Raw genomic sequence first — 136,973 nt, 5'->3', positions numbered from 1 at the left:
CTGTTGACTGAAGTATAAATAATGCAGACGAGCTCGGTGATTTTCGCCAACAGAACACACAGGTGAAACTAGCATTTGGATCAAGAAATACAAAATGACTCATAACTCCTTTTCCTGTCTTTTTCCAGCCACTAACTTAGAAAGAGTAATCACAGATTAGTTTTCACTGTTTCTGTGCTTTGTGTAAGTGGAATCAAATAGTATGTACTCTTTGGTATCTGGTTTTTAAGTCTTTTTATTATGGTAAAATATACATAAAAGTTACTACTTTAACCATTTTAAGTGGCTAATTCAGTGGCATGAACTACACTCACAATGTTGTATACCCATCACCACTGTGCCCATTCCTCCTCCCACCTCTATTCTATGTCTATGAATTTGCCTATTCTAGGTATCTCATGTAAGTAGAATAATACATTTGTCTTTTAGTGTCTGGTTTCTTTCTTTTTCTTTTTCTTTTTCTTTTCTTTTTTTTTTTTTTTTGAGAGAGAAACATCAACCTGACGGGATCTGTGTTCTGACTGTGTATCAAACCGGCAACCTGGCCCTACCCGGTTTGGCTTAGTGGTTAGAGTGTTGGCCCACAGACCGAAGGGTCTGGGGTTCAGTTCTGGCCAAGGGCACATACCAGTTGCAGGCTCCATCCCCAGCCCCCAGTTGGGGCTCTTGTAGGAGGCAATCAATCAATGTTTGTCTTACATAGATCTCTCTCTCTCTTTCTCTCTCTCCTTTCCACTCTTTCTGAAAAGCAATGGAAAAATATCCTTGGGTGAGGAGTAAAAAAAAACCCACAAAAAAACCCCGGCAACCTTGGCATATCGGAACAATGTTCTAACCAACTGAGCTGCCGGGCCAGGACTGGCTTATTTCATTTAGCATGTTTTCAAGGGTCATTCATGTTGTAGACCATATCAAAATATCATTCCTTTTTAAGGTTAATATTCCATTATTTGTATATACCACGTTTTCTTTATCCATTCATCTGTTAATGGACATCTGTGTTCTTTTAACCTTTGGGCTATGGGAATAATGTTGCTATGAACATTGACGTACAAGTATCTGTTTGAGTCACTACTTTCACTTCTTTTGTCTGGCTTCTTTTAATAGTTTGTTTTTTGAGATGAAAGGTACAGTTTTAATTTCTGCATATATGTACTTTTTTGGGTTTAAAGCTTAGTGCTTTTATTTTGAAGGACACAGGATGGGGCATGACATCATAGAACAGCTGAACAGAATTTTGAAGAATGAGTAGAGACTTACCAAGCAAAGTTCCAGACAGACAATAGCAGGTTCAAGGGCTCTCAAATATTTCAGGGAATGAATAAACTAATGAGTTGAACCACTGTTAATGCTTTTGAGAGTTTATTATGTGCTAGGTGTTGTGCTATATATATTTATATGATCTTATTGTCAATATTTGGTCCCTTGCCCAACTGGTGTGGCTCAGTGGTTGAGCGTTGGCCCATGAACCAGGATATCATGGTTCCACTCCCGGTGAGGGTACACGCCCGGGTGAGGGCTCGATCCCCAGGAGGGGGCCTGCAGGAGGCACTCTGTGTTCCCCAAGCTGCATGAACTGACTTCTGCCATAACATTTATCACACTACATTGTCATTTGCCATTTTTCTGTCTTACCAAACTCCTTGAAGACAGGAACTGGGTTTTTTCTTTTATTATTCCAGTATCCCCCAAGTGTATCCCAGTGCCTGCATGTATCAGGTACTTGATAAAGATTTATTAAATGAATTACGGATGGATTCAGAGAAGTTAGGGGGAAGAGATGGGGAATTTGAGAGAATTCTTTCATCTACCAACCAGAGGAGAAGTCTAAAGAGTGAAGAAAATGGATGGAAGAAGGAAAGATTGGCTAGGGATGAGATAGACCTAGAATGCTCAGTGGCTGGGATGATGGGTTGGAAAAAGTGGAGGTTGAGTCTGTCAAGAGATGCATTTTGTGAGTGTATACAGCAAAGTACAAGATGCAGTTAAGGGTGTTTTGAAAGTGGTGCTTTCAGGGTTGGTTTTTTTTTTCCTGGAGAGGAAAAGCGAGGAAAGAAAGAATTCTGCGGTTGGGACTATATTACCGCACAAAACTGGTTTCTTTTAAATATAATAATTATTCTTATAATTAACAGAGTATTTTAATGGATCTTAACTCCATTGGACATTTTTCATAATGTAGTTTATGTAAATGATGTTTATTTTTCTTAAACTACTGAACTTAGGTGTTTTTATTCCTTTATGTTTAATAAGATGGCTATAGAATGGTGAATCTATTTGTAAATCTTGGGATGCTGCCTTAACTAAATATGTTTATAGTAAATCTGTTTTACTGTAAATATGCAGTTGAGCATCAACCTAGGATCTAGGAGATCACAGTTCGATTCCTGGTCAGGGCGTACTGGAGGCAGCTGATCAATGACTCTCATCATTGATGTTTCTCTCTCTCCTCCCTTCGTCTCTCTGAAATCAATAAAGATATATATATATATTTTAAAAGTGCTTAGGGGGATAAGATTGGTGGTGCTTAAGGGTACAAACTTGTAATGAGTAGTAAATAACCCACTCTAATGCACAGCATGATGAATATAGTCTATAATGCTGCACTATAATGATGTAATATGATAAATATTCCTTCAGTGGCAATCATATTATAAGTGCATCGAAGTAATACTGCACATTTTTGTTTTGTTTTGTTTCTTAATCCTCACCAGAGGCTATTTTTCCATTGTTTTTCAGAGAGAGTGGAAGGGAAGGAGGGAGGGAGGGAAGGAGGGGGGGGAGAGAGAGAGAGAGAGGGAGGGAGGCAGAGAGAAACATTGATGTGAGAGAGACACATCGACTGGTTACCTCCTGCACTTGCCCTAACGGGAGCGGGAAGTGAACCCACAACCCAGGTACGTTCCCTTGACTGGAAACCGAACCTGAGACCCTTCAGTGCTTGGGCCAGAGCTCTAACCACTGAGCAACACCAGCCAGGGCAACACTGCACATCTTAAATTTACAAATTGCAACGTCACATTTACCAAATAAAAAAATTTGTTTTCAAATTAAAATTTTTTTAAAGACATGCAAAAAGTGCTCCTTTCCTAACCACTAGCTGTGATTTGTTTCATGTTTGCCAAGCTGATGGGCAAAGGACGTCTGTCCCTTTCCCCCGCACTCATTGGATTACTTGTGAGTTTGCACGTTTTTCATATTTCATCCACTAGGTTTGCAAATGAACTCTTTGGACCTTTTGCCTTTTCTTCCCTATTTTTTTTTTAACTTCACAAGAACCCATGGGTACCCCTTTGTAAAAAATTCAAATACAGATCATTAAAAGCCCTACCGGCACAGTCCCTCTGTCTCCCCAAGGAAAATTCTTGGTGTGTGCCTGCCTGCCCTTTTTCTGTTCCTCTACAGTCCTGGGGCTAGGTTTTTTTGCTGTACATATTGTATTCCACGCTGTCTTGAAACTTTTCCCAAGGCAATATGTGTGCTGTTCACTTGGAATCCCTCCCCAGTTCTTCCTGCCGCGGGCCGGGTACTACCCTCGGTCGGGGCTGAGCTGTATCCAGAGCATGGGCCAGCGGCCGCCTCCCGCCTGCCGGGCTGTCGCGGTCAGCGCCGGGGTGAGTGGTCCCGGGTGCGCCAGCCTGTTGTGTAACTGTGGAGCAGTGCTTATGGGTACTGTTAATTGCCCACCAAACAGGCAATTTCCTTTCCCACCAATAGGATGTGAAAGAACTTATTTCTCCATATCTTCATAGGCTCTGCATACTACCCATCTTTAAAATTTCCCCCAATCTAGTGGAATATCATATTGCTGTTTCAATTTGCACTTTCCTGACTGCTGGTGATGCCGAGAATCATTCATTTACTTGACAGATATATGAGTGTCCACTTTCTGCTAAGCACTGTAGCGGCACCAAGTCAACAATGGTAATAAAACAGATGTTATTCTTCCCCTCACAGATCAAGGGAATAAAATCTTTTAGCTGCATTTCCAGTATTTTGTCTTTTACTTGTATTTATGATTTGGTGTTTCCATAAAACTTTTTCTGTATCCAGATCTATTAATCTTTTCTCCTACCCACAAATAATATACATAATCACATGTATCTTTTTTCTTTACACAGCTATCTTATTGTAGCTGTAAATATAACAGAGAAAGCTGAGCTCAGTGGGGTCAGCCTGCTGTAAGAAGATGGACAGCTCAGCATCCTCCACTGAAAACAAGGCTCCCAGCTTGGACCCAGGACTAGAGAGGATTTCACTCTCTTCTCTAGGGCCTTTTGCTCTGCGAAATTGAAGTGAAAATGTCCAGAAAGAATAGGTTGCTGCTCTGCATAATGAGGTAAAAGCCTGTCTTTGTGTTGGTCACAGGGCATCTCAGGTACAACTCCACAGAGGAGGGGAGGCTGGGCAGCAGCTGCAGGCCAACCCCAGGACTTCTGACTTGTCTTTACCGCATGACTCCAAATGGTGATGGCACTGGGGATCCCAGGATCCCGCGGCAAAAGGACAGGGAACCCCTCCTTGGCTCCCTCCCACGGTGGGTACCACAGGCTCAGGGACTGGGATGGGGCCTTGTGTTGTTCTTATACCCTTTTTCTATCACAAGAATAACAGTTGCTCAGTGCAGAAAATTCGAGAACCGCAGAAGACAACAAAGCAGAGGAAATAAACACACAGAGAGAGGTAGTTCAGCCACATTTCAACCTGACAATATTCACACATTGCTCCTGTGCACAAATCATTTATTTGCGTTCGTAAAAACTAGCTTGGCTCGAAAAGCTTCCTCTTAAAGATGAATAGTGGTACATTTGACTCTGGAACCAGAGGAGGAAGTGAGAGAGAGAGGGGACAGCTGGTGGCTGGTCCTCTTGTCACAGACCCTCAGAGTCATGAGTGTAGTGACCACTGTTTAAGACACTATGCATCACTGGGGTGGGGGTGGGGGCACAAAACAACCATAAATGTCATGCATTTACTCCTCCCTCAACAACCATTTACAGAAATGCTTCTTCAGGGAATATCTTGCCGGTCTCAGCCTAACTGATGCAGACACAGGCTCTTAAATAGGTGTGACACCAAGGAAGGCTACCTGCCAGGTTGATCAAATAGTGCTACTGGGCTATCTTAAGGATAATATCAGCTTCAATCAGGGGAAGAAAAAAATGTGGGGAGGGTATACCAAGGGGGGGGGAACACCTGGAAACAAAGGCTTTCAAGAGCATGGGTTTCAAAACCAGTCAGTGAGGTCCTCCCTTCAAATGACAGTGACAGGTTAGGCAGAGGCAGTATAGCTACAGGCAGGGTCTGTCATTCTTTAGGAAGTCGACTGTTCATATATGTTGGGTGGCAGAAGATGGGGGCATGCAACAAGGATTCCCACCTCCTGGCTTGGGCCTGGGTGGATGGATGGGCCATCACCCACTTAGGCAAAGGGGAGGAAGTTGGTGAAGGTTGAGCCTACAGACCTTCCCATCCGAGAGAGGAGCTGAAGCTCAGGTCAGGTTGGAGGTCAGCAGTTGGCTCAAGAAGCCAGTGGAGGGATGAGCTTGCCCGGGAGGGTATGCGGAGTGTAGACAGAGGCCCAGGGACTGGTCCTCTGGGGATGGGGGGGGTAAGACGGATGGAGAAAGCAGGACAAGCTGCGGGAACAGCCTGGCATGGTGTTCACTGGATGCGTCCCTCCACACGCAGCAGCAGGTAGTCCCTGAGGAGCTGGGGCAGTGGGAGGCGGGCGGCGGCCTGTCGGCAGCGGTTACCCAGCTGAGCGCGCACAGCCAGCCGGGCCAGGTGCTGCAGCCGCCTCGGCTGGTTCACCATGGCCCGGGCCGAGCTGTAGAAGGCTTCATGCTCCTAGGCCAGGAGTGGAACAGGGTCAGATGGCCCAATACCCTTGACTCTGCCTTTCCAACTGGGGGCCACCTAGTGGCAGGACCCTAGGATTTTGCAATGTAAAATTTGGTACATCCTGAAGGGCTCAGATTCAGAGCCAGAGAGGCCCTGCAGGGGTCATGGGAGCTGGAACCACACTGCAGAGCCCTGTCTCAGCGATGTCTGCACCCACCCCCACTCCAAAGATGCTGGCACAGTGCCCACTGAATCAGAGATGCCTAATAAATGTCTGTGTAGATGCAGGTGAGAGGCTGGAGAGGTGTATAGAATTAGAAGTTGTTCTGAGGGAACCTAGGACTCAGCTTCACTCTGCTGGTCCTCCAGCCTGGGCCTCCTGGGCCTCCCTCTAGGAAGCCCATTCTGGAGCGACAGGTCTAGGGCCCAACCTTCCTCTCCATCTCCCCCAGAGTCCAGGATGGATCTGTAATCCCATACCTGCCACAGCTCTGGGATTACTGCCTCCACCCAGGTATCACAGGATGGGACACAAGGGTAGGCATTAAGCAGGACTTCCAGGGCCCGAGGGAGGTTGGCACAGTGTTTCAGCATCTAGGAATCAAAAGAGGGTCTCAGGGCACCATGCCTCTCCCAACCAGGGGCAGATCCAAGTCCAGAGAGGAAGGTCTGAGTCTCTCCTCATACTTTTCCATGCTCAGTTTACCCCACCTTCAAGGGTACTCCACAACCTCCTGGCCCCAGCTAGTTTCCTTGGGACTTCTTACCTCTTTTCTCCCTTGGATACCTTCCCCCATAGCCCTCACTGAGTCTTTCCAAGATGGGGACAGACCGCCTGCCACAGAGGGTTGGTTCTCAGTCTCTTGGCCCCCTCTCTTCCCCTGCACTGGTGCAATTCCAGAGGCACACTCCCCCCACTCAACTGGACCCTCCTTTCACAGGCTCTCCCTACGCACCTCAGGGTGCACTGGCTGGGCCCCATAGTCCAGCAGCGCTGCGAAGAGGACCTCCGGCTCCCAGTTGGGGGTGTCCTGGACAGCCTGCAGCACGCAGTCCATGGGTGTGTCGCCCGCTGCGTTGGAGACTCCAGCACAGGCCCCGTGACGCAGCAGCAGCTCAGCCAGGGCCTCGCAGCCATTGGCACAGGCGTTGTGCAGTGGCGTGTGGCGCTTGCGTCCGGCTGCCCGGGCATCAGCCCCAGCTTCCAGGAGCTGGCGCACCACAGTCTGGTGCTTCCAGCTGCTGCCCGGGCCCTCGGCCCCCGCACAAGCAGCATTTAGGGCTGTCTCACCTTGGCTGGTGCGCAGGCCCACGTTGGCTCCATGCCGCAAGTAGAGAGCCACATGCTCCTCCAGGCCACGTGCAGCTACCACGTGCAAAGGTGTCACCTCGCTGTCCCTCGCAGCTACGTTCACGGTAGCTCCCGCCTCTAGCAGCAGCTTGGCACACCTGGGGGAAAGGCACAAGGTGCTAAGGCAAATCCTGATGGACCAAGGCCTGGCCTAGGAACCCCTCAGCCTGCTATCATCCTTTACCCCCCTTCTTCCCACCCCCTGCACCTGAAGGTCAGCCTGGTATCCACCATCGGACTCACAGAAGACCCTTGACAGACAGAAGAGCTGGAGGGCCCATGGAAGTCACCAGAAGCACCTTCAGTTTTCATGTGACAAAAAATTAGCCGAGAAAGGTCACCGTGCAGCCAAGGACACACAGCAAGTTAGTGGCTATAGCGGAACTAGAACTCATTGCCTCAGACAGTCCCTCCCAAGTCTAGCCTGACTCCCCAATCCTCCTGGGACCCCAAAGCCTGGTTCTGAATCATTTGTGAGTAGATAGCGCACACACACAAAATTGAAAACCCACTACTGTGTACACTATGAAATATAGAAAACTAATGCGTGTGAGTCAAAAAGAAAAAGTAGAAGTCCTGATATTTTCTTCCTGCCTCCAAACTTGAAGACCACCCTTCCAGACCAGCCACACCCACTCCAACAAAAGAAGGCACTTGGGGACCCACCTACTCCACTTTCCTCTAAAGAAAACAAACAAAACCAGACAACAAAAACCAGATTTTAGGAAGCACACACTTTTCACAGTCTTCTAGTTCCTGGAAAAATTACAGGCCAGAACACTGTAGAGGCAAATATTCATTGTTAACCACCACGGGGTAAAAGAAATACACAACAAACTACATTAATGATGAAACTAAACTAACAGTAATTTAGAATGGCAGCCACTGGAACTCAGGAGCAGATCCATCGACCCCAACGAAACCCTGATGACCAAGTGTCCTTCCCCTAAATGGCCAGATTTCAGCTCTCCTTCAGTGTGCATGTCCAGTAGGCACTGTGCTCAATGGCCAAGACTTGACTAGCAGCCAGTCATTCATAACTACTGAATTTATTTCCTTGGTAAATTCTAATCATGGGCTAATCTTTGTTTCCAAATACTAAATTTAAATAACACTGAAAAGCTCACTCAGTAGGATTTCAGCAAGTGGAACTATTCTCACTTCACTTAAAAGGATAAAAGTCTGCTGGAAAGTGTACCACATGTCCATAAGAATTCAAGAAAGGGCTGGAAAATTTGGATCACTCTGGGCCCATCATTGATCTAGATCTAAGCAGGGGAGGGGTTCCCAGCATGTGTGCTATGGAGTGTCTCCAGGGAGCCCTTTACTCCTTACCAGGCCAGCCTTTCTGTGGACCTGATTTGTAAAAGTGCAAATACCACCATGTAGGGGGTCCAAGAAACTGTTGATCTTAAAATAGTGGGAGGAGGACGACGTGTGTGGGGCCTCATACTAAGGCTGGGAAACACCAGGCTAGATCTTCACGCCTATCTCAAAACAGCTAGGAATTTGGCTGCGGTGGGTTCACAGGGAGTAAGATACTGTAGTTGGAACAGGGTTGTCTCAAAAAGCAACAGGGCTTTTGCCTTCTGGGCTTAGCTGATGTGATCTTAGACAACTCACTAAACATTTTTGAGTTCAGTTTCCTCAGTGAGACCTGTCTCCCAGGTTGTTGTGAGGACATGAGTATATGAAGTACTTACCCCTTCTCCAGGCTGTGTGAGACACACACACACACACACACACACACACACACACACACACACAGACACACACACACACACACACACACAGACACACACACAGACACACACACACAGACACACACACACACACACACACACACACACACACACACACACACACACTCCCCAAACCACCTCAAATGCTGGGCACCTACTGCAAGGACTCAGGGGCTGTGCAGAGGTGCAAGGGGGTTGTGCCTTCCTCAGACAACACATTGACCTTGGCACCGAAGGTCAGCAGCAGCCGCACACAGTCAGTCTGGGCCTGGGCACATGCCTCATGCAAGGCAGCCCTGCCCCCAACCCGGGCGTTCAGCTCAGCTCCCTGCCGGATGAGGTGGCGGGCGCAGTCGGTATAGCCTCGGCCTGCAGCGATAGTGAGGGGCACCGTCTGCTTGGTCTTGGGGGTCAGTACCCAGAACCCTGTGGAGAGCAGACAGTGTTTTGGTGGGGGGCGGGGGGTGGTGAACAGCCGATGCTGGCTCTCCTTCTATACCTCCGGTTGAGCACAAACTCTGGGCCAGGCCCTACCTGTGCGGAGGGGTTCACTCAAGCCCCGATTTGGGAGTGTAAGTGAGAACAGCCTTTTAGAACAGTATGTCAATCTGTAACAAAATATAGTATGTGTGTCACAGAAAAAAAAAAATTAATTGCTGTTTAAAACTTAAGGGCAACTAAGGAGGGTGAATCCTGTTAAGGAAACCTCTGGGTCTTTGAGCTGCTGATGGAGATCTTGCCTCTTTTGGTTCACGTGGGGCTCTGGTGTTATGAACAGGAGGTCCTGGAGTTGAGTTTGGAAGTGGCCAATGAGCAGAGCTGAAGGAACCATGAGTCTGGAGTTCTAGGACTCTCCTGGGGTGGGGAGAGTGGGGGTAGAAGCAAGGGGGGAGAGGAGAGGAGGAGAATGAGAAGTGGGGGTGGGGAAAGGAAGAGTGGGGAAGAGTTTGATCATGGGATCAGTGTTGGATCCAAATTGTAGAAATAGTCAAGGACTTGTTTAAAGGACATAGATGCCTAATATCCAACTCTAAGTTGTTTGCATTATGGTGAAGTAAGTCCTAGGTTTCCTAAATCTTGGGTAAGGTATGTTTTATTTATTATGAGAATTGAAATAAGACCAAGTGCCATTTGAGGGATGATGGAGTTGATGCAGCCAAACACTGAGCCAAACCGGCTAGGGCTATCTTTCTTTTTTCAAATTGATTTGAGAGAGAGAAAGAGAGGGAGAGGGAGATAGAGAAAAACATCAACTTATTGTCCCACTTATTTATGCATTAATTGGTTGCTTTTTGTATGTGCCTTGACTAGGATCAAACCTGCAATCTTGGCATATGGGGAAGACACTTTAACCAACTGAGCTACCCTGCCAGAGCGGAGGCAATATTTTGTTGATTGAACAGGGAAATCTCAACTGAGGTATCTGGTTTACATGGACAAACCCTCTGGTCAGAATAGATTCTAAAGAAAGCAGCTGGCAAGTTCACAAAGATGTTCATCATATTGCTATTTAAAATAGTCTTTAAAAAAGGAGTCCAATCTATTTAGGGGCTAGTTATATAAATCATGGCATTTCCATATAGTAGAATTTATGCCCTTATATAAAATATTATGTTGACTGCCCAGCCAGGCGTGGCTCAGCTGATAAGCATTGACCTAGGATTCAGGAGATTGCAGTTTGATTCCCGGTCAGGGCACATGCCCAGGTTGCGGGCTCGATCCCCAGTCGGGGGCGTGCAGGAGGCAGCTGATGAATGACGATTTTCTCATCATTGATGTTTCTATCTCTCTCCCTCTCCCTTCCTCTCTCTGAAATCAATAAAGATATATTAAATATATATATATATTATGTTGACTTATGGTTATTGACTTATGGTTACATGAAAAAATTAGGTTATAAAATAGCCTATAGATTATAATTTCATTCTGTGGAAGAAAATATTCATGTGTGGATATATATTCATAGAAAAAATTGCATTAGAATACAATTGTGTTCCTCTGTAATCAATATGTTAATATAACTTTAATTCTGATAAAACATACAAACCACTTACCATGCCTCATCTCTGTTTAGGAAGGAGCTAGAATGGGCAGTGGGAAGGGAGACTGTAGTTTGTGGTCTAGACAGGGAGGGGATGGGGCTGAGATACTCCGCCTTTCCCACCCCCGCCTCTTCCCTCTTCCTCCCCTTCTGCCCACACCTGCTGCTCCCTACCCTGTTCAGGCGACCAGGCCAGCTGGTTGCTCACAGTCTCCACAATCGTGTTGGCGGCGTCTTCATCTTGGAACAGGGCTTGGACCTGTTGCAGGTTGCCGGAGAACAGGGCATTGTGGACTGCTGGGTCTCGGCAGGAGCGGCGAGGCCTAGTGAGCCGGGCCCGGGAGCTCGGGGGGCACCTCTGGCTCCGGCACAGCTGTGCTGCTGCCCTGCGCCGGTCCTCCCACTCCAGCCACTCTCGCTGCAGGCGGAGAGAGCGCAGTGCGGAGGAGGTAAAGGGGAAGGTCTCTTCTGCCATGGGAAGGGGCCCAGGGGTCTGTCTGGTCAGTGGCAGCTGGGCAGAGCCCGGTGACTACCACCCTTGTTCTGAGGAGCCACCCTGCCCCCTCACCCGTGACCTAGAGAGAGCAGCAGCTGAGACTATAAATAGGCCCTTCACTCTCTGGTAAACACGGGTTGCCCAGAGTCCTGATCCTCCTGCAGAGAAGGTGTTGGGCCAACCCCTCAGCCACCCAAGGGTAGGGCCAGCCCTGTTCCCTGCTGATACCCTCTAATTGGGCAGCAGGTCCTTGCACCCCAGGGTCCACATACTCCCACTTCTCAGGAGTGAGCACCTTGGGTTGGAAAAGTCTGAGTTGAGTGAAACAGTCTATCAGGGAGATGGACAGGGCAGGGGGAAGAGCCAGAGTCCCCCAGCCTCTCTGCTATTGGCTGGAGGGCAGACCCCAGCCCTGGAAGTAAGGGAAGGAAGACATTGTTCCAACAGCTCTTCCCAGCATCTGAAATAATAGCAATAGCTCTGTACATGCATGCACAGGGCTTTACAATATTTAAATTGTAAATATCACTTTTATATCCATCTTTACTTGGTGACCATACTTCCTGGCTCACCTAGGTAAACAGTAAACTTGGTTTTGACAATAAAGTGTATAATCAGGTTAATTATTACACTTTCACACCTCTGAGGTGGGTGGTCTTATCGATGAGGAACTAAGCTTAACAAGGTAAAACTACTTGCTCAAGGTCAAGGTTACAGCTTGTGAGGGGTGGAGCCAGGAGTAGGACCCCAGCTGTCCTGACTCCATGGATGGTGCACTTTGGCTCCAGCTGCTGTGGCCACATGAGGGCGAAGACAGTTGTGAGCCTCCCCTGCCCTCCAAGCAGGACAACATGGTCTCTAGAAACTACCTTCAGTCAGTTCCCCCACCCCATCCCAGCGCCTAAAAGGGCTCACATGCCTGCCTGAGGGCCAAGGGCTTGACCTTTGCAACTCTGGGGACTCCCGACGGAGTCCTTTAAGCCAGGAACCTGTTCACTCTCAGGAGTAAGCAGCTCTGCTTCCAGGAGCCTCTAGGGGGAGGAATGAGGCTGTGAAATAACATTAGCTGGTGTGGCTGCCGAGCCAGGCAAGAGGAAGCGGGAGGGATGCCAGCCCCTGCCTCAGATCTCCTAACCCGGAGCTCCCTCGGTGTGCAGGCAGGTTGGCCGGGCCCCATCCAGCCTTGGCTGCAGTGCCTGGTCTGTCTCCCTTGGCACTGTGGGCTCCTCCTGGCTCCTCTGCCCCTGCACTTCCTCCCCTCCCTGGTTCTACAGCAGCCCTTGCTGTTATCTGACTTATTTCCCTCCCTGATCCCCTCACACAAAAAGTTCCAGTTCCCATTCTCACATTTTCAGTCACCATCTCAATGTCTTTGTTGTTGTTAATCCTCACCTGAGGATTTTGGTTTTCCATTGCTTTTTCAGAGAGGGGAGGGGAGGGAGGGAGGGAGGAAGAGGGGGAGAGAGAGAAGCATCAATGTGAGAGACACATTGACATTGCCTCCCACAAGTGCCCCAAGCCGGGGGCGGGGAGCAAACGCACAACCCAGGTGCGTGTCCTTGACCTGGAATCAAACCTGTGACCCTTCAGTGTGTGGGCCAGCACTCTGACCACTGAGCACACTGGCCAGGGTGACTATCTCAATGTCTTTAACCTGAACCAGCCCACCCTCCTACCTGTTCCTTCCTCAGGCCACAACCCCTCTGCTTCACTGCCTAAATGGAACAATCTAACTAAAATGGTTAATTCCTAGCCTGAAAACTTCTGCTGACTTCTGAGACCTTCCCTCTCCAACTAAACCCCAGTTCCTTGGTCTGGCCTCACGTCATATAGCATTCTCATTGTGGCTCCTCACCCTTCCCTGCCATTCCCTCTGCTTGGCATTCCCTTCTGACTCATTCCTTAAAAGTCCACCTCAAAGGTCGCCTGCTCTGGGAGATGTCCCTGCAACAGCCCCAGGTCCCCCACTCTTCTGGTTCCAGCCACTCCCAATCCATGCACTTTGCAAAGTACACATCCCAGTGCACTGTAGACGATGTCTGCAGTGCTGGGTGTGGGCTCCAGAGGAGGCTCCGAATTTATTCAGTTAAGGTTTCTGGTCCCAGCAGGGCCTGGCACACAATAGGTCTTGATGTGGTGTTTAGGGGCACTTGGCACATCGCAGGCTGGACTCTTATGTGTAGTGCATTGACTGAGGGCCCTGTTCTCTGCCAGAGCAAGCACTCATCTGCCTGCCCAAGTGGGTGGCAGCAGCCTGGGCTGTTTCCGGCACTGCCTTTACCCTGCTGTTCACCCACTCTGGCCCCAGCTTCTTGGTAGTATTCCAGGGTGGGGGATCCCAAAGCAGCAATGAGATCATGCACAGTGAGGGCTTGGCGATCCTCAGAGAAAGGCGCCTCTATAAATGCAGCAGTGATTAACCCTGTTGGAACACATTCAGTGTTTTAATTGCCCCGCCAACGGCCTGGGCTGAGCACCCACAGCTGGGTTCCCAGGGTTGGGAGTTGGCAAGGCCAGGTGGGGCCAAAAGGGGCCAAGATGGGGTGGGCGTCCCCTCCCTCCTGAGGCACACAATAGTCATAGCGTGTGGGGCCCATGACTGTGCTGACCACCCGAGCCTCTCTGTAACCTTCTTGTCACACAGGCCTGAAGGTGCTCTGATATAGCTCAGTCCCCAGAGAGACCATGTGTTCTGTCTCCTGTCCTCAGCCTTAACTTCCCGAAGGCAGAAAAACTGTCCTTAGTGTTAACTTCCCAAGACCTTTACTTCAACCCACACATGAGGCCACAGAAAGCCCAGTTCTACTGGCAGGAGCAGTGCTAGATGATTGGATTCCCAGCCTGCCTTCTTGGAGCTTGGAACCTGTGGGGCGATGAAGCACACCTTGAGAAACCAGGACATCAGTGAGGACTGTGTGCTGTAGAGACCAGAGCTCAAGGGGGATGAATGGGGAAGGGCACTGCAAGCCAGGGGCACGGGGTGGTTTAGGTACAGGAAGACAACGTGGCCCAGAGCTAAGCTACAACGGCAGAGTTGGGGAGTTAGCAGTGGGTAGAAGAGAAAGAAGTGCAGATAGGAAGACCAAACGGGAGTGCGAAGGGGCAAGGGTGCTGGTAAATTAGCCCTTTCTTGCCCCTGGGCTTAGAACAAAAGCCTTCTAGGATGGGGCCCCACAGCAACCAGCAGCTAGCTGAGCATGGAGTTCTTAAAGCACTTGTTCACTTCAGCCTTGAGACTGGGATCCATGGGATCAGCCTCTCTTTGGGAAAAGGGAGATTAACACCTTCCCCTAGAACAGCACCAAGCCCATGAGAGGTCCCGACTCACAGCTGCTTAGTGAAGACAGGCAGAGCAGGGGAGGCTGGTGGTCAAACTGGGGTCCTTAACCCACACTCTCTCATCCATGAGTTGAGAGGATCTTTCTTCCTTCCCTTCATTCCAGAAAAGGAAAACAAAGTTGCCAACTTGGTACTATTAGACCTTTTATACCCCACCCATGCCCCTGTGCAACTCTGGTCTAAAATAGTATAGAGAAGCTACAGTAACCAAGAGTTGCTTGGCAACAAAATAAATACAGTAGTATTAGATTATAACCCAAAGCACAGAATAAATACCCATGAGTCCATACTAATATAAATGAATAAAAATGGAAGGAGAATAGGCCAATCTCCCATGCAGAATTCCAAATACTCTATGTGAATGCTCTTCCCTTAAGGAGGTAGAGTATAACTCCTCATGCCTTATGTGTGGATCGCACACAATGACTTCCTTCCAAAGAGGTAAGTACGGAAAGGGAGACGAAGGGTAACTTTATGGTGGGCAGATCCTACCTCAGCCGGGTGATCAAGGCCAAACATCAACCCTTGACATGATGTGATGAGAACAGCACCTTACCTCTGTGGTCTTCCTCCAAAAACATATAACCCCAGCCTAATCATGAAAAAAACATCAGGCAGATCCCAGGAGAGGGGCACCCTATAACATGCCTGAGCTGCGGTCCTCAAAGCTGTCAAGGCCATAAAACAAGGAAGGTCTGAGAAACAGCCACAGCCAAGAAGAGCCTAAAGAGACATGATGACTACATGTAATGTGGGACCTGGAACAGAGACAGGACATCAGCAAACTGAGGAAATCGGAATACCGTATGGAGTTCAGTTAACAATAATATATCAGTACTGATTCTTTGTGGCAAAGCTACCACACAAATGTAAGATGGTAACAGGGGAAACTGGGTGTGGGGTATTATGGGAACTCCCTGTAATATCTTTGCAATAATTCTATAAATCTAAAACTATCTAAAAGAAAATGTTTGTAAAAAAAAAAAAAGAGAAAATGAGTAGCTTGGCTCTGCCTGGTCAAAGCACCACTGGCAGGGTGAACAGGACAAGGAGCGGTGAGGATGGCAAGGAGAGGGAGGCAGGGGAAGCAGGCAGCTGCTTTATTTCTGAACAGGATACCATAGCCACAGCCCTGCCCCCGCACCTGTGAACCTTGGACACAGGTAAACTGGGCAGCTACAGGCCTCAAGAGACAAAGCAGAGGGAAGTCTGAGTGTGTTCCTTTCCTGTGCACAGGGACAGACTGGCACTGCTGTGGTGTGGCTCCTCTCAGCTCCTCAAGGATTAAGGATTAAAGGGACCAGGTCCAAAGTCCTCTAAAGTCAAGATGAGGTGGGACAGCGACACACCTTCCCTGCTGGCAGGAGAACAACGATGCGCTCCAGGGCTTGGAGGACAGCAGGGCAGGAGAGCCAGTCTTGGGCCAAGTTCTGGTACACCAAAGAAGACACAAAGTGACGACAGTGCAGGTTCCAAGGGACGAGGGAGTTCTCAGGGAAAGTGTCCAGGGTGGGAGCAACCACAGAAGTCCCAAGCTTTGTCTATTCTCCAATCATGCTGGTCTTCCTCCCCTTTGGGCATGATCAGACACAACCAGAGCCTTGCCTGGGTGCTCAGAGGCCGCCTGCTCATGGTGGGTACCCTGCCTTGGGGCAGTCCCAACTGCTGGTCCCACAGAAGAAGTCCTCAGGGAGCTCACTCAGGAGTCCATCCAGGTCATCTGCAGGGGGGATGGAGAGGATGGGCAGACTGAGTGACAACATTAGGGCTCCATGTGACTCCAGTCCAAGGTTCCTGCCCTTTAGGAGGGCCTTGACCTGGCAGCACAGTTAGGAGGTGGCTCTCCCTGGGCAGTGATGTCTGGGCCAATAGGCCTGACCTCCTTTTCCCTCTGTTCCCCACATACCCATACAAGACAAGAGGCAAGGGACCATTCTGCCAAGAAAGATACTCCCTTTGAGCCTCACTGGTTCCTCTCTTTCTTTCTTTCTTTTTTAATTTTTAAATTTATTGATTTTAGAGAAACATTGATTTGTTCCACTTATTTACGCATTCATTGTTTGCTTCTTGTATATGCTCTGACCAGAGATGGAACCCACAACCTTGGTATATTGGGATGATACTCTAACCAACTGAGCTACCCAGCTAGGGCCGGTTCCTCTTTCCACTCAGAGGCACAATGCCTGAGCAGGAAGGCTTCAGAGGTCACCTGATGCAACCCTCTCATTGGACAGAGGGAGAAACAAGGCTGGGGAAAGCCATTAGATGCATTCAGAATCACAGAGACAATCTGGCTTCTCTTCTGAAGAGTGGGAGACAACATCATCCCCTCCCCCAAAGTGCCTCTGTGGGCATAGGGAATAAAAGTAACTGTTCCTGACTAGTCCTCAGGTGGGGTGCTTATGTCTGAGAATCTGGAAACTGAGCTGACCTCAGTAATCCCTGTTGCTCCTCTTACTGTTAACAATAGCAGCTAACATTTACTAAGTGCTTGCTCTGTGCCAGGCACAGGGCCACATGTGTTACACTCATCACTTTGTTTACGTCTCACAGTAACCCTTCATAGGGCATCTTGTGGTAGTTCCTGCTATAATCCTTTACCTGAAAGAACAGGGTTTAAAGAGGTCCAACCGCTTGCTCAGGGTGAGCATAATTAGGCTCCATCTGATGCCACAGCCACAGCTTACAACAGAAAATTCCTGCTTAATGGATGGGATCAGGCAGCCGTAGAGTAAGTCAGACTGGAAACTACACCCGCAGAGCCTAGCTCTCAGTCTGGCACAAAGCCCATGATAAACATTGCTGCTAGAAGGATAGAGGTCAGTTTGAGGCACTCAAAATTTAACTAAGGTGACTGGTGCTATTCCCAGAGAAGTAGGACTGGGATGTGATTATAACAGAAAAAGTTGCCCCTCACTAGCTACATTATGACTATTTGAAGAAACACTATATTAAATAAAAGGAACTGGGAATCAGAGTAAAAATTAGTATTTGTGTGCTGGCCGGTTTGACTCAGTGGTTAGAGCATCAGCCTGGTGAATGAAGGGTCCTGGATTCAATTCCAGCCAAGGGCACATACCTCGGTTGCAGGCTCGATCCCCAAACCTGGTAGGGGTGCATGTGGGAGGCAACCAATCAATGTGTGTCTCTCACATCAACGTTTCTCTCTCTTTCTCTCTCCCACTCTGAAAAGCAATGGAAAAAATATCCTTGGATAAGGATTTAAAAAAAAAAAATTAGTATTTGTGTCTCCGAGCCTGTCCAGCTGCCTGCTTGGCAGGTCTGCCCTTACAGTGGAGATGTGATACCAGCCGCAATATTCTACAGGCAACTCTCTTCACTCTCATCCATGACCAGCAGCAACCTTCCGATGATGGTTTGGCTTGTCATGAAGCTTACTTACAAGGAGAGAGTGCAAGTTTCCAGAGAAGAGTCCAGCATAAGCGATACTTTTTCATAAGATATAAATAAATAGGCTTTGTGGTTTTTCCATTGGTTTACTGTGAATTTGGTTAATGTGGAGATATCTACCCATAATCCCATGAATTTTGGGGCCAGACAGGGTTGAATTTATGGAATCAAAAAGCTAAGAACCAGAACTGAACTGTCACCCAGGCTGACTTCACCTGGGTGATGCTGCCTCCTGAGGAACAAGCTTGTCTTCCCCTAAAACATCTGTGTTCGGACTTCTCAGATCTGTATCCTGGTCCACCCTAACCACATGGATGTTTGACTCCTCGGCATTGCCTGGAGAGCTTCTAAGCTTAGTTAGGATAGGGAAACCTGCCTCTGTGGCTGGCCATCAGACCACAGGAGACTCAAGGGGTGGCACAATGATGGTGTCAGTCCACCTCCTCCTTGTGGCTAACAGCACATGGCCTGGAAATGGGGGAGACTAATGTATCACACTCTATTTGCTTTATGTGGCCCCCATCACACTGTTAATTAGTTTGTGGCCTGTAGGTTTGCCAGAGAAGGCACTACATCTGATTTCTGTAAGATTCCGTAAGATCCAAAGATTCATGGAAGAAATAAGATGCAGCCAGAAGTATTTGGCTGAGCAAGTCAAGAGGAAATAGAAGGAGAACTTCTTTTGCTCCTCAGTGGGCTGATTGCCTTACCTGCTTCTGGGAGTTCTTCTTCCAGGGATGCCCCTGCCTCTGGGTTCCGTGCTGTTCTGAGGTCTTTTTTGGGCTTTGCAGTCTCATGCTGGAGGCTGCCATGGAAGCTACCTGGATCCTGAGGACAAAGGACCTGGTTACCAATGCCTGTGCCTTGAAGTCCCTCTGGACAGTACTATCGCCACCCAAACAACCTCAAAGGAACAGGTAAGGGCTCAGGAAAAACAGGGGCCAGTCATCCAGGCCCATGCTGCAGGGAGGGAGCTGAAACACCAGACAACCAAAAAAGCAGATAATTAAAAACACAAAACAGAAACAAAAACCTTTCTGGCTCATTTTCTTTCCTAATTCTATTTTTATCTGATGTTTTAGGGAATCTATATAACTGGAGCAGAAAGTAAAAGAGTCACTCAGAAATATGTTGAGGAGTCAGCCTGGGATTAGGAATTAGCTGTTAACAATCCCCAAACTACATAATATATGGACAGATCATTAAAATTAGTAACTAAACCATTAACCATGGTTAGCTCTGGGGAATGGGAATGGAGACATTAAGTTTCATGTTTTGCTTTATTGTGTACCATTTCAATTTTTTTCAATGAGTATGGATGACTTGAAACTTAAAAAGAAAAATAAAGATGATTTGTTTGAAGTGAGGTGATTTTGAGAGAATGTGGTAAGTTAAGTAGAAAGATGAGGGAAATGGAAGTAGCAAGTTAGAGCTAAAGGTGTAACTTGACTAGAAGTCATCGATTCTAACCCAATAGTTTTATAGATGAAGCAACAGCAGGGGAGGGGACAGGACTTGCCAAGGCCACATTACAAAATACTAGCAGAGCGGGGACATGACCAAGGTCTCCTGACCCCCAGGCCAGGCCATGACACAAACCCAGGATCCCAGGAAGGGTGGGGTTGGCCACAGAGGAGATATTGTGTGCCAAGTCAAGGCCAGGCTCTGCGCTCTCACTCTGGATGGAGCTGCCTGGAAGGCCAGTCTCCCTCAGTTCCCAAAATGGGTGTCCCCACCTGAGCTCTGTGTGCATATCCCCTCACCCAGCAGAGGAAAGATGCAGAGCAAGTGCTGGCTCACCTGACAGGTCATTTGTAGCTCACTGTTCTCTACACTGCCACCTGTAGATCTGACCCTCAGTCATTTACTGAGCCCCCCCCCCCCAGTGGACCCTCACTTGGTTAGTTTGCAAGTGACTCCTATCCTCGCCAATGTTTAAGTCTGCCATTAGACTCTCAGGATCACCAAGAAGCCAGCTGTTCCTCTAGATCCTGTTACTGTGCCATCTGGCAGGCAGCTGGACCAGGGACAGGAAGAGATGGCCCTGTCCCCAAAGGCATCTCTTCAGCTCAGGGTGGAGTTGGGGAAGAAATCAGAAACCCCAGGCAAAAAGTGGCTCTAACAGTCGCCATCCCATCCCACTCTTACCTCGAGGAAAGGCTGAGATGGTTTGAGGAAGTTCCCATCCCCAGAATCTGGGCTGTAAATATGGACTAGGTTGTTGGGCGTCACATTGAGGTAGTGGTTTCGGAGTGAAGGAGAAAACACTCCAATCTGGAGTCAAGGAAGAGGAAGGTCAGTGCCCTGATGAAGCACTAGGTGCTGCAGATGGCCACCTGGTCCCTCCCTGTTTCTCCCTTGGTGGCCTCTGCACCAGGGTCACAAATTGCTCCTGCCCCAGCCCTAGTGTCATCGTAGAACCACTAACCACACCCTCCTCCCCGCACAGCACAAACCCCCATCCCATCAGCCCCCAAAGAATGGGGTCAGGCCTTTACTCAGCTCCAGTAAGCCAAGGTCCAGCAGTAGCCCAGGGAATCCTTGCCTGGGTACTGGGAGGGAAGAGAGCCACACACACAGCCTGGAGGCCTCCTCCAGGGCAGGAAAGGTAGAGAGCAGCTCCCCATACCTGCTTTAGCAGCAGCACTGAGCCAGGCTTCAGCTCATTCTGGCGTGTCTCAAGCAGCAGCCTATGCACCGTGCCCTGCATCTCTCCTGCAAGTATCACACGGACCATCAGTCTCAGGGTCAAGGGCAGCACAGAGACTGGTTTGGGCCCTGGCTGGGAAGTGGACTGCTCACTATTTCAATGTTCCCCACTACAAATGGAGAGGGTGACTCTTCCTCACCTCCTGACCTCAACAAAGGCCACTCATCAGACACTCCCAGGACCTAACTCCTCACCTGTGGGGTCCTTGAAAACCACACTGGCGTCCATTGCGCTCCGAGTCAGGGACTTGATCATCACTGCCATGTTGGGGACCTTGTTCCTGGGAAGCTGCTTCAGGGCTGCCTGATTGCAAGGAGAGGCATTTGCTGAGCCGGCCATGTCCCAGCTATAAGATTCCCAAGTGTGCGAGGGCAAACTGGGGAGGTTTGGGGGGTGCAGAATACAGGTGTGGTGATGATCTTCCTTTGTGAAGGGCAAAGAGGCAGTTTAAAGGGCTTATTTCATCTCTCTCTGGCAGACCTTCATTTTTCTCCCCCTGCCTCCTTTTTTTTGTGTCTATGTATTTATATAGAGCTCTATCATGGCAGGCCATGGGCAAGGATCTGTTAGCACATATACTAACATGTATCTGCACATGACCCCTGAAGAACTCTAAGGGTAGTAGTGTGCTTACGCCACCCCATCCAGGGCCTGGCTATGCAGAGACATGCCCATAATACACTCTCTTCTTCTGCCTGTGCCCAATACTGTGGCTGGTAGTGGAAAGGTAGGTGAGTGAAAGATACAACCAAAGGGGCTTCATGCTGCAATTCAGAAAAAGGCCTGGGGTAAGAGGGAGCAAACAGAGCGCCTTTTCCAAGGTGGAGTAGGGCAGAAGGTTGGTGAAAGGACAAAAATGGTCTTCCTTTCGGGTCTCAGCCCCAGGACCCTTACCTTCCGCAGCACCATGACAATACTGCAGGTACAGAGGAAGCAGGTGGGGTCTTTCTCATCCAGGCCCAGGGCAGATTTCATGGTTAGCCAGGGCCCTCGCCCAAAATCCTCCTCCACCGATGTCTGGGAACTAGGAACAACCTGGCACCAGAGAGCAGAGGGAAGCCTGCATGAATGGGTCCATCTTGCTACAGACCTCAACTGCGACGGGATGGAGGGGTGGAAGAGAAAGGGCGAGTTCCCTGTAGATGGTGGCCAAGTGTCTTCTTTCATTTATCCCCAAGGTCAGAAAATGGTATGTGAAATCTTGTTGCATATCACATATCACTTAGCAGCAATAGCAAAGGTGCTCTTTATTTTGTTTTATTTTGTCAGGTCCTGACTTCAATTACATTGAAGGAAAAGGCTATCCATGCTTCTCTTGTATTAGGCTTGAAAAGTCTCGGTGCTAGGGAGCCCCCACATACACTTATAGGATTGCAGAGTGCCTTAGCGATTTTGAAACCAGTCATATTTTATTTGGGATGTGTCTGTATTTAACTATTAACCTTCTTATACCAAAAAGTGCTTTGATTCATATGAGTATTTACTGCTTTAGATCTGAAGTGGACGGGTGGATCTGCAGAACTGCAGCAAAGAGAAAAATGACTATAGGGAATTAGGAGCAGAAGTCGGTCTGAGGGCAGAGCAGGTCAACCAGAAAGCCAGGGAGGAGGGAGGCTGAGTCTTACCCAACGAAAGAGAACCCACTGGAGGAAAGATAAAGGCAGGCCCTTCTCAGCTTAATTCTCAGAAACCTTCCTGGTTGGCGTGGCTTAGCGGTTGAGCATCGACCTATGATACAGGAGATGGCAGTTCGATTCCCGGTCAGGGCACATGCCGGGGTTGCAAGCTTGATTCCCAGTGGGGGACAGCAGGAGGCAACCGATCAATGACGACTCTCTCATCACTGATGTTTATCTCTCTCTTTCTCTCTCTCCCTCTCCCTTCCTCTCTCTGAAATCAATAAAGACATTTTTTTTTTAAAAAAAAAGAAATATATTAAGATGATGATTAAAAAAACAACAACCTGAGAAGTGTTCCTGAAATACAATTTCCTAATACTTATTATATGGTTCTCCCAAGAAAAGGTGGAGTTAGCTGGGCCTTTCTTTCGTAGATGGGAAAGAAGGCTGGCTCATGGCATCAGGATAGGCTTCACTTTATGCCAGTAAAATTGCCCCCCCCAAACAGCCTTTCTCAAATGTCCTTTGGTGTGCAGCCCCTGGGAACAACCCTAGCAGCATCACCTCTGATTCTCATCTCCTGAAACATGCAGGGATGTCCCTCATTCTCTTTTTTAAAATGTCTATTGATTTCAGAGAGAGAAAGGGAGAGGGGGAGAGAGATAGAAACATCAATGATGAGAGAGTCATTGATCAGCTGCCTCCTGCACACCCCCCACTGGGAATCGAGCCCACAACCAGGGCATGTGCCCTGACTGGGAATCGAACTGCAATCTCCTAGATCATAGGTCGATGCTCAACCTGAGCTATGCCAGCCGGGCTGTCCCTCACTCTTAAATGATGCCCAGGAAGTTAACACTTGGACAAAATTAGTTACCTCTGTTCGGAATTTAGCCAGAGCACCATGAGTTGGAGTCTGGGGCGCAGAAACCATGATCTCCTCCAGATTTTTCCCACCGTGCTACAAGAAGAGAGAAGGAGAAGGCGAGAGCAAGATCAGCAGCTGTTATTTACAAGTGCAGCTTCTTGTCTGGGTTACATAATGAGTTCAGGAAACTATCAGGGACAATTAACACATATAACATCTCTCCTAACAAAGTCTCCAGAGCCTCATCGGCAGCTCAAAAAAAGACGCTTTGGGGATAGTTTTGGGAATGTGAGGAAACTGGAGCTGGCCCAGGAGCAAAATCCAGGGTTTCCTGAAGGGGGCAATGACCTGAATAGAGAGGCCTGATATGCAAAGGGACAGCTTTCCCCAAGTTCCTTCTCAGGGACCTAACCCTCCCCTGCAGAGATCCAGCCCAGGAGGAATGTAGATGGCCTCCTTGGGTGTCTCTTAAAGTGCTAGGGCAGAGCAACTAATGGGTAGAAACTGTTTCAAACACCAGACCAGATCCTCAGAGTCCAACGATCTAGACTCTGATTCAAGACCAGTTTGATGGATCCTGCACCCCCCTCCCACAGCTGAAATCCAAACTCTGGGCACAGCGCCGGCTTCCCCATGTGGATCCCATACACCAGTCACAATAAACTGTTCCATGGCTCTCCAGGAGCATCCTGCTCTTATGCCTCTGTACCTTTGCACATGCTCTCCTGTCTTCCCACCAAAATGTCCTCCAGAGCCCAGCCTTCCAACGCACACACCTGTTAGCCTCCTACTTGTCCATCCAAAGCCCACTCAGCAAGCCCAAGGGACCCAGTGTCTCTCAACACCCAGGGAATGACCTCTACTCACTCCGTGCATTTTATGTATAACTGCTTGTTCACATCTGCTTCAACCCCTGGAAGAAGCTCCTTAGGACAGGAATTGTTTCTATTTTAATCTGTATTCTCAGTTCCAAGCAAATTGCCCAATTTTGCAATTCCTGCCTCAGTGCTAGCAAACAGTAGGTGCTCAACAAACGTATGAAAATTGTGAAGTTCTCAGAGACTTAAGCACCCCACCCCTCTCATGTGTGGTTTTTCAAGCATTCAATTCTTCCTTCCAATGTCTTTTGATTCTACCACAGATTTAAGGCATTACCCCTCTGCACTTCCTTCCTTCCTTCACCTTCCCCCCCCAGGAGTGAAGATAATCTGGGACTGGACAGTGCTGGAACTCTGTTTCTTTCCTTTGCCCTGCCCTCCCCAACATCCTGGATGTTTTTGGCTTCTGCCACAGATGCTGTCACTCACTTGGTGAGGTAAGATTCCTGCTGGGCCAGGGAAGCGGCGTGTTTTGGTCCGGGTGGTGGTGCGGATGGGCTGCTGGGGTGTCCGGTTGGCAGCAGTAACCAGCTGTACCAGGTGGTTGGTGACTACAGGTGTCTGCAGAGCTGCTTGAGAAACCAGGGAGGAATGGGGACCCTTGGGGGTGCTGATAGGAGACTCGACAGAAGACAGTGGAACTCGGGGTTGTAAGGGCTTCTGAGGGAAAAATCCAGAGACAGTCCTTGAGAGAGTAGAACAGCTTGAGTTGGAAGTTCGTGGAAAATTAGATTTGCTACTTAAGTGGAGATTTGGAGATTGGAATGACTGACTGGGGACACAATTTTGAGGGCTGCTCTGAACAAGCCTCCCAGTAGCTTGGAGAGGCTGGGGTCCTCGAAGTAGGGAATCTTTGGGACAGACTTCCCAGTGGGTTTGCTGAGCAGCAACTGTTGAGGCAGTTGGGGTACGCAGGTTACCCACAGCACCAGTTCTCAAGTAAGGCTGTGGAGTCCTACAGTGGACAACAGGATCTGGAGGCTGACCCTGGGCTGACGTGATACCAGTCATATGGGTGGCAGGCGTGGGGCCCTTTTGGCAAGATCTGCTCAGATCAGCTACCCGAGCCTTTTTAGCTAATACTGAGTCTTCCTGATGCCAGGTGGGCAGGATTCCTGTTGCCTCACTGTTAACTCCAAGTTCCAGCTCCATGCCAGGCCCTTCCAGTTCCATGCTTGCCAGGACCTTATCAAATTCATCTTGTTCAGGTCCCTCAAAGCCACCAGTCACCTGCTGTTTGCTCTCAAAGGTAAGCAGGGAGTGGGAGGCTGAGGACTGCGGTCTTGCTGGCTCTTTGAGCACTTCTGTCAGTGTCACTCTTCTCTGATTGCCAGTCCAGTTGCTGGAAGTGGAGACAGTCATTAGGGGAGCGGTTCCTGTGGAAGGTGGACCCCTCACAGCCCTGAGCATGCTGGAGGTAGGAAGACGGAGTCCCAGGGTCGGTAGATCCAAAGCCTCTGAAGAAGCAGTGGGGCATAATGGCAGCTGCCCAGAAGACTGTGCCTGCGCAGTCTCCTGTGGCCTGGAAGAGACAGGTCTGAGGCACCCAGTATTCACAGGTCCTGAGCCAGCAAACTGGTTCTCTGCATCCTCCACAGCAGACAAGAAATCCTATAAAGCAGAGGCAGTGGGAAATCAAGAAACACTCTGCTTTTACTGTTTCAGGCATGGTGTATTTATATGTGCAGAAACACACAAGCAAGAAACCAAAGTATGAAAGGCAATGGGGGAGTCTCTCACCAACTTTGATCTTGTCTGTGAGCCCACCACCAGGCTTCTACCAGAAACATTCAGAGGCTGTCTTCAGGTAGCTTCTCTCTCTTTTTTAAAAAATATTTTATTTATTGATTTCAGAGAGAGGAAGGGAGAGGGAAAGAGAAACATCAATGATGAGTCATTGATTGGCTGCCTCCTGCGTGGCTCCTACTGGGGATTGAGCCTGCAACCCAGGCATGTGTCCTGACCAGGAATCAAACCGTCACCTCCTGGATCCTAGGTCAACGCTCAACCACTGAGCCACACTGGCTGGGCTCTCTCTCTCTCCCTCTCTCTCTTTATTCAAGCTTGAGTGGGGGTTGGGAGGTGGGGGTGTGGGCGGTGGTGGCAGTTAGGGTAGCAATAGAAGCAAATATACTAGGGCACCAAGGAGTCAAACAAATCACCCAAGGTCACAAGGAGACTAGCTTTCTGGTGTCCAGCCTGTGAAAGAGGGATTTGTCCAGCTGGTCATGCTGCTTGTCCTTACTCTCAACACACACACACACACACACACACACACACACACTCTCTCTCTCTCTCTCTCTCTCTCTCTCTCTCTCTCTCTCTCTCTCTCTCTCTCTTCAGTAAGCCAGAGAGGCCTAATAGGCAGAAGTTAAATATAGCTTTTCAGGCAAGTTAAATTAAGTATGGATTCCAGAAGCAAGGTGAGATTGACACCTTCAAGAGCAACAGACCTGTTCCGAGGGTGTTTTTGAGTCAGAACTGCTGATTTAACTGACAGGAAGGTCCCCACCACGCCTGACTCCCTGCTGCCACACTGGATTGTCTGGGCTAGAGAAAGGTTTTTTCCTGCTTTGTGTATTATCAGCAGAGTAGCATACCCCAGCACAACTGCCTTAGGATTTAGCAATAATAATAATAATAGCAGAATTACTGTAGCAGCAAAATCTGATGATGCTGGGGGTTGATGGATCCCTTTTCTCAGGAAGAGCTCACTTTCAGACACGATGTCATCTGCCTTAGGAAGGGGGAAAGGGACTGGTCATGGAACAGAAACTTGAGCTGCAGAGTTCTTCACTCTTAATTTCATTACCAGCCTAGCAGTCCTACCAACCCCCGGTGAGACCCAAGAGGGTCACTTTAACAGTCACTTTTTCAGTCTGTAATCACACATCTCCAAAGCTAAAAGACAAAGACAAGGACACATCTTCGTCACAAAGCTGGCAGTTTTGAATTATTTGTAAAAATAACAGACAAGTCCCCAAGTAATAACAAAAATATCTAACATTTGAAACCTCACTGGGTGCCAGGTACCATGTAAACATTTTACCAGAATTTTCTCAATGAATTCTCACATTAGCCCTAAGAATAGGTACTGTTATTATCCCTGTTTTTTGGATGCAAAAAGTAAGACTTAGAGAGGTTAAGTAACTTCACAGAACCAGAACTAGAACCTATATATGCCCTTGTCACTATGTCTTAGGGCCTGAATGGACTGATTTTTAAGAGGTCTGATAAAGACTGTTTTCCCCTTCAAACCTCATGTTTCAAAAGCCTCTGAGAAAACAGAGTGTGGTGTTGGGGCTGCCAGACGGGTCGCTGATGCAGCATTCCCATCATACTCAGCACAAATTAGACAGCTGGACAAATTCTAAATGTTATTTTTAAAGCAAAGCGCTGGAAAACAAAAAGTAGGTTTGAATGGCTTGTCATTGATAAAACTAAGTAATTTGATTCTATAAATGTAGTTTAGTAATTCCCATGTATGTTAGAAGTGAGTCAGGTGCCAAGGCCTTACCCTGGCTGTTGGTGCTTTATTCTTCCGAGGTTAATTTACCTTTTTGGGCTTTACTCACTTAAATCCTACTTCTTTGTGAAAAGGATTTGAAGTCACAATTCTGGGCCTCCCAAATGAAACTATATCCTTTGGATCTGAGCAGGAAGAGAGTTACGGAGATCACTAGTTCAGTAGTCCCTGGCTACACCCAGAGGTAAGAAATACCCCTGCCTGGGTCCACCCCAGAAAATTCTGATTTAACTGGTGCGTGTCAGAGCCTCAATAGGGGTGATTCATGTGCCAGTTTCATATCTGAGGAGAGAGAAGGAAAGAGCATTTGAGGCAGAACACCTCCCATGTTGCAGAAGAGAAAAATGGAAGGCCAGAGAATGAAGTAATTTGCTCTGGCTCACATAACCAGTTGGTGACCCCAGGCCTCCTGCCGTTCAATAGCTGTGCTGTCTCTGGCTGTCCATAAACTTTCTTCCCACCTCAAGTATGTCATCAAGAAGGTGAACCAACCTCAGTTGGTTGGAGTGCCATCCCATGCACCGGAAGGTTACAGGTTCAGTTTCCAGTCAGGGCACATGCCTAGGCTGCAGGTTCGAACTCCAGTTGATCCCCAGTTGGGGCACAAGTGTGGGAGGCAACTGATGGGTGTTTTTCTCTCTCTCCCCCTCCCTTACTCTTTCTCTAAAATCAATAGAAAAGCATGTCCTCGGGTGAAGATTAAAAAAGAAAAGAAAAAAAGGTGAATCAAATCATCCACAGACACAGCTTCCAGACAAGCACCCTTATAATTTAAAGGTATGACAATCAGGGAGCTTGTCTATCTTTTTATTTATTTCTAAGACAGTTAAATAAGTTGTTTACATTTCTCATCATTCCTCAGCCTCTCACAGACCAAAAACAACGTACATATCAAATAAAAGGAGACGGGGGCAGATTGCTTCAAAATGTTCCGGGCCTGGGTGTTTACATCTTAAGACCTCCTCTGTTCACCAACACTTCCTTACCTCGTCTTCAAACTCCTCTTCTACAGCAAATAGCTTCTGCAAACTGCATGCCTGAAAGGAAAACAAAGCAATTGAGGTTGGAGGAGAAATACCATTTGCAAGTACATTCTGTCCTCACTCTGCTTTTTCCCACTTCTAACAAGACCATCAGGTGTACTGTTTTTGGTTTGTTTTGCTAGTGTTGGGGGAGGAATAAGGGATGAGAAGAGATGGGATTGACTTAGGACTTAGATTGTTTTTTTTATTTTTATTTTTTATTTTTTTTTAAGGACTTAGATGATTTTAAACCCTTTCTCCACAAAACAATCCACTAAGGTCCATCGGCATTAATCTTGGAAGAGGAAGAGACAAAGGAAAGGCTGCCAAAGGAAGCATGGGTCATTCTTTAGACTCAGCACTGCGCACATGGGCATGAGAATTTTGCAACATCCCAAAGGTCTGGCCTAAGTAACCTTTGTCAAACATAAGACACGACCGTAAATCCAAGCACGCCTAGCACAGTGGCCTTGTTTCTGAAAGCCAAGCCAGTGGTTTCCTTCAATCTAATCCTATGCCCAAAGGCTAGGGTCCCAGGAAGGTGGGACGCCCCAGGTCCACAGCTGCTTCTTTCTAGGCAGTAGGGCCGCAGTGGCCAGCTCTAAGATGTGTGTCCAACTCAGAGCCAAGGGCTGTGCCTAACCCCGGATGCTCGAGCAGCAAGAGCTCCAGTTAGGGAGACCTACCCCCAAGTGTCCAAGGATAGGGTGGGCGGTTGGGGGGAGAGGGTCGGGCTCAGGAGGCGTGACGTTTGAGCGCACCGGGAAGATGAACAGGAGTTCGCCGAGAAGAGATGAAGACCACAGGAGGGAAACAGGCCCAGAGGGAGGGGGTGGGGAGAGCCTTTCCAGGGTCTCCGGGCGCGTCCATGCCAAGCCCTGACTCGAGCCCAGGTTTCCCGACCTCATCTAATTCTCACCCAAACCCTAAACCGGCCCTGCAGCTCGCCTGGGTGAAGGGCTGAAACCCGGAAGGCCGTTCCCGGGCCCGGGACCCACAGGCCCGGCGGCCCCAGGCACGGTATTACCATGGCGACGGCGGGTGAGCTTCCGCCAAGCGTTAGCGGGGTCGACCCCAACTCAAGTGGTCGCCGGGGCCTGGGACTCGGCCCGCGGCGGGAGGGTCGGAGTCCGGGTGACGGTATCTCTGGGGCGAGGTGGGAGAGGTCCCTGCGACCCGGGCGGATACCAAGACAGGGTCGACAGGAAGGCGACTGCCGGAGCCCTAGGCCGCTTTCGAAGCCGCCGCCACTCCAGCGTCTCCGCCCTCTTAAAGGGGCGGGCCTATTTTATCCCGCCGACACAGAAGCCCTTTATCCGCCAGTCTTCCGCCCCGGCCTTAAAGGGAAACGCATGGGCTCTCGGTCGCCCTCCAGCGGCTGCTCGGGACGGGTCGGCTGGTTCAATACGCGTTCTGGTGAGAGCAAGGTTGGCAATTTGGGCCCATTATGCCCAATCCTGCCCAACCTCCTCTCTTGTGTTAAGTACACGAGGGAGTGGGTACTTGATCATGACTCTCATTCACACCAGAATCCACCCCATTGGTTTGTCTGTCTGTTCATCTTTCCATCCATCCATCAATCTTTGCAACACATTTATTTAGTAAAGATGTTCTCGGTCTGGCTCTTTTCATCCTTCATGTTTCAGCTGAGATCTCAGATCTCCCTTGTCATCTATTCTCTTGTGTAGCATCACTCCCCCATCACTATTTCCTTCTCAGCACTTTTCATAATTTATAATTATCATGGTTTACATCTTTATTGTGTGTTTTTCTCACTTGAATATGAGCTCCCTGAAGGCAGGGACCTTTGTCTGGCTTGTTCAAGTTCGTATCCCCAGCACTTAGCACAATGCACAATAGAGTTATTGAATGACACAGTGGCTACTATGTATTGGGCACCATGCTTGACCCTGGGGATAGAGAAATGAATGACTGCTTGTGCCCTCAAGTTCACAAACAAGTCAGGGAGACACAGATCAAAAGATAGAGTCCAGGAGATTTGTACAGAGAGATGGGCAAGGGCCTAGTGAGCTGGGAAGTCCAGCTTTTGTCACTAAAACCTACTGTGGTTAATGTCCCTCAGTCCAACATCAGTTTCTCTTCTTGCTTATCACTACGGGACTAGTCAAAATGACAGCTAGGGCTGCATACCTTTGAGGACTCAAAAGGCAAGAGGAAGGTTGCTGACTCTAGTTCTTAGCCACATGACCTGAGCCAGCCCTGAATCTTCCCTAGGGTGGTCTGGCCTGGCCTCACCTCTGACAGCCTATGGTTTCCATCATAGCGTCATGTGGACCAGTTTTCATGTCAAATGTCAGAATGGAGGCCAGAATGGCAATGGGAAAGGGAAAGTGGACTCATAACTTTCATCTAAGTTAGCAATCCCCTCAAGGCCTCTGTACTTCTGAACTGGGGGACAAAAATCCCAACCCTCCCATTTACAGCTCTCCTCTCCTTATAGGAATTCCAAATACAACTCATCCTGCACCACTGTGGATAATCGTGGAGACCCAGTTATAGGGCTCCTTCTGGATCTGACCTCTGTCAGCTCAGCTTGACAGGAGATCACAGAACCCAAAAGGCCAAGAGGAATAATGATTAACTCCTATCCACACTGTACTCTGCAGCTTCTGATTTTAACCAATAGCTCATTTTGTGATCACAAAAATCCTATAAAGAGTGAGGGACATGTATTATTTTACATGAATTAATGCACTGAAATGGCAACTCCATGGAACATTGGCAGTGGCTCAACAATGTGGGTTCCTTTCTCCCCTACTGGAGTTTGCAAACATGTGTGAGATTTGTTATGGGAACTACATGCCTTGAGTGTGCATCTATTTCAGCATATTTGCAAATGCATTTTGCCCTAATTTGTATTTTTATCATATGTACAGTTGTATGCAAATCAGTGTGCTGATGGATGTCTTTATGTGTTTCTATTGACATTCACCTTGGTATGGAAAGTGGCATACACTGGCATAGTTATACCCACACTGAGTCTTGAGTGGTTGTGTTGGTGGGTGGGTGTTGCATGTTGAGTATGTGTGTGGAATGAAATTGTGTTATGTGCAGCATATGAGGGTGGGGGTCTGAGTGTATGCAGGTGGGGAGGGGCTGGTCTGTTTGTGTGGCTTTATGTATGTGAAGGCTGTGTAGACCAGAGCAGTCAGATAGAACTTTCTGTGTCTATGGAGATATTTCTATCTGCACTGTCCAATACAGCAGCCACTAGCCACGTGTGGCTATTTAGCACTGGAAATGTGGCTAGTTAGAGCAACTGAAGAGCGAAGTTTTAACTGTATTTGATTTTAATTAATTTGAATGGTAAACTATAGAAAGAAACTTCAAACTTGTTCTCCACAGACCAGTGATATGCAGCCCCCTCCCTCTTAACAGGGAGACCCGTCTAAAGTGTACTGATCCCAGCGGATAAACGAACCCCCTGGAGCGCCCCCCGCTCCCCGCCCTCGGCGCGTGTGCGTGTGGGTGTGGGTGTGCGTGTGTGTGCATGTGTGTGCGCGCGCGCGCTCGCAAAAGATGTACAGAGGGGGCCATCCGCCTCCCTGCTTCCCAAGTCCCCAGGCAAGCAGTGAATCAGCCTGACAATGGGGTGAGTCATTCATGAACTGCTCTGGCGACCCAGCAGGCGGGAAGCAAGCGTCAGTGAGCCGCTCAGCCCCCCCCCCCCCAGTGGAATCGCTCAACCCCACGCACTGCAGATGTTGAAGAAACTGATGCGGGTGAATCAAGGCACCAAAGCTCATCTCCTCAGCCCCTCCCTCTGCTTTGCAATCCATTCATCCCCCAGCCCCTTTCTCCCCTGGGGTGGCATGTGAGTCATCTCAAGATCTGCACCCCCCCAATTCAACCCCCAGGGCCCTAAACATCCCTGAGTTGGTCTTCCTCCAAAGCTGGGGGTTGGGGGCAGGGAGGCTGAACTGCCTTTGGAAGCCAGGCTGACCCACTCAGGGCTGTAGGGTGGGCTGGGGGGGCTCAGGGCTGGCTGCTGCTGGCTGGATCTCCTGAGCTGGCATCCAGCTTAGGTGGAGTATCCAGACAAACATGGGGGCAGCAGGGACAGAGTTGCTGAAGCTGCTGCCTGGAGCACCTATGGCTGGTGCTGAGCAGGGGATTTGGAGGGGGCAACTTTCCAGGGAAGTCCCACACAGTGTCTCCCCAGTACCTCACGATCTTCAGTCTGGTAGCTTCTCTCCTCTGCACTCCTTCACTTGTTCCCTGCAACCTGTATCCCACTACTACCCATCCATCAGCCTTCTTCTCTGGGACTGAACCTTACCTGAGGATTCTGACTTGGACAATTGGGTCCCATGGTGATGTCCTTTACTGGGTAAGAAAATATTACCACCAGCCTTGGCTAGGTAGCTCAGTTGGTTAGAGCATCATCTGGATACACCAAGGTTTCAGGTTCTATCCCTGTCAGGGCACATACAAGAATCAACCAAGGAATCCATAAATGAATGAAACAACAAATTGATGTTTCTCACTCTAAAATCAGTGAAAATAGCCCTGGTCAGTGTGGCTCAGTTGATTGGGTGTCATCCCATGCACCAAAAGTTTGCCAGTTTGATTCCGGTCAAGGCACAACCCTCCAATCACAGAGGGACACTGAGGCTCAGAGAAGGCAAAATATTTGCCTGAGCTTCTATAGGCTGAGCTGACCTGTGTCTCCCAGGCTCCCTCCTTCCCCACTGTTCCACCCTGCTTCTTGGGACTCTGTTGTTTCCACAGGATCATGAGCTCCCAGAGCACAGGCACATTTGCACCTTTTGTCCCCTCCCTGACATGCATGTCCTGCTCAGAGAAGAAACTCTGGAGGAACCTGCAGACATGTGGAATGTGACTGGCCATAGTTGTCCTTGCACTGTTGTGTTCATGTGGCCTTGACTCCTCAGCAGGCAGTCAGGATCCCCGTACAGTCCAGGAAATCCTGGGCCTCAGCTCCAGGTCCCAGCGAGGAGGCAGGGCAGAGAAAAGATTTCCTTTTCAGTCATCCCCCTGGACCTCCTGCTCTTCTTGCTGCTAGAGGGGTAAGAAGGTCCAGGTGGGCCACTCCATGTACTTGAGGGGAGTTGGGCACGAAGCCTTGGCCTAGGGTCCTACCTCTGTCCCAGGCCTTCTGGTGACCAGCTGTCCTTTAGCAGGTAGCTGTGATTGCTGTGAGAGGCTCTTGGTTGATGTGGGCCTATAGACCAGGGAACTGGCAGCTTCTCTCTCTTTCTCTGTGTGTGTGTAATTATTTATATATACATATATATGTGTATGTATATATAGTCTTTCTCTTTTTTTAGGCACCATGAAAAATGGTGGTAGCTGCACTCAGAATAGTCTTCATTCACAGCTTGTTCTGGGATCCATGTTGCAGGTTTTCCCCAGGCTTGGCCATTGCTGAGTGTAGAGACCGTGGCCTGCTCCCAATCCCTGAAGCAGGAAGGCAGGAGCTAGGAGACCTGGGAAGGGACAGAAGATGTCAAGGGCCAGGTAAGTCTCTCAAGTGAAGAATGACTGAGGCCCTCGTCTCCAGTCAGGCCGTCCTTTTTTGTTTTTTGTTATTGTTTTTTGTTTGTGTGTTTTTTGAGCTACAACTCTAGAACTGTTAGCTATCAGAGCTAGAAAAATCCTCAGAAGTCATCCACCCAATCATACCATTTTACATCTGAGGAAAATGAAGTCCAGAGGGGTGGAGGCTTGCCTAGGAACCTGTTACTCTTCCCCCAAACATAATCAGTCAAGCGTGACTGCGCTGGATGCTGGCCTGGAACCAGTTTCCTTCTGTCCTAAGCCCAGAAGAGAAGGGAGAAGGAAGGAAGGGGGGAGAGGGAGGGCAGGAGGAACAGTTTTGCCATTCCTCCTTTTCAGTTTCACCTGTGAAACCATCCAGAACTGTCTCCAGCTGGAAAGAAGGAAATCCAGTCCAATCCTGTCATGCTACAGATAAAGAAACAAAAAGCCCAGAGAGAGGAAGGGACTTGTGCAGAGTCACACAGGGAGACCTGGACCAAACTCAGGCATCCTGAATTATACTCTGCGTAACTCAGTCCTCAAAGACATCCCTTTGTTTTGGGCCTTGGGCACATGAACTGCTTTCCCTGAAATAAATTCTCTTCTGGCTCCTGAGCATATTGTAAAAGCCTAAGGGCAGGACTGGGTCTTAAAGCATCCTGGAGGAATGAAGGTCCAGCTTAAACTTTGAAGCCTAATACTATGCTGGATGTGATCATGTCTGCCATCACACCTATATGGGAATTCACAAGAGTCAGAACTGAAAGGGACTTCAGAGAATAGGAGTTGGAGTCCTGTTTCCCAGATAAGGACACCAAGGTCCAAAGGGGAAATGACTCATCTAACAACACACTGACGGAGCTGATCCTAGGGCCCAGGTTTTTTCACCTCCTGTCCTGTTTTCTTATTTATTTATTTACTTACTTACTTACTTACTCACTTATTTGCAGTCCCTACAGTACTTAGCATTGTGCTGGCCTCATAACTTTTCTATTTTTTTGTAGTAATACTAATGACCATTTATTGCTATGCCTGCACAGGTGCACAAACTGATGCACCTGAGATAATGTAATTTAACAAAAGCACACAGATAAGAAGTGGCACAATCAGGCTCCCACTTACAATACTGTGCTTTACCCACACTAAAAAAGACCCAAAACCCAGATGTCCCCCCACTCAAGCTCCACAATCTCCACCACCCACCAACCCTGCACCTGAGCCAATGTAGATGTCAGACACTTCCAGACCCAGACCCCTGACCTGTCCTCAGAGATCGGAGATCGTGGATATGTCCTCAACAGTGGTGTCCTTAGTGTGGAGCCACAGCCCCCCTCTGGCTCCATAACTTTTCAAAATGTTCAATAAATTCTTGCTGAATGGCATAGGAACAAGGTGCCTTATGTACAAGTTCCCCTTGGTAAATGTAAAAGCTTTAAAGAATACATCTTTCCTTTCATAGATATCTAGAGAATGCTTATTGCTTGAGTTTATCAGCTCAGTTCTTCCTTGTTCTGTATTATTTTCTGCCTGAGGCTGTATTTAGGCAGAATTGAACTGTTTCCACCCCAGGCACTCTTTGGAAGCCAGCAGGGCCACTTCAGTGTTGTCCCACCAGAGACCAGAAATGTGGGCTAGACCACTCTGGCAAGAGCATCTGGAATCCTGCCCATGGATCTGAAGATTTCCACCCCAGGAGAAATTCTGGGTGAGAGTTTGAAGGTGAGGGAGGACACACTGGAACTGGGTACCTTGTCTGTTCCCCAAGCAATGCTAACTTTAGAGGGCATAGACCCTGGGTGAGTGAGAGGAGGTGTGGAAGAGATAGGTGTTAGCTGTTACTACAGCAATGTCCACCAACCAGGGATGAATATTGCTCTCCCTCCTGCTCCAGGTAGTGACCAGGACTCTTCTCATGATTCTAGGCAAGAGTAGCAACTCCCAGAGTCCCTAACAGTGTTGTTCAACACTCCTCATCCGCGCCCCCTCGGCCCTGATACCTCCTTCTAAAAATCCAAGAGTGCTGCCAACCTGCCAGGTTAAATGCCTGACTCTCTTCCAAGATTGATTTTTTTCTACCAAGAAGCCAAATTCACCATTGGGTCCCAGGGCCAGAAGTTCTACATTGGGACACTGAGGAAGGGGTTAACAAGACAGCCCCATGACACCTGTTTCCATGGTGAATGGTTCTAGCAAGGGCCTACCCTAAGGACTCATAACAAAAGATGTTTTGTTCTCTATGAGGAACTCTAAGTTCCTTAAAGACAGATTCATTTCTATATTCCCAGCACCTACTACAGGTACTCAAGAAAGATGTAGAATGAATGCGGAATTATTTAACCCACACTTAATTGAGAAGGGGAAATCTTAAAGCTACTCAGGGTCCTGTATAGTGAATTCTATTAACTTCTAGGACATTTGACCACTGAGGACCAAGGTGATAATCTCAGGGAACTCCAGAGAAGGGGGCTAGACTGTTGGGCTTAGGAGCCCAGCTGCCCCATGCCCTGTTTCTTGTGCTTGGGGGACAGACAGAGAGACCTGGGTTTGAATCCCTGTTCTCCTTGCATGAACTCAGTGACTTTGGGCAAGTAACTTAGTTCATTCATCTATGGAATCAGAAGTGCCTAGCAGAGGTGTTCCATGAGACAGTCATTGACATATGTCATACCAGATGGGGAGATTTTTTCCTCATGTTCTGAAATCTCAAGAGAAGAAATTCCATCTTCAGTGTCCCCTAGTCTTTACTGAGTACCTGCTATGTGCGAGTGATGTGCTAGATGCTGGAAAGGCAACAAGAAATATGATTTTATCTCTTTCCTCAAGTGGTTCACACTCTGCTTGGGGAGGCAAAACATAAGCACTGAGAAAGCAAGCTCCCAACCCAACCCAACTACCAACAAGAGACAACACAGGTTGTATAAAAGTAACAGCAAATGGGTGGGACCATCATTACAGGACAGAGTCAGGACCCCTATCTTGGAGTGACGTGGGATAATTTTGTGACGGCAGGCTTTCTGCTCAGAGTCCATTGTCCAGTCAAAAAATGCTCACCTTGGCTTAATCTTTTAACACTCATTCATTTAACTTAATAAATGTTCATTAAATCTTTTTTTGTTCCAGGAACTGTGCTGGGTGGAAATGTGTGGTTTCTGCACTCAAGGAGCTTACAGAGATGGACACTGAACCAATTACACCATAAAGAGATGTATATTTACAAATCGTTATCAGAATCAATAAAAGTATATATAAAGTAAGCTCTGAAGGTGGTTTCAGAGCTTTGAACAAACTCCTCAGGTAATTTTTAAGAACCCTAAAGTTTCAAAACCACTTTTCTGGGTCAGATACGGATTTCAGTGAGAAAATCGGGAAGATTTTAAACCCTCCTGTAACTAGATTTGTGTTCTAAAAAAGGTCACTCTTGTTTTGGGAGGCTAGGATGGATGCAGGGAGTGGACTAGTTGCAGAGGCAGATATGGTATCTCAGGTGAGGGGTGATTTGGCTTAGTACAAGGGATGGGGCTATAGATGTGTCTGGGGCTGGAGAGGGAACTCATGAGATACTCTGTAGAAAGAACCTTTATCATTTATTCCAGAAATATTTATGTATGTCAATTACTTTTTTGTATGTCTGATTAGTAATACATGATAGCTGCAAAACTTCAGGCATCCAGGAAAAGATAAAGAAGAAAACAAAGGTAAATATTTTGATAATTATTCTTCTGGCTTTTTTCTATACATACATACTCAGACATATGGATCTAGTTTGTTGTTGTTTACAATAATGGAGCAATTCTGTAGTACTTGTTTGATTCCTGATTTTCAAGAAAACAATGTAGCATAAGCATCTTTTCAGGTCAATATAGACTTACATCATTTAAAGTCTCTGACTGGCATTCTGCTGAGTAAATGTGCCCTAGTTTATTTGCCAATCCCCTACTGATGGATATTTAGGTTGTTTCCAACTTTTCACATCATTATAAATAATCTCTTTCCTTCCATACTCATTTTTGAACACATAAATGTTTATTTCCTTAGAATAAATTGTGTTAGTGGAATTACTGGGTTATTGACAAACTGTCTAGGTTTAACCACACATACTCGTGTGGCGTCCTAAGGGCATTTGTAAGCGAGGATGGCACCCAAGTCGGGGCCAGAAGTCTTCCTTTTGAAGGCCTTGAACTGTTACAACCATACCCTGGCTTTTTCCAATCTTTTCTTTCCCTGGCACAGATGTAGTGTGTGCGGTCCGAGCTCGAGACCTGTCCCAACCACCCACCCCCAGCCTGGCATCTTGGCTGCGGCCTCCGTAGCCCTCCCAGCCCCTCGGAATCCGTCCCCCAGTTCCCCTCCCCCACCGCGGTAGGGCGTGTTAGGAAGAAGCTTAGGCCGGCGGGGATTGCACCATCCACGGTTTGAAAAGGAAGTCGAGGAAGCGCGGGGAGGAAAGTCAGGCGTCCCGGAGGCTGAGCGCCAGCAGCCAGACCCGGCCGCCCGCAGCGCTCCGTCCAGCATTACCCGCTGGCTTCGGATCCCTCGCCTTCCGTCCCCTTCCCAGCCCAGCTCTTTGCTGGGTACCAGCCCTTTAAGAAGCTGTCCCAGTGGCCCTGCTGGCCCCGCCCGGCAGGGAGGGCCTAGAGGGAGGGGAGGGGTTGGTGGTAGATGGAGGGGGGGGGGGCGGTCGAGTCTATTTTTAGCTTCGGGTCGGGTCACGTGACGGGAGTGACGTCTCCGAATGTTGTTGTTGGTGGCGGCGGCGAGCGCAGCCGGAGGAGCCGCCGCAAAGATGGAGGAGCCGTCGGGGAGGCGCTGCCTCTGCTGCCGCCGCCGCTGCTGCCGCCGCCGCCCGCGAAGCCGGAGCTCGAGCCACAGGGGGTGAGCGCACCGCACCACCCCACATCCCACCTCCCTTGGGCCCCCGAGACCCGCGGCGGCGCACCCCCCTCCTGCTGTCGCTGTCCGAGGGCGCCCCGCTCGCGCGCCGCGCTTCGCGCCTCCCTTCGCGCCTCCCTTCCTTCTTCCCGGCTCCCGGTGCCGGCCGGCGCCCCTTGGGAGCGCCGCCAGCTTGGGAGCCGGGCCTCGGGGATTACTGCGCGCGCCCCTCCCCGCCTCTCCCGTGCAGGGGCGCTTTCCTGCAGGTAAGGGAGGGGCCCGTCTTCCCGCGACCCGCGCTCGCAAATGGCCCGAACGCGGCCGGGTCTGTCTGATTTGCCTGCTACCGAGTGGCGCATGTTGCGTTGCAGAGCGATTGGAGTCCTGCACCCAGATTCTATGCAGATCCCTTTTCACTGGACACCCCTTTCTGGGTACTCTGAGGTGAGGAGCGCTGCTCACCTCACAGCGCTTCTACCCAGCCCTAAGAACGCATTCTTCATTTTGTGTCCTTGAGTGCCGTGCGTGAGGAGGGGGCCTACGGACCCACCTTACTTCTCCTCTTTCCTTTTATTCTCACCCCCTCCCCCTTGAGGCGTTTCTGCGTTTGTTCCCACCCTCTTCTCCCGTCTGACACCCTGGAGCCAGAGAGAGCGGAGATGCAAGCTCCCCACTTCTTGTCTGGGGTGGATGCCCCCCCGTTTTTCATCCTGGGTCTGTGTATCTCATGGAGGCGGTGATACTGTATGTGTCTTTTAAGTTGGGAGAGGCTGCTTCCCTACCCCACCCTTCTCTGGAGCCCTGGGGAAGATGAGACTGGCTGGGTGATAAGTAATTAATCTGGGAGTCTGGTTGGTGGGGGAGAAGAAGGGAAGGTGGGGGTGCCTCATTTGGAGGAGGAGGTGACCACCTGATACCCCCACTGTTGGCCTTCTGAGATGAGGTGATGGGTAGCAGCTGCAGTTGCTTTTGGGGGGATGCTGAAGAGACTCTGACAGTGATTACTGTTCTTCTGGAGCTCGGGATTAGCTTTGGAGGTTGGGGGTGGTGACTGGGTTCAGGGTCCAACTGGGAGGGGAGAATGGAGCCAGATCACAGGAACAAAAGGAGACTGGGGATGGGAGATCAGGAGTATAGGCCAGAGAGACTCCTGACCAGACTGCCTTGCAGGACTTGAGCGAGCGGTTGGGTCTTGCCCTGGGCCTTTTCAGGTTCGCGAGATATAGGCTGGGAGGGTCCTCAATCTGTGTTCCAGGCACTAGTGCCTCTGAGCCTATACTAGTTTTTGAAGTGCTGGACTGGGGATGGTGGGTGAGCCATCTTGGGGGCTGCCTGCTTCTTCATTCCAGTCTTCCCTCTTTCCTCTCCCTCCTAAACACAGAGCTTTGGGAGATCTTGGTTTGTCTCCTGCGCCTTCTCTTGATTCCTCTCTTTGCTCTGTCCCCCTTGGACTTGGTTCTGGGCCATGTCTTGACAAGGCAGGTAGGGGTATGTCTCTGAGAGAGGGGCAGGCCCCCAGTATCTTCACTCTGTCCTGTATGCTCACCAGGGGCCAGAGAGACAGATACTAGGTGCAACTTACTTGGGGGCAAGGATGGAGGACATGTTAGCTCTGTGCCAGCCTTTCCTTCCTCCCCAACATTTCCTCCTCTGTGGCTGGATCCTGTAATTTGCAGGGAGTGGGGGGCAGCAGTATCACATGCCCCACCCCCTCCAAGTAGCTGCAGAGACAAAGGTTTGCTTTCCCTTCCCTAGGGGTGGCATCTTAGCTATGTGTTTAGAAATGGGGCCTGGGGCTGGGGGGGGGGGGTGTAGTTTGTGTTTTGCATATTGAGGGAGGGGGACCAGCTATAGGAGCTGGGGGGAGTACAGTTGGTGCTGAAGTACCAGCTGCTCTTTAATAATTAATTCTTCCTACTCACATCCCTTTGAGGAGGGATGTCTGGAACACAGCATCAGGCTCAGCCAGCCTGCTAGAGGATGCACTCCTGGGGGGGGGGGGGGAGACTGTAAGGGGGGGCGGTTCTTGGCATTTTTGGAGCACTGTCTCTTGCTCATGAATGAAAACCTGATGCAGCCTGTGAGGGGGCCTATTGTAGCCTGTAGCTGACTTTGGCTAATTAAACTTTCTCTGCCTTTCTTCTCCCCTACCCTACCTCACCCCAGCCCTGGCCCCAGTCCTCTCTTGAATGGGGACCCTGTCTGGTAGTGTTGGGGAGGGGTTATCATTCTTCCTGAGGTTTTAGGGCAAACAGACTGGGTCTTCTGCCCTCTGCCTCTGCCTCTTCCCTCCCTCCCCTCTCACCCCCCCCCCCTTTTTTTTCTAGAAATAGCAGCCTCCTCCATCTGGTTTGTGCAGATGCCTGGAGCTGTGTCTGAGCAGACAAACAGAAATGGGCTGATTGCAAAAATGAATTTGTCAGCTTGGTGCCTTTTTTCCTCCCCTGTTGTCCTCCCCCTTCTCTTAGTTTGGGGCCTGGACATCGAAGTCAGCTACCCCTCATGGCTCTGATAATCTCAGGCTTCTGGTGGCCCAGCTTGGGGAAGGTACAAGGCTATGGAAGCTCTTGGAGATTGGGGAAAATGGACTCCTGTGGCCACAGTCAGTAGGGGTCAAGATGAGAGGTACTTTGCGCCTTGAGATGGGATGTCTGGGCTTGTCACTTTCTGATCAAGTCTTTGGGGCAGATCTCAGATTGTGGGCAATTTTAAGTTCACAGGATTTGGTTCAGACAGCTTACCTGGCTGCCTGTGACCTGGGGAGGGGACCCCGGCTACAGTGCTCAGAACTTGGGCCTGCATGTAGCAGGGCCAGAGCTGGTGTGTTAGGAGAAGGCCGCCAGGTGGTTCTGGAGTCCAGGTGCCAGAGAGGCCCTCAGATGGACACCTGGCTCCCCAGGAATTCTGAGGAAGCTGTTTGAGAGACAAGATCCTTGCAGGGCAACACTATAGTGGCCTTTGGGGCATTACATTGCTCCATATCTCCCTCATTTGTCTGCCTTTCTCCCACCCTCTGCCAGAGTTTTACTGCTCATGAATGGGGTGTGGGGGGTGTTCCCCTAGGGTTTTTGCCCTAACTCCCCTGGCTTGGCCATGAGCTTATAGGGTGAGATGCTTCCCTCATTCCTTGCCCTGCCATCCTGGCTAGAGGTGGTAGGTGGGTTTGGATCCTGGGGTGGGACAGAGGTCTGACTGAGAGTTGATGGGGTGGAGATAGGGCCCTGGGGTCTGCCTACTTATGATGTCAAGGAAGCCCGGCTGCTCACTAGTTTGCCGTCCAGGAGCCACACAGCTCTTGGTCCCCAACTGCCCACTGAGACCCTCATATAACAATAGTTAACAGTGAATTTTCTATGGCAGAGGGGGGACCAAATGGCTCAGGTTTTAACCATCACACTGCCCTTTTTCCACTTCATGCCCAACCCCAGACAAGAATCTATGCTTGTCCTGATCGGGCAATGAATGCTGCTTTGTTTCCCATGGAGGCCCCTGTTCACCGGGGAGGCTTGATGGGGTATTGGCAGACACTCTGCAGGTGGTCTGCTGCATCGTGCAGGGTGGGGAGGAGTCCTGAGCTCTTGGGAATTCTAGGAACTGTTACTTTCCTCTTCTCCCCAGGGGTGAGGACAATGGGGGCTCAGGACTGATACTTAGTTTTTATACTTTTAAAAAATATATCTTTATTGATTTTAGAGAGAGGAAGGGAGAGGGGGAGAGAGAGATAGAAACATCAGTGATGAGCCATCATTAATGGGCTGCCTCCTGTACGCCCCTGATTGGGGATCAAGCTCTCAACCTGGGCATGTGTTCGACTGGGAATTGAACCTCGATCTCCTGGATCCTAGGTCAATGCTCAACCACTGAGCCACGCCCAGCCGGGCTGGAGGTGTCTTTTATTAGGCAGATGGGCTGGGCCACTTGACTGCTGGGAATCGTGGGAATTTCTGAAGCTGTGTTCCCCAGCCCACGGGAAAGGGTGTGAGCAGGACTGGGCGCCAGCTCGGGTGGGCATGGGCTGAGCTGCCTGCCCACGCTGGCCTTGCCAGGGCACCAACAGCTCCACCTGCTGCATTCCTGAGCTTGGCCCCAGCCCTGTACAGCCTCTTTTGTCCTTGCCCCACACCTGTGCCTGTTGGGAGACATTCAGCCCCTTCACTCTGCCTCCTCCCACCTCCCCAATCTGAGTGCAGCTTTCTCCAGCTAGAGTCCGAACCCTATGGGTAAGACGAAGCAGCAAGTAGGCCTATGAAGACTTGAGGTCTTCCTAGTGTGTGTGCATGCATGCGTGGGCATGTGTGCATGCCTACAGGTGCATGTGTGTGTTCTTTGTCCCTGCCATGGCTGACTCTCAGGCTACTCTGCTCCATATGGACCATACCCCTGGGAATCCTTGATGAGAATTCAAGGCTTACTGAGAATTTATCTTGCCAGGAGGTGGGGCTTTCCAGAGGCAGAGCTGATTGCCTGTTCCTGGCTGGGGGAGCATTGTTAGGGCTTAAACATCCAGCTCCTCTCAGCCTCATCTGGTCACTTCCTGCTATCTCAATTTGACTGATTATTGGAGGGCTTACCTTCATTTAGAAGAAACTGAATGGGATCATGTCTGGGATGGATCGTGGGCTGTTTAGGAATGGGCCCAGGTGGATGGGTGAGTGCGTAGTATCTGAGGCTTGGGGACTCGCTATGGAAGGAGTGGGGACAGGTTAGCAAACTCATGGCCTTTTAATACTGGGACATCCTCTATTATATACTGGCCTTGGCAGGCCTATGGCTGGACCTTTTGGTGCCTTTGTACAAACTAGAAAGATGTGTCCCTTATTCTGGGTGACCCATAGGCAGGCAGAGCACAGGATGGATTTCAGACCTTGCACAGGGCACAACCTATATAACACATGCAAAACCCTGAGCTTGGGCCCTGGACCTGTTCTGGGGGGTGCTGGATTTGGGTTGAACGTCTCTCCCTTTCCAAATTCCTGGAAATAGCATTGGTTTTGTGTGGAAGAGGGTTACCCTCTTTCCCTGACCAATTGTTAAATGGGGGAGACCAAGATAGAAGCACATCACATTTCAAGAGTTGGCACAAGAATCAGAGAGTAAGGAGGAGATAACACTCATCTGAAAGTTCCAACTTAGGCTGCTGGGCCTGGGATACCAGTTTCTCCCTTAACCAGGGGCTCTAGGTCAACCCTGCATCTCCCACTGCCATGGACAGAGTTCAGAAGCCTCCCTGCATTTTCTCCTTTGTGCACATTCAATCCCACTTTGGGCACCTTTGGGAGTCTATGAGGTCTCTCCACCTGGCGGTGGGCACTGTCATCTGAAAAGGAGTTTGCTTGGGTGTGACAACTGTAGCCATTTTCCTTCCCTTGAGTGCTGGCAGCCTCACCACTTAGAAGAAACCAGGGTTTCGTCCAGTCCTGCTGATTCCCTCTGTGCCCCTGGGCAATTGTTCCTCCTCTAACCCAGGTGTAAACTGACAAGCTCTGAGGACTCCTTCAACTCCCAGATTCCTGAGTTGGGGACCTCTAACCTGCTCCATCTCTCCCCAGGGATGCTGTTTTGAGTGCCTGACTGCCTCGCCCCGAAGGATGGCCTCGGATGGGCATTAGAGGCACAGCGGCCCCGGGCTCCTGTCCCGTCCGTCTGTCTGTTATCGTCTGTCTCTCTTGACATCACCGCAGCTCCATTCCCTCCCATCCCAGCCCCCAACGCCAGCTTTCTGCAGGCCCAGAGCCGGCATGAACTCTCCTACCGAGTCGGGTAAGAGCTGGGAGGCTGGAGAAGGGCATCCTGGGTGGCTTTGGCTATAACGGACTGTGTAGGCTTAGAGCCTAGGCCAGTTTGAGCTGTAAGTGAATGAGGGTCCAGATTGTAGAAGCATTGCAAGAAAAGGACAGAGGTGAACCTGAAGTTATCGATCACTGGGTACACCTGAGAATTGATGGGTCAACAGTCTGGACTGGCCCTTGGAGGGCATGGGTCCAGCTCTGTCCCCATGCCTGCCCTCTCAACTAGGGGGCCTTTAGTTTTAACTCTGTCCTGTTCACCGAGACAGGCAGGCCTGAGAGGGCTATGGATTCCTGAGTCTCTGGGCGGACCAGAGATGATGTTGGAAGAAGTTCCCTACAATAGCTGAATGCCAGGCTTCCTTTTTGTGGTGGTGGCTCTCTTCCTGGTGGCGTGTGTCTCTGTGTCCCATACTTTCTTCTTGGTGGAGGTTTGCAGTCTTTGGCCTTGGTCTGTGTTGGGGTGTGTGGTATCGGGGTGGGGGTGCACTGATGTGTAGGTAGAGGAGTCTTGGCTCTCTCCTTTGAGTCAGGTACACTACCCCTTCCCCTCTTGGGCCCTAGACATGGTAGATTCGTAATTTGGGGTCTTTGATTCTGAGATTTCTTATTCTTCTCTGCTCTTAGGAGCCTGCCTCATGCTGCCAGAAATAGTCTCTGGGTGGGACTCAGGCAGCTTTGTGTGTGTGTGGGTATGGGTGTATGCCCATGAGGATGTGTCCAAGTGGCCTGAGCTAGACCCTCAGGAGTTTCACAGGAGGGTCATGGGTCAGTGTGGTCAAAGTAATAACTGCCTTCTCTCCTTGGCTGTCTCCTTCTGTGCAGTCTTAAAGGGTCAGAGCCCTTCTTGCTCAACAGCCTATCCTATTCCCCACATCTTTTTCTGTAGAGGGAGAGGGATATTTTTTCTTGTTTTAGAGATAGGGAAACTGGGGCCTAGAGATGAAAACCCATTTGTAGGTGAGACAGAAGCAGCATCAGGGAGGAGTCTAGACCCTTTCTCATCTCCTTCCCCTTTGTCAGTTTGGTGGACCTGGTGCTTTCTGTTGAGGGGCCCTGGTGCTGGCGATATGTGGGAGAGGCCCTGACCAGGATCTTGGGGGGATCCAGCAGAGTCAGGGAAACTGGAAGCTGGTGGGATTGTTTGACTTTGTGCCATTTGTTTTGGTCAAGGCTGTGTCCCCTTTTCTCTCTTTCCTTTCCCAGCATGAGATGCCCAGGGCATAGGCTGAGGGCAGAGTAGAGTGCCAGCTGGAGGAGGCTGGACTCCTGAGACTCACCAAGACAGCTCTGCCTTATGCACCCCCTCTTGCGGGGGCTGCGCTTCCCTCTCAGATCCTCCCACCTCTGCCCTTGCCTTCATTTGACCTGTAGGGGCTGTGCCAGGTGTTAGACATGGAGAGGCTGTGTGACTCTGATGCTGGTGGTAGGTTGTTGAGCTCCGACTCCCTGCTTCCTCCTCTGAGGCTGGGCTGGTGAAGGAAGAGGAGAGGCCTGGTGGGTTCTCATTAGTCCCTTGCCCATCTCAGCTGGACACTGCCCCCTAGCAGAGTTGCTTGTGCACGGCAGTAGTACCATCTGAGCTATTATGCTGACCTTCCCAGGAGCCACCTTTAGTCACACCAGGTCTAAGCCACGGCCAAGGGAGCAGAAGCTGCCCAGAGGAATCTGTTGGCTGCTTGAGAAGGACATTTCCCAGCTTTGGGATTTTTATTCCCTTAAGTAAAAGGCTAAAATAATCAACCTCAAATTGATGAGGTCACTGGGTTGCCTTTCCAGATACTGTGGTCCCAGTTCCTCTTGCAGCTACTTCTGCCAGGAGTGGTAGTAGCTGGAAGCTTCCACCAGCGCAGGAGGCAGGCAGCCTGGGAGCTGCTGCTGAGCCCTGCCAGGAGGGGCCTCCTGAGTGGGGCCTATAGAATTGGCTGCACCTCCTGGCCAGCTTTCCAGCTCCCCCCAGTAGGGGGAGATGCTGTTTTCTCATGTTTAGGAAGGAGGGAGAGAAGGAGGGGACTAGAGACCTGGGACCTCATTTTAGGACTATGGAGAGGCCTCAGAACTAGGATCATTGCTTGGGAGCAGCCCCCCGAGGCCCTTCCCCTTGAGTTTTCCTGGGACTCCAGGACTGGCTCTACCACTTGTGGAGTTAGAGTTGCTCCGGGGACTGCCACCTCCACACAGCTCGTCCTCTTCAAGGGGCCCAGCATCAGCTATTCCCAGAGCTCAGCGTGGCGTCTGGGCTGGGGTTGAGGCTGCCCAGCATCAGGCAGAGGCTTGGATACCATGTGCCTTGTATTCCACAGAAGTAAAATGAAACCACGAATTGAAGCTGGAGCATGCAGGTGTCTACTTCCCCGATGGACACAGTTCAGAGAGGCCCAGGAAGAGCAAGGGACCACAGGCTGGGGAGAGAGGTGGGCATAATAAGAATAGTTAGTTCCCAGGGCCTGCGTGGCCCAGCCCCTGAGCACTCCCACCCTCTCCCTAATCCCCAAAGACTTGTTCCTCTTTCCTTAGGACACAGAGTAGCACTGTTTTGGGGTTCCACTAAATTTCAGTGCAGGAGCTTTCCTGTTTGATAAGTTCTCGCTGACTATCCCCAACATGTGAGACCCTGAGCTTGGCCTATGGGAAAACAGAAGAAAAGTAGAAGGTGTCCATCCCTGCCCTCATAGCAAACAGGTTAGTGAGGGAGAATTCTGGGTGAGGGACAGGTAGAGACTCGAGGTGATTTACTTCTGGGGCTTACCCCTCCTCCCTGGGTAGTAGGAGCTGATCGACTTACCTCTAGGGTGGACCAAACACCAGCATTTCACCTGATTTGCCCCCTTCCCAGTCCTAGGTACAGGTAGAGCCCATTGAGGGGGCTGCCTGCTTTCCTGAGGAGGCCACTCCCTGGTGTCTGGCTTTTCTTCAGGCAAAAGGAAGCTTGAGGAGTTAGGCTTTCTTTATTTTTCTGGAACTGATCACTTTTGCTTCCCTCAGTGGGATTGAAGGACTGGCAGAATCTGTCCCCTGCCTGGGCTTGGCCCGACTAGTTTGGAGGAGCTGCTCTGAGACCTGAGACTAGGCCTGCTCCAGAGGAGAGGGCAGGAGTGAGGCCCGCCATGCGAGCCAGTCTAGATGGTGACAGGGCCCCAGGAGAAGGCGGCCAGGTTCCTTATCCGCAGCGTGGGAGGGAGACAAGCTTCATGACAACACCTGCCTGCCCAGCACCTCCCAGCATACTCCACACTTTCTCTCCTTCCCTTTCCCAGGAGGGAGGGAGGGAGGGCAGCTGCCCCCTCCTTTCTGGGTGACCAGAGAAACTGGGGCATGGGCGTGGGGTGGAGCCAGGAACCTCGGCATCCTGCCTCCCAGTCTCCAGCTCAGGCTCTGCCTCTGAGCCCCTGGGGAAGGCAAGCAATCAGCCCTGAGGAGGAGAAAGTGGGTCAGTGCATGTTTGGGGTGGGGGTCTGGGAAGTGGACTCCTGGTGACACTTCTCCACTTAGGTGCCCCCAATGCACCTCTGTGCTCACTATAGATTGGGGTCTGCTCCATTTCCTCTTCCTGCTCCATTATTTCAAAAGGATTTGAAGGCTTAGAATGGTATGGTAGGAGGAGGCAGGGTCAACCCTGAGGGGATGTGAAGATGCCAAAGTAGGTGTTCATGTTTTCCTGGACTTGATTTCAAATGAGAGGGTTCAGCAAGCACCTAGCATGGGACCTGGCATATGGCAGCTCCCAGGCGATGCCAACGGACTCCAGCATGATTGGGCTCAAAGGGCAGAAAAGAACTAGAGGGCAGGCAGGCCAGATGTCTCTAGGACCCCAAGGAAGCTGGCACCCCACACTCTATCCGGGGTGCTCCTGGGCCAGCCCTTGGTTTTTGTATTGTGCACAAAGCAGATCTTGGTTTCTTCCTTTTGGTCAGGCCCCACCCCAGTCTTTTGGGCCCAGGAAATGAGAGCCTGGAGGAGCCCAAGGAGCCAGGATTGGGTTCCCCTCCTCCAGATGTAGGGGGTTAGGAGGTCTGACTGACCCCAGCCTCCAAGGAATGGAACAAGATCATTGTGGTTCTGAAGAGATGGTGCTGGCTCTGAATGAGGCTCATGTACCCCATCTTGGTAGGTGCTCTTTAGGTTTGTTGAGTGACAGATGGGAGCATCTGAAGATGGGTGGGGATGCAGAAGAGACATGAACCATAAGGAGAGGGGCTATAGAGCAGGAAGGACTGAGGTTAGGTATTAGGAAGATCTTGTTGCATCACTTGAATCTCAGAAGTAAAAAAAGACGCTTGTCCCCATCCCAGGCCTCCTTTCTTATTCCCCTGGAGGATTCTGGGAACTGCATTGAGGATTGCCTGGCTGTGTCTGACACTTCATTTCCCACTTCATGCTGTTACTGGAAGTCATAACAGTGCTGGAAATTGCCCCAAGCCCCTGGCTTTGGCCACTTCTGGATGCCCAGTCTCCTGGGTGTTCCTGTTTTCCCTGAGTAGAGACTTTTCTCCTTAGGTTTCTGGCTGCTCCAGGTTCTGGAGGCCCTGCTTTGAGTCATTATAACTGGTGACTTCCTCTCTTCCAGAACAGAGCTCCCCTGCCATACTCTCCTGTGCCTGGGGCAGAGAGGAGAGCCAGGACAGGGCTAGCCAGCCCTTCCGGTTGCTCCCAGCGTGGGTGGGTGGAGTCCTTGGCTGGGAGGGGCTGCTGCCCCTGGCTTTCTGGGCTCCCTTGAGTCTGCTGCCTGTCTCCCCACTGAAGGGACCTTGGCCTTCCCTTCCTTTTGAGAGAGCCTGGTTGGCCAGGATCAGTTTGGGGTTGGAGATGGTAAATGAGGTCCCGTGACCTACCTTGAGGTGTCCACCAACTTCAGACCCCTGTGTGGGTACTGCTCCATCACCATTTTTCTAGAGTCTTGCTTTGGCTAAAAAGCTGAGGCTCCAGATACTTGGTTTAGGTCCTGTTCCCCCTATCCTCCAAATATACATCTTGCCAGCCAGCCTATGTCCTGGGAATGTCCACCTTTGCCACCTTTCCTGTCAATGTGCTCCCCTACCTGAGGGCAAGAGGCACCTTTGCTGTCCCTGGCTGACAGAAGCTGGTGGGAAGATGGGCTTCAGGAGCCATAGCCACTGTGTCCTTGGTTGGCCAGCTTCTCCTGGGCTCCCGACAAGAGGGTGAGGTCATCCAGTCCAGGGAGAGGACAGGTGTCCCTGGCTCCATGCCTGGAGTTGGGGGCAAGAAGGGGCCAGGAGGGGGCTCTAAAATAGCAACTGTGACATCAGGAAGGGGGAGGGGGACACAGACCCAGGAATAACCAGGCTATTAAAAGGCTCCAGTGAGGTCAGGGGGCCAAGTGGGATCTCTGTACCAGTGGGAGGGACAATCTGGGGAGAGGAGTCAGTAGTAGGCAGGGTAGGTGGGTATCACCAGTTCTCATGGGGCACCAGCCCTATGTCCCAGTAGCGCCCCGGAACAGGAGCTGCTTTCAGGTCTGGGGCTGGTGGAGAAGGGCTGGATGCTGGCAGCCCCTTCATTCTTCTCAGAGGAGGTCCAGCCTCAAGTCCGTTCCTACCAGGGTACTAGGGGTCATCATACCTGTTAAACAGAAACCTTGGGGCATCTTCACTCTGTTGTGCAGGAGGCAGTGGGCTATGGTAGTTACAGCTAAGACATTCCAGCCCTACCATTTAAGCAGTTATATGACCAAGGGTGAGTGACTTCATCTCCCCATGCCTCGGTTTCCCCATTTGCACCTATCTCTTGAGATCATCATGCAGAATAAATGAGGTGATGTATGTGCTGCTGTTAGCATTGTACCTGGCACATTGCGGGGGAAGAACTACCTGTGCTTTGAGAATGGGCAGGTGTTCTCAGGTCCCCTTCCCTGATGAGTTCTGTCCAGGAAGGGTCTTCTGCCCCATGGAAGGAAGCTGAGCAGCCTCTGGAGGTGATACCCCAGTACGTTGAAGGGAGCTGCCCTTGAGCTGCTGCCCAGGGGTCTCCCTGTTGGTTGAGGAGTGAAGAGGCACCTCCCGGCTCTGAGGGAGGGCAGAAGTTAAATAAACTTCTATCAGGCTCTTAGGAGGACTCTCAAGAAGATGCAAGGTTAGGCCAGGTGGCCCTGCCTGCCCACCCTCTCGAAGACCCTTCCTCTTCTAAACGTGCTCTGGATGCGAGAGGGAGGGTAGAGGATGGAATTGTTTTTTGGTCTCCAGCCCCTCGCCTGCCAAGAGCAGCACCAGAGTTGCTCCAGATGCATGGACACTCCAGTGGTGCCCTTCCCCAGCCTAGCCTCTGGCCACCCAGCTCTGTGGCCTTGGCCCTGAGTGCAGGCCCTCCCCTGTTCCCATCCCCCTGCCTGGCGCTTCCTCCTGGGGTGGAACGCGCCTCCCCCCATGGGGCCTCCGCCAGGCCCAGGCTCCTGGCAGCCAGCCTGCAGCTCCCTGAGCATGCTCCACCTATTTATAGATAGGGCCCTCCCCCAACTGCTATTTCAGTCTCCTGCCAGCTGCCGGCGGCTCATTCGGGAAGGAGGAGCAGGGAGCTGGTCCCAGAGCTGTCACCCAGGGCTGGGAGGGAACACAGAGAGCCCGCCTGCCTGCTGAGCTCCCCTTCCTGTCTCCTGAGTGCTCTGCCACACTCCAGCTCCTGAAGGCTGAGGACAGGCCGGTGGTCTGATGCTCCTCTAGGGGAGAGCTGGGCCTGTAGCTTCCGGGCCTCCTGGCTCCTCCTGCCGCCCGGAGTGCCCAGGCCGGATGAGGCACCACCCCAAGTGTGGGTCCCAGCAGCAGTGGCCTGAAGGAGCCCTTGAGCAGTGAGGACCTGCCCGACCACCTTCCCTTTGGCTGACTCCCGCCTCGGGCGGCCCCCTCTCTGGCATGCTGCTGGTGCCCAAGGCTCAGGGGCTCGTGGAGATGCTGCAGACTATCTATGAGACAGAATCCTGTTTCTCAGCAGATGGGATGCCAGGCCGGGAACCATCCTTGGAAATCCTGCCTCGGGCTCCTCTACACGGCATCCCTGTGGCAGGTAAGTGCCTTGGTGTCCCCACCTGTCCTCTGCTGTTGAGCATCCTTGTCTCTGGGTCTGAGCATCTGGCTCTGAGCCTTGCCCAGATAGGGTGTTGCTTAGATCTTTCTGGGGGGCTTTGTGTTTAGAATACAGGTAATCAGGGAGGTAGGTTTTCCTGCCCTACCTTCAGCTGTACTGTGATGCATCTCTTTGAGTCCCTTTGGCCTCCTGCAGGGTCGGTGGCATTGGCTGCTGGGGGCTGTGGATTGCTAGAGGATCCTGGCCTAGTTGGCACCATGGTCAGAGGGGAGGAAGTGGGTCAGTGACCTGCCTCCAGGCTGCCCGCCCCCCAGGTCTGGGCAGGAGAACAAGCCATAGCTGAGTGTGCACAGGAAGGTATAAAGGCTGCCTTAGCTCCTCTGGCTAGGTTCTGAGGAGCAGAGGGTCTAGTGCAGTGATTTCTGCAAGTCCCCAGTCAGGAGTCCCCTGGGAATGAGACACCTAGGGAGAAGGTTTGTGCAGCTGTGGTAGAGTTAGGCAGAGGCTGACAGCTGATTCCAGGGGAATGTCAGGGGGCCTTTGCTGCCTTAGGTCTCAATTCCCCCATATGTCTCCTTCCCCCAGGCCTTGGTTTGTTCCCATCTTATGAGGGCAAAGAGATGTCTTCATACAGGCTTGAGGACCCCCTCAGCCCTGCCACCTTCTTAGCAGGGACTTCTTTGGCTCTTGGCTGGGGGTGGGGTCCCCTAGAGCTGGGCCAGCCCCTCCCTCCCTCCCTCCCTCCCTCCCTCCCTCCCTCCCTCCCTCCCTCCCTCCCTCCCTCCCTCCCAGGAACCTGTTGGCAGCATCAGGCCTTTCTGGCACAGCCTTCCCACCAGGCCGGCACCACAAGATGCTTCCTCGAGGGAGGGGCCTGCTGGATCCATGCCTGCTTGGCCCCTCCTGGCAGTGGCTTGGCCCTTGGGTGTGGGTGTCCGTGTGTGTATGTGTGGGGAGTCTTTGCCTCTGGGTACGTGGGCGTGGATCCCAAGCTTTGAATTGCAAGGTGGGAGTTGTGATTTGGCTTTAACCTATCCAGGGATAAGTTTGCAGTTGAACTGGGACGTGTCAGAGGATGAATGTTTTGGGAAAATTTGGAAAACCCTTGGAAGGCCTGCCATCTGCCTGGGCGGGGATGCTCATGTAGTCTCCTAGGGTAGGGGCATAACCCTGGGGATCAGCCCTGCAAAGTCCCTACACAGTCCCCTGGGTGTAAACATCGAGGGCTGGTCTAGCCCTGGTCTAGTTGAGTCTGTAGCTCTACCTAAAGACTGCTGACCCCTATCCCAAAGCCTTCAGGAGTCAAGGTGGTCTCTTGGAAAGCAAAGGACTGACTTCGCACAGCATCTTCTTGGGGGCAGCTCTACCCCATTTGGCAGATGCCATATCAGTTCACCCATCCTGCTCTGTTCCCACTGTCCCTTGCCTCCTGGCAGGAGCTGGTGGTTGGACTGAGGTTTCCTCCTCAGCATGTTCTTTCACCTTTTTTCAAGTTTAATCCCAGAATCCTTGTAGGCTGGAACCCCGCTACCCCCATCTCTTCCCTAAGGCTGCCTGTGCCTACATAGAAATCCTCCAGCCAGTCTCTCTCCAGATCCTTGTCTCCCCCCAGAACACACACACTGCCTAGCCTTATGAGCGATGGCGTGGTCCATGCTGGCATGATGGAGGCGTGAGTCACCTCAGCAGCTCGGGGAGAGGGCTAAGAATGTCGTCGTCCCCCCCCACTCCAGCGCAACTCTGATGCTGTGTCTGTGACGCGGCTGGGGACAGATATAGGCCGGGAGCTCGGCTGCCTTGGTTTTTTTTTTTGGCTCTGGAATGTAAATAGATGTTTCAAATAGAAACACTTTAACCTTTGGGTTAAAAAAAATCCACCCGGGATAAACATGGCCATGAGGGCCCAGGCAGCCTGACCCCCCCCCCAATCTCTTGATCGGTCTCCAGACAGGATGCAAGAGCCTGTGGCTAAAAAAGCAGGTGTCCAGGGATGCCTTTTGGGCAGTGTGTGTCGCCAGTCCTCTGCAACATGTGGGGTTGAGGAATAGGGGCTTTCCAGAGTGGACTCTGTCTACTCCAGCAGCAAGTATGGAACCCCATTTTAGGGGCATCCATTGCTCTCTGGGCTGTCTTATTCACAGCCATTTCCCAGCATTAGCACAGTGCCTGGCACATGGATGAATGAATGATGCTTGAGGGGCTGGCATCCAGGGCTGATGGCAGGATTCCTAGGCTCTATTCTGGGGCTTGGCCCTCTGGATAAATAAATAGATATGGTAATTGCCCCAGTGGGTGAGCCAGAGCCTTGGTAGGCAGAACCCTGGAGGGATGTGGGGTACTCTCTGCTGTTCTTGCTTAAAGAAGGGGACAGATCTTCCTAGGTTTAGTGAGGTCTCCCCACTACAGCCCAGTACACAGTGGACACCTCCTCACCTAGGCCTCGTCCCAGCTTGGGGAGCCTGGGAGCTTGAACTCTGGGGTGGGATTCCCCAGAACATCGTGCCAGGGCATCCCCTACCTCCCTTCTGCGGGCTCTAGATTCCACTCCAGCCTGAACTGGGCAGAGCTGATGTTTGGGCAGGATATTATGAGCAGGCACGGAAGAGGAGTCTCCTTTTCCCAGTGAGGGAGGGTGTGTATCCTGCTTGTGCCAGGAAAAGATGCTGTGGATATTGGGATATTGAGAAGTGCCATGGTTTGGTATTGGGGTTTCCCCTGGATATTCTTATTCACGTTCTTCACACCATTCAAAGCTTGGCTGGGTGTGTGGATATGTAGGCGTAGGGTGTGGGGAGGGTAGGAAGGGTGAGACTCTGGTGGGAAAGGAACTAATATTATAGTGTGCTAAGTGACAGGGTATCAGGTGTTTCCCTTATCTCTTTGAGGAAGGTATTAATAGCCATGTTTTATAATTGAGAAGGATCAGAGAGGTTAAGGAACTTGCCCAAGGTCACAGAGTGACAGCTGGAATTCGGACTCAGGTGTCTGTGTAGGGACACTGCCAACCCACACAAGAGCTCCTTTGTGCAAATTTTAAAAAGTGGCCCTTCTTTTAGGTAGATATCCTCATGCCAGAGTGCATGGCTTAGCAATTGGACCGTGGGCTGGATTTCAGCCCCCAACTTGCCCCTTTGGTTAGGTGCCCTTGTGCAGTACATCCTGCACAACCATACGTGGTAGGCTTGTCTTTGTACCTCCAAGTTTGTGCTCTTAGACAAGAGAGACCAGTCTGGCTGGTCTCTCTTGGGGGACTCCTGAGGTTTCTGAGAGGAGACTGTTTTCTATAAATACTGGGGACCACTTGGTCAGCTGTTTCCCTTCCTGCAGGGATTTTGGCCCAACAGGAGGAAAGGGCTCAGGAACAGAGTTGCACACCCAGTCCCTTCAGACAGCCTCCCCTGCCCCCATTCCCTCCTACCTCATCCCCTCTTCTTGTTTTTGAGACCCTCAGCTGTCCCTTCCCTGCTGCACAGCTGCCAGACAGGAAATCAGATTAACTGTGTCCACTCACACAGCTGTAACAGCTGTCAGGTTGGCAGCAAAAATGAATCCAGCCAGCCCCAGGATGCTGTGAGAAAGTAGTTCTCAAACTTCCAGTTGCATCAGAATTACCAAAGGAATATATTGAAATGCAGGTTCCCAAGCCTTGCCCCCTACCTCTAGGTTTGGATTCTTTAGGGCAGCCCAGAAACCAGTATTTTAGCACATCTCAGGTGATTCTGATGGGAGTAGACCCATCATGCTTGGAGCAAGGGCTGTGTGGACAGGGGTCATGTGGATAGTGGTCATGGGGCCTAGTACCCTGCCACTGGGTGTCACCAGCATCCCTGGAAGGCCTCAGTGAGCTTTAGGACTCTTGGGAGAAGGGCCTAGTGCAAAAGTCAAATCCAGCTCCTAGCAGCCTGGCAGTCTGGAGAGGGAGGATGTCTTGAGACGCTGGGGAGCAGGTGGCTAAACCCCAGCCGGGGTGGGGGATTATGGCAAGTGGCCAGGTGGGCAGGTGGGCATGCTGTTCAGGGCTGGGTTATGCTTGGAGGCCCCTGCTGTCCACCCCAGGTGTGGAGTGAACAGTCCCAGCAACAGCTGCAGACTTTGAATGGTTATCGTGCCTTTTAATTGCCTCTAGCTTGGTGCCCAAATGTTTCCTGGAAATAGCTGGGCTGGGAGAAGTGAGTCTATTTCTCCCCCACATGGCAGCCCAAGATCAATGACGAACTCCATCCTCACCAGTAAGAGACACTTTGTGCCTTCCACTTGGGCTCTGCATCCCCAAGGCTGAAGGTGCTTCAGAGGCATGGTCTGCCTCAGGGTTTCTGGGGGTTCCATCCACTTGATTCCCTTCTCCCCTGTGCTCCTGGTCTCTGGTGTTTTGGGAGCACCGATATCCCTGGATCCTTAATACTGAGTTTGGCTCCTTCATCTCTCATTAAATTCAGGAGCAGCTCTCAAGGTTTCTCCTGTTTTTTAGTGGGAGGGCGTGAGAGAGATAGCCAGAAGAGTCACTGTTAAGTCCTGGCTGGCTCCTGCATCTCCTTTCCAGGTGTCGTTGGACAAATCTCTTTTATTTCTGGCCTTCTGTCCTTCTCTGTCAACTGGGGAAGTTAAGTTGCTGATTTATAGGTCCTTCCTGCACTAACATTCTAAGAGTTTCTGAAGTCAGTTTCATGTTGCTGTTGCCTTGCAAGAAGGGCCCAGGAAGATGTGGAATAGTAGTGGGGAGGAAAGTGTTGTTTGCAACACGCACTGTAAGGTTAGATACCAGGGAAGAATTTCTGGCTGCTCATAACCAGGGCCCTGAGAGCAGGGTTCAAAACTGTGCTCATCTGTGCTAAGTACTGCTTTTGAGGGATAGGAGGGATTGTACCGCTATGGGCCGAGCCGCAAAGGACAGAGTGGTCTTTCTTGGAGGTAGCAGGGCAGGAGAGAAAGCCTGGAAGAGCCACCTTTGGGAGGAGTCTGTTCCCAGAGATTCCTTCTGCAGCACTGGGGTCCAGCTGCTGGCCACTCCAGCTTGTGCTGTGTGAGGCCCACAGGAAAGGCTTTGAATGGGACAGGACCATAGAGCGACCTTGGGCCAGTCTAAAATGAGAGTGCTAAGTCCTCACTCTGGCAGCGGTCTGAGCCTGACTTCCTTAGAGTTCAGGTGGTCTGTGAACTTGGCCCCATGTAATTCTAAGTATTTTATTTCATTCACTTAGAAACATTCTGAGAAGTGTTCCATAGGCTTCACTAGACTGCCAAAGGGGTCCAGGAAATATCAAGAGTCATTAATAATAGCCCTGACTAGCACCTCCTTAGATTTTCCCAGGCCCTGTGCCAAGCTGCTCTGCATGTATTCTCTCTCCTGAGCTCTATAGCTCAGGGAGGTAGGCGCTATTCTTACTCCCATTTCACAGATGTCTGCACAGTACACAGGGAGGTGCTCGATCCCTTGTCCTAGGAAGTGGCAGAGCCCAACATAAACCCTGGTCTTTTACTCTAGAGCCCTTGCTCTTACCCATTATGTGATGTGTTACATGAGCGTTGTGAAAATTGCTAGGTGAGAGTCATCCCCAGCTTACACATGTGGAAATGCTGTCTGCGTTGTGGTAGAACCTGTTGAGCCTAAATTGGCCCCACTAATCACGTAAGAGCACAGAAATAGATCATGGGAAACAGTCCTTAGTGGGGAGGGGTCATGGGCGTCATGGGGAGGAGTGTGAAATGCTGTTCCTTGCCCTCTTCTAAAATCCCTCAAGACTGGGAAAGGGACAGGAGCCTCTTCCCATTCTCCAGAGGGACAGAATGAGGTCATAGAGGTCATTTAAGGAAGCTGCTGACTCCCCAGCCTGCTCCTGAGGGTATGGGTGCTGGTAGAAGGTGCTGCCTTCGAGGGAGGGGCCAGTTATCTGGGTCTGGTGGTTGCTGAGCACCTGGGATGCCCACATTGGAGCCATGCTGCACAGGCTAGTGTTAAGAGGCAGCCTGCCTGAGCCGGGAGTCAGGATACTTGGTTTCGAGTCCCTGCTACTTTAGCTGGTGGAATCTTCTGCATAGGAGCCTAAGAATCTTGGTTTCCTCATCTGTATAACAAGGGGGTTGAAACACATGATCTCAAAAGGGCCTTTCACCCTCTTCCTCTTTTGTAAGGGTAGCTCCTCAGATCCCAGGCTTATCAGCAAGATCTGATTTTTGTCCTGTGTAGACATTCTAAACAGCTTAGTGCACGCTTCCTTCATATTCTGCATACACTTGGTTTCCTCTTCCTAGATTTCTGTGGCTGGTGGCTCCTGGGAGCAGCGTCCTTTTAGAGCCAACTGTTAAGCTTTTTAGGTCTGCCATGCAGGTCCACACACTGTGCTGCCCTGCTCCCTCCAGGGCTTCTCCAAGGGGAACTAAAGGTACTGTTTCCCTGCTGCCAGTGTTTGGGCCACAGGGATTCTGGAGTTGGTGACTTTTCCAAGAGAGGGCATGGAGCTGGAGCATGGCTTGTGGTGTGTTCAGAGCAGGAGGAAGGCTTGGCCTTGCTCTTGGGCAGCTAAATCTGTTTTTTATTTTGCACCCTTGTTCACAAAGGTGCTGCTAAAACCTGCTTCTCATGTCCCAGAGATGCTTGTGTGCTTGGGGGTAGTGTCCCTTCATCTGGACACACTCTGTAGTCTAAGGCTGTGCTGGCGGTTGTCCCATAGGTTGCCCATAAGCACCTGCATTATCTCCCCCCAAGGATCTAGGCTATCCCGGGTTGTGCTGCCTAAAGAATCTGCTGTGGGAGCCCCCACTGAACTAAGGGGGTTCATGGGAGACAGGAGGCCCAGCTAGAGGGGAAGAAAGTGTCACTGAGGTGTTGTCACTGCCCAGTTGTGCCCATGAGCTGGGCAGGGAGGCTCCTTTTGAGCCAGAGCCTGGTTCATATGGGGTCATTGTGATGGCTAGAAGTACTCAGCCCTGCCCACCCAGCTACCTGGGCTGGGCTTCTCCACAGGGGTAGTATCAGTCAGACCTCCAGAAGGCGAGAGGACAGGATGGTGTTAGCACTTGTTCCCAAGGCCACCACTCCCAGGAGGAAGGGTCAGAGTCTCCAGGAAGGAACAGAGTCTGGAGCATCGTAGACAGTGCTTCCATCTTCCCCCTGCAGGAGATTGCTGTGCTTGCCGTCTGGCTTCCTTTCTATTCCCTACAGCTCTCTATTAGAAGGAGGTGTGGGGGTAAAGGGAGGACCCAGGGCCTTGCCCTTTCACGTGACTCGTCCCCTGGCCTTTCAGTGGTCATCTTCCTAGCAAATTCCCAACCTGTTCTCTTAAGGAACAGTGTCCTTCTGCCCATTCTCTTCCCTTTCCAGAGGCTCTTCCACCTTTCTTGGTCCACCAGGAGGCGATCAAGAGCCTCCTCTCATGATACACCCATTTCCCCTTCCATGTGCTTGGTTCTGATGGCAGCCACTGCCACCTGTTCTGCTCATGCCAAGCTGACAGAGGGCACAGATCCTTGAGGGGGTGCAAGGCCAGCCAGACTCTAGGTCTTGTGCCCAGCAGACTACAATCAGGGACTCAGTTCCTCAGTCCTACCCTTTTCCTGACTCCAGCTGCTCAGTTGTAGCCCCTTCCATCTTGGATGGAGCCAGGTAACTACCTGGCAGATCCCTGGGGTGCCGCATCCTGTCCAGGCCCCAGAGGGCCTGTAGATTAATGTTCTCCAGTTGCCCATGCTTCCTGCTTGCGTGGGAACAATGCTATGTGGCGGAGCCTGCTGGCCACCTCACCACCTGCATACCAATGGGGCTGCAGCTCTCACTGCAGCTCAGGGCCTAGCATCTCGGTGTTGGCGGTGACAGTGGCTGTGAGGGAGCCCTTGTGGGAGGTTCCCCTCTCCTGAGTCCATGCCCTCTCTGCAGGGCTCCTACAAGGGAAGCCAGCACTGCTGGTAGCAGTTCCATCCTGAGCAGGCTATCTGCTAGGAGCCAGGAGTGCTTGGACCCCTGCCCTTCCCTGGGCAGGCAGGTTGGCATCAGCTCCTGTAGCCCCGGGAGCAGCAGGTTGAAGCCTGTCCACCTCTTGGCTGAGCGTTTGGAGTGGCCTGTGCCAAGCCAGGCTTACCTAGGAACAGATAACTCTCCAGCCAGCTTGGGGCCTTTTTTTTTTAAAGGTTTATTTTTTTAAAAAATATATGTTTTTATTGATTTTAGAGGAAGGGAGGAGGAGAGAGAAACATCGATCTGCTGCCTCCTGTATGCTCCCAACAGGGGATCGAGCCCATAACCTGAGCATGTGCCCTACCGGGAATGGAACCAGCGATTTCTCGATGCACAGGACAATGCTAAACCAACTGAGCCATACTGGCCAGGGCAGCTTGGGGCCTTGATGAGCTTTTCCAGGGAAGGGGAGACCCGAGGCTTGCTGCTGGCTCTTTGCTGCCACCCTGCTTTGCACCCTGGTTGGTGTTGGCCACCTCCAGAAAGGCCTTGGTGCTGGAGCAGGACATGGGTTAGGAGGAAAAGTGGATATATGTGTATGTGTGTGTGTAGCCCCACCCTCTTGGCCACATCTGGCCACTCCTACAGATGTGGCTCTGGCCTCCTAGCCGCAGAGTCGTCAGTGTGGCTGGTGGGCAAACCACAGAGGAATGTGCCTAGCAGTGCTTGGGGGAGAAGGGACTGGTGGGGACTGAGAGAAACATTCTACTCAGGCTTCACCTCCCTGCCCCCAGTGGGTCCCAGAGGACATATTCAGACATGAGGGTCACACAGCCTTGGCCTTCAGCAGGCCTAGCCCATGCCTTGGTGACACTCTTTCAGTGCAGGCTCCCTGGAGAGATCTAGGCCCATAGACTGCACAGGGTGTGGGAGCCTCTCTTAGCTTAGCCCTTCACCTCCTCCCTGTTCTCTCTGTACTGATGAGGGGTGATGGCGGGGGCCTGGGCAAAAGCCTGCTCATGAGAGCAGGAGACACTGACAGACATCAGGATGTTGGGGTCCTTCGCTAAGCGTGGGCTGGAGTGGGCCCTTGCCACAGGAGCCTTCCCAACTCCCTGTGGCTCCCTGGGTTGGAGTGAAGAAAGTGAGGGCTTTCTTTGGAAAAAGAAATGGAAAAGAAACGATGCGATGGCTTTGCCTCTCTCACTTCCTCCTTCCCAGGCAGTGGGTAGCCTGCCTTCCCCTTCCTCCTGGCGTCAGGAGGCTTTGTGGGGTGTGGTCTGGGTTTGGGGCTCCTTGCTGGTGTGGTGTTCGTCCTGGCAACCACAGGGCAGTGATGGGAAGGGACAGTCAGTGACCAGAAGACAGTGTATAGGGATCAAGAGTTGAGACCTATCGATCCCATTGGAACCTTTTGCCACTCCTTGGGGCCCATCAGCCCATTGTCCACATGGGGGCCTGGACCGAAGGCCTTGGGACCCAGCAGGCCCCTTGACTCCTTTCCCCTTCCCAATGGATTGTCCCTGGGACTGAAGTTCTGAGCTCTTTGCCTCAGCTCCAGCCCCCCCTTGCTATTACCCTTCTTCCTGTCTGATTCCCTTTCCTTTCCTGTCCCTCCTCCCACCTCCTCTCTGTGCTTGCCCTCCTATTCTCCCATTCTCTCATTCCCTCCTCCCCTTAGGCACAGCTGCTGTTTGGCTCACTCTATATATAGCAGCATTTTCAGGGTAATTACAATAAAACTGTTGAAAGGAGATAATCCCGCAAAGGAAGTGAGTCTGACTCCCAGCCCCCTCCTGTCCCTGGATTGGTGCAGCTCTGTACCCCCTTTCCCTGAGGCCTCCTCCTTCCACCTCACCCCCATTCCCGTAGCCTGTCCTTTCAGCTTCCATCTGCCCTAGTTGGGTGTGGGAAAGAGAAGGGGAGAGGGAAGGGATATCTAGAGGGTCCCCGAAGGCCTCTACTGGGTTTCCTGAGGGCCCTGGCTGCCAGCCCTATCAGTTCTAGTACCAACCTCTGTGCCTCAGTTTCTCTTTTTGTATAGGCTTCTTGGTGGGGAGTGTGTGGTGTTGAGAGATGAGGGAGGAGGCACAGGAAGGACAGTGGTTAAAAGCATAGGATTTGGATTCACATCCTGGTTTATTGATTGCCTGGCTGGTTGACTTCGGTCATGTTACTTAAACCTCTTGAAACCTCAGTTTCCTCATCAGTAAAGTAATTCATATAAAATACCCAGTGGTGTTACCTGTCAATAACAATAGTAAATGTAGCACTAACAGTCTTCTAGGTACTGTGTTTCATGCTCATGCATCTTTTCTTATTAAAGTTCATGGCTTCAACCTCATTTAATTGAAGCAGAAGGCTATATCCCCAGAACAGAGGGATTTGACTTCCCACCCTCTCTCTGTTCTCTTTCTGTCTAGTAGTCCTGCCTGGTAGCTCTCTGGGTGCCAGGCATGGCTGCCAGGGCCTAGTGGGATCAGGCCTCCTGACCCCTTTCTATCTCTTCTCCCCACAGTGGAGGTGAAGCCAGTGTTGCCAGGAGCCATGCCCAGCTCCATGGGTGGCGGGGGTGGAGGCAGCCCCAGCCCAGTGGAGCTGCGGGGTGCTCTGGCAGGCTCTGTCGACCCTGCACTGCGGGAGCAGCAGCTGCAGCAGGAGCTCCTGGCACTCAAGCAGCAGCAGCAGCTGCAGAAGCAACTCCTGTTTGCCGAGTTTCAGAAACAGCATGACCACCTGACACGGCAGCATGAGGTCCAGCTGCAGAAGCACCTCAAGGTGAGCGAGGGGGGTGCGGGGGGGCCACCCAGACCTCTGACCCCCGCCCGGACCTGCTCACCCTGCCTCTCCTTCCCATCCCCATGCCTTTGCAGCAGCAGCAGATGTTGGCAGCCAAGAGGCAGCAGGAGCTGGAGCAGCAGCGGCAGCGGGAGCAGCAGCGGCAGGAGGAGCTGGAGAAGCAGCGGCTGGAACAGCAGCTGCTTATCCTGCGGAATAAGGAGAAGAGCAAAGAGAGTAAGGCCTGGGGCCTCCTGGGGCCAGCTGGGACTCCACCCCCCTAGCTGTGGGTGTTGGCCTCAAGCACCCAGGTCAGCTATGCCCTGTCCCACAGGTGCTATCGCCAGCACTGAGGTGAAGCTGAGGCTCCAGGAATTCCTCCTGTCGAAGTCAAAGGAGCCCACACCAGGCGGCCTCAACCATTCCCTCCCGCAGCATCCCAAGTGCTGGTAATGACCTTGGCATGCATGGGTCACAGAGGTGCCTTGCTCAGGGGCTGCCTGCCTGCAGGCTGGAAAAGGTCTCCTGGCCTGAAGCCATATATGGGCCCTGTAGTCTCTCCTAGGAAATCCCACCCCTAGTTTCTTTCCTCACTTCCCTCATCAGGATCCATTTTCTATTCCTACATACAGTGGATATTTTATAGATGTAGACTACTAGGTGGCAGGTCCAGCTGGCTGGGTGATAACTTAGATATGTCTCTATCCCCAACCCCCAGGGGAGCCCACCATGCTTCTTTGGACCAGAGTTCCCCTCCCCAGAGTGGCCCCCCTGGGACGCCTCCCTCCTACAAATTGCCTTTGCTTGGGCCCTATGACAGCCGCGATGACTTCCCCCTCCGCAAAACAGGTGAGTAAGTGACTAGCCTGGTCTCCCAGAATATGGTTCCTGGGAGGTTGAGGTGGGAATATGGAGGGGCTGGGCTGCAGTGTGTGCCTGTTTGTGTGGATGTGTCTGAGCCCTGGCTACCTTCTCCCCAGCCTCTGAACCTAACTTGAAAGTGCGTTCAAGGCTAAAGCAGAAGGTGGCTGAGCGGAGAAGCAGTCCCCTCCTGCGTCGAAAGGATGGGACTGTCATTAGCACCTTTAAGAAGAGAGCTGTTGAGATCACAGGCGCGGGGCCTGGGGGTAAGGACTCCTTTCCTATCCCTGTACTGAGGGCCTGGGCGTAGAGGTGGCTCCAAGCAGGCCTAGCTGACAGCCACCTCTCCCATAGTGTCATCAGTGTGTAACAGCGCACCAGGCTCTGGCCCTAGCTCTCCCAACAGCTCCCACAGCACCATCGCTGAGAACGGCTTTACTGGCTCAGTCCCCAACATCCCCACCGAGGTACAGGACTGCCAGGGTGGCGGGACGGGTGGGCCAGAGGTGCTTCTTTTCCCTTGCAAGAAGGACAGCAGCACCTCAGATCTGTCTCACTGAGTGCGCCCAGCAGGGACCACTCCTCCCATGTAGACAGGCTGGAGGGACCTGTTGCCCCATGGAATATGCCCCATGGGCCCCTGAAGGGCTGTGACTCTTAGCCCCTGCCAGGTGGGGCTTGGTGGGGGAAGCAGGGCACCTTTCAGAGCCCTTAGTCTCAGCCCCAGGTGGCCCCCCTTTGCCTGCGCTCATGCCTCTCTCTCCTGACTGCTCCCCAGATGCTCCCCCAGCACCGGGCCCTCCCTCTGGAGAGCTCTCCCAACCAGTTCAGCCTCTACACGTCTCCCTCTCTGCCCAACATCTCCCTAGGGCTACAGGCCACAGTCACTGTCACCAACTCGCACCTCACCGTAAGTATGGGCACATACCCTATCCTCTTTCTAGTGTTGAGTTCTTTGGTCCTGGATGTCCCCAGCTGGAGCTTTTGTCCTCCCAAGGCCCTGAGGGAAATCAGATGGCCTGCCCTAGAGCTGGGAGGTGGGCAGAGGGTAGGTGAGGGATGCTGGTCCAAAGTTGGCAGGACTGGGGCAATATAAGCCCCTCCCTCATCTCTGTCTCTCCTCTCCATTCCTAGGCCTCCCCGAAACTGTCAACTCAGCAGGAGGCCGAGAGGCAGGCCCTTCAGTCCCTGCGGCAGGGTGGCGCACTCACTGGCAAGTTCATGAGCACATCCTCTATCCCTGGCTGCCTTCTGGGTGTGGCACTGGAGGGCGACACAAGCCCCCATGGGCACGCCTCTCTGCTGCAGCACGTACTACTGCTGGAGCAGGCCCGGCAGCAGAGTACCCTCATCGCTGGTAAGTGGGCAGGCAGGTGGGGGGGGGGTGTCAGGCTCTGCTTCTGGGGCTCAAGGTAGGACCACCAGGAAAAAGCAGCCAGGGATACTTTCTAGCTCTGTCATAGCTTCCCTCAATGGCCTTATTGATTTCTTCCAGTCTACAGGCTTACTGAGTACCTACAGCCTGCCAGATACTGTTATCTGCAACATCTGTTGCCTTGATGGAGCTCACGTTCCAGAGCAGTGCTGTCCAATAGAAAGATAACATAAGCCACATATGTAATTTAGTTTTCTGGTGACCACATTAAAACATATAAAAAGGAACAGGTGAAATTAATTTTAACATTTAATTCACTGTATCTAGAATATTATCATTTCAACATAAAAACAATATAAAGAGTTATAAATGAGATATTTTTCTTTGTGTTTCACACTCTTGAAATCAGTGTGTATTTCACACTTAAGAGCACATCTCAGTTTAGACAGGCCACATTTCAAGTGCTCAATAGTCACATATGGCTGGCAGCTATGGGATTGGACAGCAGAGCTTTGGACAGTCAGCCCTTAAGTAGCCAGTGGCATTAGAAGAGGTTCTCCTTAAAAGATACGTGTTCCTGGCTCCCAGGCTCTCCAGCCTGGGATCCATGTTTAAGATCAGGGAGGTCTTGTTGTAGATGGGGAGAGGTAGTCATTGTTTTCACTCACATGAACAGCCCAAGACTAGATGTGCAAACATAAGTGAATCAAAGGGAGAGAATGGAGAATCCAGGAAGGCTTGCTGGAGGCAGTGGCTCTGAGCTGTGAGACTGTTCAGTTATGGAGAGGAGGAAGAATGGGGCTCACATTTGGGGGCAGGGTGCTCGAGGCCTCTCCACAGTTTTTCCTGACTGTGTAGGTGGCGGTGTTTTAGGAGGGGGAGAGTCTTGGGTTGGGATGGGGGGCCTGACTGATGGTTACTCCCGTCCCTGCACCCCACAGTGCCACTTCATGGGCAGTCCCCACTGGTGACGGGTGAACGAGTGGCTACCAGCATGCGGACAGTGGGCAAGCTCCCGAGGCACCGGCCCCTGAGCCGCACTCAGTCCTCACCGCTACCCCAGAGCCCCCAGGCCCTGCAGCAGCTGGTCATGCAACAGCAGCACCAGCAGTTCCTGGAGAAGCAGAAGCAGCAGCAGCTGCAGCTGGGCAAGGTGAGCTGGGAGAAGCAAATGTGCAGGGCTGTGCTGGGGGCAGGACCAGGCTGGCAGGAAGGAAGAGGGGATTGACACCCTAGGCCATTCCCCGGTGGCACATCTGCTTAGAGGAGCCACCTTGCCTTTTCCTAACTCACATAGCTCTGTATGGGCTGGGTGGCTGCAGGAGAGAGGGGAGGGAAGGATTGACCCTCCTGGGCCACAGACTGCGCAGCTGCTCCCTCTCCCAGCTGATGCTCCCCTTCTGCTCTGCTCCCAGATCCTCACGAAGACTGGGGAGCTGCCTCGACAGCCCACCACCCACCCCGAGGAGACAGAAGAGGAGCTGACAGAGCAGCAGGAGGCCTTGCTGGGGGAGGGAGCCCTCACCATACCCCGAGAAGGCTCCACGGAGAGTGAGAGCACACAGGAAGACCTGGAGGAGGAGGAAGGGGAGGAGGAGGAGGAGGAGGAGGATGAGGACTGCATCCGGGTCAAGGATGAGGAGGGCGAGAGTGGCGCTGAGGAGGGACCTGACTTGGAGGAGTCCAGTGCTGGTTACAAAAAGGTGCCCCTCCCCCAGCCCTCGATCACCATCCCTCTGTCCTCCCTGCTCCTTTCCACCCTTGCCTTTCCCTCTCGCCAGGCTGCAGTGCCCAGGCTGCAGGGCCAGTTTTCTGAAGAGAACAAAAAGGGAGTGGGAGAGACAAGGCACTATGGAAGGGAGAGAGCTGCTTGTGTTGGCTTCAGAGCTGTCTGTCAGCACCAGTCGCCAATCCCTCACTGCCTCTGTGTCTGTGACTGCCCCCGCCTGTCTGCTTGAGAGCTGCTTGTGTTGGTTTCAGAGCTGTCTGTCAACACCAGTCGCCAACCCCTCACTGCCTCTGTCTGTGACTGCCCCCGCCTGTCTGCTTGTGTGTGTGTACGTACATACATGTGTATGTGGCTGTATCTGCGTTTCTGGCTGCGTAGGATTGGTTGTGCGTTGGTCCCTGTGCGTGCATGTGTACACACACGCCCCCACTGTTACTACAGTTTGCCCTGTGCCTAGCACACACTTCATTCATTGCGGACACAGCTGAGCCCTCTGGGCCTGACTCATCCCACCCCCTCCCACACTCGCTTACCTCAATGCTACTCTGGCATGACTCATCACTGTCCTCCCATCCCTCCCCATCTCCTCAGAAATGGAGACAATGAAGGCTGGAGTTTCTTCTGTTCCTGGAGGGAGGAGTAGGGGAAAGAGGAGGTTTAGAAGAGCTGGATTGGGGACCCCCTGGAGGCCCTAGGGCACCTATTCTCACTTTCATCTCAGGCTAAGCCTCACCTCGGCTCCCTCCCACTCCTCCTTCCCAGGTATTCTCAGATGCCCAGCAGCTGCAGCCACTGCAGGTGTACCAGGCACCCCTAAGCCTGTCCACTGTGCCCCACCAGGCCCTGGGCCGAACCCAGTCCTCACCTGCTGCTCCTGGGGGCATGAAGAGCCCCCCAGACCAGCCCACCAAGCACCTCTTCACCACAGGTGAGCCCCACTACTGCCAACTGTTCTTCCACCTTGTGCCAGGGGCCTTTCCCTGGTGGAAATCATGAAGAGATACAGTCCGTGCCCCAAAGGGATTGCCAGGGCCCCTCAGAGTGCCCTGAAGGGAGGGAAAACAGGCTGTCATTCTCTCCCTGTGCACCACAGCCACCTGTGGTAGTGGTGGCAGCCTCTGTCCCACTGCAAGGGAGGGTGGTGAGTGCCCTGTCCCTACCTACTGGAGTAGCATCTTTTTTAGGGCTCCCACCCACTACTGCTAGGACCACCTGATTTTGTGCCATTACTGCACCAGCCCTTCAGTATCTGGAGAAAGCTCACTGCCTCAGTTGGATCCTGTCCTAGCTTCCCCTTTCTCCCTGTGAGGTCAAGAGTGAGGCCCCTGTTCATTTCAGAAAGCTCTTCCACATGAAGCTGCCCTGTGCTGGGCTCTGAGGAGGCCACAGATGCCTGAGGATGGTCTCGTCTCACCAGTGGGGAGTGGGGGTGAGGGGAGCAGCACACAGGCGCTGTGATAAGAGTGGGGGAAGGAGGATGTGCCGTGAGGGTACAGTGTTGGGGGCATGGTAGGCAGAAATCAAAACCAGTGGGGGTATCAAGGGCAGCCTGGTTAAGGTTTGAGGACTGACAGTGATGGAGGAAAACAGTTTGGGAGGAGAGAAGGGGCAGGTGTGTGGGAGGGTGGTTGGGGTGACCCTGAGAAGGTACTTGGGCTGGGGTGGGCTGAGGAGAGCTCAGTGAGCTCTTCTGAGGATTGCAGTGGCCAGGCTATCACACGGACCAGAGCAGAGCTGGCTGACAGGTATGTCTCTGGCTCAGGTGTGGTTTACGACACATTCATGCTGAAGCACCAGTGCATGTGCGGAAACACACACGTGCACCCTGAGCACGCTGGCCGGATCCAGAGCATCTGGTCCCGGCTGCAGGAGACGGGCCTGCTTAGCAAGTGTGAGGTAAGGGAGCCCCTCCTTCCTCCAACCCCCAACTCAGACCCAGTGAAGGCCTTTTTGTCTCCCTGTTGGTGAAGCCTCTCTCCATGTCTCTGTTCAGCCCCTGACCTCAGGGCCAGTCCCCCATCCACCTCCCAGTTCCATCCCTTTCAGCCTGTTTTCCCAGCTGAATGGGGGAGGGTCCTGGACTGAGGTCCCTGAGGGCCAGGGTATACTTTCGCAAAAACCTTTGGATCTCCTGAGGTCAGAAGTGGCTCCATGTGCCCCAGGCTGTGGTGCAGAGAGGGTCTGGGCATCCGGGAGAGCTAGGCCTTAGTGCCACCCTTCTGATCTCCCCTGCCAGCGGATCCGCGGTCGCAAAGCCACACTGGATGAGATTCAGACAGTGCACTCCGAATACCACACCCTGCTCTATGGGACCAGCCCCCTCAACCGACAGAAGCTGGACAGCAAGAAGTTGCTTGGTGAGCCAGCAGGCTAATGGGCAGGGTGTGGGCCACTGCCTGGGTGGGATAGGAGTGTCTCAGGAAGACTGCTTGGCCAGGGTAGGCAAGTGGGTCCTGATGAGCATAGGTCATCCCCATGGCAGAGGTGGTACAATGCCGTATTGCACACTTCCAGGGGACTCCATTCACGTAGAATATGACATGATCAGAGCATTGCAGGGTGGAAGGTGATGGGTCAGGGTTGGTGAAGGGGGTGTGTTTTGCTCTTCTCCCCAACCGATCCTGCCCCTTTCTCCCTGCCATCCGCCCCAGAGGTAGGATGTACCTCCAGAACAGGGGACAGACATCTCCCAACTGGTATGGGCTGCAGAAGCCTGTCCTATGCTTGGGTCATCTTTGTTTTCTGTGACTGAGCTCACTGCCTTCTGCAGACCCCAACCTACAGCCCTGGCAGTGGAGGCAACTTCCAGAATAACTGTTTCTTTTCCCTGCAGGCCCCATCAGCCAGAAGATGTACGCTATGCTGCCTTGTGGGGGCATCGGGGTGAGTAGGGTACCTGCCGGTGGGTGTGGGTGGGTGGTTCTCCCAGTTCTGGCCCCTCCCTCCCTGCCTAACACAGCTGCTGGCTGTCCAGGTGCCCATCCCCATTCTTGCCCTCCCCCTGCAGGGGGCACGCTGAAGCCTGCTCTCCTGCCCCCGCAGGTGGACAGTGACACCGTGTGGAATGAGATGCACTCCTCCAGTGCTGTTCGCATGGCGGTGGGCTGCCTGGTGGAGCTGGCTTTTAAGGTGGCGTCTGGAGAGCTCAAGGTGAGTGTATGCTGGGGGGTTTCAGCACCGCTTGGCTTGGTCCTGTATCCTCAGGAACTGAGGATGGGGCAGCCTTAGGTTTCCCATCAGTGAGGCATGGTCCTTTGCAACCTCAACTCTCAGGTGCCAGAGTTGGGAGGAGATGACAATTCAGGGCCAGCTGGGGATGAGGGGTAAAGAAGGACTGACAAAGTGGCACTAATATCTGGTGCTCTTATGGGTACCTCAAGGCCAGGGATTGTCTGCCTGTTTGCCCACATGGCCCACAGCTGGCCACAGGTGTGTATGATAATGTTCCTGATCTGTGTTCTCTTCCCTGCCTGGCTTATGCTTTTCTCCTTCTGTGTCCACTCCTGTGTGTCCACCTTGCCTGCATGTCTGTCTCTTGTCTCTGTCCCTTGGTCTACACCTCCTCAGAATGGATTTGCCATCATCCGGCCCCCAGGACACCATGCTGAGGAATCCACAGCCATGTGAGTGCCACCCCAGCCCTGCACCCTTTCTCCCTCAGCAAGGTGATGCGTGTATCTTGCTCATGGAACAAACCGCTGCTAAGGCTGACCTCCCTGCCCTTTTTTCCCCTCCCCCCCAGGGGATTCTGCTTCTTCAACTCCGTAGCCATCACAACCAAACTCTTGCAGCAGAAGCTGAACGTGGGCAAGGTTCTCATAGTGGACTGGGTAAGCAGTGGGCTGGTGGGGCCAGGGTCAGCCTTCAGGAAGCCCCCACCCAACCCTGCCCCCTCTTCCTCAGGTGCCCACACTGGAGCTGAGCCTGATGGCTTACCTCACATCCTCCTGCTGGAGCATTAGCCCAGCCCTCCATTTCCTTGGGGCTCCCTCCTCAGTAGGAGACTAGAAGTGGTTTTAGCCCATGGTCCATCTTGGCCCCCACCTTGCAACCTCAAGTAACTGAGGGTACTTTCTACCTTGAACAGTAGGGACTGATACCACCATTGATAGAGCTGCTCTCAACTGGGGCTGACTGTGTATCAGGACACATGGTGTACTCATGCCACCTTGCATAGTAAGAATTAGGATGTCCATTTCTACATATGGAGACACTGAGCCATTGGATGACTTACCCAACCAAGGTGGCATAGCTTGGGATGTTGGCAGTGGGTTTCAGATCAGGCCTTTGGCACCAACACTTCTGCTCTGGCTCCTACCCAGTGCTTCTCAAACCCTGCCTCTCTTGGCAGAGGGAAAGGCTCCCACCACTCCCTCTGAGGTGGGGAAGAGCCAGGAGCAATCCTCATCAAGGGTGAAATCTCTTTGAAGCCCAACTTTGGCTTAAAAATTCATGTTAATGTTGGATTTTTCTTCAGAACGTATCTGTTTTCAATTCCTTACTAGCCTTAATGTCGTCCTCCACGCTGTTGTATAGAATGGGCCCTGGGGGAGAGTTGCCGAATTTGCCTCATGGTGGTTAGAGAAGCATGGGGCATACTGTTGTGAACAGAACACAGATGTCCTGTAGCTAGTGGTGGGCTGCACCCCTAGAGCTCACCATAGGGTGGGAGTGGGAGACAAGTAGAATTTTTGACCTTTGGGCTAGAGCCTGGGTCATTTTCCTGATGCTTTCACTCCTCCCCACTAGGACATTCACCACGGCAATGGCACCCAGCAAGCATTCTACAATGACCCCTCTGTGCTCTACATCTCCCTGCATCGCTATGACAACGGGAACTTCTTTCCAGGCTCCGGGGCTCCTGAAGAGGTACAGCTCCTAGGCTCAAATGTGGGGCCCCTTGGGAGGTAGTGGAATGGCACCCGGGAGGGAGTCCTGGAGGCCCTTGATGGTGCTCTTATCTGGGGAGTTTGGGCTCCTAGTGGGAGGACCACACCCACCAACTGCCCCCCCACGCAGAGCAGAGGTCAGTGGAGTGAGGGCTGGAGGCAAGGCTGAGGGGGGCAACATCTGGGATCCCTAGGCAGTGAGAATAACCCCTCCCCACCATGCTGCCAGGTTGGCGGAGGGCCGGGCGTGGGGTACAATGTGAACGTGGCATGGACGGGAGGTGTGGACCCCCCCATCGGAGACGTGGAATACCTAACAGCCTTCAGGTGAAGACTGAGAAGGGTCAAGGGAGGGGTGGGAGCCCCCCTGGGCCCTCCCGTGGGAGGGGTAGAGGCTCTCAGTTTGGTGTAGGTGGAGGGGGTTGTCTTGGGGGAACATAGTGGGGTGAGCCTGGCTCAGCTTCCTGCCAGGGTCAGCTTGGGCCCTCCCTTTGCAGGACAGTGGTGATGCCCATTGCCCACGAATTCTCACCTGACATGGTCCTAGTCTCCGCCGGGTTTGATGCTGTTGAGGGACACCTGTCTCCGCTGGGTGGCTACTCTGTCACCGCCAGATGTGAGCCTGCTGGGGGATTAAGGGAGGCTGTGGAACGATAAGGATGGGGTCGAGTGGGGGTGTGGAGCAGGTATAGACTGATATTGGACAGTTGGGAGGAGAGCTGGGGCAGGTCCAAGACTTGCAGTCATCCTGGCAGTGCCCTCCAGTCTCCCTCTGCCAACCCTGGCCTTGAAGGGGCAAGCAAGGAGGGGTTGGGGGATAGCAGAGGGTGTTTCTCCTTCCAGAGTCCTAGGGATGGAGCTTGTTGATCCGTCCTGTTTCAGTGGTGTTCCTTATAAGACATGTAATTGTATTTCTTAAGCCAGTCTCTTATGTTTTGTCTTTAATGGAACATTTAGTCCATTGACATTAAATTTTATTATGGATATACACACACACACACATTTAAGTCTTTGATTTGATTTTGTGCTGTTTGTCCCACCTCGTTTCTCTCCTTTCTTACCTTCTCTTGAATAGATTTTTTTTTTTAACCATTTCATCTCCCCTCACTCATCCCTAAAGGTTTTGGCCACTTGACCAGGCAGCTGATGACGTTGGCAGGGGGCCGGGTGGTGCTGGCCCTAGAGGGAGGCCACGACTTGACCGCCATCTGTGATGCCTCTGAGGCCTGTGTCTCGGCTCTGCTCAGCGTGGAGGTGAGGGGTGCAGGGAAGGGCTGAGGGGCCAGGAGGGCCCTTTCCTGGGTCAAGTAGTACCAAGGGCCCTTGGGAAGGTTTTCCTGGGTCCTGAGGACAGCTGATGGCCAGGAAGAGCTTTCTGAGTAGGGGTTCCTCATATCATGAGAGATGTCTGAGGCTGAATGGGGTGGTTAGAGCGGCAGGCACCACCACCCATTCCCCACCCTAGGCCTTCTCTTCTTTCTCCTGTCAGCTGCAGCCCTTGGATGAGACAGTCTTACAGCAGAAGCCCAACATCAATGCAGTGGCCACGCTAGAGAAAGTCATCGAGATCCAGAGTATGTGGGGATAGGTGGAGGGGCTCAGACCTTGCCAAGGAGCAGAGCTTAAGGGTATGCTGGGGCTGGTGATGCACATATGGGGGTTTCTGCCCTCCTTGACCCCCTGCTCACTTCTCATCCACAGGCAAACACTGGAGTTGTGTGCAGAGGTTTGCTGCTGGTCTGGGTCGTTCCCTGCGGGAGGCTCAGGCAGGTGAAACGGAGGAGGCCGAGACTGTGAGCGCCATGGCCTTGCTGTCAGTGGGGGCCGAGCAGGCCCAGGCTGCTGCAGCCAGGGAGCACAGCCCCAGGTGAGGTTCCTCCCAGCTCTCTGCCCTTCCCTAAGCTGAGGACCACACTCAGTGCCCCTTCATGTGCTTGTCCCCACAGGCCAGCAGAGGAGCCTATGGAGCAGGAGCCTGTCCTGTGACACCCCGGCCCCCATCCCTCTGGGCTTCATCATTGTGATTTTGTTTATTTTTTCTATTAAAAACAAAAAGTCACACATTCAACGACGTGTGCTGTGTGGGTCTCTCAGCCTCGCCCCTCCTGCTCCTCTAAGCTATCTCAGGCCCCCTCCCCTATGGTCCACATCTCAGCTCTAGAAGTTTGCTCTCTCTATAGGGTATGGGGGTACCTTTTGCAGCCCCTCCCCATATTGTATCTCACACCCACTTTCCTGAATTCTGTCCTTTTCCCCCTGGAGCCTGGACCAGCTCAAGGTGGGCATGGGGGCCCAGTTAGAACCTTCTGGTTCTGGAGTCACCCTGAGTGAGGAGGGAACAGGAAGTTCGGTGCCTTGGCTTCAGCTGACTTGGGGGGAAATGCCTTAATTTCACCCTCCTCCCCTCTCTAGCCTTGGGAGGTTCTGGAGGGTCTCTCTGTAGTCTAGGATGTTGAGTGGAGGAGAGGTGGGCTCCAGCCTGATGATTCCCTGTCCTTTTCCCCCCGCTGTCCTCACCATCTCTACACAGACTTCTTTCTCCTGGCCTCAGCACCAGAGGGAAGGCTTATGCCCTAGGATGTGGGCCTGAGGTCTGTGGGCAGGGCTACCTTGCTTTACATTCCTCATGGCCTGTTTTCCCTTCCAGGGGCTGGAGTGGGTGGGGAAGGATGGGGCTGGACTCCTGGGTTCTGAGTGGCCTGGAGGAGCCACAGATCCGGGCCTGCTTTCTACCTTACTCTGTTGGCCTTCCTGCCCCTCTGCTGGCACAGACTGGGGAGGGGGAGGAGGTGGTCCCTGCAGGGGGCGCTGTAAGCTAGTGAGAGCGCCCCTGCTGGTCAGGACCAGATTTCCCCCATCCAGCATGCTGCAAGTAGAGGGTCAGCGGCCCACCTTCTTCCTGGGACTTTTTGTTTTGAAGCCTGGGGATGGTGAGAATGGGGGCTCTAGAAGGGGCAGGGCCAGAACCCAGAAACCCAGGAGTCTGCCCTCAGCTGGAGCTTCCTGTCCTCCTGGGCTTCCTTTGCTGGCCTCCAGCCCAAGGAAGCCAAGATCAGGAGGGGGTGCTGCTCTTTCTCTTTCCCAGCCACCCAGCCTAGCCGTTTCTGGGGCTGGTGGCCCACAAGGCTTCTAGGGAATGCTGTCCAGCTTGTAGGAAACCAAAGATGGGAAGTAGCTCCTAGGGGGCTAAGTCTTCCTCCCTCCTTCCCAACACTACATATACTTTTGTCCCATCCCTAGGGCTCCACCAATCTGTTTACATATTTATTACCCTGATGGGGGCCTGAGCAGGGTTGAGGGAGTCAGGGGAGGGGCAGGAGTCCCACCACCATCAGTTCATTGTGCACTTGTGTCTTGTATGTTCTAGATCCTCCTGGGGGATGGGGATAGGGCTGGGCTCAGTGTGTTAGGCCTCCCCATTCTGAGTCTCAGCTCTGGAACCCTTACCCCCTCCCCCCATCTTCCCGTGGCTGGTCTGGTTCTCATGTAAATTCATTCCTTGCTTTGTCTCCCTGGATATGGTTTTCAGTTAAGTATTTTGTAACCCATTACATTGTGTGTCCTTGTATAAATAAATTTGTTTCTGGCAGTGCCTTCTGGAGCCAGTGTCTCTGTTTTCTGGGCTCCCAAATGGAGTAGAGGTTCTTATTTCCCCTCTTGGCCAAAAAAACTGCTCTTCTTCCAGCCCCTGGACTAACCAATTTAGGAAACAGGAGGTTGGGGTGGGAGGGGATGGATCTCTGTCCAGCAAGTTAAAGACAAGGTTTCACTGAATGTAGCCACAGTACCACATAGGGCCCCTCATAAGGCCTAGGTGGTGATGGTGCCCAGGACTGAAGGTCTCAACTGAGTTTACAGTCCTCCCCTTTCCTTTTGACTCTGCCTCTGCGGAAACAGGGTTGGAGGGGGTGGAGAACAGGTGGCCCAGCCAGGATCCCACACGCACACATGGGAAAGTTCAGTGGAGATGTATGCATAGGCAAAAGAGTCCAGAAGTGTTCAAGGGCTTTATTGGAGCCACTCTGAACCCCTCACAGTGTTGTAGGAACCCACTAGTCTTGCTGTTGCTTTTGCTTTTTGGGGACTTGGAAGGGAAGGCAGGAGGACCAGCCTTTCTGGGAGAGAGAAGGCCCTTCTTTGGGGCTAAGCCAGGTGGTGGGAGAAGGGAAATTCAAGATGAGCAGGGCCTTTTGGGGGACTGGAAGGGGACGGGGCTACCTTCTAGAGTGTGGTGGTCACGGAGTGTTGGCTTTGTAGGAGGCAGCTGAAGTCAGGAAGAGCGGATGGGTGGTGCTTCCTGGGCACTGAATGTGAGCACCACCCAGGGCACAAGGGCCAGGACCAGGCATGGCCAGAGGGTATATTTGAGGAAATTGAAGATGTAGAAAAGGCTGATCTGAGGTGGGTAGCCCAACCAATCCAGGGAGCCCAGCAGCCCCACAGCCAGCACAAGGCAGGCTATCTTCTGGCCATTTCCCAGGTATGCTCGCCGTACTGCAGCATAGCAGGGAGAGTGCAGGGCGATGCCCAGACCCAGGGCGGCCCCTGAATCGCGGCTCAGGGCGGCAAAGGGTCGGCTGTCCATGTGCACCCACTCAGGCCGCTCACACCACTTGGAAGCTAGTTTGATGGACCTGTGGGGAGGAAGAGTTTTTACCAGGAGAGACGTTCCCCTAGAACCTAGCTAGAGAGCCAATGGCTCTCACTCCCTTTGAATCCTACCCTCATGTCCTGAGATCCCAGGACAGTCTATGTTTGTGAACAGGTAATGTGTCCTTTTTAGCACAGTGAACCAGGGACCCACCAGGCTAGGTATAGGTAAGGCAGGACAGGCCCAGTCTGCCCAAACTTCAAAGCAGGACTTACCATGAAAGATCCAGGCCCAGTGTAAAGAGGGTCCAATAGATAAGGCTGGCACCCAGCAAGAGGGCCAGAGAGGTCAACCCGTAGAAGCTTAGCTCCCGCTCCAAGGGCACCCGGGGGGTCATCAGCCAGCCCAGGACAGCACCTGGGGGAGTGGGATTACAGCAGCTTCAAGGAGTTTGGGGACATGACCCCCCTGAGCTACAATGCAGTTTGGCAAAATAGACATAAGGGAAGCCTTGAGGTTGGCTGTACAATGGGATGATCCTAGACTGGTCCTCCCACTGCCAACAGCACCCTCTGAGCCCATCCTGTTGTCCCAGTTGCTCACCAGTTATCAGGCCAGCCAACACCTGGTGAGGGAAATGTGCTAAGAGGAAGATTCGGGACAGACCGATAGCCAGTAGAAAGGTGCAGTAAGCCAGGCTCGGCATCACCCTCACCCAGCGGCTAAAAAGAAGAGAGGCAAATAGTCCAGAGGATATCCAAACACAACTCAGCTTCTCGCAGCACAAATGCCCAGGGTCCCCAGGACTCCAGCTCTCAAGCTGCCCTGCTGCTGGATCTTTTGGATCCAGGGTACCATTGCCCCTGACCCCACAGTGGGCAATACTCAAGTGTACCTGTGGGCCCGAGTGGCCACCTGGGAAGAGATGGCTGTCATTATGGGCCAGAGGGCTGCTCCTGTGACCATGCAGTGTCCAGAAGGGCTGCCTGTTGGGGATACAGAAGCTTGTGGTGAGAGGATGGGGGTGGAACCCAGGTGCTCAACAGAGCTACCTCCCCCTGGCTGAGAAGAGAGCCTTCCCCCAGCACTGGTCCATAGCTCCCTCCATCCTGAAGCTTTCTTCACCCCTCCCTTAAGCCACTGCTTCTACCTTGACCTGTGTCTCCTGGATCTACTCTAAACAAGGTGGGCAGCTGGCACACTGGCATGGGTGCTCTCCTCCCAGAATTCAACTTGGTCTTCCTAGGGTTTCTTTGTTCTCTGGGCCGGTAATTGTGAGGTGGGCTTCTTGGTGGCCACCCTAACTGAAAAGTAGTATGAAACACACCCAAATCCTAACCACACTGGGAAAGGGAGGTTTGAGGCTTCTCACCTGGACCAGTTTCACAAGAAGAGGGGAACTGGTGAACCCGGGCTGGGGCCTGGCTGTAGTACCCAGACTCATGGACCCACCAAAAGGGCCTGTCACCAAAAAGGAGCCTAAAAGAGAACAGATGCAAGATGACATTGTGCTCATGCAGAGCCAGGGGGACAAGGTAGGCAGAAAATCTAGTGCTGGGGAGGGAAATATAGAAGGGACTGCTCTCCACAAAAAACTGAGCCTTGTTCTCACATCAGCTAGGTGCTCAATACATACTTAACAAATGAATGGGGGGTTTGTCAAGTGTGGGGGGGTCATTAAGAGTGTCTACCTAAGGGGGCTGTCTGACTTTGGGGAATGGGACTAGAGAGGGAGGCTTATACAGACTCTGAGGGAGGAGAGAACACAAGAGAGAGGCAGAAGAACACCTGGGAATACTCTGGAGGGCCTGCGGGGTGGAATCAGAAAGGGAGTCCAATTCCATACCATTACATTGCCTTGGATTTTTACCTTAAAACAGGAGAAAGCACACTATTTTTAAAAATGCGATACGGAGCCTGGCCGGGCGTGGCTCAGCGGTTGAGCATCGACCTAGGATCCAGGAGATCGGGGTTCGATTCCTGGTCAGGGCACATGCCCAGGTTGCAGGCTCGATCCCCAGTGGGGGGCATGCAGGAGGTAGCTGATCAATGATGACTGTCATCATCGATGTTTCTCTTTCCCTCTCCCTTCCTCTCTCTGAAATCAATAAAGATGTATTTAAAAAATAAATGTGATAAGGAGATAAGAGATTGTGGGGGAGGGGTGTGTGTATGCTCTCAGATGCTCAGAAGTCCTACTCTACCTCTCCCACTGCAGGAACAGCTCTGCTCTTCTAATCCACAGAAAGCCCAGGGCCTCTCACTGGGTTCCTTTCAGAGCCCCCCTGCTTCTCCCCCTCTCCATTTCCCAAAAGCCAGCCTGAATTACCTATACCTGAATTACTTAGGTTAAGTTTCTTATGTCTGAAAATGGGAGTGTGGAATGGACTGAGGAGGCTGAGAAAGAATAAGGAAGACAAAAAATTCAAAATCCCCCGGCCTAGAAGATGCCTGGCTGGACCCTGGGGAATCACACAGTGAAGAGGCAGCTGTGGCCAGAAAGAAAACAGGTAGGTAGAAAATCTAGTGCTGGGGAGGGAAATATAGAAGGGACTGCTCTCCACAAAAAACTGAGCCTTGTTCTCACATCAGCTAGGTGCTCAATACATACTTAACAAATGAATGGGGGGTTTGTCAAATGTGGGGGGGTCATTAAGAGTGTCTTCCTAAGGGGGCTGTCTGACTTTGGGGAATGGGACTAGAGAGGGAGGCTTATACAGACTCTGAGGGAGGAGAGAACACAAAGCAAAGGGTAATTAGGTAAGAAAATGATTAGACAACTGCTTTTCCGTTTACAATAGGGGTGAAAGCCTTGCAGAGAAGAGTAGAAGGGAAGGTAACTCCAATTCTGTTTTTCAGCAACACATTCCAGCCCATTCAAGTGTCTTCTATGAGCCTCCTTTCCCTCCACTAGGCTGGGGAATTTGACAACGGGCTGAGGTGAAGGGAGGTGCAGCTACATGCCCAGTGAGAGGAATAGCTGCTTTCAGCACCTGAGACAGAACAGGTGGCAGAGATAAGTCCCAAGGGACTTATCTTGCCTGGGATTCCTGGCATATAAGTCTATGTGAAGAGCCTACTAGTGAATGCAGGGAAAAAGAAGAGAAAGTGCTCCCTGGATGGCAATGCTTGAGCCCGGGGCTTTTCAGACTTTACTGTACACAGGAATCACCTGGGGTCCTTGTTAAAATGCAGATTCTGATACAGTAGCTCTGGCTCCAGGCTTGAGATTCTACATTTCTAGCAAGTTTTCAAGTGCTCCCTACGCTGCTAGTCATGTTCTGGGGACTACACCTTAATTTGCAAGCCTCTTCTGACCCTAGCAGCTAGTGTGAAGCCTGGCACAAAGCACTCTTCCTAAAAACTATGTCAAATAAATGAATGAATAGATGAATGAAAGTGAGTTGAGAAGCAAGACTATGGGCTACTTAAGTCACCATAGATACTACTTGTTAAAATACAGATTCCTGGCCCCTCCGCTGGAGTTTCTAAATCAGTTTGTTTTAGGTGGGATGGGGCATTTTACACATGCCCCTTAGGTGATTTCTCATAAGGGCCATTTCAGAAACACTGGTCTAATGGGTATAATGGAGACTCTGAGACCTGAATCCAAGAAGAGAGGTCTTAAGGCCATAGGGTTCACTGGTGAGGGGTGAGGGTGGAGGTAGGGGCCTTTGAGGCACCTGCTGAAAGATCAGGGCTTGCACAGGACTCAGGGCCCTTGGGGGTAGGGGAGCAGGACGCCGGAGGGCTTCGCTATCTCACCACTTGAAGACCAGGTTGAGCCACTCGGTGATGAGGCAGATCCAGAGCACTGCGATGCCCAGGCGGCGAGAGGCGTAGTAGGCCCCGGGGAAGTAGAACAGAAGGAGGGTCTTGGGATCGCCCAGAAAGGTGACCCAAAGCCACACTTTCTCCAGCCAGGGCAGCTGGTTCTGTAGCGCCTCGGCCATTGCGATGCCCGCACCCAGCGTGGACTCCATGGCGACCCAGGAGCCGGCCAGGCCGGGGTTTGCTCTGGGGCAGAAGCCGAGGAGTGCGGGGGACGAGGAGGCGGCGATCAAGCGCCCTCCAAAGCCCACCGCGGCGAGACCCCGGCCCCGCCTCTCCCGCCTGTGGCCGCGCAAGCCCCGCCCCTCCCCTGGTAGTCCCAGGCTTCCGCGAGCCCGGCCCTTTCCCGCAACGTTTCCTCCTGCCGTCGTCTTCGGTTTGCCTCTCTACTGGGCAGCGCAGGGGACAAATCTTTGCGAAGGCGTTTCCGCAGAGCCCCACGTGGCCGCTGCTACCCGCACGTGGGCTTCGGGCGTAGAGGTGGCTACCGCGGCTGTTCTGGGTCAAGGGACGGATTAACCTGAGGGTCTGCGGCGCGCTCAGGGGCCTGCTTTGCTGTTGCGAAGATGGATGTGTAATCTCCAGGGCCAGGATTCCTTCTCGATTGGACCTCCCTTCGCTGGTACCGCTACCCTCCAAAGATTCTCTGAGATCTCTTGGAGAGAGGGGCTACGGACACCCTCTCTTCCGGGGAGCCAGGCATACCCCGTCAGCATTGAAGTGGGACCCTAAAATTTGCGCACACCACTAATCCGTCCGTGCCTTCCTCCCCAAGCCCGAGACTCTCCCGCCCGAATTAACCCACTATTGATCTGGAGGCTGAGAGATAAACCTTTTGATTTTGAGTGTCTTGCCTAAAGACTTTCAAATTCTTACACATAGGACAGTCTAAGTAATATTTCCAGTTTCAAATTTGCCTTGCCCCCCATCCTTGCATCCTCTTGCCTTCCAAAACCCCGCTGGGCGTATAAACCATGAGGTAGTGTGTTGGAAGAGGAGGGGACACACCCACAACAAGATTTGGAATAATTTTATGCAGGGACTTACACAGAAAATAGAAACCTCAGCTACTCCAGGTGAGGGTGTGGAGAGAGGCAGAAAGGGGTGAGGAATGAGACTGTTAAGTGACTCCTCAGTTCCTTCCTACCTCGAGCAACTTTGTTCTTGGAGAGTGTTCTGATGAGTGGATGAAAATGAGAATGTAAATCTGGGCTCTTCTTGGAAAGAGATTAATTTCATGAATTAAAAAATTGTGGGTGTTGTTCAGTGGTTAGAGCGTCAGCCCGCACACCGAAGTGTCTTGGATTGGATTCCGGGTAAAGAGCACATACCTGGACTACAATCCCGCCATAGTCGGGCTCCTGAGGGAGGCAACCAATCAATGAGTCTTTCTCACCTCTCTCTCTCCCCCCTTCCCTCTTCCTCCTTCCCTTCCACTCTCTCTAAAAAGCAATGGAAAAAATATCCTCAGGTGAAGATTGAAAAAAACAAACAAAAAAAGTTGTGGGGAAGCAAAGCTGGATATAAATCTCATTTCACTCCATTGCTAAATGTTTTTCAGTTGCCCCATGGAGAAAGCCTAAATTTTCTGTCTTTGAAAGTTTGCTCTGGGTTGTAGCCAGACAACCCTTCAACAGCCTACCCCCACACTCCATTTCATAATATTTTGGAGCTACTTTACGTTCCTTGAAGTCACGGAGCTCTTTCCTCCTCTTAGGTGTCCTGGCACATGCTGTTCCTTCTGTCTAGAACACTCTTTCACTACTTGTCCTCCAGGTCTCAGATATTTCACTTCTTCCAGGAAGCCTTTCCTGACAGTGCAGTTATATATGAAAACCTACAATTACAATGCCACATAAAAAGTGGAATGGCAGTTACATATGACTTGTTATGGGGGCCAGACATGAAAGTTCTCTGAAAAAACCACAAAAATGAGAGAGCAGTATGTTTATTCCTATTAAACGGCTATATTAATATGCACCCAACATTAGGAAGTTGATGCCTCTTGCAGGGCAAGGAAACACATTTGAACTTTGTGTTCAGGTTAAGTAGTGCCAGGGCTGGCTATCTGCCTCCCTCCAAACTAGAGAAAGGTCAACCTGTTGTTTTTCATACAGGAGACTTCAGAATTTCTATATGGGGGGTGGGGGTTAGGGATGGCAATTAGTGATGATAGGGCTTAAAAATCCATCTGCACAGTACTTATGTATACTATAGGTGTGCCCCAAACTCCTGCCCCAAGGCACCCTTTGTCACTACCATTGCTCCTGCTCTTTGCCTGACTTTCTAGAGAAGAGGGCAAGACAAGTGGGAGATGGGGAAGAATCCTGAGTCCCAAGGGTGACGGGTGATCATAGAGGAACTACCATCTATCTACCTACTACATGCCATGCATTTATACACTTTATCTCATTTAGCCTCCTAACTACTCTATGAGGTATTATGTAATATAGTATAGTTGTAAATAGAATCATTTTTTGGAAACAGAGAAAATCCTTGCTAGTTGTGTGACTCTGGACAAGATTTATGTTGCTTCATCTGTAAAATAAGGATATTAATTCCTATCTCAAAAGGTTGTTGAGTGCTCAATAAGTGTTAATACAGAAGGAATAAAGAAATAGGATTTTAAAGAAAGAAAACAGGATAAAAAAAGGATCGGGTTTAGTAATTTGCTCAAGGTCATGTAACTTAGCAAGTGGCAGACCTGGGATTTTGATTCTGGTTTAGCTAATTCCATAGCCAATATGCTTTCCACTACCACTTTGTAACTAGGTATAATCATTTTGGGGAAGTTTCGTGTTAAGTTTTCTGTGACTCGGATTCCTCACATATAAAATATAGAGTTCATTCATCAAACTCTTGCGTCAAGGTGTGCATAGAATGGAGACTGAAGTTCCTTTCTCCTTTCCCTTTTCATTCCACGTACGTCATTTACCTTTAACTTCTAAAACGGACCCTGCAGTCATTTTACCGAGCAGGCGCAGCTGCACAAACATAATATTCAGAGTCCCCTTTATTTCCTCTTCCTTCCTTTTCCACCTAGGCTCCCGCTCCACCCAGCACTAGGCCACGCCTCGGCGTGTGACGTCAGCACGCCTCCAGCGTCGCGTCGCGGCGCTCACTGGGCGCCCGGCTTTCGCCCGCTGCTGCCGCCGCCGCCGCCGCCGGCCGCGGCTGCTCTCCCAAGATGGCGGCTCCTCCGGGCGAGTACTTCAGCGTTGGGAGCCAGGTGTCGTGCAGAACGTGCCAGGAGCAGCGGCTGCAGGGCGAGGTGGTCGCCTTCGACTACCAGTCCAAAATGCTGGCTTTAAGTATCCTTCCCTGCGCGGAGCCCGAGGCCGGGCCGGCGTGTCGGTGCGGTGGTGGTGGGGTGGGGGACGACGGCGGCGGCTGGGGCCCTCTCGGGCCTAGGGGCGACCGGCCACCGCGCAGCCCGGAGCGCATGCGCACGGCCCTGAGCTCCCTTCCCCCCTCTCGGGGCTCCCTCGGTCCTCTTTGGGGATCCTGCCTCCCACCCCTTGTGGGAGCCGGGCCCCCTGCGAGGGTCGGTGGGTGGAGGGGGGCTTGACACGAGGATGGCTTTTCGGGGGGAACGTTATGAGGGGACCCAGTGATCAGGAGAGGGGGTGGTTGTGAGAAGGGGTTGTCGTGGGAGGGGGTTCCCGGATGGAAGGGGGGACGGATAAAATCAAGTGGGGAGGGGGTGTGTGGAGTAAGGAACTGCTAGTAGGGCAAGGGAGAAGAATATAGAGTTTAGGAGGGGGTGTCTACTGATGGGTTTGGTCCAAGGCAGGGCGGTGGGGTGTTGACCAAATGGGCCTCTCCTGCTTCGGTGGAGAGTAAGTGCAAGGCAGAGTTTGTGTCTAAACTGGGGATAGGGGCTTGTTTTACTGGTTCTCGCGTGTGCGTGTGTGTGGTGTGTCATTGGGGGCGGGGAGTACTGAATTTTAGGTTTCTCAGTCATTTGAAAATTGCTGTTTGGGGGATGTTTGCATTGGAAAACAGGTCCAGACAGAGGAACACGTTTTTCAGGGGCTTATGTAGGGATGTGTGGGTTACAGGTGAAAGAGTAAGTTATGTTCTGTTGCTCAGCAGAGCACACATGTAGCCCTGACTTTTCCATAGAAGTAGCCTCTCCTTTTGAAAGTAGCAGTAATAAACAGAATGGAAACCGTGGCCTGCTTCTTTGGGGTGGAAATGATTTCTGAATTATTCCAGGAAATTCAGTCTTGGAAACAAAATGCTTCCTGGTTGTAATAAATGTACCACCCCTTCCTCCTTTATTTAAACCACAGGTGGGTTTATTTGGATATTTATAGCATCTTTCATAGGGAAGTTTTCTACTGAGTCTGCTGCATTTGAGTGGCAAGTATTTTAATTCATTCACCAGTAGTTGTAGATTTCTAGCTTAGAAAGATGGCCTCTGAAACTAATACAGTAAGAACAATTGCTTTTTAGAAATTTTTTATTTATTATCGATAGAAGAAGGGAGAGAAGGGTGGAGGGAGAGAGAGAAACACCGATTTGTTGTTCCACTTATTTATGGATTCATTGGTTGATTCTTGTATGTGCCCTGACCAGGGATTGAACCTAAAACCTTGGTGTATCCGGAAGACGTTCTAACCAACTGAGCTATTCAGCCAGGCTGGGGTTTTTTTTTTTTTTTTTGGTTTGTTTGTTTGTTTTAATACAAGAGTTCATACCTGGACCAGATAAGACCTTTTACTTTTTACATTAGTGGTTTAGTTGGAAGGGTTTGGGAAGGAGGAATTACTCTGCTTTTAATTGGCATACAGTATGCTCTTAAATGGTTGGAGAATGAGTGAATGAATGAATCAGTGAATCGGTTAACTTGCTGGGTCACCTTGAGTCAGCTTCTTTTCTAGTGCTATAGTTTTCTCCTCTGCAAAATGGGAAATCTCAAATCTGAAAAAGCGATAAAAGCACTGTACAGATAAAAGGAGTATTACACCAAGAGCGGAAAGCACTGTCTCTTCTGTGTGGTTCACTAGGTTCAAGACATACATAGGCATTAAAACTGCATTATGCCTCTCCATAAAACTGGTAGAGAGAAGGTGACAGAAATCCTTTCGAGGCTTCCAATTTTGAACTGTATATGCCTTTGAAAAGCTTGAGATCTTGCTTATGAGGTTGAGCAGGAGGAAGGTGACAGGCATGATTTCCTGAGGAGAGTTGTGATTCTTGGAAGACCTCCTCCCTCTTGCTCAAGGCACACCTTTTACACAAGCCTTGTGTGAATTGTTTTCCATGCTCTTTTTGGGATGTGTCAGTGCTCTGCTTGCCCCTGTTTTCCTTAACTTTATTTTTTCACCAGAATGTCCCTCTTCCAGTGGAAAGCCCAACCATGCAGACATCTTGCTCATAAACTTACAGTATGTTTCAGAAGTGGAAATAATTAATGACCGAACAGAAACCCCTCCTCCCCTAGCTTCACTCAATGTTAGTAAGGTAAGGACTTGAGGGTAGTTCTGGCTCTCCAAAATGGTGGGAAAATTGAGTCTCATTGACACTTGGTAATACATTCATTTTCCATTTGTTTTTCATTGACTTATAGCTTGTTCTGATATCTTTTAAAAAATATGTTCAGTTTTATTCCTGGATATCTTCAGAATACTTTAAGAAACATATTAATGCCCAAATAGGGAAATAGAGTTGAGAGCTTGCTTTTGTCCTTTGTAAAAGAGGGCTTTTAAAAAAGCCCTGGAGTCCAAGAGTGAACTTCCAGAGTTGGTGGGGTTGGGTAGGGGTGTTGCCTGTGCAACCTCCTGAAATTGCATATGTATGCACACATGAATATGTATATGTTTGTTCTGGGTGAAGATATAGAGTATTCTTCAGATTCTCAGAGATTCAGTGACCTATAAAAATTTGAAAACCACTGTTTTAGAGCATCATTTTGGTCTTTATGTTTGGATTTTGAGGTCTAACAAAATTAGAGGTTTAGGATATTTTAATCTTAGATGTACAAATTGATCTCTTGGAATCCCCAAATCACTTTTTTGATTCTTCAGTTCTATCAGCTAAAGTTCATGTTGATTAATAATAATATACCAAGCCTTGTTGTAGCCTTTGCTGTCTCCTGTACTTGAAACACTCCTTCCAAAGTGACTGGAGCCTTATCCACCCGGACTTAGTTAAATGGCACCTCTTCTAAGAAGTCTTTGATTGCCCAGGCTAAAGTAATTTGCCCCATTATTCTCTCACAGTACCTTTCCTTCGAGCTAAAGTGACATGTCGTTTATAGTTCAACCTGGTACATTTCTTAGAGTAAAGGAGATTGCTTTTGTTTTACACTGGGACAAGTATAGATCAGTGTGCCCTGGGCACATTGGGACCAAGGTTACCCTATTCATAGCCTTTTTGTAATTATAATTGTACATCATTTGTTTACTTTTCTATCTCACCAAACTTTCTTTTGTCAGGATGGGAACTATAACTGTTTTGTTCATCAGTGAACATACAGAGCCTTGCACAGAGTAGGTGTTTAATATTTGTTGAATGAGTAAGTTAGGCCTTCGATTTTGGTAGCAGCTGCCTTTCCTTAAGTCTCTTGAATTAGTGTGGTGGAAGTTTTTCCCTCCAGAGGAGTCTTTGTAATAATGTATATTCTCTTGCCTGTTTTGGGAATGTGGCGTGTTTGCTAAGGATTGAGCAAAGAGAGGAAATACTCGGGCAGTTGAAACAATAGAGGGTAACTGAGGCTGGCAGAATGTAATTACCGCAGATACAGAGATCCTTTTCCAGATTCTGGGGAAATGACCATGTTTTTTAGTGATGGCTGAGAACAGATTTGGAAGGGTCTTAGGTTTTATATTAAAGGCTGTTGCATACGTAACATCCCATTCTTAGAAACAAAGGTTTTTGAAACCCTGGCTTAGTCAGGTACCTCTACTAGAGTATGGGAACTCTTTGGGTGGTTTTCTGTTAGCTGAAGAGATTTTAAAAGATTTAAGTGAAAGAATTTATTCCTAGTATGTTGAGAGAAATAGGCTCTAAGTTATTCTTTGGTGTTTATATGGTATATGAAGTAGTCACTGAATAAATGGACCTTTAGTGAGTAGTAAAGGAAAGATTACCTGAGAGATGATTTTTTCAAATTTAAAAGATACTAATTTCTGCCCTGTGACCAAGTGCCACCATTTATCTGAGAGGGCTTGGAGTGGTATGGGTGGGGTTGTTAAGAAGTTCTTTTATATTTGACCTCAGATATAAATAGTACTTTGTGGTTATTTAGTTTGTGGATTATCTTTGCTTTTATGATTTTTCTTTCTGCTGGTCAGTTTTAGTTGTTTAGTAGCATTGTTGCAAACTAGTAGTTTACCTACTCGTTCAGGAAAGCGATAGGAAGTAATAGGTTGGGGAATGCCAGAAATCTTTACTTTTCTTACATTGTGGTCTGCTTGCCAAGTCTTGAAAAAGGTTTGCTGGGCCCTACTTGGTTTGTCTCAGTGGTTAGAGCTTTGCCCTGCGGACTGAAGGGTCCCAGGTTCGATTCCGGCCAAAGGCATGGACCTTGGTTGCAGGCTCAATCCCCGGCCCTGGTCAGGGTGTGTGCTGGGGGCAACCAATTGATGTGTCTTTCTCCGTCTCTCTCTCTCTCTCTCTCTCTCTCTCTCTCTCTCTCTCTCTCTCTCTCTCTCCCTCCCTCCCTCCCTCCCTCCCCCTCTCCCCCTCTCCCCCCTCTCTTCCTCTCTTCCCCTCCGCTCTCTGAAAAGCAATGGAAAAAATATCCTCCCATGAGCATTAAAAAAAGAAAAAAAAGAAAACATAACAAAAGTTATGCCCAGCCAGGGTGGCTTAGTGGTTGAGCATTGACCTATGACCCAGGAAATCACGGTTTGATTCCTGGTCAGGGCACATGCCCAGGTTGCAGGCTCTACCCCCAGTAGGTGGCGTGCAGGAGGCAGCCAATCAGTGACTCTGATCATTTTTCTCTCTCCCTCTCCCTTCCTCTCTCTGATATCAATAAAAATATATTTTAAAAAAATTAAAAAAGAAAAAAGGTTTGCTGGGAAGAAAAGTCAGAAACTGAAACTAGGTTGGAGGGCTATCTTTGGATTTCTTTCTAATTCTTCCATTTGTAGAGGTGTTTATGAGTAAGCTATATTGGCTTTCCCTTTAAACCAACCTTTGAGGCTGTTTTGTGATTTCTTCTTGAATTCAGTTAGGATCAGAAGAGCCTGCTGGACTATTACTGAAAACAGCTAACTGGGCAGCTGTTAACATGTTGCTTAAATGACATGAAAAGTTTATCTCATTTAAGAGCACGGACTTTGGGTTTTTTAAAATGGAGGTTTGTTTAAGTATGTTAGATGAGAACTAAAGTGCCCTGAGATCCCTGAAAGAAAACTATTGATGCCTAAGGTCTAGGGGAGCACTACCTGTGACCTCCACTTTCAGTGGAAGATACCATCACATGTTGGCTCATCTTGCTGACGTAGTAATTGCTCTGTTTCATTAAACCTGTTGATATAAACTGTATATTTGTTTACTCCGACCCAGCAGGAAATGGAAGAGAAGGCCTTTTAAAGGAAATACTAAATTCCAGCCCTACTAGAGAAGGTATGAACTAGCAATTGGAGATGAGCCTGTTTTGCTTTCTATTGGCAGTTCACTCCAGGCTAAGAAGTCCTATGTCTATCCACAACAGTGGGATGTAAGAGGAAGCTTGGAAGAGGACAGTGGAGTTGCAGAAGGTGGAAGTTTTGAATATCATTTTCTCCACAGTAACGGAAGTTTTGAATATCACTTTATCTTCTCCACAGTAACATTGTACCTTTTAAAATGTTCCAAATTTTCTGACTATAAGAATAAAAGTACAAAAGCAGACCAAAGCCAATCATAAGTGAGGTTCAGTTTATTTGCCATGTAGCTTATTAGTTTACTCTGTCACGAGGAAAGCTTAAATATTGCTTGAGGATGAGAGCCCTAGGGTCCTTATGGTAGGGTGAATTAAGGTGATTTTTTTTTTTTTAAGGTGATTCTTAACAAGTTCCTTTGAATTGACTTTGCTTCTGGTTCTCTGGGGATAAAGATTGTGCATGGGATAATAGTGCTCTCAAAAGATGATTTGGGACATATATCAACATGAACAGAGTTCTCTTTTACGTAGCATTTATCAAACATTTACTGAAATCCCTTTTGTGCAAGGCAGTGTGGTAAGCTCTGCTGGGGACCATAGCTTACATTTTTCTAGTGCTTTGCAGTTTACAAAGAACTTTGACACGTTTCATTTCATCCTCACAACCACACTGTATGATCTTTAGAGTGTGTTCTTTTCCATTTAGTTTAACAGATGAGAAAATAGTTTCACCCGTTTAAGTGGCTTGTTCAAGGTTATATGGCCAGTAAGTAGAGTGGGAACTAATATTTTCACATTCCACCTTCTGAACTAGCAATCGTTAGACATCTCATTTAATCCTAACAGTTCTTATGGTGTGGGTGCCATCACCATCTTACAGAAAAGTAAACTGAGACTCAGAGAGGATAAGTTACTAGCTTAAGGTCATATAACTAGTAAGTAATAGAGCTGGGATTTGAACTCAGGTCTGATATTTTGACAGCAAAGTCCCGTGTTTTTTCTACTTCTGTGTTCTTAGCCTAGGGAGCTTATAGAGTAGTTTGGTGAAATGAAATGCGCACCTAAATATCTGTAATCCTAAATAATGTTTCTAAGTAAAGAGAAACATCTGTGTTGTGTGGTCAGGAGCAGTGTGGTCTAGTAGAAAGAACATTACATTAGGACCAAGCAGATAAGTTTTTAAAGCCACTTCTCTGCCATCAGTTTCCTCACTATAAAAATGGGATGTTACTACCTATCTCATAGAGTTGTTATGAGGATTAGGGCAGGTTGACTAGACTTGGCAGATGTTAATTTTATTCTCCCTCATCAATTATGTGTAGCCAACTGGTGTTCCTTTAATTATGGGATAAGGGGTGAGATGGGGGAAGGGGAGCATTATGACAAAGGTAAGGCAGCCAAGAACATTGATGCTATTACTATGTCAGTCTTTCCTGGCATTGGATCTACATTTGTTCAGATACTGGAACTTGCCAACCCAAGATTGGGGGAAATCAAAGTTGTGTTGGATACCATTAATATGTAATATCTTGTAATTAAAAGATGTTTTTAAGAGACCTCTCGTTGGTGTCCAGAATTAACTTGAATTTCCAGTGCAGTGTTATGAGGTGGCATAGTTAAGTGAACACTTGCCTTAGTACTGGAGGTTAGAATGAGCATTCACAGAACCTCAGAGGCTGTGTGTTCAACCTCTGAGATTCTTAGGAAAAAACTCATTGACACAGCCAAGACAAGTGGATGAATTCATTTATTTAGATAAATTGACCCAGTGCACTGAATGAGATGTAAGTCTTCTCATCACTTTGCTGAGTTGGAGAGGACTTTCTGGAGGAGATGTTTGTGTGTGTTGGGGGAAGCAGGAAAAAGGGACAAAGCATAGAAAATTGAAATCTGCAGATAAGCTGTCAGCCTCTTTTATCCTTTTATTACCTGTTTCTACCTTAAAAACATACAGTGGACCATGAAATGGAACCAGGAAGAGATTGAAAGAGCTTATCATCAGTTCCTGGTAATGAAGAATGAGTTGGCTGCCTTTGGATAAAGATGGTATTTGGAGATTGGTCAGTGAGTGGAGGGGCTTGGTAAGGTTGAGAAAGTGGATAGACACAAAGTTTACTTTTAAAAGAAATGGAAGCCCTGGCCAGCGTTGCTCAGTGGGTAGAGCAGCCTGCACACTGAAGAGTCCCGGGTTCAATTCCTGGTCAGGGGCATGTACCTGGGTTGTAAGTTCCATTCCTGCCCTGGTCGGGCGTGTGCGGGAGGCAACCAATCGATGTGTCTCTCTTACATCAATGTTTCTCTCTCTTTCCTCCTCCCTACTTTCCATTCTCTCAAAATCAATGAAAAAATATATTTCGGTGAGGAGTACAAAAAAAATTAGTAATAATAATAATAAAAGAAATGGACATCAGTGCCTTACCTTTAGGTATGAAGTCACACTGAAGGAAGTATGAGTTCCACTATTTTCAAAGCTAAGATTTAGCATGACCTTATGACTTTCTGGTTATTTGAAGGTTAATCCTCAAGTATGAGTAAACTCCTGGGGTAGTTGATAGGCACTGCATTGTGGTCTATATTCATGGACCTGGGCTGTTAACTGGGCCCTTGACCACATATCTTGACCTTAATGTGTTGAGTTATGGAGTTATCCTCAAGGAAAATCAGATGACCTGGCCACCCTGTAGTTATGTATATATTGGTAGGAGGTAGAAGTTGTTCATATTATGTAAATGTGAGGAGAGAAATAACTACTTGTCTAGTGAAAGCGAGACTTTTTTGTTACATAAAATTTTTCTGGCTTCTAGAAGCTATACTGTATAACCTGTTGGCTCACTTGATTAGAATATGTTGTCAAGGCCACAGTCCCAGGTTAGAGTCCACCAGTAAGTTTTGCACCTGGCTCTGAGAAGACAGCTGTTTCCTTACAGAAGTATTATGAAAATACAAGTGGAGGGTGAAGAGGAAGAGCCCATCACTGCCGAGTGACGGGGCATGCTAAGTAGTGGGAGTGTCAGATGAGGTTAGAGAGGTAGAATGATTGCCATTTAAAAAATCACTAGCCTTTTGAAACAGGTCACATTCAGTGGCATTCAAACTTTGGGGTCAACCTGACAGAGCCATAGTTGGGGGTATAGTGTTCTAGGCTAGGGCGTATGACTCAGTTCAGGCTATAGTGCATGGCAGCTGGCTGATTCAGTACTGAGGGCTCTAAAGAGGGCTTTCCCTCATTAGTCAAGGATTTGGTTCTAAAGGGGGCTTTCTTGATATGGGGTTCTGGGGAGAACTGCTGTTTACTTGAAAACACAAATTGCTGAGCCCAGGTACTCTGGCAGAGTTGTGCCATAGGTGTGTTGTTGCAGCTACCTCTGCACTCTACCTCTTTGGCATGGAGACAATTCAAAATAAGGACTTCACTGTTGGGTCAGTAGTGGCATCTCTTCCAGTGTTAAGAAAGGGGCATTTAACTGGTTTAATTTTCCTGGCAGAGAATAGGCGTGCAGGTTGGAATTTTAAGACCAAGGTAAATACCAGAAACTATCCTAGAGAGAAGCAAATTTTACCTCAACTATAGAATTAAAGGATCTACCTAGTACCCTAAGCTAACGGTGTAGTGTGGTAGAATGGAGAGTATGAAGAACTGGGTTCTTTTTACAATGGCTGCTAATGAATTGTGTGACCTTGTGTTAGTCACTTAACGTCTGGGAACTGTTAGTCCTATGGATCACTAATAGGCAAGGTTTCTTGTCCTTTTATCCACCTTCCCTCTTGCTACCCCTCCCTTCCAGATGCTAGGAATGTCAGGATGCTTAAGACACTGCCTTTGCCCTTAAGAATCTCATGTTGGGCCCAGCTGGGCATGGCTGCAGCGGTTAAGCGTCGACCTAGGATTCATGCGATCGGGGTTCGATTCCCGGTCAGGGCACATGCCCGGGTTGTGGGCTGCAGCCCATCAATGACTCTCTCATCATTGATGTTTCTATCTCTCTATCCCTCTCCTTTCCTCTCTCTGAAATCAATAAAGATATATTAAAAAAAAAAAAGAAGAATCTCATGTTGGGAGTAGTGAGGGACAGCAACACTTATTTTAATGGTAACAATATGGCAGGATCAGTGTTCATGGAGGTGTGAGCAAGGTGCTATGATATCATAGAGCAGGGGAAGCAAACTTTCTATAAAGGCCCTGATAGTAAATATTTTTGGCTTTGTGGACTATACATGATCTGTCACAACTACTCAACTTTACCTTTGTAGCAAAAGCAGCCGTTGATAATATGTAAACATATAGGCATGGCCATTCCAATAAAACTTAACTAAAGCAGGTGGTTGGCTGAATTCAACTCACAGGCTGTAGTGTGCTCACTGTTTGCATAGAGTAGTGAACATTTTAGGGAAGGCTTCTCAGATGTAGCTGTGGGGTAGGATCTTGAAGAATAAGTGATAATTAGGTAAAGGGAGGGAAGCTAATGGAATCAAGCTGATTTGGAAGGTGCTTAATTTGTCCATCTCTGCAGTTTAGAAACTGGCTGTTCTGTCAGTGAGCTAAACTGGAGGTTGTTTTAAAAAGGGAGGAAAAGGACTAGTTAAGTGCCAGTATTGGTGTTAGGTGCTTTACAGTGGACCCTTGAGCAACATGGGGTTAGGGGGTGTCAGCCTCCTCCGCAGTTGAAAATCCGTATATAACTACAGTGGCCCTCCACATATGTGGATTCCCAACCGAAGAATTGACCCTTGAACTGTGTGGGCCAGTTGAACAAAATTTGCGTATAAATGAACCATGCAGATCAAGGGTCAACTGTATGTCTTACTGAACTACCACAGTAACCCTTCAGGATGCGCCCCAGATGACTGGACTAAAGCTTAAGAGAGGTTATGCATCTTGCTCAGATTCATATAAGCTAGTGAGTGGTAGACAGGGATTTGAGCTAGAATCTCCTTTTGAAGGGTAAGGGGGTGGCTCTTCTAATTTTGCTTTGCTTTTTCTGCTCACTTCAGAGCCCAGGAAGCAGTAACGTATGGCTTCTTCACTATCATTGAATAAAATCAACACTTTACTCCATAAAGTGGAGCCCCCATTTTGGTATGCAAAGTTAAAGGCATTTTCTAACTTATTTATTCCAGTTATATTTTGGAAGATATTCTGTGTAGGACTTACAGCCTCTCTAGCAGCTCTTATAGAAACTAGAAGGGAGAACACTGAACTCACTGACTTAAGGAAGGTTCTGTTATATGGATTTTTCTGAATGACCCACAAGCTACTTTCTCTGTACTAATAATGATGTTATAATAATGTTAACAGCTAGTATTTGTACGATGCTTTATAGCTCACTTAGTACTTTCACCCACATTATCTTTCTTGATTCTAATAGCCCTGTGTGAGATGGCTAATTTGAACATACACTTCAGAAGTAGGTTGTTAAGGTAAAATTTCAACTTATATCCTGGCCAGTTTTCTCTTTGACTGAGAGAAACTAGTGCCTAGTTTCTCCATCTATTAAGTAGGAGTAATTTTAGTCCCTGTTTCATAGGATTGTTGTGCATATAAAAAGTTTAATACATGTAAAGTGTGTAGCTTGGTGCCTAGCACGTAGTAAACTCTTGCTCAACAAGTTTAGCTCTTAGAATTTTAAGGTTCACTACCAGGCCTTTTTTTTTTCCTACCATTCTGGTGTTTGATTTAATGTTTTGATTAATTTTTATGTATTCTGGTATACAACTTTAAGCGAGTACTCTATTTTTTGAGTTCCCAGCCATCCAAGGTTGTAAAGAACAGTATTTTATTAGAAACTTTCAGACAGGAATTTTTAGCTAGGGAACAAGAAAGAAGACTTGAGGATATTGGTAGTTGGAAGAAATACTTTTCTTTTTTAAATCCTCACTCGAGGATATGTTTATTGATTTTGAGAGAGAGTGAGAGAGAGAGAAACAAACATTGATTGATTCCCGTCCATACACACCCTGACCAGGGATCAAACCCGCAACCTAGGTATGTTCCCTGACCAGGAATAGAACCCACAGCCTTTTTGATGTATGGGATGACGATGCTCCATGTAACTGAGCCACCGGGCTGGGGCGGAAGAAATACTTTTTAAGAGACTGCTTGTTGCCCTGAGGGCTCAGTGGTTGAGTGTTGACCTATGAACCAAGTGGTCCTGGTTTGATTCCTGGTCAGGACACATGCCTGGCTTGCGGGCTCCATCCCTACTAGAGGAGCCTTGCGGGAGGCAGCTGATTGTTGTTTCTCTCTCATTGATGTTTCTGTCTCTCTATCCCTATCCCTTCCTCCCTCTCTCAATCAATGAAAAAACATTTTTTTTAAAAAGGGGGAGAGAGAGAGAGACTGCTTGTTGCTAAGAATGAGGGCTTTCCAAGAGTGCACCTCAGAATTGAAATAGCAGGAGCAAGCAGGGGCCCTTAGGATGACAGTTGTTCTTGGCTGCCTCTAGTCTGCCATCCCTCAGCCTCCACCAGGCCTTGCAGGCAGCACTGGCAGTTCCAGGGCAGCAGCTGCAGTGCTTCCCAACCCCTCTGTAAGGGCAGCTGGTTGGAAGGCCCAAATACACAGAGAAGACAAACTGAGAGTGGCTCATTGGAGTCAGTAGGTCATATCCAGCAGGTTCCTCTCGGCTCTGCTTCCCTTGTGTCAGCTGTCACAGCCTGCTAAATGCTTGCAGTAAGAATCCCTCTGGATTCCCCACAGCACCTGTGCTTTTCTGGACTGGGTGTATGGAAATAAAATGGCTTAGCTGGTGACTAAATAACAAGATGAAGTGTATATTGTTTGGATTTTGTTGTGGCTGCTTTCTCATCTCCATGTCACTGAGTGTAGGAAGAGATGTGTGCCATTGGTGTTCATTAATTCATCGACTCAAGGGGTAGCCAGCAGCAGCCATGATTAGAAGCCTTTTAATATTAACGTGCTTTGGTATCAAGTTCATGTACTTTTCTCCGTTACCCACATCAAGGTGCTATATGTAAAATGGCCACAGGAGGAAGCACAGGTTAGTAGACCAGGAATAACTGTTTTTACTGGGAAATACAAAATGAAAAGAGAGGCAGGTAAGCACAAGTTGTCTTGTACAGTCTTTTCAATTAATCTGTATGCACATTAGTAACAAATATTTGTAGGTTTGTGTTTCTTGGTTTGCCTGAACCCAGTGTACTCTAAAAGTTGGTGCCTTTAATATTCTTTGAGAATCTAACCAGTTAGTTCTTCAGTTTTGATTGGGAGAGGCCAGCAGCCTGCATGTTTGTATTGAAATTGAATGTAGTATGGTGAAAGTCATTGAATTTAAAAAACTGCAGTCCTGCCCTCACCAGTGTGGCCCAGTTGGTGGCAGCGTCATTTCATACACTGGAAGGTGATGGGTTCGATTCCTGGTCAGGGCACATATGTGGGTTGTGGGGAGTTCAACCCCCGGTTGGGGCGTCTACAGGAGGCAACTGATCCATATTTCTTTCTCACATTGATGTTTCTTTCTCTCTCTCTCCCTTCCTCTCCAAAAAAAAAATCAAAAAGCATATCTTCAGGTGAGGAAAATAAAAAAATAAAAATAAGAAATTGCAGTCCTGATGACCAACCAACCCTTCCAAGCTAAGGTGGGTCCTTGTGACCCTCCCATCTTCTCTACTAAGGGCAGCTTATGAGTTCCCTCTGGCAGTTTCACAATACTATAAACTTATCAACTTGGAATAAATGGACCATGTACAGATATTAGTTTACAAAAATATGATGTGGGAAAACTTAGATCTGTATAACAGCTAACGAGGTTAGAGTGATAGTCACTTGCTTTACTGAAGTAGGCTTATCCACATTTTTCACCAGTTTTTAGGAACATGCCAAGAAAGAACAAGGTAATTTTCCTCTCCTCTTACTGCCAATTTTGAGGAGAAACACTTTTAGATTCTTTTTGTGAGGGTAGTCCTCCTGCCTAGTCGATGGGGTCCTCTGTGGAAGAAATTTACCCTGTACAACTTCCTGGTGAAAGCAGATCTGTTGAATATCAGATACAAGCATTTTTCATATTGGCATGAAAATAATCTATAAACTGACAACTGGAGTTGTCAGGGTTTGCGGTGAGTCCAGACCCCTGGACTCACCGCACTGCAAATTGTAGGTGACTCAAAGTGCAATTGTAGGTACAGGAAGAGTAGTTGAGGATATTGGAGCAAATTGAAATATAGTCAACTTACACTGATTTCTGCTATCTTTTCCAAAGCTCTCCTTCATATCATTTAGCATTTGGGATCTGTTTGCACTATGAATTGACATGGAGAATCATCTGTTCTTTGCTTTCAGAGCCTTTAGAAGAGACTGTACAACTAGTATTTGGGGGGGAGGTATTTTGAAATAATTGTTCTATAACTATTGTGTTGCTGTTGTTCAGGCTGTCCAAACATTGCTTCTGGCTGAGATTTATATCCATTTTATTCTGCCTCTAGTAAAAATTCAAAAGTGGCTCCTCTGTTGGCCTCCTCTCCTCCCTGTCCTCTTTTGGCTTAATTTGTGAGTTCCATTCTAAAATATTCTGCATAAATGCCTGGTTTCCCTGAGCCAACTCTTCTCTCTCACTGGATGAGTGATGTTACGTTTTTAACCTACTATGTAGGTGACAAGGATATTTTACTGTAATCAACACAAGCTTTATAGGAGCAGCTTTGTCTGACCCAACGTTGGGAGATGCTTTTGGTTTTCAGGGATAAACATTTTTAAAAAAACCTCAAAGTGAGATCCTCCTGCATGCTCATGGGGTAAACATCTGTGTGACCACCAGATGCTTCCCAGGAGCTCTGTAGGAGCTTGGTTCATCCAGGGAAATTCTGCTGTGCTTCAGTTTTTCCTTTTTTTTTTTTTTTAAATATTTTTATTGATTTCAGAGAAAGGAAAGGAGAGGGAGAGAGAAACATCAATGATGAGAGAGTCATTGATCAGCTGCCTAGTCCGCAACCCGGACATGTGCCCTGACTGGGAATTGAACCCCTATCTCCTGGATCCTAGGTCGATGCTCAACTGCTGAGCCACGCCTGGCTGGGCAGTTTTTCCTCCTTTTCCTTGGAGACTTTAGATTTTTCTACAGGGTTGTTGGGAAACTGAGACTCAAGAAAACTCCTGTTACTAGGGTTTTCTTGGTGACTGAGTAAGCTTTGCTTGTTGCCACTTAACATATACCACCAACGGTTCTCTTTCAATAGAAACTGAGTGCTTTCAAGCCACAGGCTTTCTTGCTGCACTTGGGATTGCCAATGCTCGGAGGAATGCTGTCAGCCCTGTGCATTTATTTCTTTGTGAAGTTGTAGTCTAGTGGGGCCAAATGGCAGGACCGGGCTTAAAAGATTATTTACTGCTGCTGTCTGTCTCTCTCCATGTCCTGACGACCATGTGAAAATGGAGCTCTGACTTCAAATCACTGCAGAGTCTTAGTCTTTCTTCCCTCTTTGACCTAGGGAGACTGAAATGATAGTGTATATGTGAGCTAGCTCTTTTGTGCTGAGATCCCCTCCTTCCTCACACAGTCTCTGAAACTCAGAGGCAGGGATGAGACTCCCCAGTTCCTCATAATCCATTTGAAGGCCTCTTTTTCTCATCTTCATAGTCTAACCCACACCTCAATAAAGTGCTTCATTTTACCAGTAGACAGATACTTTGCTTACTTTTCCCCCTGTAGAACAATATTTGGTTTATGGTTTGAAGGGTCACTGTTAAAGCAGAATACAAGTGTTTAAGAATTCCAGGCATCTAGGTACTTTGTGATTGTGCTGGAGGTACCTCTCTGTATTTAAGGAACTGGTGTTTCAGAACAAATTGTGTGTTTGCTCATGTCTTTAATGTGCTGCAGCATCAGTACTAACTGTTCATGTGTCTGAAAATCTCCAAATCATTTGACTTTCAGATGCATTATCTTTCTTTTGTTTGTTTTAACCATCTTGTTGAGTCTATTTGTTTTGTCTTACACTCAGATTTGTATGTCAAGTCTCTAGCAACCAATAGTGTGGGGTAGGGGTAAAAAAATGTGTTAGAGGTGCAACAGGATTGACAGGGCCGCACCCCTGTTGGGAAGGATTTCCTATATTTTATTAGAATTTCATTTGATCAGTTTGTGATTATTTCACTAGAGGGCTGTTAAGGAATAGACATGAGGTAGAATGCAGACCCTTTTTCTAAAGAGCAGGATTGCTCTTCAGCTCAAGCTGAAGGTGAACAATATCCATGGTTAGGTTTACTTGAGTCTTGGCTCCCTGTGTGAGCACAGATAATGGTGCTAGAAAGGTAGAGTCTTTAGAGCCTCAAGTTCTGGTTTGTGAAGGTGTGGTAGACATTAATTTCTAAACCCAAGGCTCTAGCACAGTAACTGATAAATATTCTTAATTCTCTCCTTTCATAGAAATGTTTGTATTACCTTTTATCTCTGACCATCGCTTTCCCATCAGGTAGCTCCCCAGTCACACTGTATCGCATTGCCCTGCTCTGTTTTCTTCCTAGCACTTACAACTGTGTAAAGTTACCTTGTTTATGTTTTTGTTTATAGTCTTATCTCCGCTCCCCCCCTTCAGTGCTGTATCTGTAGCTTAACATAGTGAATGTCTGGCACATGGTAGGCATTCAAAATATTGGAAGGAAGGAATGTTTGCCAGGAAAAGCAGTAAATTATTCAGGTATATTGTGTGTATTTGTTTCACTTTTGCTCTGTGTGAGAAAACTGAACCTACCCAAACCTGTCTTTCCCGGCCTCCTTTCCTCAGTTTTGGCCTGACTGTTGGGAAGAATGAAGGTGATTACTTTCCTGAGTCTCTTTCCTCTCCCCCACTTTAGCTTGCCAGCAAAGCACGGACAGAGAAGGAGGAGAAGCTGAGCCAGGCCTATGCAATCAGCGCTGGTGTCTCCCTAGAGGGCCAGCAGCTCTTCCAGACCATTCACAAGACGTGAGTTGGGGGAACATAGGGGTCCCTTGCCCCAGGGGTAATGCTGCGTGGCTGGGCTGTCTGGTAGCTGACTTTCAGGTTCCTGAAAGTCACCAGGGAAGCTGGGTAGTGTGTTGGCAATACCTTGACATCTATGTGGGTACTTGTTGTCTTACCATACAGAAGAATGGTGTGATTGTGGACAAGTTGTCTCTCTGGGCTTCAGTTTGTTCATCTGTAAGATTTAGTTTTGGATTCGATTATCCCTAAGGGTCCCTTCCAGACTTAGTATTCGGTAATTTAGAACTAGTGATTTCTTTGTCTTTTATTATTTTAATCTTGTTGTACCTTTTTCTAAAAGCTTATGTAGTTTTATTACGGAAAAGTTATATCTGTTTTGCTTTTCCCAATTGTACATTGGGGTGAACATAGGGAGTTAGGGAGAGCAGAAGGCCACCGTATTACCACCTCCTAAAAGACATTTTGTCACAGCAGAAGTCATTTGACTCTCCACTAGCTTCCCTGGTTGCTGAAAAACTGAAACATTTGACACCCCCCTCCCTCCTGCTGCCTTATGTTACCCTATTTAACCACCTGGGTCTGGTGCACAGATGGCAGCTGGCATCAGAGCTGTTTGAGTCCATGGTGTGAGTATCTGAACATTTACAGGTATGTGAAGGAATTCTCTTAGTAGTATCAGCTGTCCTGGGTTTCCCAAAGTGTGAACTGGAATGGGTTTTCCCAGTCTGGCAAGGGCCCAGCTGTCTGATAATTGAGAAGGACAAGTTTGAGGAGCAGCTTCCATTTTAGGTAGTGGGCAGAGTACAGATCACAATAAGATGGGGAATTTGTTCTCTCTTTCTAAAGGTGCCATTTCTCCCTAGGCCAAAGGTTGGCAAACTATAGCCAGCAGGCCAAATCTACTTATTTGTTGTCGTTTTTTATGTTTGTTTTCTTAAAATATGTTTTATTGATTTCAGAGAGAGGAAGGAAGAGGGAGAGAGAGAGAGAAACATCGAGGATGAGAATCATGATTGGCTGCCTCCTGCACGCCCCCTGCTGGGGATTGAGCCTTAACCAGGCATGTGCCCTGACTGGGAATCCAACTGTGACCTGGTTTCGGGTTGATGCTCAACCACTGAGCCACACCAGCTGGGCTAAATCTGCTTATTTGTTTATATATCATCTGTGGCTGCTTTTGTGGTACAGTGGCAGAGTTTAGTAGTTGTGACAGAGATTGTATGGCTTGCAAAGCTTAAAATATTTGCTGTCTGACTTTTTATATAAAAAGTTTACCATCCCTTGCCTTGGGCTGCTACTTAAGTTGAATCTATTGGCCTGAGCCTCACTGTTTATTTGTAACTCAATTTGGTTTGGACCTTCAGGGGCTGCCACCAAGTTTTCTATGGGTTTCTAGGTCCCTAATGCCTCAGAGCAATTCTTCTGGGCCCTCCTCAGAGTAAATGTGCATCAGTTTCATTGCTTTTCCTAGCCACTGGTGCCTATGAAATGTTTCTTGGCTACTGCTTCCTATGCGCTGCTGGCAACTATTGTTGGCTGGGTGGTGAGCTGGGAACTTGGGGTCGGCAGGAGGTGTGAGATGCCTGCAGGAGGTAACTTTTACTTGTTTTCTTTTCCTTCCAGCATTAAAGACTGTAAATGGCAAGAAAAAAACATCATAGTCATGGAAGAAGTTGTTATTACACCCCCATATCAAGTGGAAAACTGTAAAGGCAAAGAGGGGAGTGCACTGAGCCATGTACGCAAAATAGTAAGTAAAGGAGCCATGAAACTTTATAAGTGAGGATGATTCCTTGGCCTTCACCCACCAGCATCAGGACGGGACAGTGTGTTACAGATTTCTGCCTCCTCTTACACAGCCAGCTTGCGAATAGCCCTGCTTTGCCACCCTGTCTCCCTGCAGTGTGCTGCTCTACAGCTGTGGCTTGGACACTCCTGCGGGGGTGGAACCAGTGGGTAGTGTGAAATAAAGCAAGTGGTCGTTTGCAGTGTGGTCCTCTGTAATGTGTGGCTTTTTGGAATTCCATGGTATTGGGCCTGAGCAGTTCCTCTGATCTCAGGCTGGGTTCTTAGGAAAGGCTGGTTGGTATAAATCAGCCTTTGGCCTCAATCTTAGTTGCCCTTGGCCTCTCTGACCCTGCATATGTCACCTGACTTTTTAGGTTGAGTTGTAGCATTTATAAAAAAAAACGGCATTGACCAACATTGTGGATATAAAAAGTTTAAAGACTAATTTCCCACCAGCTTTCTGTTCTGTACTTGTGTGAAGAAGAGAGAGGGATTTTAGATCATAATTTCTCTTCAATTTCTATTTTAGTTTATAGATTCATCTTCTTTTAGCCATTCTTAGCTGAAGCTGCAAAAAATGTGGCTGAAACAGGTGACTTCCACCTGCCTTGTTGGAAGGGCCAACAGACAGCAAAGGCAAAGGCGCCTGAATAATCTGTGGGCTGGTCAGCCAGGATGGGGCTGTTGAAACCTGGAGTGGACTGTTTGAGAGGCCTTGAGTGCCTATCTCCTTTTCTGACCTAGGCTGACTGGTCTCTTTCAGGTTGAAAAACATTTTAGAGATGTGGAAAGCCAAAAGATACTGCAGCGTTCACAAGCCCAGCAACCACAGAAGGAGGCTGCCCTGTCATCCTGAGTCCACATACATGGAGGACTCTTCCAGCATCCAGCCAAGGAGGCGATGGTGGTGGCTTCAGCGGAGGCAGGCCGGGGGAGGGAAGGGATCCTATGTTTCCTGTTGGCTCTTGTTAACAAAGGGTCAGCATTTCTAAATCTTAGACTTGAACAAACAAAACACCCAACAAAAAGAACAAGAGAATAATTTAAAAGTTGAATCATTACTTGACTAACAGACTTTGGTCCACCATGTCCTTTTCACAGCCCCCTTCTGGAACAGTCACCTTGTTAATTTTATTTTTGAAAATTACTTTCTGGCTCTACCCTTTCACCTCTGACTTTCATTTCCTAGTCTGTCCCTGCCATTCTGTTTTTATAAGTGGCTACACTTGCCTTCTGAATGATTGAAAGAAACTTTTACATCTTCTCTTCCAAAATAAAAGTAACAAGCTGACTGTGATACTTAAGTTGAGACTAGAACAGCAGACAGAGGTCTCACTTTAAATTTTCCCTTTTTTTTTCTTTTTTTGCACAGGGCATGGCTTGAATTAGTTTTATTTTTCTTAACTTTAAATATATATATGAAAATATATATTAAAATGTTCTCTAAATATTTTCTGCTTCTTGCAGGTCTCTTTTTACTAGATCATGGCCACTCTTCCCACCTCATCCCTCTGAAAATAAAAATGTGTTGCCCTCCCCACCACCCATAGCCAGGCAACTAACTTGACTTAGTTCACAGCGTATGCAGATGGGAATTGGCTTTGAGGGTTCCTGATGGCTTTTAGTCTTTATGTGTATATCAGTCTCACATTTGGCTGAAACTTCAGGATTCTCCTTCTGCCTTTTGTCTTCATGGTACTAGAAGAATCTCCTCACCACTCTCCTGTCTCCTAGATGAGAGTGTCAGCCGCCCTTTTCTCCAGTGTCCTCTGCGGAACTATTTTGCATGGCACATCTCAGCTCCTCTTTGAGGAATGATATTCTTTATGAGAAACCTGGAGTCCACCTATCCCGACCTCTCTTTGCGTGCGAATTCAGAGTCACCAGCCCAGGAGAAAACTTGGGTTACCTATAGTTTCTCTTCTGCTAACCTCCTACTCTTATGCCCATGCCCACTCTCTTTAAATTTTACAAGCTTATGACAGTTTGTATGTGCTCAGCCGATGGGCAGAAAACCTGGAAAGAGTTCTGGACTTTAGCCCACCAGTTTGTCTGGTTTGAATAACCTGCTGAGAGCCAAAACTGGCACCCGTTGCTCCATGCCTTCAGGGTGGTCCAGTGGGGCAGAGTGTGCCACCCTTTGAGTATTGGGCACTGAGTGGGATGTGGGTGATGCTCATGTGACTGGCTAGAGCTTTGGGGGTGGGGTGGGGGTTAACTACTATTTTTTTGGCCATGATCTCTTTCCCCTTTCCTTTTTTTTTTTAATTAAATAAATGGATCAAAATTAAATAATTCAAGCCCTGCCTTCAAAATGAAATTTTTTTTAGTATTGTTTAGCAAAAACAATAAAAACCCAAATTTTTTTAACCATCACTCATGTCTCGGGTTTGTGTGTGCTTTAGAGGCCCCAGAGGGAGAGGATCTGAGAATATGTGTGCTTGATTTGACTTTTCCCTTTAGTTTCTTTGCTTCCTACTCTATACCCTCTCTCCTCTACTCCTTGAGAACTCATCCAGAAATACGGTACAAAGTGTGTAATTTAAGAAGGGCATCCAGGATTGGGAGCTGTGTGTAAGTGGAGTAGGAGAATAAATGGTACATGCATTAAACCATTTGTAACAGGACTGTTTAGAGGAAAAATGAGAGAAGACTGAGAAGTAAACTTTCATATTCACCTGCCATTGGCCAGAACTTAAAGTACCATGCCTTTGATTTAGTATGCATGGAAATGTAGACTTCTGGAGAAGGTAAAAGGGAAACAAGAAGAGACCTTGCAAGATCTAGAGAACCTAAGAGGTACGATTAAAGGGGTGAAGGTAATTAGTGGGAAATAGCAAGCCCAGGGGAGGCGCTGCCACATCTCCTGTGTTATCACGTCCTGTTAGTCCCTAGATCTGTGAGTGGGAGACAGTACTGTTTCTGGTAGGAAGCACTTTTGACTCTGGTTTTAATTTATGAAGTGATGAGGGGGAACTTTAAGTAGTTCAAGAGAGAGAGTTAGTGTGGTGGGAAAGACAGGCAGTGAGGTGTAGAATAACGGGCTTCAGTTCACATCCTTACATCTTTTTTTTAAATTTAATTTTTTAAAATTGATTTTTAGAGAGAGGGGAAGGGAAAGAGAGAAACATTGATCAGCTGCCTCTCACATGCACCCAGACTGGGAATCGAACCTGCAACCTGGCTGTGTGCCCTGACTGGGAATCGAACCCGCCACCTTTGGTGTATGGGACGACACCCCAACTGCGCCACACTGGCCAGGGTCCACATCTTTATTTCCTCACTTTGTATTGTAGATAAGTCATTTCACCTGTCTGCACCATTGTTTCTCCAACTGTAAATAACGGAACTAATACCCATCTCCTAGAATTGGTGTGAAGGGTTAAGAAAGATATTGAAAATGCCTAATACTTAGAAGATGCTCTAAATAATATAAATGTTCTATTGGTCCTATGATGGTGAAGTCTGAGATGAGATTGGATTAGATGATTTCCAGAGGCTTCAACTTTGTTTTAGAAGTCTGTTTAGATGGCGTTTTAAATGAGACTAATATGTAGAATGTTTGGGCAGGGGTAGGGGTGTCAGAGCCCTGTCCTCTCAGCCTCTCACAGATCTTACCCCTACCCCTTCCCTGGAGCCCCTGAAGAATTTCTTTGATTATAATTTGAAAATTGCTCATTTTGCAGAAAGAAGGGCAGTGAGCTCCATTGGGGTGAGGGACGTATTGAGAGTACCACTGCTACCTGTGGTGGCAGAGCTGGAACAAAACCTGTGGGGTCCCACTACTGCTTTGTGAGTTTCCAAACTATTGGCATGTGTACTACTCACATTTGTTTGCCAGGTTTAGGGTGGGATACAGAGGAGACAGGCGAGTGGCCGAAATTGCCCCTTATGATTGAAAGAACATTGGACTGTTGAAGAGTGTGGTGCCAGAAGTCTTCCATTTGTGATGAAACATACAGGTAGTTTTGTACTGTCTCCTTGGCCTTGAGACATTCTCCTTCCTCTCCAAATACACACACTTCTATACCCCAGCACCCGATTACCTCCTCATTGCTACATATGCCTTTGGGTTTACTGCTGTTTAGAACATCCAGTTTGTTTGGTATAAACAGCCTTCCCACACTGAGTTGATACTGAATCTGCCGTTCAAGCTGAGCAGCTCATTACTGATTAGCGTTTTAAAATTTTGAAAGTTGCTCAAACATGTCAATATTGGTTCAGGGGCTCCTACCTGGGAACCACTGATACAGGGTAAAGGTTCCTTAACACTTTTGAAGCTAAGAATGTGTCAAAATCTGTTCTTCCTGGCTGGTGTTGCTCAGTGTTTAGAGTGTCAGCTCATGCACCAAAGGGTCGTGGGTTCAGATCCTGGTCAAGAGTACGTACCTGGGTTGCAGGTTCAATCCCTGGCCCCGGTTAGGGTGCATGTGGGAGGCAAGCAATCGATGTGTCTCTCTCATCCATGTTTCTCCCCCCCCTTTCTAAAAAAAAAAATCAATGGGAAAAAACCTCGGGCGAGGATTAACAAATAAATAAATCTGTTCTTCCATAAGATATGCTGGTTAAAGAAGGAGTAGAGGGTTTTCAGTCATATACTGAACTAGCACCTACTGTCCTGTTGACGGAGGATACTGTGGTGAGAATGTATGATGTTAGAAGCTACAATGTACAAGATGAGTGGTAGGGACAAGAGTGTGGGAACGGGGACTGGTCATCTCAGTTGGAAGATGATCATTGTGTAGGTGGTGGATTTGTTTTCCCATCACTGCTGCAAGCTGTGGGTGCCAGAGAATTCCCTTTTAAGAAACTTGAAATCATCAAGCCTGTACTGCCTAAACTTCAGGGGTTTAACACCATGAAGTATCTTACAGGTGAAAAAGGGATGCCATCCACTGGTGATGGGCTGCTGCTAGGTTATAAAGTTTCAGAACAAGTTCTTTTATGTTCTTACATGGCTTATTACAGGAAAATTAGAAAATAAGGCAAACATTTTCCATCTGCCACCTAAGACATTGTTAACATCTTTCATGTCCTCTAGGTTCTAAGACGCTTCTGTCCTTTGGATTTCTGAAAATGCAGTGCACTTCACAATGTCAAAAGAAACTTGTCAACTCGTTTTCTCATCCTTGGCCCACAAAGTGCACTCTATAATCTGTTGGCATGTTAGATGTGTTATATATAAAAGATATGAGGCTGGGTGATCTCTGAGGTTATGTGCAACCTCAGTAATTCTGTCTTCTATGTCTTTCCTACAATGCCTTGCTTCAGAGCCACCTCTGAAGCCATCCTTGACAATTAAAACGGAAAGTGATTCATGTAACTTGTTTATATCATGTCATGTGGCATGAATAATTTGTATTATAGTTACTTGTTTAGGTTTATCTTTAGTGGCCTAATGGGGAATTTGGGGCTCAAAGGCAAAGGTTGTGACTTACACATTTTTGTATTGTTCTCCAGCACCCAACCATTGAGGTAAGACTGAAGGTAAAGTTTTGAAAGTCATCAGTTTAATAACTGAGTTGCCTGAGCCAAGGTAAGATGTGATCCAGTACTGACTGGGTTTTGAAGAAAGCTTGAAGTCAAGTTTGGAAAGAGGACAAGGGACCAATAAAGGTCATGGGAGGAGATGGGAAGGAAGGTGTACCTCGTTCCAGCTTGAGAAGCAGCTGGGCTTGCCCCTGATTTCTCCAGAGCAGATGCGGGCAACTGGGACCAAGGCTGGTCAGACTGAGGCCTCCCTGTCTCATTTTCCTTTAATTTTCAATTTTTTTGACAAGTCTAAAGTGGAACAAAGTTTCTTCCTGAACTGGTGAGGTGAGGGTAAGGCATATTTCTAGTGACTTCTCAAGTAACCTCTTCTCCCTTTTCCCCAACCAATCATTCTGGGGCTGATTGCAACAGGTAATCTTCAGTGGAGGTACTAACAAGTGGTTTACTTTTCTAAGCGGGCCCCCTTTATTCTGGTCTCTGGCTTGAAGTAGTTGCTTATGCTTTGCTATAGGAAGGTTTGTGTACTGTTTTAAAGAGAATATGCTGGGATGGCCTCTGAGATGTGATTTAAGCTGAAATTTGAAGAACAAGGTGACAGCAAAGAGTGCTCGGGTAGAAGGAATAGTCAGTGCTAGATACGAGGCTGACAAGAGCTTGGGATGTTTAGGAATCTCTAGGAGATAGGTGGCTGAAGCCTAGTCAGCAGGATAGAGAAGTGGGCAGGAGCCACTTCATGCAGGGCCTTGTAGCCATTGAAGGGACTGGAATCTTCTTGGCACAGTGGGGAGCTGTTGGAGGGTGTTAAGCTGTCAAGGGATTTAACCTGATGTTAGGTGGCAAAAGTGGAAGCAGGAAGACTTGTGTTAAGAGGCGGTTGTAGTAGTCTAGGCAAGAGATGGTGTTGACAGAAGTGATTGCAGGACTGATAGGACTTGCTGATGTATTGGATGTGAGGGCAAGGTGGTGAGGGAAAGAGGAACTAAGAATGACTTCTCGGTGGATGATGAACAATGGGAGAGGAAGAGGTTTGTGGAAAAACTAAGTACTGTTTTGCCATTTTGTCTTGCTGATGAAACACTGAAGAGCAGATGGCAGCTGGGCAGCTGGAGGGTGAGCCTGGAATTCAGAGGAGAGGACTGGGCCGAAGCTACACACTTAGTCATTACCTTGTCATGAACTCTACAAAAATGGGGGATGAGATTCATGGCCACAGTAGATGTTTTGGCCTCTGATAGGAGGGGGCTCTTCCTTCACTGTAAAGAGGAAGGAAGGAGAAGACAGTAGTACAGTGGAAGGTGCGTTTGTAGATTTGGCAGGGAGGTGAGGGTGAGGGAGGATGTGTCCTGTGGCTCAGTAAACACGCAAGGGAAGTACATAAGATTGTTGAGTTCCTTTTAGAGAGGTGTGCTTGTGCATTTAGGGTGCAGCTAGCCAGGTGCCCATTGTGTGACTTTGTGTTACTTGTGTTGAGTGACTTGGGTGCAGACACAGCAGGTGAATAGTTGGGTACAACCAGGGTGTTCATCAGATCTGTATAGAGGGAGAAGGGATTTCAGTTGAGGGTATTTGGAAGGGAGTAATATAGTGATGGAACATTCACCCCTACAGATGGATGCTGTCATCAAATATACTTCGGTTATTGTTCCGATTGGGCTTTCTGATGTCTTGCTGTTTGTTATGCCCCCTGTGCTGGCTATAGGAAAGACGTGCAGCCATGTAAATCCAGGAGTCAGTATGTGAACAGTGTGCAAAAATATAGGATGCCTCCAGTGCCGGGGCTGGCCCAGGTGTGGTATGGGAGGCTCAGCGCAAGTATCCCAGCACTCAGAGATGCCAGGGATCTTGGAGCTCATGTGAAATAGTCCAGCCTCCCAGTTTAAATAGCTCCCACAGACTGCCCCTACTTGAGCCCTTTGATTGATGAGAAGCTTACTGCTTTGAGAAGCAATATGTGACAGCTGTTTTGTGCCCTTTTGTCCTCCAAGTAGCTGCTCATTTCTAGAACTGTGGCTAGACTAGTCTCAGGTCTCCTGCAAGCCAGTACTTGTACTTTAGGATGTTTCCTTTTCCTGGCAGCCCTTAGGTGAGGAGCACAGGAGTTACTAAACCGGCAGATGTGACCGGGAGCTGTCTTATCTTCAGTTAAATGGCTTACTTTTAGCCAACTATTCCAGCCTATTAAGAGCTTTTTACAAATCTCAATTCTATAATATGCTAGTTATCCTTCCCAATGTTTTGTTAGTTCCAGTTTTTATAAACTGTCTTCCAAAGGGATATCGTGAGAGACTTTAATAAGATCCAGATGTTTGCCTGTGACAGCCATCCAGTAACCCTGTTAAAAGAAATCAGATTGTATGAGAATCACTGATTTTTAGTAGAGTCATGTGAGCACCTAGTGGTCATCATGTTTAGGTAACTGGTCAGCATGTTCAGTGAGCCCTTTTTGAATTTTATTAATTGTTATACTTGCTTCTCTCACTTGAAAATTGGAACTTTTGCTCAAGTCTCTGGCAACCTTCTGTTTGTAATGTTTTCTCAAAGATTATTGGCAGTGATTCTTCAAGTTTTTCCAGTATAGTTTGCTGAACCAGAGTACTTGAATTAATTCAAAGGAGCACAAGTCTGATCAGCTAAAGGCTCAGATTCATATCCTAGGTTGGTGGTGGACCCCATTCTGCTCTTCCCATTCAGGGGACAATCTGTAGATTATGATTTCTTAGAGGGTCGTTTGGCTGGCATGGGGGACAGTGGCCCAGTCTTTGGGGCACTGTAGCTTAGTGGTTAGGAACATGGCTGGATTCAGACAGGCCTGAGTTGTCTGTCAGATTTCATCTTTGCTACTAATTAGCAGTATGACTTGGCAACTTGCCTGGCTTTGCCTTGCATCAGTTTCCTCATCTGTAAAATGAGTGTCTCAGTTGAGGATTAAATGAAGCCTTTAATGAGATGCTTGGCCCTTAGTAACCATCTCTTCCAAATGCCATTATTCTTTTAAGAATTTGCTGTGTGGAGCTAATGAGCCCACTTGGGAACATAGAAAGTAACTTGTTTGGCCTCCTATGGCCAGGCAAAAGCACTGGGTACAGACCCCTCTGCTCCCAGAGCCCTCTCTGTTTCAGAAGGAGATGCTAGGTACTCTTTGAAAGCCGGAGTGGAGTATTTTGACCTTTGGACTAGTGAGAACAAGAGAGCATTCCCTTCCTTTGTGTCTAGGCAAGACCTAGGTGAATTATAGATGATGGCAGATTTATTAGGCAGGTAGTATAGAATGAAAGATGAGACACCTGGCTCCAAGGGGAGCCATCCTGATATAAAATAGAGCAGAGTGTGGGGTTCCAGAAGGGAGAAAGGGGAGGGGGGTGGATCTGTTCTTAGAACAGGGCAGGGTCCTGCTTTCTGGATATGACCATAAGATCTTGGAGGTGTCCTCAACCTATGTCTCCCACCCTCAGGGCCATGGCTTCCCTGGGAGCTGAGATCTTTACTGCTTTGGGGGGTGGGGCTCTGGCCTGAGGCCAAGAGGGCAGGTAACAAAAGCTGAGATTCTTTCCACCGCCATTCCTGGCTGGGGCTGCATTCAGCATGTGGTGCCAAGAATATAGGTGAGTGCGTTGGGCTTCTGAGGCCTAAGGCCTTGACCTCAGTGGCTAGATTAGGCCAGGATCTAGTTAGGACTCTATCCAGCAGATAGGAGAAGGCATTTCTGCTGGAGCTGTGTGAGAAATAAGTGAGGTGAGGTACGAAGTTGGAGTGGAAAAGGGATTTGGAGGGTTAGAAAGGCCATCTTCCCTGATTGCTTTTTTTTTTTGTTTTTTTAATCCACACCTGAGGATATTTTTTCCATTACTTTTCAGAGAGAGTGGAAGGGAGAGAGAGAAACATCAGTGTAAGAGAGAAACATCAATTGGTTGCCTCCTGCATGCACCCCACAGGGGCTGGGGATTGAGCCTGAAACCAAGGTACGTGCCCTTGGCTAGAATCAAACCCAGGACCCTTCAGTCTACAGGCTGACGCTCTAACTACTGAGCAAAACCAGGTAGGGCCTGATTGCTTTTCATTCTAGTAGGAATAAGGGAATGAGAGGTGGCTGGGGGTGGGGGATCAGGATGCTGGGGTCTCCAGCTGAGTTGGCTCTTGCTAGAACCTAGGTAGCAGGTAAAATCATGGGGAATGGAGGGGAGATTCCTTGAGACCACATTGGGGGGCCAGAAAGTGAGAAGACCCGTGAATGGTATCTGCTTTTATTTTTCTCTCCTAGCTCCCATGTTTGCCCAGGGTTCTGGAGGAATGAAGCATAAAGGTCTCCCTATCCATGAGTGCCTGAGGCCATCCTTGCCCTAGCCCCTCAGGGGGTAGGTGTGGCCACTCCTTCCTCGCAGTGGCTGTGGCCACAATAATGGCATCAGCCTTGCTTGGGAATCTGGTGGCAGCATACACAGTACCATGCACCTGCCCAGCCATAGGCTGCGTGGTGGACTGGGGACCTCCACCTGCTCAGCCTCCCTCCCAGGCTTCCTGACCGAGTGACTCTTAAGAGTTGAGCCATAGTAATCCAGCTACGTGCCACAGGCTCCTTCCAGGGCCTGTGGGGCCTGCCAATGCTGCTGCTTTCTCACAATGTCCTATGGGATCTGGCTGGTGGAGCACTGGGGGGCCTGGGTTTCCTGGAATGGCTGGACCTCAGCTACAACCAGCTGGTCCACCTGTCCATGGGCTTTTTGGCCACCCTGGGCTCTTTGTTCCACCTGGACCTCTCTCACAACCTGCTTGCCACCCTGGACCCCTGCAGCCTATGGGGCCTGGGGAACCTGAAACAGCTTGACCTGAGCCACAGCCAGGCTCAGGGGCCTCTTCTGCCTACAGTGGCTCTTGCTGACTTTCACTGGCTGGGAACCAGCTGCAGCAAGTTGGGGATGCAGCCCTGGCCACCATGCGAGGCTTGGAGGTCCTCTCGCTGGGAATGACATCAGCAAACTGGAGGCTGAGGCCTTTGCAGCCCTACAGGTGTTGGGTCTCCTCTCTCTAGTAGGCAACAGGCTGCAGCACCTCGAGTTCAAGGTGATGGTGGGCATCTGGACAGCATGCACATGGCTGCTGCTGTCCAATAATCTCTGGGTATGCGACTGTGACCTGAGCGGGCTTCGGGAAGCTGGACTGTCTGTGGCACTTGCATGTGGCTGACCTAGGCAACCTAACTTGTGCTGGACCTGGGAGGCTGGTGGGGGGGCAGTACTGAGCAGCGTGAAGGTTGGGCTCTGTCAGAGACAGCTACTGTGCTGGATGGGTATCATGGGCACCATGCTAGTCATCTTGGCTGTGGCTGTAGTCATGGCTGAATGCAAGTGCAGTTGGGGGGGGGGGAGCTCAGAGGAGCAGGGGAGCCCTCTGGAGAGGTAGGGGGTGCTGTAGAGTGAAGTTGAGTCAGCCAGATTGGGGAGAGCAGATAGAGCTGTGGAAGAGGAAAAAGGGGTGTTCCTCAAAAGTTTTATGGACTTGTCTGTCCAGGCAGAGGTGGTGGGAGGAGGGACAAATGGCTGTGTTCATTTCAGGTGTTAGGACCCCCTACATATTTACCTCTTGTGATCTAGCACAATGCTAGCTAGCATTTTTCCCAGCCTTAGAAATAGGGATTTGGCCCCTTGTCCTCAGTACCCCTCTGGGGAGAGGGTAACAAAAGGTAGAAAGACTGAACACCAGAGGGAATTGGGATGGAATGGGTACCAAGGGAGAAAACTTCATTAATCCTTTTCTCCTTCCCCCTCATACATGTCCCTGGCATCACTTTTGTGGACTTAATTAGAAGATGGTGATTAAAAGTTATGATGGGGATGGTCTGGGGTAGGGGATTGTTCCAGCTGACACAACCTGGGCAGGCTCCTAAAACTATTTTATGGACATACATGATCCCATTCCTGGTCCTCAACACCTTAGCTCCTTCCCAAGGTTGTGTATCTTGTTCCATTTGAATCAGGGATGAGTGAGGAGATTAGAAAAATAGACAATTGGAAAGTTTATTCTGTACTGTGTGCTTGTATTATGGTGATGAAAACTTATACCTCATGTGATTGTCACTGGTGGGCAGGGAAGGTAGGCAAAATTACCTTTAATCCAGGCTTTTTCTCATTCCCCTTGCCTGGAGATCCTACCCCCCCCCCCATCCCTTGCCCCCACCATACACCTACACTATTTCATTCCCTAGTTTTTTTTGCATGGCTATATCCCTCTCTCATATTCTTTCTAATATACCCAAACTTTATCCTAATGACTGTAAAAAGTTAGATGTGAAAAGGTGTTTTGTTGTCTAGCTTTCACTGGCTGATTGGGAATTTTATTTTTAAAATCCTCACCAGAATGTATTTTTTTCCACTGCTTTTCAGAGAGAGTGGAAGGAGAAGAGAGAGAAACATTGATGTGAAAGAGACACATCAATTGGTTGCATGTGCCCCAGCCATGGAGCCTGCAACCGAGGTGCATGCCGTTGGCTGGAATTGAACTCAGGACCCTTCAATCTGCAGGCTGATGCCCTCGTCACTGAGCCAAACCAGCTAGGGCTGATTGGGAATTTTTAAGTCACATTGTCAGAAATGCTGTTTGTACATGAGCCCCCTTTTTTCCCCAAGGGAAATAGAAACCTGAATTAAATGGCCTGCTGCAGTTAAACCCACAAAAAGATGGTAGTTTAGGCTAGAATGAGAGTATGGGAACTGAAAAAAAATGGACTGATTTGAGATGTCCCATGTTCCCACATCACATTTCTCTCTTAGGGGACATAGGAATGGCAGACCAAGACCAGACTTCTCTACAGGTGACTCTTAGGGAGAACCCCTTCCTTTGAATTTAAACAGAAACAGGATTTCCTCGGGCTTGAGTATGTACGTTTATTGAACCCCTACTATGTGCTAGAACCAACACTGCCACATTTAAATCTCACAACAACCCTAAGGTAGATGTCCTTTTCATTTCACAGATTAATCTTGGAAAGTGTAGCCGATATGAGCAAAGTAACAATTAGGGTTGGCGTTAGGAACGGAGCCCAGGTCTAGCATTCAAAGACTAGTTCGCTTCATTAAGTTATGACTCGGGGCTTCTCATGTCCTGAACTCAACTGTTCCTTTAGTCTAGTTTTCAATTTTTCAGCTACAGAGAGGGGGCTGTAAGCCTCCATGGGCCGAGGGAAAGGCTGAACTCTGTTGCTGGGACATCTGTCCAGAACTACAGAACAAGAAGCTTGTTTCCCGACGGAAGGGTTAAAAACAAACCCCGCAAAACCGGAAGTTACGTGTCGCACCCCCAGCGCCGGCCTCCCTGACCCGGTTGAGGCCGTAGCGGACTGCCCTTCCCCAAGATGGCGTCGAAGGTGGGTTCGCGACGATGGATATTGCAGCTGCTCATGCAGTTGGGCTCGGTGTTGCTCACACGCTGCCCCTTCTGGGGTTGCTTCAGCCAGCTCATGCTGTACGCCGAGAGGGCCGAGGCGCGCCGGTGAGCGGGCCCCCGCGGTGGGAGGCGGTACGGCGCGTCCCAGGAACAGGGATGCGGTGAGGTGGGGAAGAAGTGGGCCCCTGGGCTGGGAGGAATTGGGATCTCGGACTTGTTAGGAGCGCTGGTTCGGAGGAAGGTGGGCATCGAGCATAGTGCGGGGGTCATGGTCATAAGAGGGGACTCCGGTTTAGGGAAGCAGTGGAGCTGGCGGGAACTCAAGGGGTCTCAAGGCTTTTCTCCCCTTTTCATTCTGACCTCGTTGCTTACCCCCTCCCGGCTTGCAGGAAGCCCGACATTCCAGTGCCCTACTTATATTTCGACATGGGGGCGGCCGTGCTGTGCGCTAGCTTCATGTCCTTCGGCGTGAAGCGGCGCTGGTTTGCGCTGGGGGCCGCACTCCAGCTGGCCATTAGCACCTACGCTGCCTACATCGGGGGCTACGTGCACTACGGGGACTGGCTGAAGGTGAGCGCATCGGCCCTGGGGAGGACTTTGCTAGGGTGATGGGGAGCCCTAGGCGTGTGGAGATTATTAGAGACAGCAAGAATGGAAGGACCTTAGCGCCCACACAAGTCTTCCTTTCAGAGTGTGGAAAGTGAGGTCCACGGATGGGAAACAGACTTATCCAAGGTCATACCACAGTTTTCATTACAGGCGGAACCAGGATCCAGGTCACCTGGTTTCCAGAACCCTTTAAACGTTAGTTTAGTAATCTCAGACTCATAGGGCAAAAGGAACCTTGGAGAGTGCCTGGTCCAAAGATCTGATTTTATGAAATTTAAGTAATCCTAGTGCAGTATTTAAGCCTGTAAATGACAGAACCTCTGCCAGGCATTGTGGGCTTGGAGATAGGCCTGGACAAAGGCACTACCCTCAAGGAATGCTGTCTGTCCAGTAGGGGAGGCAGATGTGTGAACAGCTACAGGACAGTGCGATCGATGGTTTTTTTATGGAACAGACTATACTATATAGCCAAAAAAACATTGGGATTCTAGTCTGCAGGCCTGGGGGTGGGAAGGAGACAACCTTTGGTATCTGGGTTCTGCCACTTACTTTCTGTAGGATCTTGGACAATTTTATTAACCCCTTTGGGCCACTTCTGATAAAAAGAATTATCTATCTCTGCTGTACCTGCCCACCACACTTGGAAATGGTAAGAGAGTTCATCAAATGGAAGGGGATGCATAGAGAGGACAGTTCTGTGCTCTGGGCAGTCAGGAGATATGTGGCAGCTGCAGTTCCTGACTGGGGTCCCTTTGCCTTGGCTTAGGTCCGTATGTACTCGCGCACAGTTGCCATCATTGGTGGATTTCTTGTGCTGGCTAGCGGTGCTGGGGAGCTCTACCGTCGGAAACCCCGCAGCCGTTCCCTCCAGTCCACCGGCCAGGTCTTCCTGGGCATCTACCTCATCTGTGTGGTAAGTTGGGGGACTGTTGGCTGGAGGTGCTTGATTGGGAATAAAATGTGAGCCCATGGTTGGCAGGACCCAGGGAGGTGGACAAAAGAAGGCCTTGCATGTAGGTCCTGATGACCTGGCTCTGGGAATTGCTTCTGCCAGCTTCTGGGCCTCCAAGTGCCTGAGACCTGCCCAATATTCTTCCACTATTATTGCTATCAGAGAGAGAAAAGTTTGGATTGGCCATTCAATCCTAAGCCTAAGAGCCAGGATAATAACATGGCTTGTTCCTCTCATGGTTCCAGCTCCCAGAGGACTGGGAGAGGAAACAGGGGAGGTTTGGTGGGTTCAGGCTACAGTTGGGACTCTGCCACTTAGAACTGATGAGGGCGAATTAAAAGAAAAAAAAAGCCCAGGCTGGTCAGCTCAGTTGGTTGGAGTGTCGTCCCTGTGCCGTACACCAAAAACGTTGCGGGTTCCATTCCCCATCAGGGCACATATCTAGGTTCTGGGTTTGATCCCCAAATATGGGAGGCAACAGATTGATGTTTCTCTCCCCCTTCCTTCCTCTCTCTCAAAAACCAATAAATATATCCTTGGGTGAGGATTAAAAAAAAGAATTGATAGGGGCTGCCTAGGGTGGCCAGTTGTGGTCCTCCCTAGTATCCTTAAGGGAGGCCAGTGTGGACAGGGACATGAACAGGCCCCAGGCTACTTGGCCTCATCTTAGTTACTGGGAACCATATTCCATGTGCAGAGCTCTGGATTCAGAGGCGAAAGCCCCAGTTTGACTGTGGAGAGACAGCATCTATCTTCTGAGCTCCCAGGGTGAGGAGAGACCCTAATTTCATGGAGCTCCCTAGTCTAAGGGGGGAGATGTAGATCTTACTTTCAGAGAGCCCCAAGTCTGAGAAAGGAGAGTCAGAAACCCACCTTGCAGAGGCTGACTTGCAGGTACCATCTCGGGTGAGCTTCTGACAGGCTCCTCAGCTTGTTGGACAATCTTAGAAGATTGTGTGTCTCTAGGCCTACTCACTGCAGCACAGCAAGGAGGACCGGCTAGCATATCTGAACCATCTACCAGGAGGGGAGCTCATGATCCAGCTGTTCTTCCTACTGTATGGCGTCCTGGCCCTGGCCTTCCTGTCTGGCTACTACGTGACCCTGGCTGCTCAGATCCTGGCTATACTGCTGCCACCAGTCATGCTGCTCATTGATGGCAATGTTGCCTACTGGCACAACACACGGCGTGTTGAGTTCTGGAACCAGATGAAGCTCCTTGGAGAGAGTGTGGGCATCTTTGGAGCCGCTGTCATCCTGGCCACTGATGGCTGAGTTGGACAGGGAGAGGCTGAAATGGGTGGAGGGAGCCACTGAGGGCCACCCTACCTTCCTCCTTGCTGGCCCAGTTACGTTTATTTATGCGTTTTGGTCTATTTGGTTGATCCTTTGCTCTGTGTATGTGTGTGTGTGTTGGTCTGTTCCCCAATTCCTGGGCTCAGCCCTTGATGGGAGGAGCCCTGATGATGCTGCCTTACAGGGTTTTTCCCTTTTGTTAGAAGGAGAGCTGAGGCCAGCTGCTCCCCTGGGTCTTATGTCCCAGAGAAGAGAATAAGGCAGGGCTAGGGGTAGAGGTACTGAGAGTGGGAGACAGAGGAAGGAAGACTAAGAACTGGAAGTGAGCAAAAGTGAAAAATTCCTTTTGAACCTGGCAGATGCAGCCAGGCTTTGCAATGCTTTTCGGGGACTGAGAATGAGTATGCGTGTTGACACGTGGATCAGGCCCAGGAGGAGCATAGGGGTTGAACTCTACAGAAGTCAGATGGGTTCTCAGGATATGCCAAAGGGAGAAATAACACTAGTTGTCACCTACCTTGAGAGCAGAGCAGGCCCCAGTCTACTTGGGTGTGAAGGGGTGGGGCAGGCAGCAGCCAACTTCCCGCCTCCTGCCTTCTGTTTCCAGCTCTGTGGTTGGCCTGGTGGGGTGAGTAGCCTCCCAAACACCAGACCACACAGTCCTCCAAAAATAAACATTTTATATAGACATTTGGCTTTGCTTCTGTGTTCTCCCCACGGGGCACTTTGCCATTGGCTGGGATTGATCTTGGGTTTCTTGAAACACCATATCTGGTTAAACCCCACCATGGCCCTCCCCGGAGCTTTTCCCTATTCTGAGAATTCCCACAGTCCTTTGGCTCTCTTTTCAAGGATCTTCTAATCCTCCCTGTAGCATATTCTTTTGACCTCTCACCTCAATCCATCTTGTAGCTTATTTTTCCTTCCCATTTGGTGTTAGCTGTTTTTGAAGAAATCCTTGGTGAGGGCAACTAGAGGGAGAGAACTAACATTAAGTGTCCACTATGAGGCCAAGGGTTTTACGTTTTATAGATAGAAAATGGAGACTCAGAGAAAGTAAGCAGCTTGCCTCAAGCCACAGCGCACAAACCTAGCCACAGCTGGAATGCAGGTCAGGTCTGTCTAATGCCAATGCCCAGTTGTATACTGAACATCACCCCTCTCCTGAGGGAAAACAGGCTGCTCTTAGGGTTTGGTTCTTTCACAGTCCCTGCTGTGCTATGGTGGCCTCTTAATCGACCCTCTCCCTACTCATCTGTATACCTCCTGGCAGAAAGTAGCCCCAGCAACCAGTGCCTGGCACATCATGGGAGTCAAAAATGTTCAATGAAACCTCCAGCTTTGGGCTACTGCCTGTCTACTCCCACAAAGGTGGAGGCACAACTTCTAGGGGGCTGAGGGGAAAAGATCCAAGTCTAGGCTTGGTTCTGAGCCCTGCCTGAAAGGGGGTTGGGGCTGTTGTTGGTCTGGTCTGTGGAATGGAGGATGTTTCAGAACTTAGGAGTAGGGGAGCCCCCCCAGGGACTACATTGAGGGACATGGTGGCAGCATTCATCCTGGGGGCCCTCCATCTCATTTAGCTCCTCTGTTCTTTCTAGGAGTCCCCTGGTTCCCCAGCCCTCAAGATCTTGCTCCTAGAGAGCCACTGCTCATTTCCTTTCAAGTGTGAGCTGACTCTTAGACAAGTATTTGCATTTTAATCAAGGCCTCCTAAGAAGTTGCAAGACCCAAAGGAATGAAAATGAGTGGTGGAATATCAGGCAGGTAGGGGTGATATTTTGGGCAAGGGAGCCTCAAAACACAGCACAGAGGCCACAGAAATTGACCTAAGGTTAGCCTTGAGTAGAGCCCTTGAAGGCAAGCCCTCCCCTCTCCCCCAAATCCCTAGACTGAAAGTTGAAGGCCATTTGGTTTTGGCTTTGGAGCAAATGGAGGTCTTAGATGGACCCTTCTCCTTCCTGTGCTTGTCCCACTTTGCCCCCCACCTCTGGGGCAAAGTAGAGTAGGGGCTGCTTCCTCCTCTGCAGATCATTCAGGCAACAAACCTGGTCCAGCCTGTGGCTGCCTGGAGTCACCTCCAGCAGACATGGCTTTTGGTTCATCCTGGCTGGTGGTGAGGGTCAGCTGCCTGGGTCAGAAGTTGGCTTGCAAAAGGAGTCCGGCAGCCCCTTGGCGTGGTTGACCAGCTCATAGGAGTCTCGGATATCAGCCAGGCCAAACCAGAAGAAGATCCACTGCTTGTTGGAAAAGCTGCCATCACTGTGCTTGAAGTACCTGGTGGAGGTGGTGGTGGGAGCTTTTAGTGCAAGGCCAGTGTTCATTTCTCACTGGTTCATTTATTGAGGACCTTCTGCATGCTAGACACCCTGCTCGGACCTGCTGTCTGTTACCTGATTTTACCCTCGCAGCAGCAGCTAAGAGCCTGGTGATGGTATGCTTTCACAGAGAAGTAGCTGAGGCACAAAGTTAGGTAGCTTGCCAGTCTCACAGCTATGGTTAGAATGAGGATATCCCTTGCTCTCTCCACACTGCCTTGGCTGTGCAGCCAGGGAAGGGGTTCCTGTTCACCACTTGGTGCCCACAGAGCAGGGTAATGGGGAGTGAGGGGATAATTGCTGAAGGAGAGGAGAGGGGTTCTGCTGGAGATGCAGTGGGCCTGAAGTCAGAGTGGGCAATTGGGTCTGGAATAGAGCCTGAATGATCAAATTTCTCAGCTGCCACTTGCTTCCAGGAATCTACTGTTGGGGGGTGGGGGTGGGGCTGCATAGTCTGCCTTTGAGGAAATTTCAAGCTCCACATGTGTTGTCCTGGGAAATGTTGGGCTACAGTAGGTGGGGCCTTTCCCTTGGAGAGGGATAGCTAGTGAAAGAAGGGTATGCCTAGCCTTCCTGGCTGATGGACCCTGGGGATGTGATTAATGAGGGCTGGTGAGAGAGGGGTGTGGTGCCCAGCCCAGAGCTGGGAGGGGCAGGACCTACCAGGGATTGATGGGGTTAGTTACTCTGGAGCGCCAGAAAAGCGTTTGCAGGTCGCGCCGCAGACACTCCCACAGCATCTGGCCGGAGCCTTGGCCCTGGCGGCTGGAGCTCACCACAAACTTGTCCAGATATGGGGTGCCTCCCAGTACGGGCTCCGTGGTCAGAATGGCGGCAGCGTTGTACCTGGTGAAGCGGGGAGAGTCAGGCTGGGACTTCTTTTTGGTCCGAAGTGCGGGGCTCTGTCCCTTGGTCCCTGCCCTCTGGGGCCCACAGGCTCACCCCTCAGAGACGTAGACAGAGTGCAGCCGCGTGCGCAGAGAGGCCAAGTAATCGTCACGCAGCTGCTTGCCGAAGCTGGTGTTGACCAGGTTCACCAGGCGGCCCTGGTCCAGGCTGTCTAGGCTGCGCACTCTCAGCAGCCGCTCGACATTCTTGAACAGGGTTCCAGACCCTGGGGGTGGGATGAAGGAGGAGGTTCGTTTAGCCTGAGAGCTAGGTCCCATCCACTCCTCCTTTCTGGCAGCCTGGTGGGGGTTCCAGGTAGACGGGAGCTAATGGAACAATTACCCTCTTTGGGAGATCTCTCCAATGAAATGCTTTCTGTGGTCTGTATAGATTTTGAATGTGATTTTCACTCAGGAAGATGCATTTCCCGGGCAGTTTGTCCCTGAAGTTCAGCCCACTGCCTGTAGTCCCACCTTCTTAGCCTAGTCCCGCCCTCATCCCCCCACAACCCTGCCCCGCCCACCTCTCATACTCTGGCCAATTCCACATGGTTCCCGCCCCCAAGCTCCACCCCCTATGGTTCCTCCCGCCTCCCCAAGTCACGCCCATCTGTCTAGTTCCGCTGAACTGCCAGCCCAGTCTCGTGCACCTGCTGACCTCCGCCAGGTTCAGCAAGAGCTGGAAGCCTTTGCTGTGGAGTCCCTCTCTGGTCTGCTTACTGGCGGGGAGGTCGCTTCCCCAGCTTACCCCATCCCAGGTGCTGGTGCTCACTGGCTGCCCTTACCCTTGTTGCTGAAGAGCTCCGTGAGCAGCGTGCTGGCAGCAGTGATGGCGGCCGAGGAGTGGTGGGGCAGGCGGCTGAGCACCTCCACGATGAGCCGAATCTGCTGCCGTTCCTTGGTGCTCACCCACTCGGCACTGGTCACCAGGTCCAGATCAGCGGGCAGGTTCACGTTACTCAGGACCTGCATCAGGGCTAGGGAATGAGCCTCCGACCCGCAGCGGGCCATGGACCACCCTGCCCCATAGACCTCTCCTTGCTGACCTCTTTACCTTGGCCAGAGAGGGCTCAGATCTGGGCACCACCGGCTGCGCCCCTCCCTGACACTCCACTCTCGACTCACTCAGTTTGAGAGGGGCTCAGCTAGGCTAGCAGTTATGACGCCTGAAAGGAGGAGACACACCTTGTGACTGCTGTCACGCAGGCCGCCTGTGGTATTGAGGAAGATGATTTTGGTGGGCTGCAGCTCCTTGGCCAGCGCCGCAGTCACCTCCAGCGAGTTGAGGAGCACGGAGCGGCGTGCCTTCGTCTCCCCAATGGGGCACAGGATGGGGATGCTGCCTGACTCTAGGCACCACTGTAGCAGGTCGGTCTCCACGGAGATGATGCCCCCATAGCTGTGGGCCAGATGTGGTGTTCAAGAGGGCCTCCTCCAGGCCCAGTGGGCCGGGGCACGGCAGACAGGTCGCATGACCTGAGTACTAAGGGGCAGGCAGGGCTGATACTAACCTGGCATGAGGGGCTGGCTCAGCAGCGCCCAGCACTGACCCACCACCAAAAAAAGGCACAGCTGTAGCAGCGTTGTGCCGCAGCGCATCCACCAGCACCTTGCAACTCTGAGCAAGCTGTGCCTTGGCCTCCCAGAAGGAAAGACAGCCAGAGGGTGCTGTGGGAGCAGGCAGCCCCAGGACCACCAACGGCTTCATGTCCATGCGCTGCAGGAAGGCCAGTGCGAAGGCCAGGCTGGATACGCCCTGCTGACACTTAAGCACCTCCTCCTCCACCTGCAGAGGAGTGGGTGTTCAGAAGGTGCGACACTGGCCCAGACTCCTGCTGCACCCGCTTGCTCCTACACCCTGGCCCTCAGGGGCCTCTAGGTGTCCCCACCCTGCCCAGGAGTTGTCAGGCGCCATTTGTGGCTACCAGTGCCCACCTGCTCTGCCCTTTGCCCCGTTGGGTCTTGCCATCCCCTTATCTCACACTAGTGTTCCTCCCTCCACTCCTCCCTGCGACCTTGGACTCTAGGACACTTTGGGGGGAGGGGTGACAAAAGTGACTCCTGTCCAGGTTCCCCACTTGCCATCTGACCCCCTAACTGTGCCTACAGTGGGGGGCCTTCTCCAGCTTATCCCACTTGGCAGTTCCGCATTTGGACTGGGCGCCAGACTTTAGGAAAGAGCTCAGAGCCTCGCCCAGTTGGGGGCACTTGAGCCCCTTCCTGGTTCCACGGTACAGAGTCTACTGCCGGTCCTGCCTCCCTGGCGACGTGTCGCCACACAACCCCCTACTCTACTCTCCATGTGACACCGCCGATGCAGGGCTCCTCTCACCTCGATAACGGCAAAGGGCTTGTCCGCGGAGGGGTGGCAGGTCTGGAACTGCGTGAGCCAGTGGCGCGCCTCCCCGGCGCTGGCCCCGCACTGGTTCAGGAAGGCCTGGATGTCCCGCTGCACCAGCGAGCGGCCGCCTGGGGGCCCGGGAGGTTCAGGGGGCACTGGGGGTGCGGGGGGTGGCGTCCACGACGGCTCCTCGGCTGCAGGCGAGTGGGCTGCAGGCGAGTGGGCATCGTCCTCAGCTCCCACGGCCTCCTCTAGTGCTGGCTGGGCAGGCGCCCAGGCGGTGCTGAGCAGGCGCCCTGGGCTGGCGCCCCGCGCCGACCACCGCCGCGCGCTGCCGCTCAGCCTCCGGGCGCTCCCGGCGCCTCTGGGACTGCGCAGCCTCCCCGCCGCAGCCCAGACCAACCGCATCATCGCCCTGACAACCAGACCGGCTCGCCCCCCCACGATTGACCATCTGTCCCGAGCTCTGGGCTCTGGGGGCCTCTTAACCTGCCGCGGGGCGGACGGGACTGGACGTGCCCAGGCTGCTGGCGGCAGGGGGCTTTGAGTCGCTTCTCGAGGACGCGTTTGAAGAGGGTCAGACCTCGGGTCAGTGGGCGGGACCCGCAGGATCCCCGCCCCTCGGGGGGAGGTAGGACGGAACCAGTTAGCGAGGGCACGTGGCCGAGATGAAGGGTGGCGGCGTCTTTAATCTGCCAGGGCGGTTCCGGGAAGGGCTCAGCGGGCCCGCGGGTGACTTTGGGGGTCTGCGGGGGTCTTGGATGGTTAAAGGGGAGTCTAAGGCAAAAGGGGAGAGCAGGTGGCAGCCCCCCCCCCCCGACTGAGGGAGGGGACTGGAAGGAGAGGTGGGGGAAGAGAGAAAGGAGGGTGGAGGAGTGCCAGTCCTGCTAGAGGGCGGGAATGCCTGTTCTGTCGTCCCAGCTTAAAGAAGATTGGAATCGTGAAGTTACCAGGGTTTGCCACATGCCAGCCACTGAGTATTACCTTGAATTTTGTCATATCCTCAAATCACCCCTTATTAGCATTAAAATTTTTCTTTAAACTTTTTAAACTTAAAATTTATCCATATCGGGACTGTAACTAGAAGGCCAGAATCACTGGCCATATACAGAAGAAAGCCTTCAGAATAAAGCGAGAACAGAACACTGTTATTGCATTCCAGCTAGATAGTGTTATTTCGCTCTTGGTAACACAGGAAGGGTATTATTATTATCCCCATTTTGCAGATGAGGAACCTGAGGCACAGAATATGGGAAGGCCAGCGTCACTCTGCTCATAAGCAGTGGAGTTGGTCTTTGAAGCAAAGCAGTTCTGCTCCAGATCAATGGTCTGAAGCAAGAATTCAAAAGGATTTGCAAACTTTCACAGGATGTGGTTCATCGTTACTTGTTACTCTATCCTTGTGCTGCCTCAAAGCACCTAGTGTACTATCAGTTGTACACATCCTACGCTGGGTACACTCTGATTGATGGAATCCCACCCTCTGTTTTTATAGAGGAGGAAACAGCAACTATAGAGGAGTGGTGTTTTGGCCAAGGTCACACAGCTTTAGTGGCATGACCAGACCCTAGGCATCCTACGTTCCCAGCCCCTGCTCATTCCTTCCTTGTGTACAGGACTGTGCTCCGCATGCTAGGAGACAGGCCTGGGGCTCTGCCTGAATGGGAATCAGTGGCCTGGGCCTTTTCTCTGCTGAGTATCCCAGAGGATGCTGGGTGAGTACTCGGAGCTCTTCTGGGGATCCCTCACCAACACACACATGCATGCGCTCACAGGCAGACTTTGGGCAGGGGGAGGGAGAGCCGACCATTGTGACCTCCTCCATTAACTTTTTAATTTTCCTACTTAGAAATCCTTGGTCCCATAAGGGAGTGAGGCAATGGCATGGAGGGTCTGTAGCCCCTACCCTGTGGAGCCACCTCCAGGGCCACCTTTTTCTTGCCGCTTTACTGCTCTTCCCCCCTCCACCCCAACATACACTTCCCAGAACCCACCAGGGGAGGTGGTCCTAGCCCCTGGGACACAATTGTTTTCCTCCCCTCTGCCCTCAGAGCCCCCACCTCAGGTGTGCTTCCCCTCCTGGGTTCTCTATTGGAGCCCCCCACCAGAGTGCCCATCCTCTCTGCCCCTCTGCACTCAGGATTCCTCCTCAGTCTCTCCCTTTTGTTTCTTTGGGCCTCTGGCCCTGCACTGGCTTTTCTCTACTCCTTCCCATCCAAATGCACGCCCCTTCCAGTCCTTCCCTCCAGCTGTGGCTGAGTCCTGTCTCCTGCCAACTTGGGGCCCCTATGAGGGCAAGGATAATCTCTCCCATCAAACTGGGGCTCCCTGAGGGCAGGACTGATGTCACCCTCCTCAGACTGGGGGCTTCCTGAGGGCCCACCCATTTCAGTAGCCAATAGCATCAGCCTCATTTCCCCAGGACATGGGACAGACAATGGCTGGAAGCTGCTTCCCACTCTGGGCTTCAGCCCAGAGGGCTGTGGCCCTAGGCAGCCAATGGGGCACAGGAATGCCCCAAGTAGATGATTAACTCCAGGCCCAGTGAGTGACCCTGGGTCCACTGTGTTCCCACAGCCCCTGGTTGGGGAACTAGCCCTGCTTTCTGGAAGAGATGAGTGTAGCTATATGGGCTCAACACTCAAACCTGACCACACTCCTCTGAACTGAAGGCCTCTAGGATCATTGTTGGGCTGTAGTTCCACTCGAATTTTCTTTTTTCCTCTCTGAAGCTGAGTGTTGTTTTGTTTTGTTTTTCAGAGCAAAGCCTGTTGTCACTGTCGCCCAAATTGAGTTTCTGGCTTCTCACCAGGCTCCCAGGCCTTGGGCGTTGGAGATGCTGGGAGCAGACACAACGTTCCAACCCCTCCAGACACCTACTCTCAGCAGGGACCTCAGCTCTGAGCACAGGAGCTGGTTGGAAGGGCCAAGGCTTTCTCTTTTATTAGAGCCCTCCTTGGCTGTCACTCAGTATAGTTGGGCATGGAGGTGACAGGAATCTGGGAAGGTGAGGGGCCAGGGTTGTCAACTGAGAGTCCCAATCACATCACCTGAGGGGAGACACACCCACAGATACACAGAGTACACCAATGTAGAGACCCACACCATCTACTGAGATGCACACAGATGCACAGGTTTGTGGACATGCAGGTGTACAGAGATACACAGAGTACATACCACCTATAGTCACACAGGCACTCATGCACATAGAGAGATACTTGTATGTAGATACACAACTGTACAGACACAAGTTCTGTCGGACACATTTGCATACAGAATTGTGCAGATTTACAGAGGCTTTCTCAGCACTGTGTCATATGTAGGAACACACACACACACGGAAAGATCCTGAGAACACACAAACACCCAGCTGTAGTCATTGACAACTATAGGGCCACTTAGATTTGGAGACCTGAATGTATACTTGTGTAAACACACACACACACACACACACACACACACACACACACACACACTACAGCATTTGAAGCAGACCCTCCCCGAGACCATACCCATTTGGCATGTGAGTGGTGTTCAGTAAATATTTATTGAATGAATGAATAAATGAGAGGACAGAGAGAAAAAAGTGGAGCCTGTGAAGAGGGAAGCTTGACCCTGTGGTTTACAGGGCCTGTAGGACCTGTGTTTATGGGGTGCCCTGGGACTGCCCAGACAGCCCTTTCCATCTGTGAGGAGGTGGAGGCCAGTGGGCACTGTCTCAGAGCTGCACCTGGAGGGTTTGACAAGTGGGAGTGTACAAAGGCCTTTTCAGTAAACCAGTTTTTTAAGCACATACTATGTGCCAGGTACTGAACTAGGTGCTCTGAGGATGCAGTCCTATTTTTCCTGGCTGGAAGTCAGGAAGCCTGGGCTCTGCCACTTCTCAGGCTGCAAAGGGGGCATTTAACTTTTCTGAGCCTTTAACTCCTCAATTTCCTCACCTGTGAAATGGGGGAAAGAGAATAAAACTTAATCTCATTGCATGGTGAAAATGAACAGTTCTCTGTGGGTGTGCAGTCAGCAAATCCAAACTGTGGGGAACTTTATAGAATAAATGACTTGGTTTCTTCAACAAATAAATTGCAAGAAAAATAGGAGTGGGAAGGATGAATATATAGATTTTAAAATGTGTTTTTAAAGTCTATTTTAGGCCCTGGCAGGTAAGCTCAGTTGCTCTCTTTTCCTTATCCCCCTCTCTAAAATTGGTGTAAAAAAAAAAAGCCTCTTTTATTTCTATTTGGATTCTGATTCAACCAGACAATAAAAAATTAGCCAGTCAAGGACATTTGAACACAAAGGATATTTGATATTATTATTTTAGGTGTGGCAATGATTGTGTGTTATGTTTTTAAAAATATTCCATATCTTTTAGTTTAGAGACTGAATGTTTATAGATGGAATGGTAAGATTACTTGAGTTTGCTTCAAAATAGCCTCCCTGAAGGGGAGAAAGCAGATGGGGCAACAGATGCAGCAAGACTGGCCATGAGTCTGGTGTTGATACCTGTTGAAGCTGAACAGTGGGTACCGGGAATTCATTATACTACCTCTCCACTTTTATATATGCTTCGACATCTTCAAAATAAAAACCATCCAAAGAATTGCTATATGTGCAAGTTCCCACTCTGACATAGTGTAAATACTCAGTAAAAGTTAGTTTGCGCCTGGCCGGCTTAGCTCAGCAGTTGAGCATCGACCTAGGATCCAGGCGATCGGGGTTCGATTCCCGGTCAGGGCACATGCCCGGGTTGCGGGCTCGATCCCCAGTCGGGGGCGTGCAGGAGGCAGCCGATCAATGACTCTCTCATCATTGATGTTTCTATCTCTCTCTCTCCCTCTCCCTTCCTCTCTCTGAAATCAATAAAGACATTAAAAAAAAAAAAGTTAGTTTGCTTCTTCCAGGTATCGTTTTCCTCCAAGGCATGAATCTGTGAAATACTAGATACTGCACCAATCCCTAGTGCAAGGTAGAGGAGGGAGCCCTCTGACTCATTAAGATGTTCAGTTCCAAGTGTGCTATGAGCTCTTGTCCAGCAGGGGGCTCCTTACTCGGCTTCTCTCTCTGGCTACTGCCCTGGGGGCTTGTTAAAAGGAAGAGATTGTCATAAGCGTAAGAGAGATGCTGACAGGTTAGCATCTCAGTAGAGACCTTTCAGAGATGATTAGGAGAAAAGAGACAGGTAGGTAGGTAGATAGATGATACATAGATACATAGATAGATAGATAAAAGACTGTCCAGCCCTGGTCGGGTGGCTCAGTTGGCTGGAGCATCATCCCGTACACCAAAAGGTTGTGGGTTTGATTCGATCCCAGTTCTGAACGAATATGGGAGGCAACTGACCACTGTATCTCTCTCACATCGATGTTTCTCTCTCCCATCCTCTCTCTCTAAAAATCAATAAGCATATCTCGCGTGAGAATTTTAAAAAAAGCATTTGTCCACAACCCTATGATAGGAGGGGTCTTCTTTCAGGTTACAATCTCTGGAGATTGGGGGTACTTAGCAAAGACTACTGTCTTGAAGATAATAACAGCAAACTCTTCAATGGGTACTGTTCTAAGTATGTGATATATATTAACTTATTTAATTCTCACAATAACGCCAGGAAGTAGGCGTTGCCATTAGTAGACAAGTGGAGATCAGGCACTTTTTCAGGGCACAAGTGGGGCTCCCTAGCAGCCCCTGAGAGTGGGCATGAGCTGCCATGAAGCCCACAATGGATGTTGGAAGGATCCAGAGAAGGAAGCCTACAAGGAATCACCCAGAATCTACAGGTGGAGATGTTTCAGAAAGGAAGGGGCAGCCCAAATGTAGACACCTCAAAGCCTGAGAAAAGGCCATTGGCTTCACTCATCAGTGACTCTTTTGAGGCAGTGGGCTGGTGGGGAGCCAGGTGGCAGAGGGTTGGGGAGGAGACTGGGATGAGACTGTAGCATGGAGCTCCTGGGGAAACTGGCCAGAGGAAGCAGCAGAGCCTGGTTACTCAAAGTGAGGTCCATGGCACCACCTGAGACCTGGTTAGAAATTCAGAGCCTGGGGCCCACTCTTGGCCCACTGAGTGAGAACCTGCATTTTAACCAGTCCCCAGGGGATTCTATGTGTATTAAAGTACAAAATATAGTGGACCAGAGGTGTGGGCTGGTCCCTAGAGATTAAAGAGATGGTGTTCAATATGGGGATGTCCCTAGTGAGCTTGAGGCCAAGGAGGAGGTGGAAAGGCAGAGGTGAAGACACTGCAGTGGAGCTGGACTGAGGGGTGTCATGTGTGAATTTTAGGGCTGTGCGAGGTTGGGGTGCTGTGTGGGACTCGTGGTTAAGGTAGCGCAGTGCTAGGTGGTACTTTCTGTCCCATGGCTGAAAGCTCCCTGAGGGCCCTCCATCCGTGTGCTCCCCAGAGGAGGGAGGAGTGTGTGGAGGTGTGTGTGTGTGTGTGTGTGTGTGTGTGTGTGTGTGTATGAGGTGTGGGCCAGAGTTCGTGTGTATCTTTTGTATGTTTTTGTGTGTTTTTACATGTTAAAAATGGTCAAATGCTGGAAATTTCACATGGTTAATCCTATTATGTGCAAGCCCCAAGGTGAAGTTAATGTGTAGATAGGGGATTGTGGGGTGTCAGGGTTCAGGAAACTGTCATAGTTGGATGAATAGTCAGCCTCTTGGGCTTAGGGAGCTCAGGACGCAGGTCCAGATCCCCAACTACCCTTCTGTCCTCAGTGGGTAGAGGGCTAGAGCCCGGAGAGTCCCCCGGGAGCCCGGCAGGTTGTAATTTTACACTATTGCCACAAGGGGGCGATGCCGGCCTGGCCACGCGGTGCCAGGTCCGGTTGCGTCTCCAGCGCTGGTGTGCGGTCCGCCAGCAGAGCTGAGCTCCACCCGAGGAGCGAGTGCGAACGCGCCCTGGGTGACCCGTGTGTGGGTCAAAAGTGTGGGGTCAACTCCTGGTCCCCTCTTGCCTCGGCTTACCGTCCCTCCCCCCGGGCTCTGGCAACCCCCTCCCCACCCCAACCAACGCCTTCCCCTCCCCACCCCACCTTCGAGCTCCTCTTATCTTTTGGGGATCCTATTGTTTTACTTAGAGATTTGTATGTGCATTATATACATAAAAGATATTGCCCGGCCGGGCGTGGCTCAGCGGTTAAGCATTGACCTAGGATCCAGGCGATCGGGGTTCGATTCCCGGTCAGGGCACATGCCCGGGTTGCGGGCTCGATCAATGACTCTCTCATTGATGTTTCTGTCTCTCTCTCCCTCTCCTTTCCTCTCTCTGAAATCAATAAAGATATATTTAAAAAAAAAAAAGATATTAACCTTCTCATAGCTTCCATAGGAATTTCTTAGGCCTGTCGACTCCTTCATTTAAAAAAATAGTTACTGGGAAATGCGAATCAAAACAAACGGTGAGATGCCGCAGCACGTGAGCGGGGTGGCCACTGAGAATCCCCAGCAATGCCCTGCTGGGCCCTTGTGCGCTGCTCATGGGGATGGAAAATGGTAGAGCTACGAAAATAATATGGCAGCTCCTCAAAAAATTAAGATGGTAAATTTTATGTTATGTGTATTTTAACTTCAGTTTTACCAAAAGCTATACAACTGCAAAATATAACAGATATCCACCAAAAAAAAAAAAGTTATTGAGTTCCACTCTGTATAAAGTATCTGTGCTGGGCATGGAGGATATAAAAATGATAAGATGTCAAGGTGCCCATGGACCATGAGGTGGAAACAGAAACCAACATTCCTGACCCAATTTCATCGAGGCTTTCACAGGGGTTAGAGCAGCGGGTGGGGAGCCCTGGGGGCCAGGGGTGGGCGCGGTCCTGGAGAGGCCCTGGTGGATCTGAATCCAGGACAAATTAGGAGTTACCGTGTCAGAGAGAGGTGGGCCAGTTCCTAATTTCGGTTATGTGCCTAGGACACGCACACACGCTCAACGCTTACGTAGGAAGGCTGCTGACCTTTCTCTTTGTGATTTCTTTCAGTGTTTTTACACTCAACGTTCTCTTACCTCAGGAGGTCTGATCATGTTATTTCTTCTTGATTTTCTGAGTCAATTTATTTTTATATTTAACTCTTTAATCTACCTGGAAATTATTTTGGTGACTGGTAGGGGGATAAGGGACGCAGGTGGAAGGGTGGAGAAGCAGAAAAGGAGGGTTGGGCAGCGGCAGGGGCCCCGTTTTCATTCTGCTGCGCTCCTCCGGTGGCTCTGGGGCTCCCGCGGTCACCCTCTCTCGTCCCTACAGCTGTTTTAGGTGATGGGGTGAGGTGGGTGTGCGGCCGAAACCTGGGCGACTGGAGGCGATGACCCAGTAAGGCCGTGTTGGCCTTGAAGCCTGGGGGTGCCGAGCAGGCTGTGGGAGGACTGTCAGCACAGGGACGAAGCGGGATGGATGGAGGTGCATGTGCCAGCTTTCCCTGCTCGCCCCTGCGACCCAAGCTATCACTCTCCATCTGTGCTCCCACTTTCCCCTCCTCGGGAATAATTTTATTTATCGGTTCGTTCGCTTGTTTTGGGCTGTGTTCTTGCTAGGCCATAAGCTCCTAAAGTGCACACGCCTTGTCTGCCTTGCTCCCTGTCATGTTCCCAGTGCCTGGACCAGGGACTGGCACAGAGTAGGTGCTCAGGGAACATTGGGTTGAATAAATAAAAGGAAAGAGTGGCCTTTGGTGCTGGCCCTGCAGAGGTGTGGGCACCTCGAAAGCTAGGGGGAGCTGCTGCCTGAGCTGTCTGCTCCAATGCCTGTGGGCAGATGGCTGGATGAGGGGCTGAGGATCTGGACCCTCCCTCAATCTAGAGCAGGCCCTTCATGGTCTGGTCTTGGGGTCTGCATTCCATCCGGGACGGAGAGGTTGAGGGGCTGGGAGTCTCTCACCCACAGATGCCCTCTGCAGCTGAAGCTGGGCTTGGGCCTCTGTCTGGGTTCAAAGAACAGGGTCGGGGGAGGTGGGGCTGAGTCATGAGGCACTGCTCCTGCTGAAGTTTCCGTCTCAGGGGCTCAGAGACATTCATTACAGCCAGAGGAGAAGTAATTAAGGCAGAGAGGAGGAGGGGTGGGGGAAGAGGGAGGACTGCTTTTCTCAGGAGGCTCCTGGTGCAATTAATAAGGGCAGGGGAGGAGAGAGCTCTGCCTAGTCTAGGAATACTGGTCACAGAGACATGGCTTCAGGGCCACAGTCACCACATCTATGCTGACCACAAGAGGGGGAGTGGACAGAGGGGCCCGAGGAATGTTCGGTATCTGGCTCCATGAGGCAGCCTGAGCTAGAGGAAAGAGCTCAGGCCAAAGCCAGACGTGCCTGAGCTTGAGCCCTAGTATTGCCATTTTCCTGCTGTGGAACCTGGGGCAGGCTGCTCTCTGAGCCTCAGTTTCCTTATCAGTAGAATGGAACTAATAACAGGGACCATAAGATTGCTATGGAGAGTAAATACGAAGTGCTTAGCAGTGTGCCTGGCATGAAGCAAACACATGGAGAGCTGGGATTCAAAAAGTAGTTTGTGCGGCTGGGCGTGAGATCCATATGCGAGTGGGGGAGTGGGCGGAGGGGCATATGGGCTCCCCGGACGACGGTGCTGAGTCCTGGGACGGCCTAGCAGCCTCGGGTACGGTTTAGTGGACGCCTGCTCTGGGTTTGTTCTCCGTTATCTGTGGTCTGTCCAGTGGCTTTGCAAGGGTATTCTTATTCCATGTGCAGGGGAGGAAACCGAGGCTCGCAGAGCAAAGTGGCTTGTTGAAAGTCAGTAGACTGTAGAGCTGGGATTCCGGTTTAGGCCTGCCTGGTGTCACAGTCCTCAAATGATCCTTTCCTTCAGGCTGCAAGGCTATAGGAACTCGGGGTGCACCAGGCACAGAGATCACATGACCCAGTCCTGGGGTGAATCATGGGGAGTGATGGGCATCTAGTCTCCTCCTTAGACACCCCAAATGCCATCCCTCCTGAACATACACTTGGGCACATGTCTTCAGGACAGAAAGACCTGGACACTCACCTCTCTTTATGGGCCAAGAGGGTGTCCCCACTCTGTTGCCTAATCCTGGAGCACCTTAAATCTGTTCCTCCCAGGCACTGGGCCTGGCCTCTGCTTTCTCCCTGCTGAGACCACAGCCCCTCAGGCCCTCATTTCTGGCTAGAAGCTGGAGCCAGGATTTGGAACCGGGGCAAGTGGTGGTGGTGGTGGTTGAAGTCCTGGGGCTTTATGACAAGATGCAGGGAGAGGAGACAGGGAGCTGGTGGAGAGGACAAACCCCGGCTTGGCGGAAGGAAGGCAGGAAAGAAGGGAATGGCAGCAGGTAGAGTTTCGGTGAGACACCCACCGCCGAGGTGAAGCTTCACTCTTAACATTTTTATGTATAAAATATCCCTACAGGATTTCTTCATGTATTTATAGGCTTGGAATCATTCTGTATGTACTATTTTTTGTACTATGCTTTTTTCCCCATGCAAATGCAAGCATATGTCATATTTCGTGTCGTTTAACATTTTTCTAAAACATGGTTTTTAGTGGCTCCACGAAAATAGTACTTCTTTCATATATACTATAATTTACCTGTTGTTGGACATTCTGAATATTTGTGTTGTGTCCCTCTGTGTGTGTGTGTTATTGTTGATTGCTGCTGAGATGGGTATCCTTGTGCTTATCTCTGGATATGTCCACTGGTTATACTCAGGAAACAGAAGCTGGGAATAAGAGGAAACACATGTTACTCTAAAGCGGCCTCCTGAAAGGCCTCTTACAGCCTCATCTCTGGTGTTTTCAAAGGAGCTCGCCCTGGCCTGGGCAGTACTGGCATTATCATTTCCAAAAATCTTTGCCAAAAATTTTATAATTAAATAAAAATTAGGTCTTTGTTTTAATTTGCACTTTTTGATGAATAATGAGATTGAATAAATATTTTACACATTAGTCATTTGTGGATTGTACTTGCTCACATTTGAAATGGGCGTTGCTGTCATTCTCTTACTCATTTGTGGGCTCTCTTCGTATATTCCAGGTTCTTAATACTTCTTTGCCTGCATGTGTTGTTAATATGTTTTCTTAATTTTGAGGCCTGCCTTTTGACTCAGTTTTTATTGTCTAGAGAAGTGTTGCATTTTAATGTAGTCCAATTTATAAAAGTTTTCTTTATATTTCTTTCATTGGTTTTTGTATTTAGAAGGGCCTTTTCTTTTTCATTATAAAAGTCCTTGTGACCACTTTTCTACAAGTTTGGGAGAGAAACAAACAATGTCCTGCGGAGTATCACTACCTCATGCAACCAGGCTGGATTTAATTAGGAGCAAAATCGAAGTTTAATGATCCCACCAGGCCCTGGTCTAGACTCCAGACAATCAACTGCAATAACCTCAGTGCCCTCAGTGCCTGACCCCCAGATGCAGTGAGCAGGGCACACGGTGACTTAACAGAGGCCTGCCTGGAGCTGCTTACGGGCTGTGCCTCAGTTTCCTCATCAGTAAACTGGGGAAGCTGGGCCAACCCACAGGTATCCTAGGAGGAGGTCAGTGCGGGCTCTGGGTTCCAACAGCACCAGGTTCAAATCCGTGCGCTAAGGCTTTCAGCCTCTTTGAGTAAGCAGTGTCCCACTTTGTAAGGTTGGGGGACGATCTCACCGAGTTTTGGGGAAATTGTTGGGCAATTGAAAATCAAATGACAGGAATGCTGCTCAGGCGGCCCTGCCCTCAGTCAGGCCTTGGCCGGGCTGGAGGTTGTTAGCAGGAGTAGCAGCGGTGTTTAGGAATTCCTGAGGAGCTCCTGCTCCCGCCCGCGGGCAGTCTAGGTAAAGACGCGGGTCCTTGGCTGTGTAGACGACCGCAGGGGGGCAGGACGGACAGGTGTCCTGCGGGGGCGGGGAGAGGGCCAGCTGGGGACGCGCAGCCGGGGAGGCGCTGGAAAGTGACCCCATCGTCTCTCGGGACCTGCAGGCGAGCGGAGCCGGTGGGGGGGGCCCGGGGGGACGGGGAGTGGCGGCCCCCGCAGCCCCCTCGGGTCCTTATCAGCGATGGCCGGATACGCGTGGGGCCGGGATCCGGGGCTGCGGCTCATGCAGGCTGCGGGGCCCTGTTTGCGGAGATAAGCGCGGGCCGGGCCGGCCGCTCTGTACACACCCGGCACTTAGCTGCGCAAACACCGCCGCGCCCGGGACGCTCGGCCGGTGGTGGCGACCCCCGGGGGGTGGGCGGAGACTGTGGCGTCACCGACCAGAGCGGAGCAGTGGGGGTGAGGGGCGGGGGAGGACGGAGTGGGGCGTGGGAGCCGGGGGGCTGGGGGCCGGGGGGAGCCGCGGGGTGGTGGCAGGTTCGCAAGCGTGTGGCCGTGCGCGCCGGTGGGTCTGCGCCGAGGCGCGGGTCCCTGTGCGTCCTCTGGGCCCCTGAGGGTGCGAGCTGGGTGCCTGAGCTGGAGGGAGGGTGGGCAGTGGGCGCACTAGTGGGGACCTGAGGGATTGTTCCTGTGTGCCTGAGCCCCTGGGCACAGCCCTCACAATGTCCCCTGCAGCGTCCCCTCCAGCCAGGCCCTGCTACCTCTGCCCCTAAGAGTGGACCTCTGTCCACTGCTCCCTAAAGGCCTCCCCCTCTTCCCACTGGGACAGGCAGCCAGGCCTCTGGATTCCCCACAGGTGGGAGGCTCAGGCTGCCTGTGTCCTGGGAAGGCTGGGTCTGTGGGACACAGCAGGCCCCAGAGCTGGGGTCTACGTCAGGCCCTGGGGGGAGAGCCCCGGAAGGCCACCCGCTCACTGCCTCCTTCACCCAGGGCTGTCAGTTCTGAATCCCTCCTTGGCCTCCTCTCTTTCATTACTTCAGGATCTCAACATGCTGCTGGAGGCTACAAACTTGGGGCCACCACTCTCCTTCTCCTTAGGACACCCCATGGCCAAGGTTGTCTGAAGGAGAAACAGTCTAATCTAGGACAAAAGGAGCAGCTGCTCCCAGACGAGGGACGCCCGCTGACCATAGACTGGCCACAGGCATCAGGCCCAGACGCCCTGTTGAGCACAGAATCCCACTTGGCCCAGCGTCAAGCATAAGCCTTAGTGACATCTCATTAGCTTGACAGACTGTCCCTTTCTGTCCAGTCAGGCCTGTTTCGGTTACATGCTCAAGTCTGCTTTCCCTCTAGTACTGCTTCTGCCACAAGCTTGGCTAAACTTTCTCTGGTTTTGCCTGACTCCTGCCTGAAAGCAAGGCCTCCAAGTCCCTGTATTCAGTTTGTGTCCCGCACAAGAGCATTGAATCTCAGGGGCACTGTTCACATTGCAGAGGTAGAATAGTATATAGATGGGCATGTGGTGGCCTCCCCAGCAAGTCCTGGATCGGTAGGGGAGCCCCTCCTACACAGGTACCCAGGGCCATGCATATGTTTGGGAAAACGCATGCACCAGCTCACACATGTGCAAGTGGTTTCACCCCATCCGAGCGGGGCTGAGTCTTCTGCCTTTTCCTGACAGCCTGCCCTTCTGGAATGTGATTCCCAGCACATCCACTCTGAAGTGGGGGCGCTTGCCAATTAGTGCTGACTGGCATTCGATTCAGAGGTGATGTGCGGGGCTCTGGAGAGCTCCCTCAGGCAGAGAGGAACAGATCTGGGAGTGTGTCCTTGCAGTGACAATTACATCCAAGTCCTAAGAGAATGTATATGTTCTCTGGCTGCTGATTTAAAATGCTTATGGAAATTGCTACATTGGACTGTAGTGATCATACCACGAGGAAAGTTGAAACGCAAGCCACAGAATGGGAGAAGATATTTGTAATGGATTCATATCCAAAATATATAAAGTACTTTTACAAATCAATAAGAAAAAAATAGACAATTCAATAGAAAAGTTAAGCAATTCACAAAAGAGGATATCCAAATAGTCAATGAGCACATGAAAAGATGCTCAACTTTATTTGTCATCAGACAAATACAAATTAAAACCACAATCAGATACCACTATATATCCATCAGAATGGCTGAAATGCAAAAGAGAGATAATACCGAGGGCTGGCAAAAATGTGGAGCACCCAGAACTCTTATACACCGCTGATGAGAGTATAAATTGGTCCAGCCACTTTGGGAAACTGGTTGACCGTATCTACTAAAGCTTGACATATACCCACCCTATAACCCAGCAATTTCACTCCTAGGGCTATATACTCAACAGAAATGTGTACACACATTCATCAAAAGACACTTCCAAGAATGTTTGTAGCCTCAATATTCATAAACCCCCCAGACCTGAAGCTACCCAAATGCCCATGAACCGTAGAACGGGTAGACTGTGACACATTAATGATGGAATATTATATAGAGGTGAGAAGGAACGAACTATAACCACACACGATAACAAGGATGAAGTTCACAAACACCATGTCGAGTGAAAGAAGCTGGAAGTAAAAGAAAAGCTACCGTGTGATTTCACTGGT

The 136,973-nt window shown here is 50.1% G+C and overlaps 7 protein-coding genes across 13 annotated transcripts; 3 read left to right on the top strand and 4 right to left on the bottom strand.

The window, feature by feature from the left end:
• Window positions 1–4,689: 4,689 nt before the first annotated feature.
• On the bottom strand, window positions 4,690–11,555 carry ASB16 (ankyrin repeat and SOCS box containing 16). Its single transcript, XM_081162360.1, has 5 exons — window positions 11,153–11,555; window positions 9,096–9,363; window positions 6,801–7,293; window positions 6,325–6,438; window positions 4,690–5,850 (listed from the first exon to the last, which is right to left on the bottom strand). Exons 1-5 carry the CDS (start codon window positions 11,451–11,453, stop codon window positions 5,665–5,667), a joined length of 1,362 nt encoding a protein of 453 aa, XP_081018486.1. The 5' UTR covers window positions 11,454–11,555; the 3' UTR covers window positions 4,690–5,664.
• Window positions 11,556–15,897: 4,342 nt separating this feature from the next.
• On the bottom strand, window positions 15,898–30,110 carry HROB (homologous recombination factor with OB-fold). Its single transcript, XM_081115704.1, has 10 exons — window positions 29,875–30,110; window positions 28,812–28,862; window positions 24,729–25,910; window positions 23,431–23,514; window positions 21,829–21,969; window positions 21,129–21,237; window positions 20,854–20,939; window positions 20,373–20,498; window positions 18,935–19,052; window positions 15,898–16,533 (listed from the first exon to the last, which is right to left on the bottom strand). Exons 1-10 carry the CDS (start codon window positions 29,875–29,877, stop codon window positions 16,442–16,444), a joined length of 1,992 nt encoding a protein of 663 aa, XP_080971830.1. The 5' UTR covers window positions 29,878–30,110; the 3' UTR covers window positions 15,898–16,441.
• An 8,975-nt stretch (window positions 30,111–39,085) lies between these two features.
• Window positions 39,086–73,648, top strand: HDAC5 (histone deacetylase 5). Of its 5 annotated transcripts, none has more exons than XM_081161094.1 (27): window positions 39,095–39,242; window positions 44,789–44,999; window positions 51,965–52,039; window positions 62,467–62,726; window positions 62,822–62,963; window positions 63,061–63,175; window positions 63,445–63,575; window positions 63,707–63,853; window positions 63,942–64,054; window positions 64,366–64,497; window positions 64,722–64,944; window positions 65,904–66,115; window positions 66,378–66,665; window positions 67,454–67,619; window positions 68,454–68,587; window positions 68,928–69,048; window positions 69,525–69,574; window positions 69,734–69,841; window positions 70,259–70,314; window positions 70,434–70,521; window positions 71,441–71,560; window positions 71,810–71,907; window positions 72,078–72,196; window positions 72,701–72,834; window positions 73,070–73,154; window positions 73,282–73,447; window positions 73,527–73,648. In XM_081161094.1, the coding sequence occupies exons 2-27, from the start codon at window positions 44,978–44,980 to the stop codon at window positions 73,564–73,566; spliced, it is 3,345 nt and encodes a 1,114-aa protein (XP_081017220.1). In that variant the 5' UTR covers window positions 39,095–39,242; window positions 44,789–44,977; the 3' UTR covers window positions 73,567–73,648. The 5 variants fall into 5 exon arrangements, 4 of the variants coding, with proteins under 4 accessions (XP_081017222.1, XP_081017220.1, XP_081017221.1 ...); XM_081161095.1 differs by having other exon boundaries at window positions 39,108–39,242; window positions 51,968–52,039; XM_081161096.1 differs by lacking the exon at window positions 51,965–52,039 and having other exon boundaries at window positions 39,086–39,242.
• A 1,920-nt stretch (window positions 73,649–75,568) lies between these two features.
• On the bottom strand, window positions 75,569–80,774 carry G6PC3 (glucose-6-phosphatase catalytic subunit 3). Its single transcript, XM_081162387.1, has 6 exons — window positions 79,937–80,774; window positions 77,544–77,650; window positions 77,067–77,157; window positions 76,775–76,893; window positions 76,447–76,588; window positions 75,569–76,214 (listed from the first exon to the last, which is right to left on the bottom strand). The coding sequence occupies exons 1-6, from the start codon at window positions 80,152–80,154 to the stop codon at window positions 75,851–75,853; spliced, it is 1,041 nt and encodes a 346-aa protein (XP_081018513.1). The 5' UTR covers window positions 80,155–80,774; the 3' UTR covers window positions 75,569–75,850.
• Window positions 80,775–83,073: 2,299 nt separating this feature from the next.
• LSM12 (LSM12 homolog) lies at window positions 83,074–103,685 on the top strand. Its single transcript, XM_081115962.1, has 5 exons — window positions 83,074–83,313; window positions 85,338–85,471; window positions 99,412–99,521; window positions 101,145–101,271; window positions 102,073–103,685. Exons 1-5 carry the CDS (start codon window positions 83,190–83,192, stop codon window positions 102,163–102,165), a joined length of 588 nt encoding a protein of 195 aa, XP_080972088.1. The 5' UTR covers window positions 83,074–83,189; the 3' UTR covers window positions 102,166–103,685.
• A 9,072-nt stretch (window positions 103,686–112,757) lies between these two features.
• TMEM101 (transmembrane protein 101) lies at window positions 112,758–117,724 on the top strand. 2 transcript variants are annotated; one of them, XM_081115961.1, is made up of 4 exons: window positions 112,758–114,159; window positions 114,569–114,749; window positions 115,555–115,701; window positions 116,707–117,724. In XM_081115961.1, the coding sequence occupies exons 2-4, from the start codon at window positions 114,606–114,608 to the stop codon at window positions 117,013–117,015; spliced, it is 600 nt and encodes a 199-aa protein (XP_080972087.1). In that variant the 5' UTR covers window positions 112,758–114,159; window positions 114,569–114,605; the 3' UTR covers window positions 117,016–117,724. The 2 variants fall into 2 exon arrangements, with proteins under 2 accessions (XP_080972087.1, XP_080972086.1); XM_081115960.1 differs by having other exon boundaries at window positions 114,064–114,284.
• NAGS (N-acetylglutamate synthase) lies at window positions 117,700–123,167 on the bottom strand. Of its 2 annotated transcripts, XR_013997376.1 has the most exons (8): window positions 122,571–123,148; window positions 121,750–122,024; window positions 121,424–121,637; window positions 121,024–121,204; window positions 120,294–120,465; window positions 120,015–120,197; window positions 119,082–119,310; window positions 117,700–118,007 (listed from the first exon to the last, which is right to left on the bottom strand). XR_013997376.1 is itself a non-coding variant. In XM_081115959.1 (7 exons), the coding sequence occupies exons 1-7, from the start codon at window positions 122,988–122,990 to the stop codon at window positions 119,157–119,159; spliced, it is 1,599 nt and encodes a 532-aa protein (XP_080972085.1). In that variant the 5' UTR covers window positions 122,991–123,167; the 3' UTR covers window positions 117,700–119,156. The 2 variants fall into 2 exon arrangements, 1 of the variants encoding a protein (XP_080972085.1); XM_081115959.1 differs by having other exon boundaries at window positions 117,700–119,310; window positions 122,571–123,167.
• Between the last annotated feature and the right edge of the window lie 13,806 nt (window positions 123,168–136,973).

The sequence above is a fragment of the Miniopterus schreibersii genome, assembly GCF_964146895.1.
Source record: "Miniopterus schreibersii genome assembly, chromosome: 16".
Lineage (NCBI taxonomy): Eukaryota > Metazoa > Chordata > Mammalia > Chiroptera > Miniopteridae > Miniopterus > Miniopterus schreibersii.
This window is presented reverse-complemented; position numbering and strand designations above follow the sequence as displayed.

Coding starts and splice junctions, on each gene's coding strand:
- ASB16 (XM_081162360.1), bottom strand. CDS start 11,453: ATGGCAGAAGAGACCTTCCCCTTTACCTCCTCCGCACTGCGCTCTCTC. Junction 9,364..11,152: donor GGCCTGGTCGCCTGAACAGG/GTAGGGAGCAGC, acceptor TGCTCTCCACAG/GGTTCTGGGTACTGACCCCC. Junction 7,294..9,095: donor ACAGCCCCTGAGTCCTTGCA/GTAGGTGCCCAG, acceptor CCTTTCCCCCAG/GTGTGCCAAGCTGCTGCTAG.
- HROB (XM_081115704.1), bottom strand. Junction 25,911..28,811: donor AAGAGGAGTTTGAAGACGAG/GTAAGGAAGTGT, acceptor TCTGCTTTATAG/GATTTCTTGTCTGCTGTGGA. Junction 19,053..20,372: donor CATCTCAGCCTTTCCTCGAG/GTAAGAGTGGGA, acceptor CTTTGTCCTCAG/GATCCAGGTAGCTTCCATGG.
- HDAC5 (XM_081161093.1), top strand. CDS start 51,889: ATGCTGCTGGTGCCCAAGGCTCAGGGGCTCGTGGAGATGCTGCAGACT. Junction 69,049..69,524: donor GGACAGCAAGAAGTTGCTTG/GTGAGCCAGCAG, acceptor TTTTCCCTGCAG/GCCCCATCAGCCAGAAGATG. Junction 72,197..72,700: donor CTACTCTGTCACCGCCAGAT/GTGAGCCTGCTG, acceptor TCATCCCTAAAG/GTTTTGGCCACTTGACCAGG.
- G6PC3 (XM_081162387.1), bottom strand. CDS start 80,154: ATGGAGTCCACGCTGGGTGCGGGCATCGCAATGGCCGAGGCGCTACAG. Junction 77,651..79,936: donor CTCAACCTGGTCTTCAAGTG/GTGAGATAGCGA, acceptor GTTCTCTTTTAG/GCTCCTTTTTGGTGACAGGC. Junction 76,894..77,066: donor GTGGCCACTCGGGCCCACAG/GTACACTTGAGT, acceptor TCTTCTTTTTAG/CCGCTGGGTGAGGGTGATGC.
- LSM12 (XM_081115962.1), top strand. CDS start 83,190: ATGGCGGCTCCTCCGGGCGAGTACTTCAGCGTTGGGAGCCAGGTGTCG. Junction 85,472..99,411: donor CTTCACTCAATGTTAGTAAG/GTAAGGACTTGA, acceptor CCCCCACTTTAG/CTTGCCAGCAAAGCACGGAC. Junction 99,522..101,144: donor TTCCAGACCATTCACAAGAC/GTGAGTTGGGGG, acceptor TTTTCCTTCCAG/CATTAAAGACTGTAAATGGC.
- TMEM101 (XM_081115960.1), top strand. CDS start 114,148: ATGGCGTCGAAGGTGGGTTCGCGACGATGGATATTGCAGCTGCTCATG. Junction 114,750..115,554: donor ACTACGGGGACTGGCTGAAG/GTGAGCGCATCG, acceptor GCCTTGGCTTAG/GTCCGTATGTACTCGCGCAC. Junction 115,702..116,706: donor GCATCTACCTCATCTGTGTG/GTAAGTTGGGGG, acceptor GTGTGTCTCTAG/GCCTACTCACTGCAGCACAG.
- NAGS (XM_081115959.1), bottom strand. CDS start 122,990: ATGATGCGGTTGGTCTGGGCTGCGGCGGGGAGGCTGCGCAGTCCCAGA. Junction 121,638..121,749: donor GAGCCAGCCCCTCATGCCAG/GTTAGTATCAGC, acceptor TCTGGCCCACAG/CTATGGGGGCATCATCTCCG. Junction 121,205..121,423: donor TGCGTGACAGCAGTCACAAG/GTGTGTCTCCTC, acceptor GCCCTGATGCAG/GTCCTGAGTAACGTGAACCT.